This window comes from Xenopus tropicalis, chromosome 9, assembly GCF_000004195.4.
Source record: "Xenopus tropicalis strain Nigerian chromosome 9, UCB_Xtro_10.0, whole genome shotgun sequence".
In the NCBI taxonomy this organism is placed as follows: domain Eukaryota; kingdom Metazoa; phylum Chordata; class Amphibia; order Anura; family Pipidae; genus Xenopus; species Xenopus tropicalis.
In genome coordinates this window covers 59411830-59556008 of record NC_030685.2, presented here as the reverse complement: position 1 = coordinate 59556008, position 144179 = coordinate 59411830, and the positions used below count along the sequence as shown (strand labels likewise).

At 40.5% G+C, this 144179-nt stretch overlaps 3 protein-coding genes across 13 annotated transcripts in view; 2 read left to right on the top strand and 1 right to left on the bottom strand.

Annotated features, from left to right (window-relative positions):
• Nucleotides 1–6112, bottom strand: part of agap1 (ArfGAP with GTPase domain, ankyrin repeat and PH domain 1) — a 242127-nt gene extending 236015 nt beyond the window's left edge. The window contains exon 1 of one of the 3 annotated variants that reach the window (XM_004917871.4): nt 4720–6112. In XM_004917871.4, the coding sequence (XP_004917928.1) occupies nt 4720–4882 (163 nt within the window). In that variant the 5' untranslated portion in view covers nt 4883–6112. The remainder of the gene's footprint in view (nt 1–4719) is intronic. The other 2 variants (XM_004917872.4, XM_002931998.5) reach the window with 2 other exon arrangements.
• Nucleotides 6113–42101: 35989 nt separating this feature from the next.
• Nucleotides 42102–74603, top strand: trpm8 (transient receptor potential cation channel, subfamily M, member 8). Of its 2 annotated transcripts, NM_001161633.1 has the most exon segments (27): nt 42102–42237; nt 42930–43080; nt 49788–49908; nt 50613–50686; nt 50970–51126; nt 51771–51948; nt 52221–52393; nt 53094–53268; nt 54912–54979; nt 55234–55434; nt 56745–56847; nt 58678–58796; nt 60360–60641; nt 60770–60865; nt 61845–61974; nt 63332–63477; nt 64451–64563; nt 64790–65006; nt 65513–65604; nt 65975–66116; nt 66478–66649; nt 66850–67027; nt 67245–67435; nt 67791–67887; nt 72851–72884; nt 72961–73036; nt 73547–74603. In NM_001161633.1, coding segments are annotated over 25 exon segments (3426 nt in total). In that variant the 5' UTR covers nt 42102–42237; nt 42930–42964; the 3' UTR covers nt 73012–73036; nt 73547–74603.
• Nucleotides 74604–76136: 1533 nt separating this feature from the next.
• trpm8b (transient receptor potential cation channel subfamily M member 8b) lies at nt 76137–114881 on the top strand. Of its 8 annotated transcripts, none has more exons than XM_012970201.3 (27): nt 76139–76434; nt 80807–80841; nt 82232–82341; nt 83217–83290; nt 83863–84019; nt 84555–84732; nt 85524–85696; nt 85984–86158; nt 86976–87043; nt 87848–88048; nt 88318–88420; nt 89639–89757; nt 98342–98617; nt 100356–100454; nt 100761–100890; nt 107014–107159; nt 107459–107571; nt 108249–108462; nt 108774–108865; nt 110535–110676; nt 110802–110973; nt 111058–111235; nt 112551–112741; nt 113127–113223; nt 114060–114093; nt 114189–114263; nt 114343–114881. In XM_012970201.3, exons 3-26 carry the CDS (start codon nt 82252–82254, stop codon nt 114237–114239), a joined length of 3273 nt encoding a protein of 1090 aa, XP_012825655.2. In that variant the 5' UTR covers nt 76139–76434; nt 80807–80841; nt 82232–82251; the 3' UTR covers nt 114240–114263; nt 114343–114881.
• Nucleotides 114882–144179: the final 29298 nt, after the last annotated feature.

The window sequence follows — 144179 nt, the reverse complement described above, 5'->3', positions numbered from 1 at the left end:
AATTGTTAGAACCCTGCAGTGTACTCATGGGTCACGCAAATATAGCGCAAAAACACTTGTATTTCATAGCAATAACTGTCTGACAGGTGAGTGCATTGGTAGGGTCATAAATCATAAACCAAACCATACCAAAAGGACAGAGGTATCTCAGTGCTCCATAGTCTCTGAGCTCTTCTCTCCTAACACATTTTGCGCCACTGGACGCTTCATCAGAGGTTGTAAAACGTGGAGTAAATTTAAGGGAAATTCCCAGCAGCATGCTTAAAACCCGCTTAACTTGGACCACATGCCTTTGTTATTGGTAAAGCTCATAGGCTTTGTCCAACTTCTAGCATGTGCTAGGCCAATTAGCTCACAAACAACATATCTGTGCACAGGATTATATCATAATGATGACGTAATACCCCAACAGTATGGAGGGCCATGGTATTGTGGGCTTTCAGCTGGACAGATCTGAACGACATGACATGGCTAAATATTTACAGGTGTTTGGGTGACTTTAGGCCTCATTTAGAACACCATCCAATAGAAAAAAATCACCATCTAAACAGAGAGCTGTCAGCGTGTGCACTGTAGGGCCACTAGCCCAGGCGCCACGGACTCAAATCAAAACACAGCAATAACATTTCCAACATCCTGATAATGTTTCCACAAACACGATTAATGGAAATAGAAAAGGAATGGGCAAATAACGCAACTGTGACAAAAATATTCTGAAATAACAGATTACAGAAGTGAATTTGCATGTGATAATGTAGCTTCCTACAGCCTGCTTAAGGCCAAAGGCAAAATAAGATTTATCTCATAAAATATAAAACACTGAATTTTAGAAGAATTAACTTCTCTGTAATAAAGCAACAGTAACAGATATCTGCTTCCCCTGTTTCTGGTTAATGTCTACTAAACCTACTAACATTGGCCTGGAATAAAAGGGCGGCAAACCTAAAGTAAAGGGGCCCCTCCAACTATAGAGAAGCCAAGAATCTTTATCTGCTCAAACCAGATACCTACAATATCCAGCAGCCGGTTGCACTGCTAGAAATATGCCAGTCTCTGCTCACGTGAACATGACTTAGATGTCATATAGAGCAGGGACTGACTTGCAGGTGCATCACATACCTTTCGGTAAAGTCTTTGTATAGGAGCAATCTAAAGTAAACAAGACTTACAATTCTCATTATGTTCTCTGGCAGTGTGGGAAACCAAATGGTTCTTAGATCACCGGTTTGCAATAACACATGAAGATACCGACAAGACAAGCAAGGATTCTGTTTTATACATAGACAGTTCTGTCTATCACAAAGGCACAGAAGTGAGGACACAAAAGTGTCCAACAAGCCCCTGCGAGCATTTGCGTGTGACCCACTATTATTTCTGACCTATGGCACACAGGATTAGAGATCAATACACAAAGATTTCTATAAGTGCTCTTGGGCAATGATCTGAAGGTTTTTATATTTCTGTCATCTATAAAAAATTCGGACAGATTTAAAATATTCTACCTGCGCCACAGACCTAGTAGATAATATTAATAGTAGATAATAGTAATAATAATAATAATAGTAGATAAGCATGTGATATGAGGAATTTTTGTAATTCCTGATACAAAACAATAATCATTCCCCTTAGCTAAAAAACACATGAAAATAAAAATAACATTGTCTACTAAGCGTCTAGCCCCCTTGCTTTAAGCTGTTACATGCAGCACACTCCAGTGTTCACTGGCCATTCCTGTCAGGGCATACACATGAGGCCATAGGGGCTGAATCGGCATTTTCTCTTTTACTTTTTTACTGCCAGCGGGGAAACCGACATGCATGACAGTAGACTTATGGTTGGATTAATTGCAAAACACTGTCTCTGAGCCCCCCAGAAGGGCCCTTTTGGTGGAAAGAGACAAAAATACAAAGAATATATTTTACTGCATTACAGTTGTTAGATATCTTCGGAATGTACCTTAGAGGTGTCCAACCTGAAACCATGATGGTTTTGATCAGTCTACTACAAGCTCCTAAGTGAAAGTAAATATGCAATTTGTTGTTATGGGTAACCAGACTGGTGCAATTTAACATCTGTGTTAGTAAATTAGCCCCACCGGCTAAATCACATTTGCTTCAAGCCTAACAAACAAGTCTCCAGAAAACCATTTGCAGACAAATTAAAAACAAATCTAGAAATGCACAAACCACAGCTTGGGACAGAAATAATGGCAAGCATATACAAAATCTTAGGGCTATGTCACAGGTGCCATTTCCTCTAGCAGAGAGAATGCCAATATGACCAGCAACGGCCCTGTGTGTGCAGTAACTGACATACGTTGTAAATAGCAATTGCTTGTCACTGTGCAAAAGGGGAGGATTTCTGACAGAAGATAAATACTCAAGCGTTTTCTGGTTGAATTGCAAATGCAATTCATGTTACTACTAGGGATGCAACGAATCCACTATTTTGGGATTCGGTTGATCCGTAAAATTCTTGGTTGATTTTAAGGATTTTGTTACGGCCTGTTCAGGCATGTGGATTCGGCAAAATTTGAATCCTGCTGAAAAAAGCCAAATCCCCAAAAGAATCCTGGATTTGGTGCATCCCTGGTTACTACTCACATGGGTCACAACATGTGACATTACACTTAAAGGAACAGTAACACCAAAAAATGAAAGTGTTTTAAAGTAATTAAAATATAATGTACAATTGCCCTGCGCTGGTAAAACTGGTAAGTTTGCATATATGGTTTATATAAATAAGCTGCTGTGTCAACACGGGGGCAGCCATTGAAGCTGGGAAAAAGGAGAATATAATGGGGTTTTATCTGTTATCTGCTAAGTAACCTGTGCCTTTTCTCCTGTAGATGGCTGCCCCCATGGCTACACAGAAGCTTTGTTTATATAAACTATAGTAGTCTTTCTAAGGAAAACACACCAGTTGTACCAGTACAGGGCAGCATTACATTATATAGTAATTACTTTTATACTCTTTCATTTTTTGGTGTTACTGTCCCTTTAATATTGTTACTAACCATTCGGGTAATGGCACACGGGTCACTTTTGGGTCCTCTAAGATTTGCTTTTTCATGCAGTAACATATTAAATTAACATCCAAATAGCGAAGAACTGGACTTATATTAAAAACAAACACACACATCCAAATACAATGTATTCATTTGCTAAGATAAAATAGATACCCAGCCTCTTAAACGTGGTTATACCTTACATTTTGAATTAATAACTGTGCACAATATAAGCACAGCAATAGAATAGTGATATGTGTGCGCCAAGTGTCATAATAATGTCTTTTGTGTACTAGTTATCCATGAACTTCTGTATTTCTATCTATAGATGTGGGCTTTGTTACATGGGTAACTGATTCAGTGTGAGGCACAATATACTTCCATAAAATATATAAACATTTTTTGGGTGCTCAGCAACACTCCAGTAATAATTTAAGCAGAGATCTACAAAGAGGAACCAAACTGATATGATATGGATCAGTGCTGTCCAATTTAATACATGTACTGGAAAAAATTATTTCTTATACAGTGGGGGGTTACATTAAATTAAAAAGGTGATGTCATAAAGTACAGTTTATGGATCCTTGAAGTAGATTGGGTACTGTAGAAATCCTTTGGAAAGTCACATCTGGCCCACAAGCCTCCATTTGGACAGCATTCACCTGCTTCTGTGAATATTAGTTACAAAATACACACTAGAGTGCTTTCTGTTTGAAAGTGCCCCATGTGCTCATTGACAGGAGGGTGCCATTCATATTAGTCAATACACACAGGGTAGAATTGGACAGGGAACAGTAACATTTCGAATATCTGTACCAGCCTGCTCTAAATAATGTGAATTGCACTGCAGATGTTTATGCAGATGAAAGTTTGCTCCTTTTAATGGAACTGCTCTGGTAAAGATGAGATGACAAGGATGCATTTAGGATGGTTCCATGGGACACTAACAGAAATCACCAGTACCACACATCAGTCTAGTCAAAGTATTGGGGCAAGTATAGTGTAGTATGGTAACTAGAGAGATCATTATGATTATGAAAGAGATTCAGTGTGTGCGGCCAATGCCATTTGTAAAATACTGGGCTGGCTTAAATGGCAGTCATAGGATGACAAGCTGTGTCAACCTTGCAAGTTAACACAGCAGTAAGTGCAGTTTGGACATCAAGGGTGCAGGTTGGACATCCCACTTCCAACTGTTGTCTATTGTACAAAAGAAAGCCTTCCAATCTCAGCTGATTGTTAGCAGCATAGACAGAAGAGATCAACAGATGGGGCAACTGTGGCTCTTCCCCATCCTTCTGCCCCTGAAAAATAAGAATTAGTATTGCTAGGAAAAGCACATGGGCACAAGTGTCCTTCTTGTTCACAGGCTTCTTCTTCTGGATAAAGGGCAAGCTTACACACAAAATAAATATCTGCTATGCATTTCAGGGTAGCAACAACACAAAATGGACATGGGTACCTGCAATTGTGTCCCTTTTTATGGAGACTGATTGCAGTGGGTTATGAAATACCATTATGGGTATTAGCCTTACAATATGGGGGAAAAATCACTCAGATTATGTGAAGTAGCAATTGCCGCAGCTTATGCCATCTGAATGCCCACTATTGCTGGCTCACAGATATGCCAGCCACTGCAGTTTGGCAACATAATTGGAAAATATCTCAGTGGCTCAATTAACAAAGCTGTGTTCTAAAGGCTTGGCTCTTACCTTCTATGGCTATGACATGTTCTCGGATCTGGTTCTGCAGGGCAGGTTCATCCAAACGCTCCAGAAGCTCATATATGGAGTAGATATTAGGGTGCACCGATTCAAAACGTTGGATCTCTGCACGGATGGCCGCAGAGTTGGCCAGCTGCTGCTGGTAATTCATCCTTCCAGATTGGGGGAGCCTTACATGTCAGGCCAGGAGGTTGCAGTTATATATAGGTGGGGGTTATATACAGTGAGATAGTGTTGATACAGGCCTATATATATATATATATATATATATATATATATATATATATATATAGATACTGGGCAAGTAAAGTAGTAATATGGGGTAGGAAAGATATTGTCCTTATGGGACAGAAAGGCCCAGGTGTAGTTTAGGAAACAGTAGGTTAAATACTAACTGGTACTTTGCAAGGTTCATTCAGAATTATGTCCAGAAAAGTAGTGATCAGAGAATGGATACAGAGTAGGATGATGAAACAAATGTGAGGTTACAGAAGCCTGCCCCAATGTTTAAAAGAAAAGAGGATCCCAGTTACAGAAGCAGAGTGTAATATATTGGGTGATAGCAGAAGATCAATAAGCAGCTAAAAGGATGCAAAGGAATAGAACTGCTCAGAGCTTTGGTGTCATATACATTACAAGACAAACAAGACACGGGGCAAGTGGAGGCACAATGACTGAATGAAGTACCAAAGTGACAATACAGGAGAGTGGGCACAACTACTGGCTAGAGAGATAGGGGGAAGGGATGGTGCATGTGTTAGCAGGAGGCTGGCAGATCTGAATAAGGATGGAGTGTGTTGGAGATGAGATCTGATGGAGGGCACTGGTCTGAATGGGACAGGGGGCTGCACCCAAGGGAGTGATCTGGGCAATATCAGCAGGGCTGCAGAGAGAGAGGAGTGATCTGGTGCAGGGCAGGCTCTAAGGAAGGGTGGCTGTACAAGGAATGTGATGAGATGGGGGCACAGAGGACAGATGGATGAGGGGCAGGAGGGCACTCACAAGGAGGGAGCTGATGGGGGGTTGCACCCAGAGGAATAATGTGTGTCAGGGTACAGAGCTTATCCTGGGAGAGGAGTTACATGGGTAGTGGGATGGGATTCAGGCTGGGCAGGGGGAGGCTGGGAGGACACTGCCGGCAGGAAGAATCAGTCCCGGTCACTAGCCCTCAGTTTCATGCTGCCCACCGCGCTTTTCCTTCGGTCTCCCCTGCCCGACACACGTTCCGCAACCTCTGCCCGGGTTCCAGCTTTCTCCCCCGCAGGCTCCCGCTTCCTATTCCAAGCAAGACGCTCTCCAGATCCTGCTGTGTTTTCCTCTCTTCCTCCGTGAGTCTCTTCCCCTCTCTCCTCCTCCTCCAGCCTCTCCTTCCTGTCTCCTCCCCTTCCCTCCTACAGTAACTGCTGCTGCTGCACTAGGAGCCTTCAACCTGCGCCTTCCCAGCTGGGTGACTTGCACCTCCCAGCATCCCTGTGTTGCTGTGGCTTCTGGGAGCTGTAGTTTCTCTAGAGCTGCAGGGCCGCAGCGCAGAGTGAGGAGCAAGAGAGGGGGGTCCTAGCAATACAGTAATTAGGAGGGTTACATGAAAGTATAGCCAGTGTTATAAAGTGTGCCATTTTACACGGACACAGAATGCTGGCACTGCTGCTGCCATACTCTTTACCCAGCTTTCTTGCATTGACACTTCTGTTGTGGTTAGGTTATTATGTAACCCGAACAATCTGAAAGCCACATTGGCAGTTGCACTACATATTTTATGCTTTTAGTGAATACTATCCATAGAGTATCTTTCATGGGTGTCCAGCCAGCAGCTCTCCAGTTACTTTGGAACTTTTATTCCTATAATCCCATAACAAAGATAAAGGGAACTGTAGGGGCTGCCTTCAGTAATCATGGTGCAGGGGGCTCATTAGCTCTCAGGTCAGCTGGGAACTCTGGGTAGTGAGCTATTCCAGCATGCAATGGGGCAGCAATAACAACAAATGGGCAACTGCGCAAATGGCCATGACACTAATCTGTTCAGGCTAGTTCCCAGTTTTGCCAAAACACCTCCTCACTCCCTGCCCTTTTTCCAACCCACTTTTTGCTTTTCCATCTCACTAATGTGGGGCTGTGGGAGGGGAGTATGTGTGTATAACTTTATTTATAAAGCCCCACAAGGGTACGCAGCGCTGTACAATCTTACAAAATTACACAGAGGGAGGACACGTGATATAATAAATGAATACTATATATATATATATATATATATATATATATATATATATATATATATATATATATATATATAAATGCACAGGGAATAAATGCCATGTGGTATGAGACACAGTAGGAAGTATTTTATAACAGGTATGTTGGGCACTGTTTGTCCTCATGGATGTTCTGAGTTCCATTGCTGCAGGGATGTGACTTGACCTCTATAGTCCATTCAGGCTTGATGATATGTACCTGTAACATAATACTTCACAGTAATTTTTGGAGATGTGAGTAGGGAGAGGTGTCTGGGGGTCTATGGTACCTGTAACATAATGCGTCACAGTAATGTTTGGAGATGTGATTAGGGAGAGGTGTCTGGGGGTCTATGGTACCTGTAACATAATACTTTACAGTAATTTTTGGAGATGTGAGTAGGGAGAGGTGTCTGGGGGTCTATGGTACCTGTAACATAATGCGTCACAGTAATGTTTGGAGATGTGATTAGGGAGAGGTGTCTGGGGGTCTATGGTACCTGTAACATAATGCGTCACAGTAATGTTTGGAGTTGTGAGTAGGGAGAGGTGTCTGGGGGTCTATGGTACCTGTAACATAATGCTTCACAGTAATGTTTAGAGATGTGAGTAGGGAGAGGTGTCTGGGGGTCTATGGTACCTGTAACATAATGCTTCACAGTAATGTTTAGAGATGTGAGTAGGGAGAGGTGTCTGGGGGTCTATGGTACCTGTAACATAATGCGTCACAGTAATGTTTGGAGTTGTGAGTAAGGAGAGGTGTCTGGGGGTCTATGGTACCTGTAACATAATGCTTCACAGTAATGTTTAGAGATGTGAGTAGGGAGAGGTGTCTGGGGGTCTATAATCATTTGTATTTAAATGAGAAAGTGCTGATTGGAATCTCAAGATCAACATGCCTTCTGCTAAGGGTTCTTCTCTATTTTACAATGTAAGTTATTTTGGCCAGGACACTTTTTACCTCTGTGTACCACAGTGTTTAAATTACTCAGTGTATACAACTATTTATTGTATAGCTCTGTAGAATAAGATGAGGCATTATACATAGTTGTTAATAGTTAAGATGATACATGATATCCAGGGGGCTGCTTTATACCACTCCTGCAATGCAATAAAACCATCCTGCCACGTTTTTTGTGGTACTGGACTGGTGCATCCCACTGCTCCATCTAGTGGCCTGTTGTGGCACTTTCTTATCAGTGACAACTCCATACCTGGGTGTGATGGATCCTCTTGCTATCAAAGGCCCATATTAAGGGCTCTGGCACATGGGGAGATTAGTCGCCCGCGACAAATCTCCCTTGTCGCGGGCGTCTAATCTCCCCGAAATTCCATCCCAACGACGAAAATGTAAATTGCCGGTGGGATGGCATACGCGGCGCTGCGATTTCGGCGAAATCCCCCAGGATTTCACCACTTCTTATTAATTTGTATGCAGTTTAAAAGGAACAGTTCAGTGTAAAAATTAAACTGGATAAATAGATAGACTGCACAAAATAAAAAAATATTTCTAAATAGTTAGGCAAACATGTAATCTATAATGGCTGGAATGGGCAGATGTCTATCATAATGGTCAGAACTCTACTTTCTGCTTTCAGCTCTCTAGCCTTTTAGTTAGTGACTTTAGGGGGGCATGGGACATAGTTGTTCAGTTAGGGCGAAGACACACGGAGCTACTTAGTAGCAGCTACTTGTCATGGCTACTAAACGCCAGAAAATCCCCTGCCATAGACAATACTGAGAATTGCCTCTGCTAAAACACACGTAGAGACAGTTATCAGTAAATGATCAGCATTGTCTGTTTTAGTAGCTGCTACTAGTAGCTCTGTGTGTCTTCACCCTTAGTTTGTGTGCACACAGGTCAGATTCAAAAGCAAACTAACTGAACAGTTATGTCCCATATACTCCTCCCCCACTCAAGACACTGATTGGTTAATTACTGCTAACAGCTTAGAGAGCTGTAGAGAAGAAAACTGAGTTCTGGCTATTATGTTAGACATCCACTCACTCCAGACTTTATATATTACATTTTTGGCTAACCAGCTGTATTGAAAACATTTTTTATTTTGCACAGTCTATATATTTTGCCCAGTTTAATTTTTACACTGAACTGTTCCTTTAAGTAGCATAAACAGTGACAGGGTCTGACTGAGTCGGCACTGGAACAAAACCTGGCTGGCCCCAGCCCTCATGGGCCCCACCAGAACCAGTGGCTGCAAGTTTAGCACAATGGCAGGTTGGGGGATTAGTCACCCATGCTAGCCACGATTTGACATTGGGAGGCTAATATCCCTGTGTGCCATTGCCCTTACAGGAGGAGGAGGAAGTACAAGGTACAGGTGGGCAGTACACTGGGCAGTTGGTTAGGTGCATTGGGTAGTAGATTGTTACGTGCATAGAGTGGGCAGGCAGATGTGCAGGGGGGAGTCTGCAACAGGGGTAGAAGAAGTGGGTGCAGGCCCGGATTTGTGGAGAGGCCACAAAGGCCCAGGCCTAGGGCGGCAAAAGTTTAGGGGTGGCATGCCGCCCCGCCGCAATTAAATTTTAAAATTTTGCTCCTATACGGAGCAATGGGGACCTCTCCCCACTGCTCCGTATGGGAGATGAAATGTATGCGCATGCGCAGCTGACGCGGAGGGAGGGTTCGAGCATGCGCTCACTGTGTGGGGGGCGGGGTTGGCGATTCACGCATGCGCACAGGGGGAGGCCAGAGGGGGCGGCCTCGGGGTGCCCGCGTCACAAATCCGGCGCTGAGTGGGTGCCTTAAAATTCTATATAGGGGAATTACTGAACAATAGGGGTCCATGAACAATGAGAGATTCAGCTTGTGCCTATAGAAGCTTTGGTGTCATCGGCACTTAGATTTCTATTCACTCCTATAGAAATTACTTTTCTTGTTGCACCAGTCTAGATCAATTTCACATTTCAGATATGAGTTTGTTTCATGGGTATGAAATGGAGGAGTTTGATGTGACCAAAAGGCACACACTCACTTTCATCGTGTCAGTCCTGCCAATGTGCACCAAGCCTTAAGGCTTGGGGAATATTTGATGGATGGAATTCACAGTGCTGGGATTTGCTTCACTTTCTGATGTTTCATAGGACCAGTGGCTACTGAAACATTTCTATGGAGCTCAAAGGAAAATATATTAGGTAGTGACTGTTAAGACATATATATATATGTATATATATATATATATATATATATATATATATATATATACAGAGATCATAATGGTGCACGCCACTAGCAAAAAATACAATCTGGGCGCAAGAGCCATATAAACTAAAATATTGCAGGAGTAATGCCAGCACACACAGGGTTTCATACAAATGTATATAAATGATATTTATTGAGAAAAAAGGAGCAAAATAAACATAGCAAGCCTCAATGTTTCAGTCCCCACTGGGACTTTCATCCTAGCTAGCACTGTGTTATGCTAAGTTACTGCTTATCATTGCAGCAGGGTTGACACCTTTCATGGATAGAAATCTGCCCTGTCCATATGTTATCTTTCATCCTCTTAATATGATTAGCATCAAGCAGGGCTAGTGAAATACTGGGCCGGTGGCAGCCCTAGCTGGCAGGTAAATGGGTGCCTTCACAATATTCTGGAAGGTGCCTGTTGTAAGAATCATAATTCAGTCAGCATCCAGTGCAAGTACTTTTTCACTTATTGTTTCAACATTAATTATTGTTATTCCATTTTGCAGTGCAGAAGGTATGAGACATAATAATATCAGTTCTTTTTTAATACACATCACCGCAGAACTGACTAACAGATATTCAGCGCGACATTAGCTCAGCGTGAATGCATGCAATCCCTGGCTGCCTGCATGGCTGACTCACTTGGCAATTCATTCATTTCTCAGTGGATCCTTTGCTTTCCACCCCCTACAGGTTCTTATTCATTCACACAGTGCAGGTTGCACATAACCTACAGCAACATATTATTATGGCACAACCAGTCCCTCCCTGTCACCCTACACCTGCCTCATGATTGGCTGATTTCTCACAGCTGCGCCTTTCTCTTCCAGTATTAAGACGTTATAGGAGTGAATCTGCATTCTCCCAGTTCTATTAAGCGCAGCAGAGTAAAAGCCAGTCTGGTATGTGTATTGATCTGTGGAGACAGACTGAATATGAGTCACAGTAGTAATAATGACAGCAGTACCATCTGTTTTGCACACATATTCTGGGGCCCTAGAAGCTGCTGTCTCTAGAGTTACCCCCCTGGCCCAGCACACACAATGGTCTGCAATGCAGTAGCAGTCGGTAGGGGGGAATGTAGGAGTGTTCAAGGCAACAAAATGGACTAACTAACTGTAAATGCAGTGAATGTGGCAATAGGCATGGTGAGAAGACTATCCACTGGCAAGGGACTGTGAAACAGTAGGTAATTTAGGGCAACATGGCAGCAGGAACACTTTACATCATATGTAATATAAGACAATATTTTTACCGGCCTAGTAACGCACATCAACTAATGAGATGTTTGCTTTCAAACAAGTAAGCAGTAAAAGTGGCCATACATGTTCAGATTTTAGTCTTTTTCAGATTTGGATATCCATCGTATGTTTAAATGCAACGATCTAAAACTAACATTCAGACTGAAATTGTGGGATAAAGCCCTAAAAATAACAAATCATAGGATGTTCTGAACATGAATCATTTGGCAGTACAAAAGTGACTTCCATTGTAGGTCCCCCAAGGATATCATCAGATACACAATACTTGTGTGATTTTATCATTAGCCGGCTGAAGTTTTCTAACCTTGCCGATCACCTAAATGACTGATCGCCATGGTATGAAAATTATTGGGGTGATAATTCTGAGCCCACACACAGTCCGAGAATTGGACAGAACTAGATTTTGGGTCACATATTTTTAGTTGTTGGCCTAAGGGTCATTTGGCAAGATCCAAGCAATTGGGTAATATGAATATGTGGCAAAAGTGCACAATATAAACCACCCCACGGTAAACTCAATTTTACCACAGCCTGCTTTAGTCATGTAACTTTGCAGTCCTGCATCCAGCACATTGCTTGCCCCTGGCTTGTAAGAGGTTATAAAAAATCAAATCTAGTGTGATGCTAGTGGTAAAGGGACAATAAGGACTGTATGTGCAAATGTTTGGGGCTAACCTTAATCCTGTCCAGCTATAACTCAATAATACCTGGTGCTTTCAAGACTGAAATCTATGTTGTACTTGATTGGGCATTCATGATAAACTCTGCTTGTTATCCTTCCTGGCACCTAGGATGGTTACTCATAACAAGGGTGCTGGAGTGTGGGCATTTTCCTCCTACGTGCATACAAGTTTCCCTCAGCAATGAGCATGAGCTACATCATGCCATGACTCTTTCTGTTTAGTGACAATGTAATGAGGTGCTGTTGGAGAGGGAATATATACTTAGATAGTGGGGATTTTATAACAAGTATTCATGGCTTTAGCTGTCCTTTAAATAGTTACACAGTAGTAACAGGTCTGTAGACTGCACTTGGTATATTTATAGTTGTGCTGCTCTTGCAGAAGATTTTGGGGTGGCCAGGTTCAGACTAAGATTTAAAAAAGGCTCTTTCATTTTGAGTACACAGAGACAGCTTACAGCTGCTCCTTCATTGTGCTGTTGTACTAACTGGAACAAAGGTAATGCCATTGTATTCCTACACTTATTGCATGATTATGGGCAAGAGTTGCATATTTTTATATCTTGGGTGGGATGAGATACTCCATTTTCTAACAGCATTAAAAAACACTGACTGAAAATGTCTGACAGGGTTCCTCTAGAGTCTAGACCAGCGATCCCCGACCAGTGGCTTGTGAGCAACATGTTGCTCACAACCACCTTTCATGTTGCTCCCAGTGGCCTCAAAGTAGGTGGCTTGGAGGCAAGTTTTGGAAGCACAGAGACACAGTTTTACTCCAAGCAGAACCTCCTGCAGGCTAGCAGGCCACATGGGGATACAAATATACAATCACAATGCTTATATTTAGCATCCCCAAATAACTTCTGGATGTGGCTTACTGATATACAAGGCTGGGGATTCCTGCCCTAGACTGTCACTGTTTACTGGGACTGTAGGAGAGCTGGATGGGCCTCGAACTATTTAAATGCCAGGGCCTACTTTGAATCTCAGCCCAAAGATGGTTGCCATGATACAGTGTTTACCTTTTAAAGGTAAAGTAACATCAAAAAATGAAAGTGTTTTAAAGTAATTAAAATATAATGTGCTGTTGCTCTGCAAAAAAACTGGTGTTTTTGCTACAGAAAAGCTACTATATAAATAAGCTGCTATGTAGCCATGGGGGCAGCCATTCAAGCTGGAAAAAAGGAGAAAAGGCACAGGTTACATAGCAGTAAATAAGCCCCATATTATTGAGGTTTGTCTGTTATCTGCTAAGTAACCTGTGCCTTTTCTCCTTTGAATGGCTGCCCCCATGGCTACACAACAGCTTACTTATATAAGCTATAGTAGTCTTCTGAGGCAAACACACCAGCTGTAGCAATGCAGGGCAACAGTACATTATGTTGTAATTACTTTTATACACTTTCATTTTTTGGTGTTACTGTTCCTTTAAGGTTGGACAAGCCTACTGTGTTACTGGAAAATATCCTTTTGGGCCCCTGTTCTGGTGGGGTCTCTCGTTTAGCAAGCAGCAGTTAAGTTTTGTACTGGTGCTTTTTTGGTGGGTTTATGAGGTCATGTTCAGTGGTTCATCCCAATTCTGCCACTGGGCCAACATTAAGTGAGTTTGTTTGAAGGCAGGAAGTGTTTGGTGCAGGGTATTGACCAGTAAAACATTATTAATTATTTCAGTGAGTTGAATAAAATAATAATAAAAGAAGGTAATGCTTTGCATGCCTATACTTTGGCATTGACTGAATAAGGAATGAGCCACACAATGGTGAATCTAAACCCTAAATTGCAGATTCAAATCTAAGCAGAGACAAATCCCAGTCAACTGTTAACAAAAATGTCTCCTTTTTACTTGTCCATCGCTTTAAAGGCCCATGAAGGAATGGGGTAAAAATCCACACTGCAACAGATAAGACTAAAGGAGCTAAACCCAATGAACACCTCCTCTACTGGACTGTCCAGAGCATAACAGAGATTAGCTAATTACACTTCTTTTGGTTATAGTTACAGAAAAAGGTCTTTCCCCAAGGAGGGATCGGCAGGGAGGGCAAAGGGAAATAGTAAGGGGGAAACGTGTGGGGGGGGGGGTGGAGAGAAATGTTTTTTGTTTTGTAGTGTTTTACTTTACATTCTTCAAAAGTAGTCTAAATTGTGGTACAGAAAAAAGCGCTACAACATTTTTAGAGCCCTAGATCCAACCACGGTGACCAAATTTGCTTAGATTTGGTCAGGGTACCCCTGGTTTCTGAAGTAAGTTTAATAAGAGGTATCACCTTGTTAACCAATTGTTGCCACAAAGAGACATTGAGTAGGGTTGTCCCCATCCAGTGCATTGCCATAGACTGGTATTGGTTGTTTGCATAGTTGGAATGACATCATCCAAAATGCCCAAGAGGCAGATTTTGGGTGAGGTTACGTCTGACCTACTAAAGCTGGCTAAATATTATATCTTCCAAGAGCCAAATCTGACCATTCACCACTCCTATTTAAATTAAATTTTGCCCTCGGGGGGACCCCAAATGTGGAGACATTTAGGAGACAGTTTCACAAGCCAACTGGGGAACCAAAACTCTACAAGCCCTGGTGTAGTCTGGGACGCCTTTAGAGCCATGAATAGGGGAGTACTAATTGGGGCCATAGCTGGGGCAAGAAGGGTAGCCAACCAAAAAGTGAATGACATCCAACAGCGTCTCACAGAGTTGGAACAACAACATAACCCACCCGAAGAGGACACACTAAGACAACTACAGCTGAGGTGTACCAAACTAGAAAAGGCCAAAGCTGAAACCACTAGGAAAAAAAACTCCTCTAAGCAATGCAGATGCCTTTTGATAAGGGGGGAGGTGTAAAAAAACGATGTGGAAAATATTATTTAAGAAACAGGGACCATCACGGGGGGTGGGCAACCCAGCGACCAGCATGGATGCTTAAAGGGATACTGTCATAATTTTTATGGTATACTATTTATTTTTAAATTACACTGTTTACAAAGCAAATAATTCACTCTAACATTTAACATTTTATTCTTGAACCAACAAATGTATTTTTTTTAGCTCTTTCAGAGAGAGCCAGCGCTACACATTAGAACTGCTTTCAGGTAACCTATTATTTCTCCTACTCCAAAGTAACTGAAGGATTCCCAAATCCTCCATGCTGGGTTTGTTCTGCAGACAGGCCCGGATTTGTGGAGAGGCCACAAAGGCCCAGGCCTAGGGCGGCAAAAGTTTAGGGGCGGCATGCCGCCCCGCCGCAATTACATTTTTAAATTTTGCTCCTATACGGAGCAATGGGGACCTCTCCCCACTGCTCCGTATGGGAGATGAAATGTATGCGCATGCGCAGCTGTGTGGGGGGGCGGGGTTGGCGATTCACGCATGCGCACAGGGGGAGGCCGGAGGGGGGCGGCCTCGGGGCGCCCGCGTCACAAATCCGGCGCTGTCTGCAGAAACACTTTGCTCCTCATGAGAATTTTAGCAAAACTGGAAATTTGATACAGAATGTGGGGCAGCTGCAAGCAATGAAGTGCCAACATTTGCCTCCTTGATCTACAATATTTAAAAAGAAAAGTTTATTTATATTAATGAAAAATACAAAACACGCTGGAGCTCATTTATCAACACCGGGCAAATATGTCCATGGGCAGTAAGCCATAGCAGCCAATCAGTGGTTGACTTTCTTCAGCATTTAGAACTGCGAATGCAGCAATTTCGTTGATTGCCATTGGTTACTGCACAGTGATGCTAAATGACCCCCACTATATTTTAGATATATATACATATGTTATTCTATGCTAAGTCTAGCAAATACTAGAGGGGCTGCTGTAAGATGCCATAGACAGTGAATTTGTGTTGGGCCTGTGGTGGATTGTTTGGTTCTTAGTATGCTAAAAAGGATAATGCTTCTACCTCGACAGTGCTTGTGTGTTCATAAGCTAAAATAATATATATATATATATATATTATATATAAACTTTATTATTAGTATTCATAATTTCAAACATTAATAAGCATAATTAGCAATATGAGCAAGATAAGCAAAGGAAGAGAAACTCTCTAAAAATATATATATCAATCAGTGAAAAATGTTTATTTACTATGCAGCTGTGTTCATTTGAAGTATCTTCCTTTGATCCATATAACCTATGGTTACTGTTTTCCAAATCCTGAGTTCATAGAGATATATGAGTTAATGTGTAGAGTTTGCTTGATGTAAAGAAACCCATAACCAAGCATTGGTTTTAAATGCTACCTGCTAAGTGCTACAATTTACTACAGGGATGGGCAAACTATGACCTGCGGGCCACGTCCAGCCCATTGGTCTTTTTAATCCCGTCCGCCCTTTCAGAAAATCCCAACTCCACAAGTCTCATCATGCAAGACTTGGCATCACGACTGCATGTAAGCGCAGCGGCTTGGCCCATCTGTCAAATTTTAAAAGTCAATGTGGCCCCTGAGCCAAAAAGTTTGCCCTCCCCTGATTTACTAGGTTTATATCCACCAAAGGAGTGAATCCGATCATCAGCCTGGAAGCGAGTGATCGATATCATACAGTGGGGCCTAGGGGACACATTGTACAAGGACTGCATCAACTGCAGAAAAGGTGCTGACTTTGCCCCACCGGACCTTTAGAATTTCTATAGGTATAGCAATAGAGCACAGAGCATAGAGCATAGAGTGCAACTGTACTGCTTGGCTTGTGTGTGGTCTATATGAATGAGGATCAGCTTACTATGGGAGCTGCTGTGATATTCAGATTTACTATGGGAGCTATGGTGGAATGAAACCTTCACCACAGGGAATACTTTCTAAAGATAGCAAATTGCATCCAGATGCAAATCTGGATCTGAAAAACAACAAGTTATTTTAAAATGAGTTTTTATTTACTTAGACAAAATATGCACTAGGGGGGCCTCACGATTTATTGCCGACCATGTTCCTTTCTCATGTTCATATGTATAAAGAAGCTTTGACCTGAAATGACACTTTCCCGCAACCTAAACTGCAGCAAATTCCTAAATGCCAAGTACTGCGTGACCAAGGGTAATGAGCGACTTTCAGATTTTGTGCCATACTCTGCATGCGCTATGCTGCCTTTGTGTGCCATACTCTGCCTGCCATTTGCTGCCTGTATGTGCCATAAACTTCCTGCCCCATGCTTCCTATGTGTGCCATACTCTGCCTGCCCTATGCTGCCTGTGTGTGCCATACTCTGCCTACCCTATGGTGCCTGTGGGAGGTTAAACCTGGTAGGGGTTTGTTCTGGGAGTTTGTTAGCATTAGAAATAGTGATTATATGGTCCCTAAGGTGTGTAATTGTGTACTTTCCAGGGGGGAATTGGAAATCCTGCCTGTCCTATGCTGCCTGTGTGCCATACTCTGCCTGTCCTATGCTGCCTGTGTGTGCCATACTCTGCCTGCCCTATGCTGCCTGTGTGTGCCATACTCTGCCTGCCCTATGCTGCCTGTGTGTGCCATACTCTGCCTGCCCTATGCTGCCTGTGTGTGTCATACTCTGCCTACCCTATGGTGCCTGTGGGAGGTTAAACCTGGTAGGGGTTTGTTCTGGGAGTTTGTTAGCATTAGAAATAGTGATTATATGGTCCCTAAGGTGTGTAATTGTGTACTTTCCAGGGGGGAATTGGAAATCCAGAGCCACCTCCCCTTCAGTTGCTTAGCTTGCTTAACCCAGTGCCCAGGGTTCTGCAACTGTCTCCTAATACACTACCAGTGCTTTTACCATGTTTGCCTGTGTAGGAAGAAGATGGTGAAGATCTTGACTTGTGCCTGATCAATAAACCACAGGCCATGTAACCCTCCTTTGTGCTCCTTTCCACATGCTCCCACTGTGACTCAGTATAGTGGAAAAGCTGTGTATCACTATGAGAAATAACATAGTGTGAGAAGGCGTTTTGGAAAGCAGGTAGTAAGCTTTAGGCAGCAAGGCCCGTCACGTGATAGGGCCCACTGGAATTTGTGTGACCCTGCCACGGGATGCCCAAGTACCAGCTGCCCCTCTGAATGCTATGCTGCTGGTTGCAGGCAGAGTGAGGCACTATTCCTTGGGTACAATCTAGAAGGGAAAGGAGCTGTTCCCAGGTTCACAAACAGTGGGGAAACATGCTTTGTGTCCTTTTTTTTACTTTGCACATTTCCCCATTTTTAGTAAATAAGGTCTTTTACCTGTGTATGGCATCTTATGCAACATGTGCAATATTTGATATTTTGTTCTGCTGTTGCATACTAATAGTGCTATTAATACAAATATGTGCTCAATTCTACCCACTCCTATTTACAGGGCTGATACACTCCATAGATTACAGCTCATGCCCTTGTCACCTACAGTGACTTTGAGACCTAAGATGCCATTCCTGGGTTTTTTTGTGGAATACAAATCTGCGAATGGTTTTTCACAGCCACATCTGCTTCCTATGAGCATGTTTTTGTATTTTGATGTGCCATAATACAGTGTTATTGTTGTGGTTGGTTCTTACAGTTATAAAAGCTTATTAGCATAACGCATTTGTGGGGCTGCTCAGTATTTATACATTTATACATTTATAAGTAGGCAATTCATTTTATTACTTCTTAGTTTATGTTAATTAGGGACGTACCAAACTCAGTCTTTCAGGTTCGACCAAACCCCTGAATCCGAATCCTAATTAGTATATGCTCGAACCCCGAACCGAATCCTGGATTTGGTGCATCTCTAATGTTAATGCCCATCTTTACAAAGGCTTGGTTCGCCTTGATGATGAATGTTAGTACGTTATAGTATGGCCTATTCTTAGCATCTTTTTAATTGGTCTTCATTTTTTTCGTTTTTTAATCCTTTGCCTTCCTCTTCTGCATCTTTTCAGTTTGACTGTGGCTCAGGAGTAAGAAATGTTGGGGACCCCTGTTTTAGTTAGTGGTGTACTCGCAGGCATAAGTTATCAGAGTGACCTGAAAAAATCTATGGCAGGAGACTATGCAAATGCTTTTTGGATATAATAAATGAAGCATAAGCCAGTGTCACCTACAGTCTAGCTCTAGGTGTTAGTCAATTGTTCCCTTGTATACATGCAATTCATCACTAATAAATCATAGACACTTGTCACAAGGTGCTACGAAGCATGTATGGATGCAAATTTTAGATATTGTCTCTATAAGCGCTCATATATGAGTGTTCATGGGTTCAGTTTTACATTGTTCTTGTGCGATAGTGTGCCTTTGAATGTCTCTGGTACTAGAAGATATTGTAGTGAATTTGTTTCTTGTAGACCCTGCAACATTGTTAACATTTTTTTGTGTCATGTGTTGGCAAATTACTGCTGCATAAGCTTTCGTATTTTTATAAGGTCCTCTGGTCTAATGTAACTAGTGATATAAGGTGATACAGCCAAACGGGATCTTTGGTTCTTGCTGCGGGATGCAGACGATATTTGTATTTAACTTAATGACTGCTTTTCCTTTAGGCAGCGCGGGGCACCACCTAGTGGCCTAATAAGGAAACAGCTGCATCATTGCCAGCTGCTAACCCTGGGCAGCAAGAATCAAGATTGCTTAATATTTGCCCTGTTGTAGTTTTCCCCATCTGCGAAAAAGGAATATGTGCAGCAGTCAGTTACATTTTTACCTACAAAGGTGCTTTAGTGCAAGTTTTTTGTGCAGCAGTGAGTGTGTGCAGGACAGGGAGTGGCTTTTAGTGAATACTGAATTGTTCATAATTGTTTGGACACACGGCCTGGGTATTATATTGGCTTTGAATGTAATGCACATGTGTGCAAACAAAACATCTGTATACATTTTGTTGTCAGTGCAGTTGTCAAAGATGAAACACTAAAGAAGTCTGCCATCAATAGATTTCTTCCATTACTTGCTCTGCAAACATTATAAAAACAAATAACACATTCCTGCAAGTGGGCGTATATGATAAAACTGAACTAAGGTTAAAGTCACACCAGGTTGATTGTGCTGGGGCCTCAGTATGTTATTACACACTAAGGTCACTGTTCCTGTATGTTGAGGGCAACTGTGCCATCAGTGTAACATCAATGGAAATGTAAAATTTCAACTGATTTGGTTGTTGTCTTCATAATTTTCCATTAGGTGGCATGAAATAACAACCCCATGCAATATTTTATAAATAAGCACATTTAGGGAACATAATTCATGCTCCCCCTGTGTCCCCATGCATTGGGATATAATTCTAATGAATGCACACTATTGCTGCAGTAAATGTAGTCTTTCTAGCTGGATCTAAGATGAACATTGCCATATGCATGCTCACATTGTCTAGAACTCAGCCCATCATGAGGCCAATTGCATCTACGCTACATTGTCCAAGGTTATCCTAAAATGACCGTTTCTAAGTACAATTTGTCCATCTATGAAAAACGACCATTTCAAGCAATATTGTCTAGTCGAAGCTAGGAAAACTACCTGCTTGGTCCTGCAAACAATTGGACAAGGGCCACATTTAATCACACAAGTGACAGCTGAGGGAAAAACAAATATTTTTAGTAGTTAGCGCTGGTATTTCAAACACTGATTGCATGGTAATAATAGTAAAATAAAGTGTACCTTCTCTGCTGTAAAAACCTAGAGAAACAAAGGTGTCTCCTGGATATACGCAGAAAATTTCCAGGGGGGGGGGTGGATTGGGAAAATTCATCAAGTGTGTTTTATTAATAATTGCTTTTATTTAAAGTTTTCAAATGAACAGAGATTTGAGATAAAGGTAACATCACTTGTTCAGCAAATTGTTCAGTAAAAGGAGAAGAGAATAAAGTAAAAAAGCTTAGAATCTTGTGACCTTTTGGTTAGATGTATCCAGAACAGTCCTAAATTGACATATCATAATGGCGGAAAGGTGGTTGCAGAGTATTGGTTTTGGACATGAAAGTGCCAGTTCTGCATCCTGGACAAAGTGAATTATCTAGAAGTATTTCTGCACTATACCAAGTAGTGTGTTGAAAGACATGTATTGTTAAGTACTTTATTGCTTGAGGTAAGGTAGTTATGTAGGTAAGCCATGTGTCAAACAATTCTTGGATATAGTTTTCTTTATTGGTCTATCGGTTTCTATTGGTTTCTATCCAGTCTAAGTGAAAGATGTAAGGGAGTCTTTGTTGCACCAGGGTAATGGGTGGGGGAGTATGTGAGAACCATTGATGTAGAATAGCTTTCCTGGCTACTGCGGCCAGTCGTTATGGCTATTTCTGGTAGTGTGAATTGTATATAAGGAGGGAGTTTACTAAATATGGCCCAAGTGGCTGTGAAAGATTTTCCTGATAGATTTGTTTGGGAACAACCAAAGGCAATGTATGAGATCTGCTCTGGGGCTGCCGCATTTCAAACATTTGTCTGAGGAGGCTGTGCCTATATGGTAGAGTTAGAATTTGTAGGGACATTTCCTGGTACTTACTGGCTGGTAAGCATTGCATGATGGGTGTGATTTTGTAAGGTTAGTACTAGGGTTGTTGGTGTTAATGGTGGTTCATATATATCTGTATATTTGAGAATTGGATTTTGTGGTTTCGTGTTGTGTCCAGAGTTTATTTAGAGGGTTGTTTTTGTTGCATCTGTTAGTTAAGATAGTGTTTGTCTGGCAAAATTTTGTAGTTGCAATTAGGAAAGCTATTGATTATGTAAGAAAGGGTATTTTTGTTTCAGATCTGAAATAGGTAGTGTAACCCCTATTTGGCTGTATTTACAGACCAGACCAGCTAGATAGGCTTCAGAGCATGGGGTACATAGGACACACAAGATGGGACACACAAGATGGGCTTTCGCTATGTGTAAATACCCAAGGGGTGTAGTGCAACTACAACTCGCTGTATGCAAAGTAATGGAAAGAATGGATGCCAGAAGGTTCTTTTGTGGTAAAACAGAACTTAACTTGTTTATTTGTCCAAGACAAATGATCCACAGGGTTATGTAATACTCACTCAGAGGAGGCACGGAAGATAGAAAGGTATGGTGTCCACCGTTTTATCCCACCTTGACAGAGTGTGGGCAGGGTAAAGACAGCCAAACAGCACGGCACCACTATGAGAGTAGTATTGACAAGTATGTAATATCCTCAGGATACACATCCTTAGCAGTCAAGGATCCCAAACAGCCGACTGTGGATCAGGAATAGGAACTAACCTTATACCTGCGTCTTAACTGTGGTCCTACACTAAGGCAACAGTGCCTGTAGGGAAGAGTACTTCCAGCTAATCTCTCATGGTTGGAGCCAGAAAACTGCTCTTTCTAACTAGTCTCACTTTCTTAGAAAGTGCTTTTAAAGATATTATCCTGATTCCTGCTAAGTGGCAATTACACTGGATTTATGCAACTAAAACTTGCCTCCAAGCCAGAAATTCAAAAATGAGAACCTGCTTTGAGGCCCCTGGGAGCAACATCCAATGGGTTGGGGAGCAACATGTTGCTCACAAACCACTGGTTGGGGATCATTGCAATAAGGCACAAATGCTAATATCAAACTAGATACACGGGTCTTTGCCTTGTAACAGGAAGATATAGGACATGGTAGGGCATAAAGCCATAGGGACATATTAACCCTATGGGTCCCTACAGTTGTATTGAACATTAGGGAGAATTTGTAACCAAAGAATATACAGTAGAACCCCCATTTTACGTTTTTCAGGGGACCATGAAAAAAAGATGTAAAATCAGGGAAAATGTAAAATCAGGGAAATGTGTTAAGGACACATAAATGTCAATGATTTAAAGGAAATAAGTACAGGAATAATTTTTTATTTGCAACACAGTTCACACTGAAACAACTTTTTACAATACTGTAAAACATTTTGCATTTAATGCATGTGTTTGCTTAAAGTTTGAATATCACTATAAATTAATAAGATGCGGAAAAGAATACTGTATAGCACTGAAACAAAAATCTGTACTCTTTTAAAAATCTGCACCTTGTGCAGCTGTTCCCCATACTTGTGCAACTCTCGCGGTATTTTGTACGCTCCCGGATAGGTACGCATGCGCTTAAAGCATTGCAAAATACTTGGCCAACATCTTGGCCCCGTTGGTAGGCAAAACAGTGCATCAACGGTAACGTATGATGTCACTTCCATGTTCACACATATAGCTACCACAGAGGCAACTGAGATTGTAAGAAATCGACTGCAGCAGAATAACACCCTCAGCAGCAGAACAAAGCTCAGTCCTAACCAAGCATGTTTGTTGCCAGATTTGTTCCTTAACACCACATACTTCAAAACAAGGAACAATTATACAGACAGAAACATGGCTGTGTAATGGGTTCTCCAGTTCACAAGGGAAGATTTTCATGAGAACAAACGTTGCCTTTTTGAACTGCTTGATATGCATCCAAGAGAGGGGTAATTCGAAAACCGAAGTATACAGGAAACCCACTTATATGGATCAATATTTGTTGTTCAGTTCCCACCATCCGCTGGAACACAAACTGGGTGTCATTAGAACTCTACACCACAGGGCATAAAGTGTGACAACTGATACAGAGTCCAAAGACAAGGAGCACAAACATCTCAGAGGAGTGCTGAAAGCTTGTGGCTACACTACAACTGTAGTAAGCCTACATTACCTATAAGACATGGTGGATATAAACCAATACATATATATATACCGCCATACATGGTATTTATAGTTTTCCCTCACTCGTGTGTGTATCTTTGAGAAAGCCGAAACGTTCACTGTTGGCAATAAAGTTCCTTTATCAACATAAGACCTGCGTGAAGCGGCTTTCAATTCTTCCTTGTTTGCTACTTTTTTGAAGACTGCACCCAGGCATACCAAGCTCCCCTATACGTGAGTGCCGGCTATTCCTGTTTCTACATGTGTATATATATATAGCAGGTGCTTCAGTTTTTGCCTCCTGATCAGGGGCGATTCTGGACATATTGCCGCCTGAGGCGGTGAGATCGCTAGTGCAGAGAGCGCAATTGCGCTCTCTGCACTAGAAGAGCCGAATTTCCGGTTTAAAAAACGGAAATTCGGCTCTTAAAGTTACCAGGAGCGGCTTTTTGCCACCCCTGGTAACTGGGGCGCTTCTGCCGCCTGAGGCGAGTTTCTCAACTCGCCTAATGGCAGAAGTGCCCCTGCTCCTGATGAAAGTCCCAGTGGGGACTGAAACGTTGAGGCTTGCTATGTTTATTTTTATTTTATTTTTTTCTCTCAATAAATATAATTTTATATACATTTGTATGAAACCCTGTGTGTGCTGGCATTACTCCTGCAATATTTTAGTTTATACTGTATGGCTCTTGCACCCAGGTTGTATTTTTTGTTAGTGGCGTGCATCATTATGATCTCTCTCTCTCTCTCTCTCTCTCTCTCTATATATATAGGCAAAAATGTTGGCACAAAAAGAAATAAAGCATTGATCAGTGCAAAGGGGTGGTTTATTTATCCTACGTTTCAGTCCCTTACTGGAACGTTCGTCAGGGAAAAAATATTAACAATTTAAAACCAAGATGTTAATTTCTTGCACCAGAATTTTTTCCATGCCTTTTGAGATATATGGATGGAAGTATTTGCAACACAATAAAGGTTCTTTGCAGTAACTTTCCTTTCAGGTTAACGTGGTCAGCTTTGTCGTATTGAAAGATACCCTACAGGGTCCACTTACCTTTTGCAAGGTTGCTTTTATATTAGTTATTTGCACATGATTACATGTTTACAGGTATTCTATTCATCTCTTAGATGTCGGCTATTTGCATGAATATTTCAAACATGGATTGCAGGTTATTATTTTATCCAAGTTGGAGTAAATTGGTATTAAACCGCATTACTATCAGAGATGAGTTAGAAATGTAGATATCGCTGCCCTCTTGTGGTGCATAATGTCTCTTTTAAGTTTGTTGTGTTTAATTTCAGTTATAATGCAATGTTAGAATTTGATAATTGTCACAAAGTCATGCTTTTGTTATGTATTTTCTTAATGAGCAGTCTCAAAATTAAGTTTTAGAAGATTTAGTGTAAGTTTGTTGTGCACGCATAAGTGATGGAAGGCCAGTTATGGTTTTATAAGTATCTGCATCACAGATAGATAAGGCCTTTTCTCGTGTGACTAAGACACATAACTTGCTTTTTCCTGAACTGCCCTCCTGGGACCGATTGGCTTAACTTGGTCCCATTTGTCCTCCAGTATTCCGCTTGCTGCCCTGCATGCTCAAATGCAGGTTATATATGGCGTTCATGTCAGACTTTTCTTCTTTTCTACTTTTTCTTCTTGATACTGTTGACATGCCAGTATTTACTACAAAAAAAGGATAATGAGCATATTAACCACAGAAAAGCCAGAATAATTACTAAATAAAATAGATAAAGGGCATTTTAATCTCAGAAAATTACAGAAAATGGAAGATCTGCCTATTAACCTGAGGTGTGCCCAAATAATTACTACAAATAATGGACAATCTATAATTAACCCCAGACAAGCTACTAAAGCCAGTATAATTACCATTATACTAAATGGATAAAATGCATATTAACATAAAATAAGCATAAAATTACAGCCACTACAAGAAATGGATAATCAGTATATTAACCACAGAGGTGCCAGTACAATCACTGTAGAAAAAGCCAATTAATACTCCAGACATGCCAGTAAGATAGGTGCAGAAATGGACAGATATATATGGAAAGATATATATTCAAAGGGTAACTATTTTGAAATAAATAAATCAACTATATTGATTTATATATCGATTCGGTATCTGCAAACATGACCTAGCATAACTTGCAAAAAGGTTAAAAGCATCCCTATTTTTTAGTTTGTGTTCAAAAGTGTTGGCAGGTATGTTATTACCCCCAAAGCACCAGGGCCAGAACTAGGGGTAGGCAGAAGAGGCACATGATTAGGATTAATGTACCCCTTCTACTTCGTGCCCTGCTCTCCCCACTGCTGCAGAGACCTCACTGGCATGCTCAGAACTTGACACAACATGGCTTAGAGAGCTGAGAGCTTCCATGAACCTTGGGCAGGCACGTGCACATTGGCTCAAATAATAAGTACATAAATTAGATACAGATACGGAAAAGTAGAACTGAAAAATAATTTAACAAAGCTACATGGGCCCCTAGGCTATAGCTTAGGGATGCCAAATAGTTAATCTGCCACTGCAGCTAGGCCAGTATAATTCTAGGAATGGGCAAGTGCCCCCCTTGCCTCTATTTGTGGCCCCCTTGGTAATTCCCACATGAAATGAATTTATCTTTTTCACTGAGTTGTATTTAACTGATACTTTGGGATTTCTACAGGGCAGTTAATATTTATGTAACACCTATTTGGCTATAATATGGCCAACCCAGACTAGTAGCGTGCTGTAGAGCATGTGTTACATGCGACCTTAATGCACAGGAGTGGGCCTCCGCTAGGTGGGAGGTATATAATGGAGCTGAGGGTGTTGTTGAACTACAACTAGCTGAAGTAGTGTGGTGCAATAGATATTAATGGACGCCAGAGGATTCTTTATGGTAAACTATAATACAGATTTATTGTCCAGCAAGATAGATGTGATAGTGCACACAGGGTATTACTCACAGACACAGCAGATTGGATGGTCACAGAGAATAACAGCAGATGTGACACTTAAGGAACAGTATAGCCCACTTGAAGGATATGCAGAGTATTAGTTGTGAGCCCAGGAATGGATGCCCTTTACTGGAACGGATCCCCTCCAGCCAACTATGGTTCAGGGTAAGGAACTGCCTGAATCCTGCGTCTTAACTGTGGTCCCTACAGCAAGGCATACAGAGCCTGGGTTATACTAAACCCTTACAGTCTCCTTTGATGGGGCTAGTGCGGCCCTTACTAACTAAGCTGACTATGCTCACCACTCCTAGAGGGTGCTATTATATATATCTGTCTGTGCTGGCTAGTTCTCATTCACGGGGCCCTGTCCCCGACTTATAAACTGGCAGTTCTCTTTACTGAGACCGTGTGTCTCAGGCCCGATGACATGCAGCCTGAGAGAACAGCAGCCAAAGAGGAAGACACTTCCTTGTGCCAGACACTATATAGTCTGCACAAGGGGAGTGGTCAACCTGGGCTAAACCTATAGGGGGTAGCCTAATAACAGTAACCTGATAGCAGAGGGCTCTGCCCTATAACAATACAGATTAGATAAAGATAAGGGATAACACCATAGGGAGCTTAACCCTATGGGTCCCTACATTTATTTAGGCTCCATTAAAACTGATTATGAGGTGCACTTCAGACAACAAATATAGCAAATGCCGAGGTGCATGGAATAATTATAATAGATATACAAAACATAATAAAAAAAAAAATCAAATATCTGTATCTAATGTTTCGGCTTAGACATGAACCTTCATCAGAAATACCTGCACAGTGTACAAAGTACAGTTTAAACACAAAAAGGCGCCAATCAAACTTTTGTGATGTCATCAACACCCACCTCCTGTATAATACGTCACATTAGCGTACCATAACCAAATACTGTCATACAGCTGAAGAATTGCAGTTATGTGTAGTGATGCAATGTGTCATTAAGTGTGCCTTTCTGAAATAAAAACTTTAAAAACAGTAGAATGTAGCATGTTGCGTCATACTCTATTAGCAAAACGCGGAAAAATATTGCGCGCATCAAAAAACATTGTCTCATGCGTCAACAAAAAATTGTCACACGTATCAAAAAAAAAAAAATGATTTGTGCACCATTTTTTTACCCAAGCGGCAATTTTTTTTCATGTGCATGATACATACAACATTGTTTCTTTTTTAACAGAATGTCTATTTGATGAATGGACTTTTATATTAGTGATTTTAAATTGTCATGCCATCTTGTGGTGAGATTTTATGCATCATTTTAGCTATATTTGTATATATATATATGTACTTTTATTGTAATTAATTGAGCTGTTTCTATTGGACCACTATGCACTAACCCTGTGACTCCATTTTAGCATCTTTTAAATATATATATTTTTTAATAAAGGTCCTAATGAGGGCTGAAATGATGCACTTGTGTGTGAATGTGTGAGAAATAAATTGACATCACAAAGGTAGTGCTGGCCCTTACAGCACAGGATCTTACAGACCAATATATATTCTTCTTGAAGTTTACAATAAACAGATACAGAGACATTATACTGTACACCAATGAGAGTAGCTGTAATTTAGACAAATCATAACTGATTTATTGCTGTGTTTTCAGTAACTGTTTTTTTCCCTTTATTTCTTTCTTGTACTGAGCAAATACAGGGCCCACATTTGGGTGATCATCTCTCTCTCTCTCTCTATATAATATATATATAACTTACAGATAGCATTTTTCCTCAATTCACTGTCTTTGACCGTTTGGGGCTCCTAGATGGCAAAAACATGGCAAAAGCCTTATGTATCTGAAGAACAGATTTCAAGAAAAAATATAATATAAATATATATAATATATAAATAAGCAAATTTGCAATAAACAATAAAAAAAATATTTGACAGCTATAAATGTCATAACATCAGCACCACCTGCTGGTCAAGTTTTCATTTATACAGTCAGGGAAAACATTTAAGGGGATGTAAAGTAATTTTTTAAATGCATATATAAGTTTTTATCACTAATTTATACAACTTTGTAATATATGTCTGTTAAAATGTTTGTACCTGCAGATTTCTTTTCCCTCCCTTGATTGCAATCCCCCTTGAAGTTCAGCCGCCCTGGCTGTCCTGCTCATATGTGATTTGTTGGCAGCCCCTCCAAGGCTTCACTGTTAGACAGGGGTCAAGGGTGTTTAACCCTCACATATCTACATATTTGTTCTGGAATTGCTGCCCCTCAGTGCACCAGGAAATTGGGCAGCCAGCTGCCACTGAGCTTCAAGGGGAATTTAGATGAAGGGAGAGAAAAGAAAGCTGCAGAAACGATCGCTTGTATCTCAGAACATGTACAACATTTTTAACAGTTATGTATTAAAAAGTTGTAAAATTTAGCGACAAGAACTATGCATTTTAAATAAAATGACTTTTCATCTCCTTAACCAATCTGATGTTGATCTGTTCAGAAAAAAAACATGACTCAGTTGCTCTCTAGGCACATTCCTCTGCTCTCAATGCTTCATATTTAATCACAGTTGATTCTTTCATTTTTCCTTAATATGCAAATTAAGGTTTGGATTTCATTCTGGATTCTGCAGAAATCTGGGCCGACCAAGTGGCACTCCATCGGAAGCAGGGGACATTCCGGGTCTGGTGGGTTTTTGCTTGTTATGGGCCAGGCTGTGCTGCACTTACTTGGTTAGCCCCCCCTGCTGTCAGTGAGCTGCCGGCTGCAGGAGGATTGGATAGGTGGGAGGGGAGTTCAAGCTTTACCCATCCAACCCCTGTGCAGCTCTACCAGAACTTTAGTAAGAAAAGGAACAGTACAGAAAGCTGTGTAGGGAAACAAGCATGCAGGTACAGGAGCTCCTACCCTCCCTTCCCAGGTCTGCAGCTCACTGACAGCAGGGGCCCAACTAATTCATGTAAGAGCAGCACTGCAGGGCCCCCTTGGGGGAAGGTCGGTAGGCACGGATATTCTTTTGTCGCCCGCTGTTATTATTTTGTCATGCGGCTATTCTTTTGACGCCGCTGAAATTTTTGGACGTGTGGCAAATTTTTCCACGGCAATTTTTTTCATCCGTTTTGCGAAACAATGGTGAAACGCAGAAATTCCCAGTCCATCACTATTCATAAGAGAAACTATGTTGTGCCCCGTTACCTTTCATGAGAGACACTATGTGCCCCGTTACCTTTCATGAGAGACCCTATGTGCCCCGCAACCTTTCATGAGAGACCCTATGTGCCCCGCAACCTTTCATGAGAGACACTATGTGCCCCGTTACCTTTCATGAGAGACACTATGTGCCCCGTTACCTTTCATGAGAGACCCTATGTGCCCCGTTACCTTTCATGAGAGACACTATGTGCCCCGTTACCTTTCATGAGAGACCCTATGTGCCCCGCAACCTTTCATGAGAGACCCTATGTGCCCCGCAACCTTTCATGAGAGACACTATGTGACCCGCAATCTTTCATGAGAGACACTATGTGCCCTGTTACCTTTCATGAGAGACACTATGTGCCCTGTTACCTTTCATGAGAGACACTATGTGCCCCGTTACCTTTCATGAGAGACCCTATGTGCCCCGCAACCTTTCATGAGAGACACTATGTGCCCCGTTACCTTTCATGAGAGACACTATGTGCCCCGTTACCTTTCATGAGAGACACTATGTGCCCCGTTACCTTTCATGAGAGACACTATGTGCCCCGTTACCTTTCATGAGAGACACTATGTGCCCCGTTACCTTTCATGAGAGACACTATGTGCCCCGTTACCTTTCATGAGAGACCCTATGTGCCCCGCAACCTTTCATGAGAGACACTATGTGCCCCGTTACCTTTCATGAGAGACACTATGTGCCCCGTTACCTTTCATGAGAGACCCTATGTGCCCCGCAACCTTTCATGAGAGACACTATGTGCCCCGCAACCTTTCATGAGAGACACTATGTGCCCTGTTACCTTTCATGAGAGACCCTATGTGCCCCGCAACCTTTCATGAGAGACACTATGTGCCCTGTTACCTTTCATGAGAGACACTATGTGCCCCGTTACCTTTCATGAGAGACACTATGTGCCCCGTTAACTTTCATGAGAGACACTATGTGCCCCGTTACCTTTCATGAGAGACACTATGTGCCCCGTTACCTTTCATGAGAGACACTATGTGCCCCGCAACCTTTCATGAGAGACACTATGTGCCCCGTTAACTTTCATGAGAGACACTATGTGCCCCGTTAACTTTCATGAGAGACACTATGTGCCCCGTTACCTTTCATGAGAGACACTATGTGCCCCGTTACCTTTCATGAGAGACACTATGTGCCCCGTTACCTTTCATGAGAGACACTTTGTGCCCCGTTACCTTTCATGAGAGACACTATGTGCCCCGTTACCTGTCATGAGAGACACTATGTGCCCCGTTACCTTTCATGAGAGACACTTTGTGCCCCGTTACCTTTCATGAGAGACACTATTATTTTGTCATGCGGCTATTCTTTTGACGCCGCTGAAATTTTTGGACGTGTGGCAAATTTTTCCACGGCAATTTTTTTCATCCGTTTTGCGAAACAATGGTGAAACGCAGAAATTCCCAGTCCATCACTATTCATAAGAGAAACTATGTTGTGCCCCGTTACCTTTCATGAGAGACACTATGTGCCCCGTTACCTTTCATGAGAGACCCTATGTGCCCCGCAACCTTTCATGAGAGACACTATGTGCCCCGTTACCTTTCATGAGAGACCCTATGTGCCCCGCAACCTTTCATGAGAGACCCTATGTGCCCCGTTACCTTTCATGAGAGACACTATGTGCCCCGTTACCTTTCATGAGAGACCCTATGTGCCCCGCAACCTTTCATGAGAGACACTATGTGACCCGCAATCTTTCATGAGAGACACTATGTGCCCTGTTACCTTTCATGAGAGACACTATGTGCCCTGTTACCTTTCATGAGAGACACTATGTGCCCCGTTACCTTTCATGAGAGACCCTATGTGCCCCGCAACCTTTCATGAGAGACACTATGTGCCCCGTTACCTTTCATGAGAGACACTATGTGCCCCGTTACCTTTCATGAGAGACCCTATGTGCCCCGTTACCTTTCATGAGAGACACTATGTGCCCCGTTACCTTTCATGAGAGACCCTATGTGCCCCGCAACCTTTCATGAGAGACACTATGTGACCCGCAATCTTTCATGAGAGACACTATGTGCCCTGTTACCTTTCATGAGAGACACTATGTGCCCTGTTACCTTTCATGAGAGACACTATGTGCCCCGTTACCTTTCATGAGAGACCCTATGTGCCCCGCAACCTTTCATGAGAGACACTATGTGCCCCGTTACCTTTCATGAGAGACACTATGTGCCCCGTTACCTTTCATGAGAGACACTATGTGCCCCGTTACCTTTCATGAGAGACACTATGTGCCCCGTTACCTTTCATGAGAGACACTATGTGCCCCGTTACCTTTCATGAGAGACACTATGTGCCCCGTTACCTTTCATGAGAGACACTATGTGCCCCGTTACCTTTCATGAGAGACACTATGTGCCCCGTTACCTTTCATGAGAGACACTATGTGCCCCGTTACCTTTCATGAGAGACACTATGTGCCCCGTTACCTTTCATGAGAGACACTATGTGCCCCGTTACCTTTCATGAGAGACACTATGTGCCCCGCAACCTTTCATGAGAGACACTATGTGCCCCGTTACCTTTCATGAGAGACACTATGTGCCCCGTTACCTTTCATGAGAGACCCTATGTGCCCCGCAACCTTTCATGAGAGACACTATGTGCCCCGCAACCTTTCATGAGAGACACTATGTGCCCTGTTACCTTTCATGAGAGACCCTATGTGCCCCGCAACCTTTCATGAGAGACACTATGTGCCCTGTTACCTTTCATGAGAGACACTATGTGCCCCGTTACCTTTCATGAGAGACACTATGTGCCCCGTTAACTTTCATGAGAGACACTATGTGCCCCGTTACCTTTCATGAGAGACACTATGTGCCCCGTTACCTTTCATGAGAGACACTATGTGCCCCGCAACCTTTCATGAGAGACACTATGTGCCCCGTTAACTTTCATGAGAGACACTATGTGCCCTGTTAACTTTCATGAGAGACACTATGTGCCCCGTTACCTTTCATGAGAGACACTATGTGCCCCGTTACCTTTCATGAGAGACACTATGTGCCCCGTTACCTTTCATGAGAGACACTTTGTGCCCCGTTACCTTTCATGAGAGACACTATGTGCCCCGTTACCTGTCATGAGAGACACTATGTGCCCCGTTACCTTTCATGAGAGACACTTTGTGCCCCGTTACCTTTCATGAGAGACACTATGTGCCCCGTTACCTTTCATGAGAGACACTATGTGCCCCGTTACCTTTCATGAGAAGACACTATGTGCCCCGTTACCTTTCATAAGAGACACTATGTGCCCCGTTACCTTTCTTGAGAGACACTATGTGCCCCGTTACCTTTCATAAGAGACACTATGTGCCCTGTTACCTTTCATGAGTAGTGATGAGCGAATCTGTTCCGTTTCGCCAAAAAAATGCGAATCTTTCAAAAGATCCGCAAAACGGCGAAAAATTTTCGAAACAGCGAAAATGTAGAGCCGCAAAATAATTGTTGCCCGCGGCTAATATTTTGTCACACAGCTATTATTTTGTCGCCCGCGGCTATTATTTTGTCACACCGCTATTCTTTTGTCTCCCGCGGCTATTATTTCGTCACCCGCGGCTATTATTTTGTCGCCTGCGGCTTCTATTTCGTCATGCGGCTATTCTTTTGATGCCCGCGACTATTCTTTTTTGACGCTGGCGCCAATTGTTGGATGTGCTGCAAATTTTTTCGCGGCAAATTTTTTCATCCATTTCGCGAATCAATCCGCCAATGGCGAAACGCGGAAATCCATGCCTGGTTAAACATTTCGCCCATCACTAATCCTTATTTTTAGGGCTGTGACAGACGGGGAGATTAGTTGCCCTGCAACAAATCTCCCCGAAATGCCATTCGCGATTTGCTGAAGTCGCAGAAGTTTCCTCTCAAGGCCGCGTATGCCATCCAACCGGCGATTTACTTTCTAGCCGGTGGGATGGCAATTCGGGGAGATTAGCCGCCCACGACACAGCCATTAAGCAACAGGTGATTCAGACCTGCATAGTAGTCATGTCTGGGTGCATCCTATAGTTGGGTGGTTTGGACTGGCAATCTGTGGATTCTGGCAAATGCTAGAGGGGCTGCTGTAAGATGCCATAGACAGTGACTATTTATTGGGCTTGTGGGGGGCTGTTTGGGCCTCTGTGTACTTGAAATGCCAGGGCCTAGTTTAAATTCCAGCCCAGATCTGTAAGAGTTCTGTCTGCTAATGCTGGTAGACGCTAGATGCCACAATGTCACACTTAGCTCCTGTGCCTTCTCTTTGTTGTATATATGTAAGCCCTTCTCTTTGGTAATGTCTTTGGTAGGGCTACTCACCTTTGTGCCGTGATTAACAGGTTTAGGACTAGTCAAAAAGGTTCATGGGTTCAGGAGGGAGCAGGTCACTTAGGGGTGATTAGAGTCAGATATGGCACATATATTGTATAACTTTTGAAAGTGGGGCTTCCAGATACATAGGAAGCAGATTTATAACATTATATTTCATGTAGCCCAGTACTAATAAGCAATTCCATTACAGCCAGAAAGCTTCAAAAGTGGAAAATACTAAATTCCTAAGGCTGCTGTTTAACTACAACACCCAGAAACCCTTTATAGCAGGTAAATTATTTATTTATTTTTTTAAATAAAATAATCTAAAGATATTTTTGGCTGCTTAATTATCCTTGGGGAGCTTGATTTCCTGCAGGTGACAAAATGCCCTAAACCTTATGGGAACTTGGGGCACTTGATCTTGTCCTGCTTAAAAAGGAAAACTCTGGGACACACACCTTAGAATGACTATGCTTGCATGTAGCAGATGCTGCTTGAGTGTCTCACAGAAGTAGTTCTCAGTGTGCTGACCAAAATATTTTCTACATGGATAGCAAATCCCACAAGTCTCATACAGCATGTGGCAGAGCAACCATCTGTGTGAGACTGCACTATGAATAATGCAGCACATTATTAGAGAACTGGCTCTTGTTCACTGCCTTATCGGCTCTTATCCTTACCCAGAGGAGAACAGTGACAAGGAATCTTCTCCAGGGGCACCGCTGACAAACCCATCCCTTTGTCCTGGGAGATTCTGCTTTCCTGTATCTTCACATTCTCATATTTATCAGTCACTGTGTCAGTGTCAGGCAAAATATATAAGGTCAGAGAAGAATGTCCCAGTATTAAAACGCCATCAAACAGTTACAGTATACACATAAATAGATACTAGAATTGAAAAGAATTGAAGTGTAACACAAATGGGCAAAAGGGGTCCTGTGCTTCCCACCTTCCCTATGGCAGGCAAAAAGGACAGGGATGGCCTGAGCCCAGTACTGAGCACCAGACCTTTAATCTGGAACACGGTGCAGAATGCAGCATTCCCCAGGGTGTTTACTGAGTGGGCACTTAACTGCATTTTCTTGCACCCTTAATGTTTTAGCACTTGAGCCCCAGGGATCTATAAATTACCCCTTTTATGTTATAAAGCAGGGATCTCCAACCTTTTTTTACTCATGAGCCAAACTCAGATGTAAAAAGTGTTGGAGTGCCACACAATCATGAACAGGGTCGGACTGGGCCGCTCAGACCCGACCCTTGCGGCGCTCCCCCTGCCTGACTGCTCCTGCCCGACGCATTAAATTTACACTCTCGGGGAAGGACGTCGGGTGGGGGGCCCTGCGAGGGGGGTTAGGGGGGCCCTGCAAGGGGGGTTAGGGGGGCCCTCGGGGGGGGGGGGGAGGCTATGGGCGCGGACCCCAGTGGGCCTCCACACCCCATTCCGACCCTGATCATAAAAAAATATATTTGGGCCTGCCAAATACAGACGGTGATAGACTCCATTTGGTAGCCCCATGTGGCCTGCTAGCCTGCAGGAGGCTCTGCTTGGATTAAAACTGGGACTCTGTGCTTCCAAAACTTGCCTTCAAGTCAGAAATTTAAAAATGGGCACCTACTTTTAGGCTATTGGGAGCAACATCATAGAGAGTGGTGGGCAATATGTTGCTGCCGAGGCACTGGTTGGGGATCAGTGTTATAAAAGGAAGTCCAAAAATCATTTTATATTTATCATTTTATATTTCTTTTACCTTTCTTGTGTTATAGCTGTTGGTTGCCCATATGCTAAATATGTTCAGTATTAATTAAAAAAAGATTTTATTCCTAAAAAAAAGTAGCTAATGAGGTATTAATGAGAGGTAACATGACAAATGGATCCTAGTGGTTTGTAGAGTGTTTGGCCTGTAGAACAGCAATAAGTGTGCCACTTTTGGCTAATTATGATTATTGGTTTCAAGCTCTGAAGTCTCTGGGACCAGTGAGTAACAAAAAACATGTAGATAAATGATGTGCTTGCACTCAACAGATGATGATTCCATTATATTGAATAATTTATTTATAATGCACAAAGCTTGTTTCAGAAGTGTGCATCACAGTGGAATGCCAACCATCTGGGTACTATATGACTTGTGTACATGAAAATGTAAATGGCAGTTGGCAGTGTAAGCTAGTATCATGGTACAATCTCCGAGTCAAGCTGGTTTGACATGTTAGTAGAACATAGGAATTCACAATGAGTAAGTTATGCACCAGGTCTAGCAACTAATAGCAACCAATCACCAAGTAGATTTATTGGTTAAACACAAACACCTGGTTGTTATGATATTTAGACCTATGAAAGGAGACTGGATTTATCTCTTCACAGTATGGTTGCCAATCAATATGATTTCCAGTGTCTGTTGCAGCATCCAATGATTTATCCAACTGCCATAAACACAATAGCTGATTTACAATGTCCAATGCAGTGTGCAAAGTGCACAAAATCACTGCAATTGGCAATTTTCTTTTGCACTTGCACTGTCCACTGTGCAGGGTATTATTTATATAGCTGTAGGCCTCAGTGCTCAATTTTGGGCAGCACTCAATTTAAAAGGGGCAACAGAAGAGGTATGAAGACATCCTGCAACCTACCCACCCCTACCTTACGCATCATTCAGAGGCGCAAGCTGGAACAGCAGGACGCACAGTCTGCATTGGGGCCCTGTCTATACCACCCACCCTCAGGCAGGCAGTAAGGACAGAGCTGAGCTGCACTGAGCTGAGTTCATTGAGCTCTGAATTTTTCATCTGGTGCTCAGTGCAGAGCGTAGTGTCCAAGGTGCTTAGGAAATGGGTATTAAGGGGTGCACTTTTGCTCCCCTTGGTGCTCTTGCATTTGTGTCCCCCAGGGGCCATAAAGGACAGTCCTGTTGACTCAAGACATGAGCATAAGTATAAGGAACACTTCATAAGGCTGTTCCCTTGTGTGGGTCCTGTCTGGTTAACAAAATACAGAGTCTTAGTTTTAGGTTCATGGCTACTTAAGCTGCAAGTTGGGACCCAAAACATTATTCTGCAACAAAGTCTTGTTTTTATGTCAGTTTTTGTGGAGCCAGATGTTTTTATTTAGATGGGACAGTCTGATTTGTGGACTCCAAATGGGGCAGGCTTAATCTACAACAGATGGACAGGGTTTTTGAGGATCTGAATCGTTTCTGGGCACAGCTTGTATACAAAACATATATTTCACTTCCTTACAAGCTGGGCATGGTCAATGTGAATCACGGTAAAGTTTATATTGTGCTTCTTTTCAATTTGGGACTGTTAGGAAGTATGTTCTTGGCACAGGAGTTCTGAATTTGAAAACTGCAATCATGTATTTATTGGATTACTCAGGATTTACTTGTAATTAAGGGATGTTGGCATTTCTGCATGGTCATTTTGTGGTATTTGTGGCTTCAGGACACTCAGGAATGTAATATCTGGCATTCTGTAGAACAAAGAGCAGCTTCACGCTGATATTTTTAAACTCGTGGTTATGGAAGGGGGGATGGCAGAGAACAGCAAGAGCATCAGTAAATAATTGATCCAAATTAATGAGCAATAAACGAGACATCTCCTCAGCCAGTGGTATTTACGGGAAGTATCATCCATATTTCATGTCCCTGTGTTTCTCCACTGCTCTGTCATTTTTATAGGCTGGGTGATGCCAGCTCAAATGAGAGCCGTGCCATGCTGATTGTAGGGAGCAGTTCTTTTTTGTTTTTCTCCCCCCCCCCCCATTGAGATGTTCAGTCCAGCACAATTTGTTTTTGTTGCTATTAATGATATTAGTGATCTGACTTTACACAGTGTATGTAATAATAATATATAGCTTAACAATATAGGATTCCAAACACAGCTGGAAATGGGGCAATCAGACTGAAAATAAGGCTTAGGTTAATTTTGCTGTCATGAATTTACATATGAATTTACAAATACAAAATTAATTTATCATTCATTCATTTGTATCTGCAAATTGTAATCAAAATACCTCTGTGAATGTATTGATATTCTAAATAAAAAAGGGCATAATCATTGAAACAGTGATTCTTTACTGGCAATGTGCTTGAAAGAATGTTACTGTACTGTATTTATGAATTTGAAAATACCACTACTGTGAGAAAAAACTGGATTATTTTTATGTGGAGAACCATACCACATCCACAATGCAATGTTTCCCTCACTGTTCAATAGGACTGTTTTGCCATTTATGCTAGCTTAATAAACTTCATGTACAATGTACAGTGTTATTACTACAGAGAAAACCAGAAATAATTTATTATTTGTTTAGATTGGACAGTTCTGGAAATGGTCATTTTGAATTTGAAAACTCTCTATATTATAGCTTTTATTAAATGCTATACCTGTAGTAGTCCAGTCTTCCCAGGAAACAGAGATGGCATTTGTCTTATGGAAAATGTGAAGATCATTTACTGGCATTTAGGACCATTCTCTCTCTGACCTGGAGCCTCCACCTCAGAAAAAATCATAAGGGGACATAACATCCAGCAAAGTGGAATGGGCAATATATAACTAGGGACAAGGCCAGTCAAACAAGGAAGCAAATGGACTACATCCTAGCAGAAACAACCCCTATGATATTCTTTTAGCCTCTACAGATAGAAAACTTCACAGACATAAGTATTACTTAGTATTAAAGGGGTGGTTAAAGTTAATTTTTAGTATGTTATATTCCTAGCAACTTTTGAATTGGTCTTATTTATTTTTTTTATTATTTTTGAATTATTTGCCTTCCTCTTGTTCATCTTTCCAGCTTTCAAATGGGGCTTACTGACCCCAGCACTCGAAAAACTATTGCTCTTGAGCTTACAATTTCATTGTTTTTGTTACTTTTTATTCCTTATAATTATATTGACATCCTGCCCTATTTATATTACTGCATTCAAACCACTGCCTGGTTGCTAGGGTAAACAATACCCTAGCAACCATATAGCTGCTGAAATTTCAAACTGGGGAGCTGCTGAAGATAAAGCTTAACAATTAAAAAATTGCAAAAAAGAAAAAAAAATGAAAACCAATTGCAAATTGTCTCAGACTATCAATGTCTATGCCATACTAAAAGGTGAACAACCCCTTTAAGCGTAAAGTAATTGTGAGGCTCATAATTAAGCTTTTTCACTGCAGATGATTGGCTGATATGATCCCACTATCAGTAAAATTAGCTAGAACAGGTACATTTCATCATCATCATCTTTATGTGGCCATCATTGGTTGTATTGTATTACTGTATTATACCAACTTGTTGAACATAAGTTCGATCAATCAGTCCTGAGCTAAACATACTTTTTGCCAGTTGTTTTAATCATGAAAAATCTATGGGTTTTGTTCATCCTTAAACTGAACAGGGTAAACAGGAATATTGAAGCTACTCCATGTTTGGCCCTTGCAATAGACTGACCAAATCACTTGAAAGTGCAATCAGTGAAGCCCTTCTAGCTGGATTTTTTACACTTGTCCCTACATATTCAAGTGATCTGGTCACCCAACTTTGCGATTAATTAGATTACCAGTACAACCCCCACCCTTCACCTTTTGTTGTGATCCGGAGTCCATTGTATAAGACGATTATCTGGTATCTGCACTGGTAATCTGATGATCTACAGTACAAGGAGAAGAATCTGGGTTTTTTTTTTTAGATAACAAGTTGTCTAATTCCAGGCAGTGTCATTCTGTGGCTACTAAAGCAAATAAAGTGCTGTCTTGTATAAAAAAGGGCATTGACTCAAGGGATGAAAACATAATTTTGCCTCTCTTTAGGTCCCTGGCAAGGCCTCACCTTGAGTATGCAGTGCAGTTTGGGGCTCCAGTCCTTAAAGGAACAGTAACACCAAAAAATTAAAAAGTTTTAAAGTAAATTAAATATAATGTACTGTTGCCCTGCACTGGTAAATGTTGTGTGTTTGCTACAGTAACTCTACTATAGTTTATATAAATAAGCTGCTGTGTAGCCCTGGGGGCAGCCATTCAAGCTGGAAAAAAGGAGAAAAGGCACAGGTTACATAGCAGATAACGGATAAGCTCTGTAGAATACAATAGTGTTTTATCTGTTATCTGCTAAGTGCCTGTGCCTTTTCTCCTTTGAATGGCTGCCCCCATGGCTACATAGCAGTATTTATATAAACCATAGTAGTGTTTCTGAGGCAAACACACCAGTTGTACCAGGCAGTGCAGGGCAGCAGTACATTATATTGGAATTTCTTTCATACACTTGAATTTTTTGGTGTTACTGTTCCTTTAAGAAGGATATTAATGAGCTGGAGAGAGTGCAGAGACTGCAACTAAACTGGTAAAGGGGATGGAAGATTTAAACTATGAGGTTAGACTGTCGAGGTTGGGGTTGTTTTCCCTGGAAAAGAGGCACTTGTGAGGGGACATGATTACTCTGTACAAGTACATTAGAGGGGATTATAGGCAGATAGGGGGTGTTCTTTATTTCCCATAAGAACGATCAGCGCACCAGAGGCCACCCCTTTAGATTAGAGGAATGGAGTTTCGGAAGAGCGTAGGGGGTTCCTCACGGTAAGGGCAGTGAGGTTGGGGAATGCCCTTCCTGGTGATGTGGTAATGGCAGATTCTGTTAATGCCTTTAAGAGGGGCCTGGATGAGTTTTTGAACAAGCAGAATATCCAAGGCTATTGTGATACTAATATCTACAGTTAGGGGCTGATTTACTAAGACACGATTTCGAATCCGAATTGGAAAAATTCCGATTGGAAACGAACATTTTGCGACTTTTTCGGTAATTTTGCGATTTTTTAGTATTTTTTGCGATTTTTTCGGCGTCTTTACGATTTTTGCGTAAAAACGCAAGTTTTTCGTAGCCATTACGAAAGTTGCGCAAAGTCGCGATTTTTTCGTAGCGTTAACACTTGCGCGCAAAGTCGCGCCTTTTTCGTAGCGTTAAAACTTAAAAGGCGCGACGTTTCGCGCAAGTTTTAAAGCTACGAAAAAATCGCGACTTTGCGCAACTTTCGTAATGGCTACGAAAAACTCGCGTTTTTACGCAAAAATCGTAAAGACGCCGAAAAAATCACAAAAAATACGAAAAAAAATCGCAAAATTACCGATCATTACGGAAAAAACGCAATCGGACGCATTCGGCCCGTTCGTGGGTTAGTAAATGTGCCCCTTAGTATTGATGTTTGTATATATAGTTTATGTATGTGAGTGTATAGATTGGTAAGTATTGGTTTGTGTGTGCTGGGTTTACTTGGAAGGGTTGAACTTGATGGACTCTTTTTTCACCCTTATGTAACTATGTAACAAGGACCAAACATTGAATAGCTTTAAGTGAAGTGAGCAGAAAGCATAAGAAATTGGCTGGGGGAAATGTTGGTGCTGATTGTACCAAGTGGTCTGGGGGTGATGGTGGTAAGTGATCATATAGGGAAGGCAGCTCTGTGCTTCACCTTTTTGGGATTCTGTACCAGACCAAGGCCACCAGAGCTCTTTCTTAATGAAGTTCTGTCCCTCCAATAATGCTGCCGTAGCTCCTAACTTCACCTCTAGTTCTAAAGTTATGCGAACTGCACTACATATCCTACAAATCATCTCTCATTAGCACCTAGGTATTATATACAAGCTTAGGCTTGTCTCTCAAATACACAGTTTTCCCTGTATTATGTTTGGCAGTGTCATTTTTAAGTTACTGAACTCCTTCTCTTTTCTCCTGTTATTTCCTGACAGAATTTTAATTATCCGTTCTCTACATTTCACTCGCTAATGTTATGCCCCCCTTTTCATTCTGTTTTTAGCATTGTTCTGCAGGGTGCTGTGCCTGAAGGCAGTGCCAACACACTGAGCCAGCCAGGAGCAGATTTGGCCGCTGGGAGTTGTGGCATTGAGGAAGGAAGGAAGGAAAGACGGAAGAGAGAAATGCAGAAAGGGAGAGACAGAAAGAAACCTGCTCTTCACACATTGCAGAAAGAAAGTGAATGATAAGACGGGTACCAGGTGAACACTGGAACTATGTGGCAGAAATATCCGTGAGTCAGAATCTGTTAATGCCATGTTTCCATGACTAAAGCCACCATGGAGGCATGATTGGGGATAAAAAGGTAAGCTTCTTTCTATCCTTAATATTTTAAAGAGGCTTTTCTGTTTGATGTATCAATACATGTTTCATTTGGGCTATTTGTATACAGCCCACCCTAAAATAGCACTGAATACTAGATTATTAATTACAATCATTTTTTAAACTTTTTATTTACCAAGAACCCCTGAAATGATGAATCTGAGTCTCTAAATTTCTGCTGAGAACATAGTAGATGCATGCATCTTCCTTACAGTAGAGAAAGGATGGGTATAAGCATATGGACAACAGGAATAGAGTCTTGTTGAGCAGTTGGAAATATTTTCTGTTCACTGCCCAGGCTCAGTTTAATACAGGCTAATGCCTGGGTCTGCTCTACCTCCGGTCGGCTGTGGGAAGACTCAATACTTTCTGAAAATAGACCATAGAAGCCACACCTGGAGGTTATAGACATTTTGGAGGACACAGGGAAGACACAAGGCTGGATGGAAAATGGAGAATGCAGTGTCAGCATCACCAAATCAGCCTTTTTTATAATCTCTCATTTTTTAAATACTCCAACATTAAATTATGATTTACCGGTCCCTCTTTTATATAGTTCTTTTTTTATATCATTTACTTTGTCATTTACTTTTTAATTAATTTCCTTCTGTTCCTGCATTCATGTGTTATGCTAAAGTTCTTGTACATTTGTCCCACTTAATTCTTTGTGTTACAGGGTGTCAGCAGTGTGCTCTGGTCTTAGCTTTACAATGACTGTCAGACCCACGGCGAGAGGATGGAACAGAGAGTTTGTGCCTCACACAGAATCACGACCCAACTCCAACTCCAGGGAGAGGTCCCAATCAAGGGAAAGACCACGACAAAGGCAAGATTGTACCTTTCTATGGTCTTTTCCATCTTGAAGAACCATAGAAGGGCTCAGAGTGGGGGGAGAGAAATTATGGGTAGTGAAGCTGTGAGTATGGTATTTAGTGATAATGGCTGTAAATGGACCTGCTGGCTTGGATATCGGCCATAGGCAATCCTGCACACTAGAAATTGAAATTGAAACAACAGCCTTGCAGCGATTGTTTAACTAAAAAATCTGTGTGGTTTAGGTTTGTACACCTCTGATAGTGGCACTTAAAGGGACAGTGTACACCTATACCATTGCTAAACATTAGAACCAATAACTAGTCCAATAACTAGGCCTTGTGTTGAAAATATATTCTGCCTATTATTTTATGTACAAAAATCCATATCTTTATGTATTTTGTTATATCTTGGACATCCCTCCCCTCTTGTATGCAGGAGAGATAATGAGCTCTGTAAAAACAAACCCGTTGCCAGGCTTTGCAATAATGATGAAATCGTCATACAGAGGGCTTTTATTTACAGCCTTCTCCTTTGCAAACAACCGACAATACCAAGTACCGCTAAAGTGAAAGAAATGAAAAAACATAGATAATTCTTAATTATATTATATATAGTAGTACTTTCAATGGACGAACATTCTAAATCCCAAGTTAATATCAGCATCCTCATTACTGTTTATAGAACAGTTCTCTGAAACAGTCTCGCATTTAGAAATTGATCCCCCAATACCCAGTAATGTACATTACATCAGTAGCGTGAGATCATTCTTATTGATTTAACAGTGTCAGGATAATACATTTAACTATGGTTATTCATGTAATTCAGGGCTAATGGCAATATGGTGTACTTAATTATAGCATTTGATTGTAATAAAATATTAAACTTAACATTGTTATGCCTGCAGGGGTTCTCACATCATCTACTGCTGCAGATATAGCTGAAGTATTTATTCTCATATGTGTTATCATATCATTCGACTACATCAATATTTACTATAGCATTACAGGTTGAATGACAGAGTTTAATGCGAATACTGGTGAGTACCAAGGTACCTGTGGAGATTTGGACCTCAGAGTTAGGTTCTGTAAGTAACAGTTAGCTTTATTCCTCTATTTTTGTTTAGCTTTTTTTCCAGTTTTAGTTTCTCATGATTAAGAGGGGCTCTTCTTTTGCAGAGATAAATACCTTTGTATGTGTTATAGCTAGGAGCAAGACTCCAATCCTCTTCTCTTGATCATTTGTGCCATTTGAAGTAAGACAATTGTCACACCAAAACTTGTGATCCCTACAATAAAATACTTGCCCCCTTTACTAGACACCAGAGGGTATGACAGTAGTATTCCCAAAGTAGGACAAATTAGGCACATTTAACCCAAACCAGTCCTACTTATGCCCAGACACTTTCCTAATCTGCTAAAACATCACCCACTTTTTCATAAACCCCCATTTCAGGTCCATAATTCAGGAAGAACCCATTTGGTGTATTATGTAATCCATCCTCTCTCCTAAACAGAATACTCTTATATTGTGAAATTCAGTCGAGCTCTTGCCCAAGGGTTCAGAAGGGTGATGCAGGCGAGTGCCTTGAAACAAACTGAACCCCAGTGAAAACAAGATTTACTGAACATCCAAATAGAGATTCAGCATTCTGATCAACAATACACAAATGGCAGGCAGTTTCACTTGCACTCATATACCCAGCATTTAAAAAAGCAAAAAGCAGGTAAACGCAAGATAAACTCAAGATTCAGCAAGAGCGGTAGGACAGATGCTATTGTGTGCAGCCCCTGCCCATACAGAAATGCAAGAAGCGTAATTGTACTTAATAGATAAGTAAGCCTTTTATCATAAAAGCATCTTAAAATGCTCTATACAGCCCCAGAATAACTTATCTTTCTACCTGCACTCATGCAGATTCTGCATCACAAAAATCTCAACTTCAGCTCTCTGAGCTACTTCCTAGTCTAGTGTGAAGCTCCGCCCCCTTTCCTTTGCTGAGTTCCCCTCTTTTTCAGCAAAGAAAAGGGGGCAGAGCTTCACACTAGACTAGGAAGTAGGTAGCAGAGAAAGCTGTTTGTGATACAGAATTTGTATGAGACTGAGTGCAGGGAGAAAGAAAGTTATTCTTGGGGCTTTATAAAGTCAATTTAGAGAGAGAAAAAAAGGTTTACTTATTCTTTAATGAAAAGAATGTAGCACTTCCACAATGTGTTAGGTGATGATGATCACATCTATGAAGACAAATTCATAGATGTGGGCTTAAGACATACTCCCTCAAAAACTGGGACATTATAGGCCATGTGCCTATTCTCCCCAAACAATTGTGCTGCTCCTCCTGCAGTTGCATCTCATTCTGCAAAATGACCATAACCGCATGCACATTTTATTGCAAATCAGAAGAAATTACTCAGAAATCTGCCTGGCAACATTTCTGGTGTTTGCTGTGCGAGTGACATCTGAGCCCAGATCTTTAGGCTAAAATGTGCTGCATCTATTGATACTGGGCCCAAAGGGAACCCTGGAGCTACCACCTGGTCAATAAGTGCAGTTCTGCCCATTCTGAACAGAAGGACGGGCAGGAAGGACTAAGTGGTAGCGAGTGCAACTAAATTGAAGTACAAGGACTGCATTTTGACACAATTATGGTTTTATGTGCAACTGACTGCAGGAAAATTGAGGGGCCCACAACCACACTTACAGCCCTAAGGGGTATTCATCATTGGAAAAGTGACTACTAACTGAATTTGGTCACAGCAATCTAGTTTCTACCAATTTCATTTCATGCATATACAGTAATACTGGCCTGAAAGCTACATCTTAGCCTGTATAATCAGGGGGTGCTTAAAGGAGAATGCAAGTCAAAATTTAAAAAGCATACTGCCCAATAGTCCTCCTATTGTTTAGTAAAAATGCCACACTTTTGGCTCACCTAATCAAATATTTACTCAGTCACACTTACTTCACATGTTCTAGAACAGGCCATCTCTAAAAAGGTATTCTCCCTTCCTTTCCCTCCTTGCTTCATACTGCACATGTGTTTCATTCCCTCCCCCCCTCCCCTCTGGCATATCTGCTTCTGATTGGCTGGTGGGCATGTGTAGCTCAGAACAGGAGACAGGATCAAGTTACACACATGCTCAGAGAATAGGAAGGCTGCCGCTGGCACCTACAGGAAGGGGAGAGAGATTTCAGTGATGTCACTGTAGTCTTCACACTGCTGTAGGCTGCCAGCACCATATCTCAGAGAAGCAAGCAGGGATCTGGGAATTTAGATATGCAGTAAGTACTTAAAAAGAATGCCTTTAGACTTACTTTTAATTTGTATTAAACTTTCATTGTCCTTTAAGAAACCTAGTTCCAGCATGGACTGGTCTTCAGCATTTTACCATGGGCCTGACCCTATGGTTATCAACTTCCACCAGGGCTTAATACTCAGGGGCCCCACAAGGATGCCGGAGGTTTTAGTACAAAGACGCTGCAATTCAACAGACTGGGAAACACAAAATAGGCACGTGTTAATCAACAAGCCAGACCGAGGGACAAAACTAGTAAGCCAAACCACAAGACAGACTGAGAAATAGGGAGGGCACGGATACAGTAAAGAGACACACACAGACCAGAAACCTACACAAACTAAACAAGGAACAGGACAAAGACCAAGAACCAAGACAATGAGCAAGAACACAGCAGAAACAGAATCAGGAAAACATATTCAAGAATGATAGCACACCTACAAACACACTGAAAAAGACTATAAAAAGTAGAATAAAAAATACTGGGATGTGGAATATATTCCATTGCATAGGTATTGTTTGGTAAAGCTAAGGAAGCATTTTTCCATTTGATTTTACCATACTTTTGCATGCAAACCCCCGGGTTACCCATGAACTCATGCGAGTTTGCGAAATTGTGGATTACCCACCACTCTGTTATTGCAACCGCCCGGTTGCACAACTGGTGCCTATATAAAAAAATGACTTAGCCTGGGGCAGAACTGGACCTAAATACAGCCCTGCTTACCTTCTGCCATATGGAAGGCTGTAAATAAAGACAGGACTATGTAGCCTGATGTGCAAGTCAGATCCCTAAGTTGTGTATCTGAATAATATGCAATTTAAGGGACCTGCATGTTATTTAGAATGAATGAATGAATACAGAGCTGTTGAATGCAAGCAGTGCTGCATCCTTGGGCTGGGCTCTAGAGTGCAAGTGGTTTTTGCCCATTTTTTGCACTTGATTAAAAACCATCTTTTCTTTTACAGCCAGGCAAGGTTAAAAGATATAACACACTGAGGATAAATGGGAGATAGGTGGCTAAAAGTAGGGTTTCCTGTGCCAGAAAATTGTCAGGGCTAGTTGTTCTGTCCCTATATGCAAGCACTGTGGTATTACTCTATAAATAGTCTAACAATGCTTTCAAGTGCTGGAAAGTTTTATTACGCTGTCTGTGATATTCCCATTTTCTAATAATGGGAGGTTGGGGTGGAGGTGGAGACTGTGGCTTTGAACTAACATGTGAATGTGCTACCTGTGTAGTTGTCAGTCAAGCTGGAGCCCACGAAAGGATTATTCTCAGCTTTTACAGGTAGTGAATCCAATATGTATATTCCTTTGCATGTCCTACCTTCTAATGTTGTTCATGGTTTTTGTAATGCTGTCTTGGGTGATTGTTGCTATAACCTGCTATTTTGGCTTGTAACTATACCTTTATGTATGTGAATATGTATTTACACTGTATTTATGTGAGCACACATTTATGAATGTGGTATGGTTCTTATGTAGTGCTGTATATAATTTACTACTGTAAGTGTGTGCTCATATAATCTGTCTCTATCTCTATTTTTGTCTTACTAAGGTCTTTTTAACGCAAGAACACTTAAAGACTTTGTCACAATTACAATTATCCCTTTTGTAAAGGAGCAGCATCAAAACTAAACCTACAATTTTAATAAACAAACCTATTTGCCATATTTCTTCTGTTTATTATAAATGGTAATGTCGATTTTGGAAAATGCCAGGCATATTAAGCCCAAAACAAGTATTATTTCTGGATTCAAAGGTCTTTGCTGTCCCTTAGGATTACAGAGTAGATCCCCAGTGACTACAACTTTCTCATAAGGAAATGCTGTTTTGGCTTAAAGGGACAGTAACACCAAAAAATGAAAGAGTATAAAAGTAATTACTATATAATGTAATGCTGCCCTGTACTGGTACAACTGGTGTGTTTTCCTTAGAAAGACTACTATAGTTTATATAATAAAGCTTCTGTGTAGTCACGGGGGCAGCCATTTACAGGAGAAAAGGCACAGGTTACATAGCAGATAACAGATAAAACCCCATTATATTCTACAGAGCTTATCTGTTATTTGCTATGTGCCTGTGCCTTTTCTCCTTTTTCCCAGCTTCAATGGCTATATAGTAGCGTTTCTGTTGCAAACTTACCATTTTTACCAGTGCAGGGCAACAGCACATTATATTTTAATTACTTTAAAACACTTTAATTTTTTTGTGTTACTGTTCCTTTAATACTGTAAATAAAGTAAACTTGTTGAATATTGTACTTCTGTAGTAGTGACCTACATGTACCCTTGCCTGGAAATATGTCTGCCATTGACATTATACTTGGTGCTTGCAATGCCAAGTGTTTTGAGCACCAGAACCGCAGAAGATCCGCAAATATGCATGAAAATTCTGTTTTCTCAATGTTATGTTTATACTTTCACTCACCTGAAATTGATTTTTTAATCAAACACTGCACAACTGCACCAATGACATTTTGGATAGGCTTTGCCTCAGCCAGCACAGTGGTTATGCTATAAAAGGAGTCACTGTTGCCTCCAGGGCTTTGGTCACTGTGCTTGTTGTTATTTTTTGTATGAAACCAAAGCTAATAACGTATTCCCAAATGCAGAACAGAATTGTGAACTAAGCTAATAAGAGAAACAGTCGCTAAAGCTTGGAAATCTAAGTATTTTAGTTTTGATGCTGTTACGGCCAATGGCACATAGGATGATTTTAGGCATTTTGCCCACCTTATCTTTTCCTTCCTAAAAATGTGGCACCAAAACTCCTAAAATCACCTTCCATTGCCTTCTATGTTAAAGCACAGGTACACTGCTGTAGTTTCAGCTAAGAATCACATTTAAAGCACTTGGCAATTTCAAGTGATTATCACTGAGGGTGATGAATGGAGCATGTTTGGCTTTTTGAGCAAGGAAAAACAAAGCAGAAAAAACAGAATACCTCACGCACAATAAATTGACTGGATTATGGTAATTTGAATGTTTAAAACTATATTAACAAACATGCAGAGAAAGAACTTGTAAATATGAAAATGCTGGTGAAGTTGTAAAAAATCCAGGTGCTGTCCATATAACATTTCTTTTTATATGACCTGGTTCAGGCCTTGCATCCATTTTTGGTTCAGGAGGGATTCTTACTTTCTTATTAACCTCCATATGGTTTTCTTACTGTACAAATGTTTGCTTTAGAGAACTAGTACTTAGGCCTTGCTACCATAACAATGTGATACACTACTTGTATATTGGTTACTCAATGTCAACTGCATGGTGTAAACAGATATAGGTCATGCTTTAGTTATGGATTGGCCTTAGCCTATAATAAATCCATGACCAGAATTAAAGGACATAGACATCACTGTGTCTGTATCTTTCATTCTTTCTCACTTTCCTTGTGAATATATTTTTGTTATGACAGGCTTGTGGATGTTTCCTCGGATTTGATCAAAATGAGAAGTCGCAGAAGTGGGCTGATGGAGAGCTCCCGGACTCTCTATTCGAGTTTTTCCCGCAGCATCGAGTTGTCACTGGATGAGATAGTAAGGCACATGGAGGGTGTTTCAGCCCAGTTTGCTTAGTAGAGGGACCCACCTTGCCTCAGGATGTAGTCCTGCATGGGCAGGAAATAGCTGTCTGCAGAAGTTACAGAAAGCCCTCCTCTTAAGAAAGTGTCACTCTTACAACTGTAGAAGATCACAATGCACTTTCTTCAGTAGTCACCATCCAGCCCCAACAATCTACAGTAGATCCTCAGCATAGGTAGGATGGCCCAAAAGCTAGGCAGTGGGGCATTATGAAAAAGCCAGATATGGTTGTTTCAGGTGGCAGACTCAACTCCTCCATTATTCAATCAATTATTATCCCTATATACAGGGCTCAGTGGGACCATAAAAGTGAGCCCCAGCGCACCTACATTTGCTACACCAGTGACAATTAGAGGTCTAAACAGCATGTGGTTTCAGCATTTAAAAAAGTGAGATATTATGAATTGAAAACAGTGCTTTAAATTTTTTTGGTATAAGGCACCTAACTTTTCAAACATGGTTTGTGGTTGACCCAGCATATGAGGGTGCTCCATTTAAAATGTTGTATACATATATGCATATATTCCTTCTGTAGTTACATTAAACACTGTATTGCTGTGTTCAGTAGGGTTTTGCTCTACAAATTTTAAGGTATTGTAATCAGCATCTACAGTAAATAAGTTCCAAATTCTACTATAAATCCTCCACTCTGTTTTTAGGATGCTGCCAAATTCATTCAAGAAAACTTCAAGAAGAGAGAATGCGTGACATATACAAAAGATCCCAGGTCACCGTAAGCACTAAGACGGATGCAGGAACCCGACACAATTATCTCAGGAGAAAAAGAGGGGCATTCCTCATACATAATAGAGACATAAAAACATTTGGACTGCACTATACTATTTTTCTGTATTATGATATTGACAAACAAAATGGATGTTTACAATTTTTAAACAAAAAAAAAAGTATTTCAGTTAGGAGAGGCTGACAGTAGCTGACTTGACTTGAATGTGATGGTTGGCTCTGTAAGGTAGGTTCTTGGACTCTCTGTAACATCTGCATTATTCTCAATATAGGGAGGGTGTGTGCAAATGTGGATACTCTAGGAGCCAGCACACTGAAGGCATACAGAGCAACCAGAATGAGAAGTGGAACTACAAGAAGAACACAAAAGAGGTGCCCACAGATGCCTATGGGGATATTCAGTTTGAAGCTTTTGGAAGAAGAGGGAAGGTAAGTCCTCATATAAATTTAGAACAGAATTAATTTTCTTTTTTCTTTTTGATAAAATAGAAAAATCTACTTAATAATAATTAAGCTTGGACTGAGCAAATGCTTAGTCGGAGAAAACGACATCAATTCATGACATTTAAACCAATAATGCAGTAGTTTTCCATTCATTTTGGTTTAGACCTCCCTTTGTGGTCACAACCCCTTTCCCCAAAGCAACAGTACAAATATTTGAACACATTAGGGAAATACTGATGCAAATCCTTAAGGTACTTGTAACCAAACACTCTCCACAAGGATGTTAATGCATCTCTCCTGCCATTTCTGATGAATGGTGCAAAACTGCACTGGGGAATATTGGAGCTACTGCCATCTTGGACTGGCCTGCCCACATGGGTTGCGTCAATAGGTGCACTTAACTTGTGCACAGTGAAACAAAGTGACACAACCTCCATTCTGAAAATGCTAAGTGCAACTTGTGTCTGGTTTATGTTGAAATGCCAGGGTGTATTTGTTGCTTTATTTTATATGAGTTTCTTCCTACAGGTCCACGAATACTTAGGAAAAAACAAGCCCTGTGTTAAATAGCTGCTTTGTATGGCATCAGTATATGACAATGTATTATTTTTCCCCTTCTTCCGTTTTAGTACATTCGGCTGTCGCGAGACACAACTCCTGAAATTCTGTATGAGCTGATGACCAAATACTGGCAGTTGAAGACGCCAAACCTTATTATCTCTGTGACAGGAGGAGCCAAGAACTTTTCCCTGAAGCCACGAATGCGTAAAATCTTCAGCCGCCTCATTTACATTGCTCAGACCAAAGGTGATTCAGGGAAAGCAGAGAGTTTGTGGTTGCAGATAGTGGACAGAATTTTAGGGGTAGTAAATAAGAACAAGAGTGCATAAGAATTCATAGGAGTGGGGTTGAACCAAGAGCAAAAGAGCTGCATATGAACCTTTATGTTAGTGAGACATCTGGATTCTATGGTAATGGGAAAGAAGTAACTGTGTTGTATAAAGAAGTGTGATCAGATTTAGATGTTTCGATAGAACAGCCATTCTTATCTAATATACCTGTCTCCTCTCGTCTTTCAGGAGCCTGGATATTCACAGGGGGCACTCACTACGGTCTGATGAAATACATTGGGGAAGTGGTCAGGGATAACACCATAAGCCGAAGCTCAGAAGAGAAAGTTATTGCTATTGGTATTGCAGCCTGGGGTATGGTCTCCAACCGAGAATCACTGATTCGTAGCCCAAACAATGAGGTTGGTGCTCTGATCTGTACATTGTGCATGGCTTTTCCCTACTTGTAACAGAAGATATGTGATATAATGGTAGATAGGTAATGTCTGATTGGTTCCGTGTTTATAACTTAGGGGCAGATTTATCAAAATGTGCTAATCAAAGTGTCCTAATACATAAAAACTCACCCACGTTCTATTCATTCCTATGGTATTTTTAGAAGTGTATTTATATAGGTGAAAGTTACAGTTCACCAGTTAATAAACACTATTCTTAAAATCCCACAGTAGTGAATAGAGCGTGGGTGAGTTTTTGATACATTTTGATATATCTGCCTTTTAATGGAAGTGCTTATTACAGTTTAGTCCTTGCCTTCCACTATTTGGGGATATTTTATACACTACAAAGGAATGAATCACATTTTCACAAGCTTACTCCTTCATGTACCTTTTGCTCTTGTGTGTTACATTCATGTAACTTTCATTGTGAAAAAATATAAATAATAAACTTTTTAACACGTTACAATATCATTCAAACAAACTTTTTCCTGTTTTAAATTATGACTACAGCTTTGTTGTGGGAGGATGGGACAAGAACAAAGGGACATATGTTATGTCTTTCTGCTTTTACCAGAGAAATACTGTAGCAGGGTGTAGACCAAAATGAGGGAGTGAAATATTCTGTACCTTACTGATCATCATAAATTGTTCCTTTTTGTGACAGGGTAATTATGTTGCTCATTATGTCATGGATGAGCAGAAGAGAGATCCTTTATACTGTCTGGACAACAACCACACTCATTTGATTCTTGTAGACAATGGCACCCATGGACAACCAACTACTGAGGCTGAGCTCCGTGCTTCACTGGAGAAGTACATATCCGAACTCAATGTCCCAGGTAATTTGAACTCTGTGTTGTGAAAAGTGTTCATTAATTATATGTTTTCTCTATTACTTATAGAATTGCATATTTACTGGTATAAAAGCTTAAAACATATCTGCTACTTATTCATACCTTATCTTTGATCTTAAATGGCATTTACCCTGGACCAGGGTAATAAAAGTCTATTGGGATTCCAGTAGCACTTTTTGTGAGCCCAGCCATCTATGCCCAATGCATTACACACTTTGTTTTATCAGTACAACAGAGGCCTTTACCACACACCCTAGCTCTCTAAAATTGAACACCCGGTGCACACTGCTGGAGGGTTCGGCACCCTCCCAAAACCAATGGAAACACGAAAAGCAGAATGGCACTCAGGGCTAGAGGAAAATAATCCCTTTTTAAAAAATCTTTATTTGCGAAAAATGCAACGTTTCGAGGCAAAATAGCCCCTTTATCAAGCAAGAAACGTTGCATTTTTCGCAAATAAAGATTTTTAAAAAGGGATTATTTTCCTCTAGCCCTGAGTGCCATTACACTTTGTTTTATCACCATTCCCTTATCATGCATCTTGGCCTTTAAACTCTTTCCTGATGCCACAATGGAAATGTTAGCTTTAAAATGAAAGCTTTACTGAACATACACCAAATGACAGCATGGTGTCCTACAAGTGAATGTAATAAGGCTGGTGGCACACAGGGAGTTTAGACGCCTGCGATAAATCTTTGCTACTGCTGTTGGTGGAAAATACAAAGGGGTATGCTATTACAACCTTCTGCCCTATGAAATCCAATTACTTATCAAATTGAATTGATAATTTTATAGCTGGCAGTCATTTTGGTAGCGTTGTTGAAATACCATTGCAATAATAGTATTCAATAACATTACTATTTCCTTCAAAGTTCAGTTATGTCATCTTTTGACTTTAATGGAAGCTTTGTAATGCTTTGTAAAGGGGCAGTTCCAACACTGATGTAAATGCTGAAGTGCATCAATATAAGGGGCTCTAAGGGGCTGATTTACTAAGACACGAATTCGAATCCGAATTGGAAAAATCCCAATTGGAAAACTAACATTTTGCGACTTTTTCGTATTTTTTGCGATTTTTTCGGCGACTTTACGACTTTTCGGAAATTATCGCGACTTTTTCGTTACCAATACGATTTGCGTGAAAAAACGCGAGTTTTACGTAGCCATTCCGAAAGTTGCCCAAAATCTTGCGATTTTTTCGTAGCGGTAAAACTTGCGCGAAAAGTTGCGCCTTTTCCGTAGCATTAAAACTTAAAAGGCGTGATGTTTCGTGCAAGTTTTAACACTACGAAAAAATCGCGACTTTTCGCGCAAGTTTTAACGCTACGAAAAATCGCAAGATTTTGCGCAACTTTCGGAATGGCTACGAAAAACTCGCGTTTTTTCGCACAAATCGTATTGGTAACGAAAAAGTCGCGAAAATTTTCCGAAAAAATCGCAAAATACCGATCATTACGAAAAAAACGCAATCGGACGCATTCAGCCCGTTCGTGGGTTAGTAAATGTGCCCCTAAGTGTTAGTGGGAAAGTTTATCTGGACAAGAGATGATGCTAAACATAAATGCTTACTTTGTTGTTCATCCAAAAACATCTTGGTATAACACCGTTTCTTAATGGGATCCTTACAGATTCTAACTATGGTGGAAAGGTTCCGATTGTATGTTTTGCTCAGGGAGGCGGGAAGGAAACGCTTAAGGTATGTACAAATGATAGATATAAACAACAAAAAAAAAGAAAGTGTTTGGCAAGGCAGATGAAAGGCTTCATAAACACTGGGGAGAGTAAGAGACTAATCAAAGGAAAGGAAGGGAAGAGATTTTGGTAGAAGAATGAATGGCAGTAGATAAATAATGGGTATTGAAGGTACCTGGTAAAGATATATCCTTCTTGGTCTTAAAGAAGGAAACTGAGAGTCTTTCTTTCTTTATTTTGTTTTATTTTTTTTATCAGGCAATAAATACAGCCATTAAAAGTAAGATCCCCTGTGTTGTGGTTGAGGGATCTGGGCAAACAGCTGATGTTATTGCCAGCTTGGTGGAAGCTGAGGGCACCACACTCGCATCCTCAGCCATCAAAGAGAAACTGCTTCGTTTCCTGCCCCGCACAGTATCTCGCCTGACGGAGGATGAAATGGAGTCCTGGATTCGATGGGTACAGCAGAGCTGGTTTTCTGAAATAATCCTATTAGACATTCTCAAACAGAAAAGGGAGTATATTCATACAATATCAATGCAAGATCTGATCCTAATCTGTCCATTTTGTTGACAAGATTTTATTTGCATCACCATTGTACTTGGCTGTGATAAAACTACAGCAGTTGTTACTATTATTGCACCTCAGTTAGATGTGATAGATATTAATTGCACTAATTTGTGTAAGCCTCTAGTCAATTTAAATATATTTTTAATTTAGTTTATCTGTGGTGCAAACAGAGAGCAGCATTTGTCATTCAAAGACAATGGCACGCCATTTTTTAAATATGGTTTAAATATATGGCAACACATATAAAGTTGTATAGAAATTGTCGCAAGAGCTTGTCAGGTTATTTCAATACAAATCTTAGGTGGGCTGTTTGGATCCTTTTATTTATTTTTAGGCTATTTAAAATGTAGCATCTAAAGAACTCAAAACAGCTTCCTTGCCCTAGGAAAGTAATGCATAGCTGTAAAGGTTACAAATAGTGCTGTAAATTGATGTTGGTGCCCATGAAAATTAATTGGAGATCTTAATCTCACCCTGTGACCTCTAATGGGAAAGCTCTGAAATGGAAAAAACACAAAAAAGCCTTCTAGTCTAAAAAGGGCCATTTCTTACATCTGTACATGTAATGTATACAGGAGTTATGTACATATAAGTGTGGCTAACTTTAGTAAGAGCAAGTTGACATTTTTGGTGCCATTCTGACATTCTTATTAGACATAGATAATAATCTTAGCTACTTTGCTCTCCAAGGTTTCTGGAAAACATTGCATGATGGAAAAAAATGATTTTTACAGAAATAATAAGCAGTTAAGATGGAAATTGGCTACTATCTGCCCAAAACCTTAGATGTTTCTCAGCTCATCATTAATTAACTGAAAACTGGTATCTATAAAAGCACAGGCGCAAGGTTCTATAAAGTGTATGTGCACTCCAGCAGCTATTTCTGTGAAAGTAAGAATTTATTAGTGAAGGTTTTACCATCCAGACAGAGGCCACTTATGTCTTTCCTGCAGGACATGCTGTTCTTCACTATTTGGGAGAAATGATTATGAGTCAGGCGTCTAATGCTCATTATGTACATATTTCCTTTGGCTTTCACTGAATCTAAAATGCTATCATTTTAAATGTTTGTTGCCTCCTGGGGGAAAATCTCTACCCCTCTAATGAATTTCAGCCCTGGAAGTGATATAATATCTGCAAATGAAAAATGTCTTAACTATGATTTCTTAGTATGAACTTAGAATTTGTTGATTTTGCAGATAAAAGAGATTATGGAAAACCTACACCTCCTGACAGTCATCAAAATCGAACAAGCTGGGGATGAGATTGTGAGCAACGCCATCTCTTTTGCATTGTATAAAGGTGATTTTAAGAAAGAAAAACATATCATATTCAGTAATGAAATAGACTGATATCATACTATCCTTAGCATATAAACTACCTCTCAGTACACTATATGTATAAATCTTCCTTTAGGCCAATGTCCCATGGAGCAAGTTAGTCGCCCATGATAGATTTCTGCTACTACGGGCGACTAACTGCTCCGAAATACCTTTTCACCAGCAGCAATAGGAATCGCCGGTAGAAAGGCCTACACATCACTTTGGCTTTCCGAAGTTGCACAAAGTTGCCTGCAGGAGGAAACTTTGTGCGACTTTGGAAAGCTGAAGCGATGCGTAGGCCTTTCTACTGGCGACTCCTATTGTTGCTGGTGGAAAGGCATTTTGAAGCGGTTAGTTGCCCACGGTAGCAGCAATCTATAATGGGTGGCTAACTTGCTCCGTGGGACATTAGCCTAAAGGCAGAGATTTTAACTAGCTCATACTGCCCTTTGAATATGGTAAATGTTCAGGATCTCAGGTGACTACTACATTTCAAAAATGAATGTTTAGGGGGGACTGATTAGCATAGCGTGCATAATACCCCAGTTATAGATGCTTTTGTTTTGTCATTGTCTTGCTTTCTCATGATCAAGGTGCAAAATAACTATGATATGATCATCAGAAATGTAATTAAATCTGCAAAATTTGCATTAGGTCTAGTAACCTATAACAACCAATCGATTGTTTCCTTTTAAACTAATACCTGGTGCAAACGTTGCATCTTTTATTACATAACCAACAGTAGGGGTTGTTTACATAATGGAATGCCTCTGTTGCCAAATTGCCTCAGGTCTCTGTGCTTTGTTTTATAATTTATATGCATAGGATGCAATGGGGTTCTGTCTGGTAAGGACAGGGCTGCCTGCCTCCCTGATGCAGAGTGCAGCCACACTTAGTTTTGCATGAAAAAATAATAAGGAGTTGCTTTTGTGCCCCGTAGTTTCTGCGCTTCATTTTGTCATATATACATGCACTAGTTAGGGAGTGGCAGAGGCTGCAGGCCCAATGGGTCCCTGTCTGGTAGGGACTGGTTGCTCTAATGCAGAGAGCAACCAGAAATAAGGAATAAAACTGCTGCATGAATAAGCATTAAGGTGGTGCTCTTGTGCCCCTTACTGCCCTTGCACATCTTCCCCAGGTCTTCATAAATTACCCTCAGTATATTGCACCAGCCTTCAAGGGCTAAGAGTGGGGGCAATTTAAAAAAAAAAAAAAAAAATTGTGTAAAAAAATGGCAACCAAATATACCAAACATTTAGCATTTATCAAGTAATGTATTGATTTTTAGCGACTGTGTAACTCTGTGTAAAAATTCAGCATTAAAGGAAGCAGCTGCTTTAAAATGCTGTGGGGGATCATTTATCAAAGTTTTTTTTCCCAGAACTCCAGAACTTACCTGATGCTTGAAGTTTTGGGTAATCATATCCATCAACATATCCATAAAATAGCAACCAGGTGATCCAAAGTACTTGTTTACAGATGGGTATGAACCTGCATCAGGTCATTGGCATACTCATTTATAGCTTTATAGCATATTGTACCAATTCCCAGATTCTGTATATGTAGAAAGAGCATGAGCAGCTCATTAATGTAAAGCCACTTTAATACTTTATGTGGAAATTAACATTGCACTTACTTAATTTGATACATTTACAGTATCTTTTATGACATCATGCTGATGTCTCCTATCAAACTAAATGGTATCTCTTGCAGAGCAGATTTTATAATTTACAATAAAAATAAGCCATTTAGCTTTGTATTTATAAAAAACATATTCACTAACATGTGGCATGTATTTAACTCCTTCCAGCTTACAGCACCAATGAGCAGGATAAAGATAACTGGAATGCACAACTGAAACTGCTCCTAGAGTGGAACCAACTGGATTTGGCTAGTGAGGAGATCTTTACTAATGACCGCCGTTGGGAGGTTTGATATATAACATGTTACACATAACAGAAAGAAATCCTTGTGCAAGAATGTATAGAGATACACTTTCCCTGAACTTTCTGCGTAGCCTGCAATTCCCCTGAAGAAGACCCCAGTATTTGGAGTTGAAAGGCACTGGGATTTTTCTGTGATAATGCAACAATATAGAGACAAAATACTTTTATTATAATAGAGTTCCTTGTTTAATTAAAACCACCGTAACTCTATGAACACCTACACTATGTACTCAATACCTTGGCTAACCAATGCAGGAACAAGTATGGGATCTGTTATCTGGAAACCCATTACCCAGAATACTCTTAATTACTGGAAGGCCATCTCCCTTTGGCTCTGTTTTAATAAAATAATTTGCATTTTTAAAAATCATTTCCCCTTTCTCTGTATTAATAAAACAGTACCTGTACTTGATTCCAACTAAGATATAATTAACCCTTATTGAAGGCAAAATAATCCTATTGGTTTGATTTAATTATGATGAAATGATTTTTAGTAGACTTAAGGGGTATTTCTGTAATTTGGATTGCTACACTTTTTTCTGGAAAACCCCATGTTCTATGCATTCTGGATAACAGGTCCCATGCCTGTACTCTCATTTTAATGTAATACACAGTTATTTTTCTTAGGTTTGCAAAAAAAAATGGCATATAAAAAAAATTCTTTATTATTCTTATTATCTTTATATAATTTAGGAGGGGACTAATTTTTGCCATCTAATGTCTATAGGCATGAAACACAAATTAATAGGGAGATACAGTAAATGTATCATAGTTACACAGGGACAGTGTATAAGAGCATTGTGTATGATGTATTGACATGGGCAGACTAGTATGTGTTTTGGTATACAACAAAAATAGTAAATGGAGAGCACACTAGTAAAAAGCAATAAAGAATAAAGTAAAGTGCAATAAAGCCCCAAAATACCCCCAGCTCCCTTACTGTTTTATTCTTCTTCATGGTAGTAAGTATTATATGTATTTGAATGTGCCAATATTTGTACAATATTGTACTGTATGTGTTTTTTTTAATGCATCCCTTTTGACTTATTAGCATGTGTTTTATTGCCAAACAGTTGTGCCCATAGAATTATTGAATATGTAACATTATTGTGTGTGCTTTCCTGTACAGTGGAACATTGTTCATTATGGTACAGGTATGGAACCCATTATCCAGAAACCTGTTATCCAGAAAGCTCTGAATTACGAGAAAACCATCACCCATAGACTCCATTATAATTGTTATAGTTCAAATTTTTAAATATGCTTTCCCTTTTCCCTGTAATAATAAAACATTATCTTGCACTTAATCCTTATTGGATGCAAAACAATCCTATTGGGTTTATTTAATGTTTAAATTATTTTTTAGAAGACTTTAGGCATGGTAATCCAAGTTACTGAAAGACCTGGAAAACCCCAGTTCCTGAGCATTCTGGATAACAGGTCCCATACCAGTGTTGCAACAATGCAGGGAGGGATTACTACTTCTTTTGCTTATCAGCAGTTTCACTTTCCTTCTCTTGTACTTGTACCTATATCGCATTTATAGTCAGCTGACCTGGAAGACGCCATGTTTGCTGCATTGGTGAAAGATCGGCCTAAGTTTGTGCGTCTCCTGTTAGAAAATGGCCTAAACCTGCGCAAATTCCTGACCAGTGAGATTTTAAGTGAACTTTTCTCAGAGAATTTCAGTACCCTTGTATACCGCAATCTACAGATAGCCAAGAACTCCTACAATGACACTCTCCTCACCTTTGTGTGGAAGATGGTGCTGAACTATCAGCGTACCTATAAGGAGGAGAGGAACAGCCGTGATTTTTCTGATATACAGGTCAGAGGGCTGCTGATTATGTGTACTTTGTTATTATTGCTATATCATGTGCAATATTTCCTAATAGACTGAGAAAATCTAACCAGAAGGTTTCTTTTGAATGAAGCTGATGTTTTTTTTCTTGCCAGGATCTTTCTCCAATTATAAAACACCCCATTCAAGTACTGTTCATATGGGCTATTTTGCAGAATAAAAGACAGCTGTCGAAGGTTATTTGGGAGCAGGTAATACTAGCCATTGTTATTGTAGCACAGTACTGTTAACTTGTTGTTGTTTAGCCCTGTACCTTCTAAGATGCTCATGCCCCAATCTTGTGCCCTATAGACAAGCCTCCATACCTCAATCACTTATGGGTAAGCCCCAGCTCCCTTAAGGTCTGCTAATCATAAATAACATACATACAATTTGTGAGTTTTCATAAAGTTTAATGAATTAGTTTTTAGTGAGTGCAGTGTGAGTTCTTTATTCCCCTAAAGATATTTTGTTATAATTTGTTATAATTTTGTTATTATTTGTTATAATGTGGTGTCATTTTTATTACTAAATTAAACAGTGTACCTTGTAAATAATTCATTCTACCATTAAAAATTTTATTCCTAATCCTATAAATATATTTTTTAGTTATAGTATTGGTCTGTAGTGCATTGTGCTTGATGCAGCGCTTTCAGAAAGAGACAGCACTTCACAATGGAACTGCTTTCAAATAAGCTAACGTTTCTCCTACTCAATGTTACTGGAGGAGTCATGGCTGGACTTGGGTGTTTTGCTATTGCTATTCTCATATCTAACACTAGGTGGGAAATTGGAGGATTTTAGCAATGCAGGTGTCAGGATGCTGCTATGTTGTTACCTGCCCATTGTTCTGCTGATAGACTGCTTGGGGGGTACAGGGGGGGTGACACCACTCCAACTTGCAGTAAAGAGTGACTGAAGTTTACCAGAGCACAAGTCACATGGCTGTGGAAACTTGGGAAACTAAAATAATTTCTAGCCCCATGTCAAATTTAAAGATGAAGTATAAAAAAATGTTTGCTCTTTTGAAAAATGGATTTTGAAACAGGATTCTGCAGGAGGATCACTATTAACTGGTGTATTTTCCCATGGAAAAATTCCTTTAATCAAAACAGTTAAACCAAGCTCCAGTCCCCTGTTTGCAGTCAGATGTCTCTGACCTGTTGCCTCTGTTACTCTCCTGCCCTTTAGACAAGAGGATGTACACTCGCTGCATTGGGTGCCAGCAAACTCCTGAAAAGCTTGGCCAAAGTAAAGAATGATATTAATGCTGCTGGGGAGTCGGAAGAAATTGCTAATGAATATGAAACAAGAGCCGTTGGTAAGAGGGAGTCTGAGTTTATTATTCTTAATGACCCATAATGACTACAGTTGCTTTAAAGAGAAATAATCATCTGTTCATTTGGTTTATTTTAGAATAGTGCAGAAAATAAATATATGAGCTTCTCTAGTTATTTTAGCAAACAGCTGAATATCTGCTTTTCAACAGGTACTGGAATAGTTGAATAACTATTACAAAATAGATCACAAATTTTCAATGAAATGTTATAATTATGTTCTTACATGTTAATGAAAGCAGTGTCCTTCTGGCATTTACTGGCCTCTGTACTGCTGGTTCTGCCAACATGTAACAATTACAACAATAATCAGCTCCGCTCCAGCCAAGACTCCAGTTATTACAGTGCTTTGCATTTTCTGTGATTAATAGACCAGTAAAGAAGGAGAATCACAGAAGTGTGCAAGGCACTATGGGAAAAAGGAAATCACTTGTGTATTCAGAACCGGCAGTGCAGAGAATAGCACAGGAGAATCAGATTTTAATTGGAAATGTGTAATGAATGTATATCGTTAAGTTGTTAACAGTTAGATTTAATGTCATTATACCTCCCCTTTAACAACTGCTCAAAGATTTTTCACTTATGAGGGCTGATTCACTAAGGTGCGTTAAAACAAGTGCTATTTATAGCATGCGGTAAAAATTTTATCACGTCTTATTTTCCGTGTCTTCATGCACGATTCACTAAAAGGATATTTGCATTAATTTAGACGCGATGCTGTTTGTGTTATTTAAGTAACACAGCACGCTAATTAACGCACGTGCGCCACTTTTCGCGCGCACGCCATATTAACCATAAACATCATTACATTCGTAAAACTAAATTTTTTTTCAAATGACCATTTCCCTGCAAACTGGAGGCTGCATCACTCTGGGGCCAACACAGACTTGAATAAATCCCACTGCAAAGTCCATATTGTGTTGCCAAAAGCTCATGAACTGTACTTTTCTATAATTACCGCCTGCTCAAAGTAGGTGTTAATTTTCGCATAGACTAATGCGATATTTAGCGCGTCTAAGTGTTTGTGAATCATGCGTTAGTATTATTTCTGCGCGCTAATTAATGCAATGCGGTTGCGTGCTAATTAACGCATGCAATATGCGACTTAACGCATGCGATAATACTTTAGCGAATCGAGCATTTTTTTCGGGTCTAACACAAAAAAGCATGCAATAGTGCGATATAGTGAATCAACCCTATGGTATTGTACGTTAAGTGCTAACATTTTTGAATGGATTAAAGTTTAGATAAAGGCATCTTTTCTTTTAAAAATACCTAATCCACTTGAGTATTTTCTTGGTTTATCTGTATATGAATATCAGCCTCATGTTCTTGCTCCAGAACTATTCACAGAATGCTACAGTAATGATGAGGACCTGGCAGAGATGTTGCTGGTTTATTCCTGCGAGGCCTGGGGAATGAGTAACTGCCTGGAAATGGCAGTAGAGGCAAAGGACCAGCAGTTCATAGCACAACCAGGAGTGCAAGTAAGTAGCTTAGAAAGCATTCTTTTGGGAAAAAAATAGAATACAAAGATAAACCCACATTAATCTAACATTAAACATTTTTTTAAGCATCCTGTTTCTTTTACCTTCAACACTACTGAAAATGTTGTTGATGATGTATTCCAAGATTTAGTCTGAGGGCTTCATTATTCAAGGAGAAGGAAAGGCATTTTAGCATTTTATTGCACAATAGTGCAAGCTAGAACGCTATATTTAATCTGTAGAAAACTTTACCATACCTGAGTAAACAGGCCTAGAAGCTCCCTCTGGGGATTCAGGGGATTCTGTCATGATTTTTATGTTGTACTTTTTATTTCAAAATTACACTGTTTACATGGCAAATAATTCACTCTACCATTTAAAATTATATTCTTGAACCAACAAATGTATTTTCTTTAGCTGTAATATTGGTGTGTAGGTGCCATCTCAGTGCATTGTGCCTGAGTCTGAGCTTTCAGAAGGAGCCAGCGCTGCACATTAGAACTGCTTTCAGCTAACCTATTGTTTCTCTTGCTCCCATGTAACTGAAGGAGTCCCAAGCTGGACTTTCTTACTATTGAGAGCTATTCTTATATCTGCTGGGAGCTGCTAGCTTGCTCAATTCCAATTGTTCTGCTGATCGGCTGCTGGGAGGGGGGTGATATCACTTCAAATTGAAGCTCAGCAGTAAAGTGTGACTGAAGTTCATCAGAGCACAGGTGAAGCCCCATGTGAAGTTTCAAAATTAAATATAAAAAAATCTGTTTGTGTTTTTGAAGGGATTTCAATGCAGGATTCTGCTGGAGAAGCTCTATTAACTGATGTTTCCAGTGACAATATTCCTTTAAGATAGCAGCTGCCATTTTAGCTTGTTCTCACAAGGGTTTATGTGTTAGGTGTCTCTTTCTTTCCATATATGTATTTGTCTTTCTGTCCCTCTTTTCATCTGTTAACATGTCTGTGTCTGCCTCTGCAGAACTTTCTTTCCAAGCAATGGTATGGAGAGATCTCCAGAGATACCAAAAACTGGAAGATTCTGTTGTGTCTCTTCTTCTTTCCTCTCATAAGTTGTGGATTCATCTCTTTCAGGTATATAGCACTAAAATGATGAGCATTAGCAACATAAGGGCACTTCTCCATTAGAGCATCTCTCCATAAATTTGGGAACTGTTAGACTTTTATTGATACAGGTTACATAGGAATACTTTTTAAATTAATTATTTTCTGTTTGCAAGGTAGTTTTTTTATAATTCCACAACAAGCTAATATTGGATAATTCAAATTATCCCACTAATACTATTGCTTATAAATACAGGAAGAAACCATCAGACAAAAAGAGAAGCCATTTGAGGAAATACTTTGATTTCTTCACTTCACCCTTTGTTGTCTTTTCCTGGACTGTTATTTTTTACATTGGATTCCTCCTTGTCTTCGCCTACGTCCTTCTCATGGATTTCCAGCCAGTCCCCACAGGCCTGGAGATAGCAGTCTATGTGCTGGTGTTTATCTTGCTCTGTGATGAAATAAGACAGGTATTGCCATAAATGTGATTATGGAATGAATTGTGCATTAACTGCAACAAAAAGGATATAAAAATTAAAAAAAGTCTCAGGTAAAACAAAATTAGAGAACACATGGTTTTAGTAGCCAATAATACCAATACCTTTATGAATGAACAAAGCCAAAATATGAACGAGATACAATGAAGCTGCAATGCAATTCTGTTCAGTACTACTGATACAAAGGCAAATTCCATAGTAATAATGTGGCCTTTCTGAATATTATCCTAAACTTGCACATTTGCGGCGCATTATTGATGAGGTAAGTGTGCCATAGATATTCCTTCTCACCAGCTGATCATGTTGTTAGTAGCACAACTTAACTGGCAGTGGAGCATGGTGCCAATAGGTGCCAAAATTCTTGCCATTTTAGCTTTTCCAGTAATAAATGCAATATTTGTATGGTAGAAAAGGGCCCTCATTTGTGTTCAGCTTGTCAGACTTTAGCTTCAGTCACACATATGTGTGTTGTTTTGCAGATGTATATGAGTGGAATAAAGTATTTTACAGACCTATGGAACGTTATGGATATTTTGGCCATTCTTTACTTCATTGCAGGAATTGTATTCAGGTGAGTTCATAGTCTCAGTATGAGTATCATTTCAAAAAAGGTAACATTTAGTGGTGTGCTGAAATTTGACTCAAGGTCCCACACAAACTGACGCCATTCATTAAAGGTACTTGTGTCCAAAGCTGCTCCAACACTACCACATAGTTGTGTGCATCTCTGTATGCAGTGCTGCCTGCAGTCAGCATTGACATCATTCACAAAGGACTAGGCCCACATGTAACCTTCTCTATTATATCTAATAAAGAGTAGAAACAAATATGAAATTGCATGTTTTAATTACAAATAAAGCATGTAATGATGTTTAAACTATACAAAATAGTTACAAGTATTTTTTATGCAATATTGCAAACCTTAATATTTTATTCTGTAGGCTGCATCGCTCTAATTCCAGTGCACTTTACACGGGTAGAGTAATCTTCTGTCTGGACTACATCATCTTTACTGTGAGACTTATTCACATCTTTACTGTAAGCCGGAATCTAGGACCAAAGATTATTATGTTGCAAAGAATGGTAAGAAATAGAGCTCCCAAAGCACAGAAAATGAAAGCAGTGTGGTTTCCCAGAAAGAGTGGGTGGGTTGGTATGAGGAGCCTAATGATTGCCGTCATCAGTTTTGACAGAAATAGTGGTATTACTATTAGTAGACACTGCATTGCTAGGGGCTATAAAATACTTTGCCAAGTGTTGGTGCAAAGACATCTATATGGGCCTACACTCATGAATGAGAGGCATAGATAGTACTTTCTAGGCTTCTAGGAAAATGTTTCTGAGACTGGGCAGCAGTATCTTTAGTTTGTATTAAGACAAAGAAAAGGCATAGCAAATGTGTAATATGTATTGCTGATGTTCCGCCTTTTCATTCTCTCCTCAGCTTATAGATGTATTTTTCTTCCTCTTCCTCTTTGCGGTTTGGGTTATCGCTTTTGGTGTGGCCCGCCAAGGAATTCTGCGCCTCAATGAACATCGCTGGGAGTGGATATTCCGCTCAGTTATATATGAGCCATATCTAGCGGTGTTTGGACAGTATATAGCTGATGTGGATGGTAAAAGTTTATTCTCTGCTTCTGAAGGAACAAACTCTTTATAAACATTGGTTTTATATTCTTGGGCAATTTTACCTTATGCTCACTGTGTTTGCCTATGAAAAGAATTTAAATTCTTTTACTTGTAAGCTGATACGTTTATATTCCTTTGGAAGTCTCTGTTATTACCTTTGACCACCCTTTAAACTTTCTTCTTAAAGGAACAACTTATGATTTTGACCACTGTACGATAACTGGGAATGAGTCTAAGCCACTTTGCGTGGAGATGGACAATGACCATAACCCTCGATTCCCAGAGTGGATCACCATCCCGCTGGTCTGTATCTACATGCTTTCTACCAATATCCTTCTGGTGAATCTGCTCATTGCCATGTTTGGGTGAGTTGTTCTCCTACTGGGGTATAGATTTACATTAGTATCTTTAAAATACTTTTTTATACAGGATTACTGTTATAGTTTATGACTAAGTGGCATGCTGGGCATCATTGCAAAATTGTCAAATAATCAAGACCTACTATTGAAAGACTCAGTAGCAAAGAATGGCAGAAAACAGTAAAAACACACTTCTAATTCACTCTTCCTGCACTCTTGACAGGTATACTGTGGGTTCGGTACAGGAGAACAATGATCAGGTGTGGAAGTTCCAGCGATATTTTCTGGTTCAGGAATATTGCAGCCGACTCACCATCCCATTCCCATTTGTCATCTTGGCTTACTTCTATATGATTCTCAGAAAAATGTTTAGCTGCTGCTGCAAACAACAAGAGCCTGAGCCCACACACTGCTGTAAGTCACTTTTTGCATGTAGACATAATGTTTACGGATTTATGGAAACATTCATCTTGACCATACACAGCCTTTCCTTCATAGTGAGGAGATGGAGGATTTTTCTTAAACAATGATACATGAAGCTGGTGTCTTTAGTTCAGCTGGTGACAGCTGAACTAAATAGCAAGCTGTATAACCAGTAATAAGTTCCCTTCCTCTGTTTTTCATTGGTTTTCTATTTCTTATGTTTTTATCTAGTTTTTATCTATAAGTTTTGTTACTTCCCCGTTTAGGTCATTATTTATGAAAGTGATGGCAAAACATGGTTGATTGGTAATTCCACTGGGAGTTTAACCATATTGTTTTCCATTAGGCTCCAAGAAAGAAGACACTGAAACTCTGGCCTGGGAAGCTGTGATGAAGGAAAATTATCTAGTGAAACTTAGCAGCCAGAACAACAAATGCACGGAGTGAGTGTCCCATCACAACTATAGCTGGGTGATTTATATAGGACCTTATTAGGGAAGGAGTAAGGTGAGGACAGCTAAATTGGAAGGAAATAACTCAAGAAATAAGAGTAGTATGCTTCAGTAGGGATATAGTATAGTAGAGAAAATGTTGACATTTAGTGCGGCTTGTAAATATGTATAATCTGGGAAAATAAGCCTAAAGTATAATAATAATGAAATTATAAATGAGCAAAATAAGATATTGTATATATAATACAAGTGAGTAGAGTGGTAAAGGGCACTGAAAAAATATACCACAAAACTATAAAAGTACCGAAGTAGACTTTGCCAAGTAGCTACTTTGATGACTGGAGCAGACCACAAGGACCTGTTTTCTATACAGATCATGGAAATCAGTGAGTCCTAAGCACCGGTTATAACTGGTGACATCACTAAGCACTGTTTATAAGGATATTATTTACAGAATATTCATGGTGCTTGTGTATTGTTTCAAAATAAATGTATGTTCCTTTTTTAATGCAATAACAAATATCAGCATATTAGAAACACTCTTCACGCATGTCACTGCTACGCTCAGCCCAACACATTTTTTCTGAGATGGGACTATTTCAGGGACACAAAGTTTCAATCTTTGTTCCCCTGAAGAAGTCCCATCTTGGATGAAACACATTGGGCTGAGCATTGCAGTGACATGTTTGATGAGCGTGTCCAATATGCTGAAATTTGTAAATGCATTATTTTACTTTTAAATAATCATTTTAAAATTTACTACACCAGAGAGAGCGCCCTTCTCTCCGTTCTTTTTTGATTGGATTGGGTTTGGCTCCCCTTTGAAGTAGCAGTGCCTTTGGTTAATAACATCATCTGGGACTGTGATATTACTCTGCTGGAAGTTCTATACTACATATATATATATATATATATTTTTTTTTTTTTTTTTACTTAGCTGACTTTTAGAGAATCTCGATTTTTTTAGAGCACCCCCATATATAATTCTAAAGTTTCTTTCTTAAAGTCAAGATTTGATTTGTTATTCCCTAAAGATTTATATGAAAACCAAATTGTAAACAAGAGCTAATTAACATAAAGCTTGTTATGACCCTTTCATAGCCCTTCCATTGGACTGGAGACAGGGTTATCTGTTGGATACTCAGACAACTTTTTGCACATCCTGTAGGTATATGACTCCTGGGGAGTCTTTTTTGCATCCACATACAGGCAAACGCCTTTCTATAAGGCATCACATCACCTGCACTACTACGCATGTTATATATCTTATAACTTGCCCTTTCGGCTTATCTTACGTAGGCAAGACGGATCAGACTTTAAGATTAAGGATGGATGGTCATCGGTCTGCAATTAGCACAGCATTTAGAGATGGCATGACGAACAAACCAGTGGCAAAACATTTCTTGGAAAGAGGACATAGATTACCTACTATACGTTTTATTGCGATTGATCACGTTCCTCCAATGAGGGGGGGGGGGGGTGATAGATCTCAGTTACTTATGCAGTGGGAAGTGTTTTGGATTAAAACCCTCAACAAATTATCCCCTTTTGGATTGAATGAGTATTGTTCTTACACATGTTTTCTCAGACAACGGTAATATGAGTTGGAATGTTCTGTGTCAAATATGTCCAGGTTAAATGGTTTCTTTTGAAGTGTTTCTTTATGTTTTACAGTAATGTGCAGGTAACACTGTGATCTAATTGTTGCTAATGTACATTGTATCTATTAATATGTGGTCTTTACTCTGCAGCTGGTTTATTGTGATTCTTAACGTGCACTTGAGGGCTAAGTATTTGGTTTCCTCCTATGTTTTTATATTGTTTTCACCTTGGTACAGGGTTCTTACTTTCCTGATGTCTGTTGTAGTCACGGGATTGGGTGGAATCTTGTTTCCTGGGGGTGTGTCTGTCCTTTTTTAATTATATATATGGAAGTTTTGGTTTTAATGTGGTTGTGGTCTTGATAAAGGTCTTGGATACAGACTGAAACGTTGGCCTGATCTACAATGTTTTAAGCATCAAATAAAAGCTATATTTTAAAGGATCCCCGGTGTGCACCACTTTACATTCGAATATATATATATATATATATATATATATATATAGAACAAAAAATAACCAGGTACCGCACTCACAGGTCTTATAGAAAGAAATTTATTCAAAAAATCGGGTCTAACGTTTCGGCTGCCATTGCAGCCTTTGTCAATGCAATGGCAGCCGAAACGTTAGACCCGATTTTTTGAATAAATTTTTTGTTCTATTATTTCATATTGGACTGCACCCAGGCAACGCTGATTTTGTTTTGTGAGTGCCTGTTACCAGACTCTATATATATATATATATATATAGAATAGCTGTAGAGAGAGTCCGCACTCACAGGTCTTAAGAAAATATAGAAGTTTTATTCAAATCATGTTGATTTGAATAAAACTTCTATATTTTCTTAAGACCTGTGAGTGCGGACTCTCTCTACAGCTATTCCATCTATTATTTTGGGACTGCACCCAGGCTCCCTTGGACCTACTTATACGTGAGTGCCTGTCTTCTTGCAACATACTATATATATATATATATATATATATTTTTTTTTTTTTTTTTTTATACTTAGCTGACTTTTAGAGAATCTCGATTTTTTTAGAGCACCCCCATATATAATTCTAAAGTTCCCTTTTTAAAGTCAAGATTTGATTGACTAAAAACCAAATTGTAAACAAGAGCTAATTAACATAAAGCTTGTTATGACCCTTTCATAGCCCTTCCATTGGACTGGAGACAGGGAAATCTGTTGGATACTCAGACAACTTTTTGCCAGGCGCCATGGGCCATCACCTGTCACTGTTTGTTCTGCCAAAACTTTTCAGTTACCCCTTTTTGCTGTGTTTGCTATTCCGTATGCAAAAGAAAAAGTAAACACAAGTCACCCACAAGGAATGCTAAATAAACATAGCTACACAATTATCATTCTGGGTTATTCTGGGGACACTAGCTTTCAATAATAAAGCTTAAAAATGCAAGTGACTCTTTTTTGAATGAGCATGTCTTTGCATGTATAGATGTATTATTACATACTCAGTCAGGCATACTGTAGTCAGAAAGGTTCTGTAATCTTTTGTACACATACATATATTCTCCCATTATAACACCCATTTTGTGGTCCACCAATATATAATACATTTCCCTGATTTTGAATCTTGGATTTGGTTTGGGATTTAGAATGAAAGGAAAAGGAAATGGACTATATTTGAAACAGCACTCCCAGGATCTTATAACCACTAAGGGTATAATTAATTGAAGAATGAAAAGAAGAACAAGATAACCCTTATTCTTGTGGTTATAATACTGGCAATTAAAAGTTAAAGCTTTATTAACTAAAAATCCCACACTAACAGTGGATCTCACCACATTAATCCCTATAATCACAAGTGGTAATTCTGTTTCCTATAGGATTGAAATACTCTCTTCAAATGACTAGTGTTTCTTTTAATTATAAAAAGAGGAGTAATTCATAATATCTTCCAGTTCCTATTGCTAAAATTGCAGGTGGTTACTTGTTCAAATTGTCACTCAAGGCATAAATTTATCCCACATATAAAAAAGTATGTTAAAATATTTGACATTAATTTTAGTGCTCAAGTGTCCTCTTCATCATTGCACCAACTCATAATTACAAATATCATAAAGTGCCAGTGCCTATAAAACCAATATTAACAGCCAATATCCTTCAGTAATAAAGTGACTTGTGCTTGATGAATGAACAGAAGTGTGTGAGCTTGGATAAAAGATTCAAATTGATCACAAAAAGGGCTGGTGCCATAAATAACTGCAGTCTAAATTAATAGTGAAATCCGGAATGAATTAATATTTAAAAAGGATTTTTTTAAAAAACAATTTAGAAAAGCAAGATTGAAAAGGAAAATTGAAGAAAGTGGAGATATTCCCGTTGAAACTACTGTCTCATATTGGCTGTCTAATCCCTGGGAACACTGCAAAGAGGGAGAATAGCAGGAGCCTCAACATTTACCTTCCATACAGCTGATATCAGGAAGAGGCTATTTAACCTAACAAAACAGCAAACCCCAAGGACCCTCAATGAAAAATAGTTTTTAAGAGCAGAGAGATCGAGAAAAAACAGAAATTCTTAAAAAATTATATAACCACACCAAATACACTGGCTCACCAATCAATAAAAAAAAATTCAGGTGGTGAAACAGGTGTCAGGGCAATACTTGTACAGGTATGGAATCCCTTATCCGGAAACCCAGTATCCAGAAAGTTCAGAATTACGGAAAGGCCATCTCCCATAGACTCCATTATAAGGAAATAATTCTAATTTTTAAAAATGATTTCATTTTTCTCTTTAATAATAAAACAGTACTTTGTACTTGATCCCAACTAAGATATAATCAATCCTTATTGGAGGCAAAACAATCCTATTGGGTTTAAATGATTTTTAGCAGACTTCAGTTATAGAGATCCAAATTACTGAAAGATCTCTTGTCTGGAAAACCCCAAGTCCTGAGCATTCTGGATATTATTATTTTACCTAGTTTGTCCAGGTGAAGTAACGCAATACAAATTTGAACAGGTAACCAGTAAATGGTACCTTGTGATTGGTTGCTATAAATGACTAACCCTGTAGCAGACTTTTGCTTTGCTTTACCTTTACTACATAAGTCCATGTTTTATTGCATGGTGGTTTACTGTGTTGGTTAGGAATATATTAATAACATTATTATTATGTTTATTAATATAGTTCTGTCATATTCTTTAGAAATTTACAGAGGTTTATACATTATTCAATTAGTGCAATTGATTTATGTATCAAAAAACTAATGCTATTACTGTAACATTGCAACTTTAAAAAGTGAGAAACTAGGACAAAGTAAGGTGAATTAAAATGAAGTAGCACAATGTTCATGTGCTCTGATCTGACATTGTCTGTATTCTCTAACAGGATGGAGCAAAAGTTCAAGCAGCTGGAAGGAAAGGTAAAGGTCCTTATGTATGATACTGAGGAAAATGTTTCTTTTTGTTCCTATTCTAACAACACATACTTTTCTCCAGCTACATGACTTGAAACGGATGATGAAGGACATCACAATCAAGATAAAGTGAGAGCTGAGAGGAAATAAGTGTCTTGGTAAGTGTTTCCTTCACCCAAGTATTGACCTTAATGGAGGTCTGTCTGCGGAGCCATATTTAAAGGGAAAATACATATCAAATAAAAGATAATCTCTGAATTCCAAAGGTGGAGAAGATGCAGCTTCTCTTCACATCCTGCTGTTTTGTTTAGGTGGTTGGCCCCAACAATCAGAACTGAAATGTGGCCATGTACTTGCACAGCCCCCTAGTACAATATTTGTCTGATTGGTTGGAGTACAGTACAGGCTGGCCTTTGTATGGTCAGTAGTAGTCTGACCGAGTATTAAGCTGAGCATTACAGAAATCTATTAGCAGAAAGGTCTCATCTTCACAATCATTTTTCAGCATTGCTGTTTTTTCCTGATCCATACACGTTGTTTTTAAGGAAAACACTTTTGACTTTGATGGCACTATCTCTATAATATTAAAGTTTTAGGTTAGCTGATCTTGTATAAGAGCAACACCTGTTTCAACTTAAATTTTCTTTTATTGTTTTTATTTTCTGCAGAGAAGACCATTGACCTTACCTGGACCTAGTACAGCACCCTGGGAAATGTTTGTTAATTTACCTCGTCCACCCAAAAGCCTCTATAGACTTCTTGATTCTACCTTCCCTTTGCACCATTTTTATCATCTACCACTGGCATCATCATTCAGAGAGGAACCTCTGCTGGTGGCAGTTGCAGTGTGAGCCTGCCTCATAATAAGTAAATAGCATTTCTAAATGAATGCTGTGTCTTCCATGCTTTGCCAAGGCTGCTCATTCATACACATACCGATGTTAATTTTTTTACTGATTATATGTATTTGTTCTGCATTCACTTATATACAGGGGATAAATGATGTAAGAACAATATTTGTGAAATTGGCTGTTCACTTTATACAAATCAGTGTGCATTCCATTTACAGCCATTTGCCAATTAAAAAGACAGTCTTCACTTTAGACCAGTCGTGGAGTTGTGGAAGTGGTCATTAGGTTCCAAACTATGTAGTTAACTCTATAGACTGAAGCTTACTTATGAAAATGTTGTGGGCCTTTTTGCCTTTAAACATATAACTTGGTATCATTCCACTGACTCAAAAAACAATGTTCTTTCATAACATGGAAGTACAGCCAAAATATTGGCCACAGATTATATTTACTGGTGGATGATTATTTACCGCTGTTCTCCTCCCACAATGGGACAGATTTCTCATCCTGAATGTAACTGGCTGCATTTTCAACAGGTTCAATGTTTTTATTGGCCAACAGAAAAGTGATGTATGTGCAATGGATCCAACAAACTACTTCAGTGCCCTGGCAGTTTCTTATTATGTTACCTATAACACTTTAACTTAAAAAAAAATATCTTTCAGAGTCTCACATGAAATACTTAAGAACTTCTCTTCTATTTCTTCCCTTGCCGTTCCCAAACATGTGTTTTTTTATTCAAAGCCTACATACAGTATATTTCCCATAGGTAGCATTTGATACTGGGACATTCCTAAGCTCCATCTTAGCTCATCCTTGTGTTTTGTCTTATTGTGTCTAGTACTAAGGTAGCTAATAAATTCATCTTGTAATTAAAAAGTGATCTTTTTTAATTGCTTTTTTCTAATGACATTTCTAATGAGGTGTGTAAGCTCTTATAAAACAATCTTTATATAATATACTAGAGCCATGAATATATACAGTATAATTATAATTGGTGCATGGTTATGTAATTTCTGTCACATGCAGGGCCGGAACTAGGGGTAGGCAGAAGAGGCAGCTGCCTAGGGCACAACGATTGAGGGGCGCCAGGCAGGAGCCTCTCCTGCCTACCCCTAGTGCTACTTTGTCATTGCCTCCGCCGCTTGTCATTAGCGGCGGAGGCAATGACCGATCTAATCGCCGCACGGGGAGGTGGGCGGAGTTGGCTGACCGGGTTGCCTAGGGCACCCGGTCGGCTTGGCCCGCCCCTGGTCACATGACTTGTGTATTATAATAAATAAAGTACCCCCTGTTAAAAAAAATTTGAGGAGCGCCATGACCTGTATAAAAGCACTCTGCCTTAGGCCAATGTTTTTATATGGTCATGAAACTCCGTGGTGACTTATAATATCCTTATATTTCACCAAAGGGGGTATTTTATTCACTAAAAACAGAAATCTGTGTTTCTGGGTGCATTCATTGCCATAAGCTGACTAAAACATATAGGACATAATCTATGAAGTAATAACAGGTGCACAGTTTGCTCCAGATCTAAAAACTAATAGATCTTATTACAGGGAAAAAGACTATGTAACTATTTCTTTTGTTTCTAAACCACTAGATTTCCTACATTGTGCTAAGGTTTTAATAAAGTGGGAGCTCAAGGGATCCCACAAATTGCTACAAATAAAAGCCAGGGAGGAACTGAAACAGCTATTTCTAATACAGTGATCCACAACCAGTGGGTCGTGAGCAACATTTTGCTCATCAGTCCCTCGGGTGTTGCTCCCAGTGGCCTAAAAGAATTGGAATTCTTGTGTAAGTTTTGGTTGCATAAAAACCAGGTGTACTGCCAAACATAGCCTCATGTAGGCTTCTAGTCCATATAGGGGCTACCAAATAGCCAATCAGAGACCCTATTTGTAACCCCAGGAACAGTTTTCATGCTTGTGTTGCTCTCCAACTCTTTGTACATTTGAATATTGCTCACAGGTAAATAAAGGTTGGGGGATCCCTGTTCTAATATATAAGGAGTCATTTTGGTATTTTGTCACCACTGATTAGAATTATCCATTACAAATATTTCTTTTATGGTCTTGAAAAATAACCTGCCTACTCAGCAACCCTGGTAGTGGACCTCTTAGCAAAGTTTCTACCCTGCCAAATGATACAGCTCTGTATACTGCTCTGTCATAGGAACTAGTCTCACACTTCCTCCTGCTTTACCACAGCTGCAACTTGGGCAAATTACAAGTCTGTAAAACATGCTAAACCTGTGTGTTTTGCCTGTGGCACAAATATTTTTCTAGCATAATTACAGAAAAAACACATACATATAATCATGCAATATGTGTTTAACTTTGTACTGCAAGCCCTCTGTCTTTTACAGCCAGGGAGGACATATGAGCCCCTTTGGTTTAAACCCATTGCCTTTCTGTAACCTTGTAAGTGACACAGCTAAGGGGCATACATATATTTGCCAAATGGCTGGGCATAAAGATAAAAAGAGGTTATAATTAATGATTACAGTAATGTTATTATATGTGCTACATTGTGTATAAAAGCATGGATGTGTACATCTGCATTTGAGTTCCGTATTTAATTTTCAAATGAAGAGAGAGGTCAGACTGAAGGCGGAGATTTGTACTGTTAAGTGACATGAAAGCAGTTGGGGCTGAGACTGCAGAGACTGTGCAGGCAATGAAGGATCTCTCTTGGCACAGGTAGGATAATATTTATGCTTGTTCTCTTGCACGCACCATCATGCCTGGCTAACTCTCTTCTAAACTCTGTAAAACTCTGTCCTGTTGTGTGCCAAACATTGCATTTATACTTATATCACCAGCACAGTACACACATGAGCTTCCATGTTCTTCTTGATAAAGTAATGCCTCCACTTATCAAAGTATATATATATATATACATAAGATATTGAAGGGAATATGGCAGTATGGGGGTCCTTTTTGTAATTAAAGAGCACACAGTTACTAAATGGTTGTCCAAACTGTGGACCCCATTTTTTTAAAACCACAGATTCCATCAGCCACAAGCAGCCAAACATGATAGCATTTTCATTCTTTCTCTTTAAATCTTCCTTAACCCTTTTTAAGCCTAGGTATCTAAATTTTTCACCCTTGTTTCGATCATGTTGCATTTGTTTTTGCTATAATAATATATACATGATTTAATAGGCGAATAGCGTAGGAAAAATATATTTCCCGATACACAGGGGTGTGCCTGCTGTCTTTTAGTGATCATATTTTAGTCTCACCAGATAAAGAGTCAGAGGTTTGAAAATCCATTTTTTTTCCAAACTGTTTTATTGTTTTACCAAATAAAGAATCGAAATACAACATTTGTGAAAATCCTTTATCACATATATATAAAAATTGTATAGAAGTATAATGGTTATGTGTCTCTTTTAGGCTTATGTTACACAGCATTTTCTCCACCTCCACCTTCACAATGTTGTTGACTACAATGGCATAGGTTTGTTAGTGTGCACATAGTGCTTACTTCAGCCCCAAAATGCAAGTTTAAAAGCTTTTGGGCCAAAATTTGTAGCTTGAGAAAACACCATGCATGGCATTAGTCTTACTTTTTCTTGTCTTCCAAAGCTGTTAAGCAATTATTCATTATTTATATAAGGACCACTTGTCATCCCTAATTGTTTGCTTACAGGCAGGTACAATGCTAACACCAGAGGGAAACTTATTCTAGCTTTTTCCAACTGAAAATATCTTATTCAAATAATATAAATCAGTTTTCCAGGCTTTTCTAACTAAACAATGTACAATGTTTTCTGGTAAAAATACAATATTTTTGAATGATAATGTGCTATTAACATATGGTATTTCAAGAATATCTTACTTGATTACATAGAATATTATCAGTGGGCAACTGCACAAAGGGAGGAAAGAGAAGAGGATGCTTTGTGTTTCCTCAGTGCCCACATTATGTCCATTTTATTTTATGCCCTTTCTTGTGTTGTTTTTCTGAAATTTTCTAAGTGTATTTTCCTGTATGCCTAGTTTGCTTAACCAACAACTCTATTGTTCAGACTTAAGCTGGAAAATGTGAGCCTTGTCCAGGTTTTTACAATAAGTCACGCATGTTTAGATGCACAGATTAACCTGATACATGCCAGATGATACACTCAAACTCAGGCAGTGATTTACAGATAAACTCAGATATTATATATATATATATATATATATGTGTGGTTTGTCCCTGAGGAAGAGCACTGGTTGTGCTTGAAACGCAGCGCCGGATTTCAAATCCGGGCGCCCCTAGGCCACCCTCCATTTGCGCCCCGCCTCCCGCGCATGCGCAAACCAACCCACCTCCCCCGTGTCGTGCCGACACAATCGCACATGCACGGGCATTTAAACTCCCATACGGAGCAGTGGGGAGAAGTCCCCATTGCTCCGTATGGGAGCGAAATGCCGCCCTAGGCCTGGGCCTTTGTGGCCTCGCCACAAATCCGGGCCTGTTGAAACGTTGGAATTTTTTCAATAAAAACACAGTCCCTGTGAGTGCGGCACTCTTTCTATTATATATATATATATGTTCTTGACAAAGGTTTCTTTTGACATGTTGAGGTGCTATAAAAACATTACATATTTCTCATGCAAATACATTTGGATTTTTTGTAGAAAAAATGTCATTTTAGGGAGAAAAAATATTTTTGCTTCTTAAACTTTCTGTTATCTGTTAATTACTGGCTTTTTATTTGCATCTGATTCTGACTCTTCAAACAATGTAGAAAAAAATGACTTCTCCTGTTTTCTTCTATACTGTTTTCAGTACTGTTTTCTTCTATACTGTTGTCAGAACCAGAAGTGTGGAGAATATAAACAGACAGATGCTGCTTTTCATAACAATTACATATAAAATTACATTAAAACATTTAAAATGTGTTAATGAGAATTTGTTAGAAAGTTACTTAGAGTTACATTTTATTCATTATACAGAATGGGGCAGTTTCTCTTTAAATCAAATATCACCTGGGAATTAGTTAATTCCCAGAATGTAATAAAACAAGCCCTTTGCACGCACAGATTCTCAGTAGTCTCTAAGGCAAATATAACACCATTGGCAAATATGACAGAGTGAATTCTTTTTCTCTAGTTTCATTTGGGTGGAAATTGCTGAAGGCCATCTTGAGATTTTAAACACTAAAGCTTTTTTTAGTGAGTTCAGTGCTACAAGGTGTGTTTGCTGTTGCATATGAAAGAAACTACAAATCAGCAAATTACATCAGTTTCTTCATATTTTAGTCCGTGCCTGCAAGCACATAATGCTACAAAAATTAACTTTTATGGTTTCTACAAGGAGATATTTAGGTTCCTTACATACCGTTTAGATGGAAACAATGTCAATGCTTCAGTTAGTAGAGCACCAGGGGTAGTTCACCATTAAATAACCTTTTGGTATGATGTAGTCACTTATCATTTTAGACAAATTTCAATTGGTCTTAATTTTTTTAGGTTTTTCAGTTTTTCAGCTTTTTGTTCAGCAGCTCTCCAGTTTGGCATTTCAGCAGCTATCTGTGTGATAGGGTTTTATTTACCCTAGCAACCAGGCAGTTGATTAAATTAAATACTGGAATATGAATAGGAGAGGGCCTGCATAGAAAGATAAGTAATAACAATAAAATTGTAGCCTCACAGAGCATTTGTTTTTGGCTGCTGGGGTCAGTGACCCTTCATTTAAAGGTGGAAAATAGCAGAAGAGGAAGGCAAATAATTCAACAACTTTAAAAAAAAAAAAAAAAAAATTTAATGACTAATGACTAATGTATCAAAATTTTCTATAATGAAGACACTGCCTTCAGAGGTGGATCGTGGGCAGTGCTTAATGTTCTTGTGACTTTCTTGTATTTTATTCAATATAGTTCTATGTGCCTTATAATAAAATTCTTATGATTCTTGATTATAGAGGATATTTAGATTTTCCTTTTAAAGAAGAAGAAAATTTACTCGTGCCTTTTATTTCCAATATATATAGCTACAATAGTGCAAACTAGAACACCATATTTATTCTGCAGAATGCATTGCTATACCTGAGTAAACAGCCATAGAAGCTCCCTCTGTTTGTCTAAGACAGCAACTGCCATTTTAGCTTGGTCTGACGTCACTCTTGCTGCTGACGGGAGGAGGCAAAGGGAGGGGGAGAAGGGAAAGGGAAGAGGAAGAGGGGGAGGGGAGAGAAGAAAGGAGCAAGCTGCACAGGCTCATCCCCTGCCCTGAAAGGTTTAAATAGAAGGAAGGAAGTCTGATACTGAAGCCCATGTGTACAGTAAAGAAGTAAGGGAATGCAGTGTTTCTTTTCACAGAGGACTCAGGTTAGTTACTTCTGCTTTAAAAACGCTGCTTTAAAAACCTCTTGCCTGTATTTGTTGTGAAAAATATTTAATGTTATTTAAATTAGTTACTGCTATGATTCTACATTTTTGCTATGATTCCAAATGGGGCCATAAAAAAATGGGCATATGTGAGATAAGAGGTCTTGAGATGCAGCTTTATCCGTCTTTGTGCCAAGGACAGTGGTACTCGGAGCTTTCTTGGTTACTGTAGTCCTTTTAGCAATGACAATTCCCTGAATCCATAGCAGCACTCTTTCGGAAGAATGTGGACTGTGTTCTCTTGGGGTGGTAGCACACTAGGCACAGGAGGCATGATCCCCAAAAACTATCATGGAATAAGCCTTATGGTAGCACCAATGGTGGGTGTATTCTACATAAAAATAGAAGCCAATGATCTACCTTTAGTGTTACTTCTCGAGAAGAAAGAGGATGTACAGTACAGTTGTCAAAAGCCTGAATCAGGAATGACCTAAAGATCATCTATACTGAGCTAAAGGTCATAGACATATATGTCTATATATCATCTTCCTGTATCACTGATAACTCTCACAGGGGCATGCTTGCCAGCAGCTTTTTGCATCAGTCATTTACTCTCTTCCTTGTTCATGGCCTGTAAACATCTGTTGTCGCAAGTTCCTCAATTGTGGTTAGGCCGTCTTCTTCCGCGATCTTCTTTCATAAGGCAACCTTATATATACGAAAATTGTTTCTTTAACTTTGTTTTGTAGATTTGAAAGTGTTGGAGATCCCATCCCTGACTGATGTAAGTGCACAACTTAATATTTATTATATTGCATTTGTAACAGTGCTGGTCTTCTGAGGGCTATTAAACAGTCCCATTCTTAAGAAACAGCTTGCTGGCAGTGACATTTCTAACTCCCATTTAGCACACCTTTGGTTTCTTACAGAAGTACCATTGGCTGCTTAACAAAGACCTGGAGCTGAGCTGCTACTGCCAATAGAGCAAATATAGCCTTTACACAAGTGAAATAGAATCTTTCAAGCTACTAATCAGGAATGTAAAGGCAGGGTGTATGCCATGCAATGCCATACACAGTATAAAAGAGTTTTCTCTATACAAGTATGGGACCTGTTATCCAGAATGCTTGAGACTTAGGGTTATCTGGATAACGGGTCTTTCCTTAATTTGGATCTCTAGACGTTGTCTACTAAAAAATCATTTAAATGTTATTTAAACCCAATAGGATTGTTTTGCCTCCATAAGGATTCATTATATCTTAGTTGGGATCAAGTACAGGGTACTGTTTTATTATTACAGAATCATTTAATTATAATGGACTCCATGGGAGATGGCCTTCCCATAATTTGGAGCTTTGTGGATAATTTGTTTCCAGATTGTTTCCATACCTTTATTTATAGCAATCCTCTTGCATCTTGTCACACACACTGTTCCATGTGTATAGGTCTGTGCACCTATATATGTTCCACATGTTTACCCTGTCTGGCCTTTTAATGACATGCCATTATACATGTTCCAGGGGTATGTTTTACATTTATGCTTGAAAGCTAAATTGGCACAAACAAAATATCAGTTTGCCATAACCTAAATGATCACATGCCCTGTCTTTTGCTAAAGGCTGTTAGCTGGGGTATTTTGGTTGTCCTATTGCTCTAAAATTGACCCATATTTACCCATCCAAGCTTTCCACTAGGTAGTAGCTATGTAGGGCGGTTATTTGTACCCTTTAAAAAAGTACAGCCAATATAGAGTGGCATATAAAAAGGGATGGGCCATTGTATTTCAGTAGCTTCTCCATGATCAGAGTCAACCACTGCCAGTTTTTCCAAGCTTAGAAGTTGAGAAAGGCTTTCTTTAGTATTCATGCATCCAAATAAATGCCACTTCCAATTTAGAAAGCCCTCCTGGGGCCCTGTAGATTCGTTTCTGGTGCCCAGATCACTATTAACTGGCCCTGACATACTTATTGAGAACACACGACAAAGCTTCATGTCCTATCCTGTAGATGTCTTAAAAACAATTGTCTTTAGCACAATCTATTGTTACTGAAGGGGAAAGCAAGAATGAAATAAATCCACAGGGATGAGGACACTGCTGAAACCTGTTAACATCTTTGTTTAGAATTCACGTTATTTGTTATTCTGTGTGATTGTTTGCACCATTATTGATTTAGATACATCCTGGGTTCTTCAAATGTCAGGAATGAATTACCAACATGACGTGGAAGGATCCCAAAATCTATACTCAAGTATTGAGCTGTCACCTGCAGGGCAGCAATCCGGGGTAGGTAATGATGATAATTCCATATAGTAGTACTGTGTATGGGTTTAGGCTGCATGCCATAATAATAGCCCAGTTGTGATGAGAGGACAGACTGTGATTAAACCCATGGATTAGTGCATTAAAACTCAGTATAAAAATATGATATTTTGTAGGGTTTTTTTGGGGGTTGGTAGTAAGGAAATACACTAAAAACAGATAATACTGTGTATTTTTTTAAGAAAACAGATTGGAAGTTATGGCTGCTATGGCAGTGGTCATCAGTACATCAACCCTGATCAACAAACCTTCCAACATCTAACCTTAAAAAGGTACAATTTAAAAAACAGCAGCTGTGTACACACCTCTTGTTGGTAGCATAATGTATATTTATGCAGGGTAATAACTGGACAACCTCCAGGCCTGTGTCCTTAACCGACTTGTAGATTGAGGTGACTCAAAAAAATACCATGGTGACAAATAGGCTGGTATTGTCTCCTTAGTTTAGGGTAAGATCAGCAGATCACTTAGAAAGTCATCAACATTTCTAATAAATGCATCTTGGTGGGCTTTATTACAAGCCAAATATATTCAATTTGCTACACAATCAGTTCAGTTTTTTACCCGTGTACCTGATTTTTCACAAAATATGTTAACTGTAACCTAGGATGCTTATCGTTTTAGTGAACCTGTGAACCTAGATTAGTCAACTGACAATATTTCTGGCTCAGGATGGAGTTGATGTTGCTGAAAATGATCCCTACATTATTTATGTTGTGCGTCAAGGGCATGATCTGCAGTGTTTTTAGCCAGCCTGCTATCATACCCGCTGAATTACACTTTATTATAATTACTTGAATCATGTATTTTACTATAAATCCTCCTTTGTATGTTTACAGGATGTTGAAAGATACAATATAAAGGATATTAAGAAGAGAGAATGCATAGTGTTCACCCAGGATCCCAGTTCACAGTAAGCAATAGTTATGGTACATACAGTATCTCCAAACTGGAACCACAAAGATGTAGGGGCTGAGTTACGAACATAGGCAATAAATTGCATAAGTGTAGTTCTCAATAGTAACCAGACAGCAATTAGTTTTGAACATTGTCCTACAAATTGGACAAGGAATGCAATTACTTGTTTGGGTCACTGCTGTCAACTGCACATAAGCATTTTAATACCCATGTTGACATGACATAAAGACATATGGCTTAATGTCCAAAATGTTGCTTTAATGGATGAACCTCTAAGCATAACACAATGCGTCACAGATTAGAATTACAATAGGAGAGATTAGGAGAAAACATCTGTAAGTATATTTGATTTTCATAGTATTATATTTTATCCCTTAATGTAGTCAGTCTGGTGACCCACCACAACCTCCAAACATAAGGCCAGGTTCTTCATGACCTTAAATACTATTCAGGCATGCATTCATTCTCCTGAACATTTACAGTTAGGATAATGAATGACCCTGCAAGGCATCTTTCTTCAGTCTAGGTAGGTTGGTGGGTGGATTACGTTCTCTCTTGTTGTCTCAGGGAGAGTCTGTGCAAGTGTGGATATCTCAAGAGACAGCACACTGAAGGTGTACAGACCAATCAGAATGATAGGTGGAATTACACGAGGCACACAAAAGAACTATCCACAGATGCATATGGGGAGATTCAATTTGAGACCTTTGGAAGAAGAGCAAAAGTAAGTCCTCATAGAATAAAATGCAGTAAAACAAAAAATGCAATGAGTTGTATTTTTTATAAAAACAGATGTGTTTTGAAAGCTTTGGTTAGTTTGTGTTCTTATGTAATCTCTCTTGTTCCAGGCAAAGGCTTATTTACAGTGCCCCACACACTGTGTAAAGTGCACAAAAAAGGAAGTTAGTCTGTGCTTGATTCATGTAGCCGTCCTCCCCTCTCTCCCTCTAGCAGCCCACATTGGGGCCCTGCCCTAAGGCAATTAGATAGCTGCACATACCAATGCTGCACTTATCACTGAGCACCTGGAATTTTTTTATCAGACACCTAGAGCAGAGCACAAAGCGCAGGGAGGTGCAAGAGCCTTCCCAAATTAGCACGAAGGGGTGCACTTTTTCGCTTGTGTCTAAGAGGTGCTTCTCCTACTGTTTGAAGATAATAGGCATTGCAAATGGATTTGCAGAATATGTTGAACATATCACTAATTATCATGGCTTATTTTCTCTGTACCACCAAAATTTCCGCTTTTGTCTCCTTAGTACATTCGATTGTCCAGAGACACAGCCCCTGCGATTCTGTATAAGCTTATGACCAGTTACTGGCAGCTGAAGACCCCAAACCTTATAATTTCTGTGACTGGAGGTGCCAGGAACTTTTCTTTGAAACCAAGAATACGCAAAATCATCAGACGCCTGATTTATATTGCTCAGAGCAAGGGTAATCCAACTGAAGTGAAATGATGAGTGTGCTCTTAAATACACACATATAGGCGTACTGTGTAAAATAGGAATAAGAAAAGGAAGTTTTGTATTCAGGGAGTAGAGATTGAGAAGGAATGGTACAGCTTGAGCCCCTACAGTAATGGTCCCCTACCAGTGGCTCGTGAGCAACATGATGCTCACCAACCCCTTAGGTGTCCATTTTCTAAATTTCTGGCTTGGAGGCAAGTTTTGAAACCACAGAAATAAAAGCTTGACTCCAAGCAGAACCTCCTGCAGGCCATCAGTCTACAATAGGCTACCAAATAGCCAATCACAGTCCTTATTTAGCACCAAAGATCTTTTTTTTATGCTTGTGTGGCTCACCAACACTTTTTACATCTGCCTGTGGCTCATGAGTAACAAAGGTTGGGGATCCCTGTTCTACAGCATGACTGTAAGCAACACAAGGACTTCTGAAGAACATGGGCATTCATTTACTGGTTGTTCGCATAACGCCATTTTCCAGGTAATGATAGAAATTGCTGATAATATTATCTCTTATTTGGTGACAATTCTGGCATTAAACCTTGCAAAAAAGCTTACATAGCCTAGATAGGATTTACTTGCATTTCTTCTCTAGAAACAAATTACTAGCGTTTCCTCTGGCACAAATCTTTATCACATTCCATCACACTTTAGGAAACTGACACCATGGGGTTGTATGTCAGTGTATAAAAAGGCAGTAGCTATATTTCAGAGGTTATATGGGCTGTTTTTCACTTATAGTTATGTTATCTTAAATTCCAGGAGCTTGGATCTTCACAGGGGGCACTCACAATGGCTTGACAAAGTACATTGGAGAAGTGGTCAGAGATAACACCATTAGCCAAAGCTCAGAAGGAAAAGTGGCGGCCATTGGTATTGCAGCCTGGGGAATGATCTCCAATCGTGACTCGTTAATTCGGAGCCCAGATGATGAGGTTTGCACATGTATCTAGAATAGAAAGCTGCTGAGTAGATGGAAGTAATAAGACCCTCCCTTTGTTGTTACAAATTATTTTTTCCCATATCGCTAAAGAAATGGAAAGAATTAACTATCATGGGATCATTATTTTGGCTACCAGTAGGCTGTAGTCTTATGCAGGTATGGAAGTACATAAGTGCAGTATTGTGAGGGGGCAATAACAAGTGCTTATGCAGAAGCCTAAACAGGCCAGTAAGCAATGTTCTTAATGACTTTTTGTTAATCTTAATTACCATGTTACAGGGGAAATACATTGCCCATTATGTAATGGATGAGAAGAAGGAAGATGGGCTTTACTGTCTCGACAACAACCACACTCACTTTATCCTTGTAGACAATGGATCCCATAAACATCCAACAATTGAAGCTGAACTCCGTGCTTCACTGGAGGGGTGTATATCTGAACTCACGGCTCCAGGTAAGTGACAAACATGGTAGTAAGAAATCAGGGAACTCATTTTTATACATAAGGTTTTTTTTCAGTCTTAACTAAACTGTGAAATATGTGTTAATGCCCAGACAGTTTATTTGCTTTCATACGTACATGTGGAAGCTGCCATTTGGGTTTTCACAGATAAGTAAAAATATCAATTGCACCGCAAAAAAACAGAATAATATGTTTGTAATAAAGACTGCGTATTTTCAGCTCTATGTACTATAGTTTGTGTGTTTAGTGATTACAGGGAATATTTATTAACAAAGACCTGCCAGTTGCAGCCTGAACAATTGCACTAGAGAATTCTTAGGTGATAATTAGCCAACAAGAAGTGCTGATGCTTTCACACAAATTCCACTTATGTCTTTGGGAGGCAGCATGGAGCACTGTAAGCTGCTTTATATTTTGCTTATTCATTTCTGGCATAATGAATATGAGAGGGGCTGTTAAGGTGATCATATACCTCAAGATTTGTTAATTTGTTATAGTTGCCAAATGAGCAGATCTTTGCCACCTTGTGCTCTGGCCAAACAATTGGATCATAATAGGCAGCAATGCAAGCCATTGGGAGAGGGGTCAGTGAGTCAATGTGGTTCTCATCCTGATGGGATTTTTAATCCAATAGATATCTGCCTTATTTTCAGCTACAAACAATATGAAGTGACAAACTGCAACCTGCTCCCCCTTCCCCACTTTTTATTTTGAAAATTGTGGTAATAGAACAGCGATGTGTGCCAAATTGTAGCTTGAAATCCCCAATATACTCATCTCAGTTCTACTTTTTATTGGAATTTCACAGATTCTGATTACAGTGGAAAAATTCCAATTGTATGCTTTGTTCATTCAGGAGGGAAGGAAACACTTAAGGTAAGTGGCATCATTAATGGAAAACAGGAAAGCCAAGTTACCCATTCTCTCATATTATTATGTGTCTTCTTTATTATTTTGACACTGGGTGCAGTGCAATGACTCTGCAACTTTGAAGTGTAATCTAGTGCAAGCATTCTTTTAAGGAACCAACCTTTCTTACCCATGATTGGGAGCCATACTCAAATTTAAAAAGTGCAGGGAATCCACACAGGCATTAAAAAAAAGTTCCTCAGGATGCCAAATAAGGGCTGAAATTGGTTAATTGGTAGCCCCATGTAGTCTACCAGGCTGATTGCAGTAAACCTGTATTTTTATGCTTCTAAAATTTGCCTTCAAACTGGAATTTAAAAATGAGCACCTACTTTGAAGTCATTGTGAGCAACATGTTGCTTGTGAGCCCCTTGTTGGTTATAGAAGCATAACCAAGTAGAACTGCAGGAGGGTGTTTGGACACAATTACCTTAATGAATTGAATCAATAATTTCTCTTTTTGCATCAATCTTAGAGCTCCTGCACTTGTGTGTGGGTTTGTTAATGACCCCTATAACCCCTATCTACAGGGGTTTGTAAAAACTAGCCTGTAACATTGGCAAAAGATTCTCCACAAGGGGATGTGATGCCACAAGGATCGTGGATTCTCAGCCTCCGCTCCATGTGGTATCAACTTAATAATAAGCTTAATAATAATTTCAGTACCACTGGAAATGTGGATGAAAACCACTTCAATTGTGTAATCACAATTGACTCTCACTCTCACTCTTCATTGTAATAATAATGTCCCCTTGTTTTTCTTCTTGTCAGGCAATAAATAGAGCCATAAAAAGTAAGATCCCCTGTGTTGTGGTTGAGGGATCTGGGCAAATAGCAGATGTTATTGCCAGCTTGGTGGAAACAGAGGGTACATCAGTTCCATCCACAATAATCAAAGAGAAGATGCTTCATTTCCTAAAATACACTGTGTCTCGTCTGACGGAGGATGAACTGGAGGCCTGGATTCAATGGGTATGTTAGCACTAGTTTATAGTTAAACATTATGATGATTTGCATTTAAGCTGGATATGTCTAAGACTGGTAATAAATGAAAAGAAATTAAACTATTTTCCCACAAAATCCTGAGACCCGCGAGTGCAGAACTCTTTTTTGCTTGTTTTTTATTTTTCTTGCACCCGAGCAGGTGTTTTCTACATTGTTTTGTGTATACCCCTGAGTTGTGTGTACAGTATATACAGTATATATGTATTTTTTTTATTCTGTTTTTGTTTTATTGGCAGATAAAAGAGATTATGGAAAGCCCAAATCTTCTGACCGTCATTAAAATTGATGAAGCTGGGGATGAAACTGTGAGCGATGCCATTTCTGCTGCCTTGTACAAAGGTGATTTGGCAATTTGGGCAATATGGGTATACTGACCTCATATATATGTATGTGTGTTGGTGCTAATGTTATCATGTATATACAATATCATCGATATCTCTTGCCCTCTACACAATTATCTACCCCACCAGAACAATGAGCTCATCCTAGACTGTCCTCTCATATTATACCTGATAAAAAATTCTTATGGTTCTCTTTCCAACTTTCATCCTTTATACTCATGATGCCCTTAGTGTACTATCACATGGGGCAAAATCACTTCCCACATGGCCAACAAAACACCAAATAATAGCACTACATTGGCAATGACAGCAATAACCACACAAAATTGCTCTCCCTCAGCATTCATCCTAAGATAATTTGGTATATTAATCAACAGACAAATATATATTCCTAATAAATAAGTATTCCTGCAAAGGTTTAGCTATAAACCAGTACAAAATTTGCTATAGATTCCCGAGAAATTCCTGTGTCCCCTAAGCATCAGTTTATTAATCTCATCCTTCTGTCAATCCATATAACCTAAGGGTGATGGGGGATGGGTCCCCAGTAGAACCATTACTTTAAACATAGCAATAAATAAGTTGGCAACTGGCTAAATGACAGGGACTCACTTTTGGTGCAGCATAGGGACCTCAGTAGCTGTTTATTATAAACTTCCAAGAATCATGTTAAAACACAGCAATGCCCCCCAAAGATCTTACCGGTAATTATGGTAGGTGTTCCATTTTTTTCCTCAACCCCAATATCTACAGGTCTAATCTAATTCTTTGGATATATTATTAACTGGAAAAAGAGAGAAAATAGCTAATATTTCCACACGTAGGTCAAGCCCTGACCATTCGAATACTATGAATTCCAAGGCACTGATATTTCTATAATTCAAGCACAGATTAAATAGTTTTACACTAAATCATTTAAATCTGTTTTTCGTTAATACAATTTGATGAGAAAAGCTGATCTCCTATTTAAATTTTGATGAGAAAAGTTTATCACCTAATTCAGTTCCAGAATTTTCCAGATGCAATTCAGTGAGAAAAACTCATCTCACTGTTTATCACATTTAAACTCAATTGATGTTTATGGGGAAAAACTGGATCTGAATTAGAAGAAAAGATTTTCTTGTTGCTCATAAGTTTTCATGTGATAAACCATAAAATAAAGTTTTTTGATGTAACTGGCCCAAAGTGTGCTAGTCTGTGTTGTACTCCCCTCCAGCTTACAGCACCAGGGAACTGGATAAGGGTAACTGGAATGCACAACTGAAGCTTCTCCTGGAGTGGAACCAGCTGGAACTGGCAAACAATGAGCTTTTTGCTAATGGGCAGCATTGGAAGGTAAGAGGAAACCATTCAGTCACGTAACATGGCACCTACAGTAAAGCATAGTGGGTTTCTTCATCCTCAGAAGTCACCAGGAAATGTCTGATCCATAGCACAAGCCCACAGGATGTTACAAACCCCCATATGTTATCATGGATGATGGATGGATAAAGATGTTAACCAAGGTTAGGTAGTGGTTTATAACCCCTCCTACCACTGTTATCTTAAAAAGGACAGTTTACCCCCTTTTTTGGCATTGGTTCAGTGAATATGGCTTGTGCTGAACATACTTGTTGCCTATTCTTAATTAGGAAATATCTATATATTGTATTTCTTGCTCTAAAACAGGGCAAAATTTGAAAATGAAACTAAAACAACGGTCTGCTTCCTAATCCCAAAGAGCAAAGCCAAACAAACCCACAGACCATTGAGAAGCTGCTGTATCATGAGCTGCTCTTGAGCTAAAAAGATAACAGTCTGTAACATGGGAAAGAGAGAGGTTTATTTATACAGAGGCTTCTCAATAGGGATGTAGCGAACTGTTCGCCGGCGAACTAATTCGCGCGAACATCGGTTGTTCGCAAGTCCGCAAATTCGCGAACTTTTGGCGATGTTCGCCATTTGGGTTCGCCTTAGCTGGCGCCAAATTTTGACCTCTCACCCCAGACCAGCAGATACATGTCAGCCAATCAGGCAGCTCTCCCTCCTGGGCCACCCCACCCCCTTGGACCACTCCCTTCCATATATAAACCGAAGCCCAGCAGCCATTTTACATTCTGCCTGTGTGTGCTTGAAGAGATAGTGTAGGGAGAGAGCTGTGTATTGATTTGAGGGAGAGTTTAAGTAGGTTTTCTGGCTAGTAATCTACTACTGCTCTGTATTTGTGTGGGGATAGGAGCTGTGCATTGATTTGAGGCAGAGTTTAAGTAGGATTTCTGGATAGTAATCTACTTTCTACTGCTCTGTATTTGTGTGGGGATAGGAGCTGTGCATTGATTTGAGGCAGAGTTTAAGTAGGATTTCTGGCTAGTAATCTACTTTCTACTGCTCTGTATTTGTGTGGGGAGAGGAGCTGTGTATTGATTTGAGGGAGAGTTTAAGTAGGTTTTCTGGCTAGTAATCTACTACTGCTCTGTATTTGTGTGGGGATAGGAGCTGTGCATTGATTTGAGGCAGAGTTTAAGTAGGTTTTCTGGCTAGTAATCTACTTTCTACTGCTCTGTATTTTTTGTCTAAATAACAATTTGTCTAAATAACAATAATAATTCCTTGTCCAGAAACATCACCTGAGTGACGGTTTTCCACCAGCAATAATATATTCCGTATCCACTACTGTATACGTTGCCCTTGCAGGCCTTGTTGCCCGGTGTCTGCAACCAAGTGCCACCTAGCTGTGTGAGCTTTTTCACAATTTCTCTAAATAACAATAATAATTCCGTGTCCAGAAACATCACCTGAGTGACGGTTTTCCACCAGCAATAATATATTCCGTATCCACTACTGTATACGTTGCCCTTGCAGGCCTTGTTGCCCGGTGTCTGCAACCAAGTGCCACCTAGCTGTATGAGCTTTTTCACAATTTCTCTAAATAACAATAATAATTCCGTGTCCAGAAACATCACCTGAGTGACGGTTTTCCACCAGCAATAATATATTCCATATCCACTACTGTATATGTTGCCCTTGCAGGCCTTGTTGCCCGGTGTCTGCAACCAAGTGCCACCTAGCTGTGTGAGCTTTTTCACAATTTGTCTAAATAACAATAATAATTCCGTGTCCAGAAACATCACCTGAGTGACGGTTTTCCACCAGCAATAATATATTCCGTATCCACTACTGTATACGTTGCCCTTGCAGGCCTTGTTGCCCGGTGTCTGCAACCAAGTGCCACCTAGCTGTGTGAGCTTTTTCACAATTTGTCTAAATAACAATAATAATTCCGTGTCCAGAAACATCACCTGAGTGACGGTTTTCCACCAGCAATAATATATTCCGTATCCACTACTGTATACGTTGCCCTTGCAGGCCTTGTTGCCCGGTGTCTGCAACCAAGTGCCACCTAGCTGTGTGAGCTTTTTCACAATTTGTCTAAATAACAATAATAATTCCGTGTCCAGAAACATCACCTGAGTGACGGTTTTCCACCAGCAATAATATATTCCGTATCCACTACTGTATACGTTGCCCTTGCAGGCCTTGTTGCCCGGTGTCTGCAACCAAGTGCCACCTAGCTGTGTGAGCTTTTTCACAATTTGTCTAAATAACAATAATAATTCCGTGTCCAGAAACATCACCTGAGTGACGGTTTTCCACCAGCAATAATATATTCCGTATCCACTACTGTATACGTTGCCCTTGCAGGCCTTGTTGCCCGGTGTCTGCAACCAAGTGCCACCTAGCTGTGTGAGCTTTTTCACAATTTGTCTAAATAACAATAATAATTCCATGTCCAGAAACATCACCTGAGTGACGGTTTTCCACCAGCAATAATATATTCTGTATCCACTACTGTATACGTTGCCCTTGCAGGCCTTGTTGCCCGGTGTCTGCAACCAAGTACCACCTAGCTGTGTGAGCTTTTTCACAATTTGTCTAAATAACAATAATAATTCCGTGTCCAGAAACATCACCTGAGTGATAGTTTTCCACCAGCAATAATATATTCCGTATCCACTACTGTATACGTTGCCCTTGCAGGCCTTGTTGCCCGGTGTCTGCAACCAAGTGCCACCTAGCTGTGTGAGCTTTTTCACAATTTGTCTAAATAACAATAATAATTCCGTGTCCATAAACATCACCCAAGTTGTTGTTGTTTTGTAAAAATAAAAAAAATGCCAGGCAAAGGCAGGCCGCCACACAGAGGCACTAGGGGCCGTGCTGCTATGATATCCTGTGGCCCTAGGAAATTGCCCAGTTTTCCGAAGGCACTTACCCTGAACTCCCAAAATGCTGAAGAGGTAGTTGACTGGCTTACACAGCACACCCCATCCTCTACTGTTTCTAACTTTGCCACAACATCCTCATCCTCCTCTGCTATGGGCACCCCACGTACCACTTCCTCCACCACCGCCGCCCCTTCTTCACTGGAGTCAGAGGAGTTATTTACTCATGAGTTTGTTGAACTGAGTGATGCGCAACCATTATTGCCAGAAGAAGATGAAGGAGATGAGGACGTTACACCAGATATCATAATTCAGGCAGGCAACACAACAGAGATGGACATAAGGTGTGATGAGGTCCCCGCTGCTGCTGTCTTCTGTGAGCTGTCAGAAGAAATTGATGCATCTGAGGAGAATGATGATGAGGAGCTTGATGTTTTCTGGGTGCCCACAAGAAGAGAGCAAGAGGAGGATAGTTCAGATGGAGAGACGGAGAGTCAGAGAGGCAGGAGGAGAATAAGACTTAGAAGAAGCAGGGACAGCTCCCAGGGAACAGTAGGGCAACAACATGAATCGGCACCTGTGGTCAGCCAGCCAATGCACCCGCCAACTTCTACTGTTACTGCTAGAAAGCCCACATCAAAAGGCTCAGCAGTGTGGCATTTTTTTAATGTGTGTGCCTCTGACAAAAGCGCTGTAATTTGCAATGAGTGCAGTCAGAAACTGAGTCTTGGGAAGCCCAACACCCACTTAGGTACAACTGCTATGCGAAGGCACATGAACGCCAAACACAAAGCACTATGGGAGCAACACCTCAAAGGCAGCAGCCAAACGCTAAGCCACCCTCCTTCTGCTCCAGCATCTTACTGCTCTACCTCTGCTGTCCTTGACCCGTCTCAACCACCCTCCACTCCGCCTTCCGCCTTGACCACCAGTTCCTGCTCATCTGCCCCCAGCCAAGTTTTTGTGAGGGCCATGTTTGAGCGTAAGAAACCAATGCCTCCGAGTCATCCCTTTGCCCGGCGTCTGACAGCTGGATTGTCTGCACTCTTAGCCCGCCAGCTTTTACCATACCAGCTGGTGGACTCTGAGGCTTTCCACCAATTTGTAGCAATTGGGACACCGCAGTGGAAGGTACCCAGCCGCAAGTTTTTTTCACAGAAGGGAATACCACACCTGTACCAGCATGTGCAGAGCCAAGTCACCGCATCTCTGTCATTTAGTGTTGGGGCAAAGGTCCATGTGACTACTGACACATGGTCCTCCAAACATGGTCAGGGCAGGTATGTCACCTACACTGCCCACTGGGTGAACCTGGTGATGGCTGGGAAGCAGGGAATGCGTGGTTCAACAACAATGGAGTTGGTGTCACCGCCACGGGTTGCATGCGGGTCTGCCACCACCTCTACTCCTCCTTTGCACTCTAACTCGTCTTCTAAGTCGTCTTCTAAGTCATCTTCTAACTTGGCTTCTTCCTCGGCTTCTTCCTCCTCTGCTGCTGTGTCCTCCTCCACACCTGTGCACCCCCAGCTCCACATAGGCTATTCGACGTGCCAGGTACGCCGTTGTCATGCTGTCTTGGGCATGACGTGCCTGGAAAGTAGAAACCATACCGGATCTGCACTCCTGTCATCTCTGCACTCACAGGCCGATCGGTGGCTGACCCCACACCAACTGAAAATCGGAAAAATGGTGTGTGACAACAGAAGCAATCTGTTGGCAGCACTGAGACTGGGCAATTTAACACATGTGCCCTGCATGGCACATGTTTTAAATTTGATAGTCCAACGGTTTGTCTCGATTTGCCAACGGATTGCATGACATTCTCAGGCAGTCCAGGAAGGTGTCTGGCCATTTCAGACGTTCCTACACAGCCATGGCATGCCTTGCTGACATTCAGCGGGGGCACAAGTTGCCAGTCAGGCGTTTAATTTGCGACAGCCAGACTCGCTGGAATTCCACGCTAATGATGTTTGAACGTCTGCTGCAACAACAAAGAGCCGTCAATGAATGCTTATTTGAACTGGGTGGTAGGACTGGATCTGCAGAGCTGGGGATTTTTTTTCCCCGTTACTGGGTGCTTATGCGCGACGCCTGCAGGCTGATGCGCCCTTTTGAAGAGGTTACAAATATGGTTAGTCGCACTGAAGGCACCATCAGCGACCTAATACCCTTTGCTTTTTTTCTTGAGCGTGCCGTGCGACGAGTGACAGATGATGCTGTAGACCAGCGTGACCAAGAGCATGATTTCTGGGCGGAATCACCAGAACGTTCCCAGGCACCTGCTGCAACGCAGGGAGAGGTGTCAGAAGTGGAGTCAGAGGAGGAAGGTGGCTTTGTGGAGGCAGAAGACCAACAGGAGCAGGCTTCCCAGGGGGGCTTGTGGTCACCTTTTGTGGAGCCCTGGTCTTGTACGTGGCTGGGGAGAGGAGACGGTGGTGGATGAGGACGTAGTCCTTGATAATGAGGAAGGGGAGATGGATACCTCTGCCTCCAACCTTGTGAGAATGGGGTCTTTCATGCTGTCATGCCTGTTGAAGGACCCCCGTATCAAGAGGCTTAAGGAGAAGGACCTGTACTGGGTGGCAACGCTACTAGACCCTCGTTACAAGCATAAAGTGGCAGAAATGTTACCAACGTACCACAAGTCCGAAAGGATGCTGCATTTCCAAACCAGCCTGCAAAACATGTTGTACAATGCTTTTAAGGGTGATGTCACTCCACATTCCAGGGGCAGAGGTGCCGGTAATCCTCCCACGAGCACACCTGCAAGGACAATGCACTTTGGCCACTCTGTAATGTCAGACATGCAAAGTTTTTTCAGTCCAAGGCAGCGCCAGGACCCTTCTGGATCCACCCTCAGAGAACGCCTCGACCGGCAGGTAGCGGACTACCTGGCATTAACTGCAGATATTGACACTCTGAGGAGCGATGAACCCCTGGACTACTGGGTGCGCAGGCTTGATCTGTGGCCAGAGCTGTCACAATTTGCCATAAATCTCTTGTCTTGCCCTGCCTCAAGTGTCCTCTCAGAAAGGACCTTTAGTGCAGCAGGAGGGATTGTAACTGAGAAGAGAACTCGCCTTGGTCACAAAAGTGTTGATTACCTGACCTTTATTAAAATGAATGAGGCATGGATCTCGGAGGGTTACTGCACGCCGGAAGACTTGTTCTGACTGGCCATGCAGCTGTCCTTCTCTGCACGCCGCTTGACACCACACACAGCTGTCCTTTAGCGTCCTCCTCCACCACCGTACAAACTAGGGTGCAAATCCTACTGGCTTAATTTTAAGCCAAACTTTTTGGACAGGTAAATCCTGAATTTTTCTGTCTTCTGTGCTTGGCACGCTATCTTCATTTTTTTAAAGGGTTTGCCTAGGGCATGGTTATGATACCATCTATCTAAGATATTTTTTCTGTCTTCTGTGCTTGGCACCCTATCTTAGTTCTTTGAAAGGGTTTGCCTGGGGCATGGTTATGATACCATCTAGCTTTGATGTTTTTTCTGTCTTCTGTGCTTGGCACCCTATCTTAGTTCTTTGAAAGGGTTTGGCTGGGGCATGGTTATGATACCATCTAGCTTTGATGTTTTTTCTGTCTTCTGTGCTTGTCACTCTATCTTAGTTCTTTGAAAGGGTTTGGCTGGGGCATGGTTATGATACCATCTAGCTTTGATGTTTTTTCTGTCTTCTGTGCTTGTCACCCTATCTTAGTTCTTTGAAAGGGTTTGGCTGGGGCATGGTTATGATACCATCTAGCTTTGATGTTTTTTCTGTCTTCTGTGCTTGTCACTCTATCTTAGTTCTTTGAAAGGGTTTGGCTGGGGCATGGTTATGATACCATCTAGCTTTGATGTTTTTTCGGTCTTCTGTGCTTGTCACCCTATCTTAGTTCTTTGAAAGGGTTTGCCTGGGGATTGGTTATGATACCATCTAGCTTTGATGTTTTTTCTGTCTTCTGTGCTTGTCACCCTATCTTAGTTCTTTGAAAGGGTTTGCCTGGGGCATGGTTATGATACCATCTAGCTTTGATGTTTTTTCTGTCTTCTGTGCTTGTCACCCTATCTTAGTTCTTTGAAAGGGTTTGCCTGGGGCATGGTTATGATACCATCTAGCTTTGATGTTTTTTCTGTCTTCTGTGCTTGGCACCCTATCTTAGTTCTTTGAAAGGGTTTGCCTGGGGCATGGTTATGATACCATCTAGCTTTGATGTTTTTTCTGTCTTCTGTGCTTGGCACCCTATCTTAGTTCTTTGAAAGGGTTTGCCTGGGGCATGGTTATGATACCATCTAGCTTTGATGTTTTTTCTGTCTTCTGTGCTTGGCACCCTATCTTAGTTCTTTGAAAGGGTTTGCCTGGGGCATGGTTATGATACCATCTAGCTTTGATGTTTTTTCTGTCTTCTGTGCTTGTCACCCTATCTTAGTTCTTTGAAAGGGTTTGCCTGGGGATTGGTTATGATACCATCTAGCTTTGATGTTTTTTCTGTCTTCTGTGCTTGGCACCCTATCTTAGTTCTTTGAAAGGGTTTGCCTGGGGCATGGTTATGATACCATCTATCTAAGATATTTTTTCTGTCTTCTGTGCTTGGTACGCTATCTTCGATTTTTTAAAGGTTCTGCCTCAGGATTGGTTATGATACCATCTATCTAACATATTTTTTCTGTCCTCTGTGCTTCAGTGGCTGCGACAACAAAAAAACAAACTTTTTCAACATTTATTTAACATATTTTTTCTGTCCTCTGTGCTTCAGTGGCTGCAACAAAAAAAACATAATTTTTCAGGAATGTACACATTCCTGATTTTTCAGGGTTCTGCAACAGCAGCAAAATCGTATCTTTTATGGTCACCACAGGTGATCAAAAAGGTAGGACAAAACTGGGCCCACACTGCAGAATCAGTGTTTTTTGGTTCACGTCACTGTACATTGAATTACCTCTGCCTGACCGTGCACGTGCGCACAAGCACGGTGACTGCTAAACACACCACTACAGAAATATTCCCACCGACAGGACGAACGTCCTGGAGGTGACAAGCAACTAGTAAAAACTATTATTCGCTCACTTGACAGTTGCAGTAAATGCGGCGTTTTGTCTTTGCGTGTGAACCGGCCGTAACCTTTACACGACTTGATTGGCATGTAGACGCCGGACTTTTTAAAGCAGTTTATTACATAAGTTTAGGAATGTAGTGTGATTTCTGCCCTTTACAGCACAAAACGCAACGCTGTATCAACAACGTATTTTTCAGAGAAATTTTTGCCCTTGATCCCCCTCCTGCATGCCCCTGTCCAGGTCGTGGCACCCTTTAAACAACTTTAAAATCAGTTTTCTGTCCAGAAATGGCTTTTCTAGGTTTTAAAGTTCGCCTTCCCATTGAAGTCTATGGGGTTCGCAAAGTTCGCGAACGTTCGCACTTTTCGGCGAAAGTTCGCGAACGGGTTCGCAAAAATTTTTTTTGAGGTTCGCTACATCCCTACTTCTCAATGGACTCAGGAGTGTGAACTTATGCACCTTTAATTTGTGTGTTTTAATTAGTGCAACACTGAGTGTCTCTAACATGCTGGGCCAGAGCATGCTACTTCTTGTACCACTGGCAAATTGGTACATGTAGCAACATCATTTAGTGTGCAAGCACATATGTATTTTGTGTTTTAATGACTATAACTCTCTGCCCATTTTTGTGTCTATCACAAATGAACCCTAATCTTTTTATTCATAGACTGCTGATCTGGAAGATGCCATGTTTACTGCACTTGTAAAGGATAGGCCTGAGTTTGTCCGTCTCCTGCTAGAGAATGGGCTTGATCTGGACAAATTTCTGAGCAGTGAGGTCCTTAGACAGCTTTTCTCAGAGCATTTTAGCACCCATGCCTTTAAGAGTCTGGAGATGGCTGACAAATCCTACAATCCTTTGCTTACCTTTGTTTGGAGGATGGTGCTAGTCTACCAGCCCAGCAATAAGGAAAAGTGGAACAGCAGCGATTATAAGATTCAGGTAAGGAAACAAACATTCTACACTTAGGGGCACATTTACTAAGACACGAATCTCAACCGGATTGGAAAAATTCTGATTTGAAAACGAACATTTTGCGAATTTTTCGTATTTTTTGCGATTTTTTCGGCGTCTTTACGACTTTTTGGTTACCAATACGATTTGTGCGAAAAAACGCGAGTTTTTCGTAGCCATTCCGAAAGTTGCGCAAAATCTGCCGATTTTTTCGTAGCGTTAAAACTTGCGCAAAAAGTTGCGCCTTTTTCGTAGCATTAAAACTTAAAAGGTGCAACGTTTCGCGCAAGTTTTAACGCTACAAAAAAAGCGCAACTTTTTGTGCAAGTTTTAACGCTACGAAAAATCGGCAGATTTTGCGCAACTTTCGGAATGGCTACGAAAAACTCGTGTTTTTTCGCACAAATCGTATTGGTACCGAAAAAGTCGTAAAGACGCCGAAAAAAACGCAAAAAATACGAAAAAGTCGCAAAATACCGATCATTACGAAAAAAACGCAATCGGACGCATTCGGCCCGTTCATGGCTTAGTAAATGTGCCCCTTAATCATTTATTTATCAGCAATAAAGTAGCCCTCTCTAGTAGTAACTCTGTTGTTACTTGCACAGTTCTACAGCACCCCCTGACAGCAACAGTTTTAGGATCATAGGACATATAAGATCCAGAGAAAATATTCAAGTAAAAATACAAAAATTATTGACAGCTTAATTGTAAAAGGGAAATATTTTATAATATTTCTATATGAGAATGCACAGGTGAGTACAAACCTGCAGTCTACACCATTCCAACAATGAATGATGTATGATGAGTAATATGTATAACAATATAATAACATAAGTTCTAATATAGGGTTATACTTTCTTGCTGACTGTCAGGTAAACCTGGGAACGCTCCATGGTTGAGTTGGTAAAAATGTGGGTGCCTCTAACTATTAGCATTCAAAAAAAATAAAAATACTAACATACCAATATAGACTTATAAAAAGTACGTTTGAGCTGTGATATGAATCATGGCCCAAATCTCTGAATATTTTTCTGTATCTAGATGTGAAACATTTGACCTGACACTAGTTAGAGGCCAAGACTTTTTTAAAAAAGAAGGGGCAAGACACAATGATATCCCATTTCATTACACTTTCATTACATTACACTATGAAATCTCCTTTTCTATAGAATAGACCTACTTTTGTAGATGCCCAAAACTGGTAATACCTATGCACAGTTGCTTTTTTTATCTGGTAGATAACAATGTGTGTAAATAATAAAAAATAAAACTTAAAGTTTGTGATGGAGTAGAGTTATCAGGTTCCATGTCTTAGTTACAGGGGCAGAACTATAGGGCAAGCAGACAGTGCAACTGCTGGGAGACCCAAAAGGTCACTGACTAATATACAGTACATATTTATGTAAAATGTTTTATTTCCAAGAGTAAGGTGACTCTGAAATGCTTTTCATATGGGGTCCATCAACCTCTAGTCACACCACTGCTTCAACTAGAAAAAGTGAGATTTTTTAACCTGGTGATAACAAACAATAAGATTATTGCATACATTAAAGTATCTGAAGATTTTGGCAGAACTAACTATTATATACTGTATATATGATATATTAGAAAAAAAGGACAGGAGAATACACTATTACTTAAACGTTTGGGGTGTATTAGTGATATTCCCTGTTTTATTATATATTTTCCTGTACAATAACAAATCCATTGTTTTTCATGCCAGAATATTTCTTCATTAATAAAAAGACATCCAACCCAGGTGCTATTTATATGGGCTATTCTCCAGAATAAGAGAGAGCTATCTACAGTTATTTGGGAGCAGGTAATACTATATGCTACTACTGTTATTATTATCATCACAGAAATGCCTTCTTTGTTTGTCTAATTAGTGTTCTTTGGTGGGACCTAGTAGACGCAGCCTTACATTGGGCAAATTTCTTTGACCTGGCCAAGACAAGACACTATCCCGTATGGGAAACTGTAATTTCCAAGAAATACAAATGCAGAGAATCTTTTCGTAAGCATTCCTTAGCACATAAGCTTCAAAACATATTGCAGTTTATTAGTTAGTAAGCTCACAGCTCCTTGTAAATTAAAGCCTGACAATTTGATACTGTACCCCCAACAGACTAAGGCATGCACCCTTGCAGCCCTGGGTGCCAGCAAACTTCTGAAACACTTGGCTAAAGTGAACAAAGACATTAAGACTGCTCAGGAGTCTGAGGAAATGGCACACGAATATGAAACAAGAGCTGTAGGTAAGATCTGTCACTTGGATGATAAGGTGTTATATTCTGATTGGTTCACATATATAATACTACAAAATATGCATACCTTAGCATACCTCCCAACATTTGAAAAATGCAAAGAGGGTCAAAAAGAAATGCCAAAACATTTTTCAAATTTTTTTTGACCACGCCCATTTTGTGACAACAACCCATAAATTCCAGCGTATTTTACAATATTTGGCAGGTTATGTAAAGTTTGAACACATTTCTGGGGCTTGTTTTATGTGTTATTACAGCTTTGTTAATAAAGGTGAAATTGCCCTTTAAGCTGCAAGCCTCAATTTCCTTCTGGGCTCTTTGTATCTTTTTTGGCGTTCAGGAGATCAAAGGGAAATAAGGGGCTTTTCAGTAAGAATCCAGGACTGCGGGTTGAGCTGTTAAAATCGGGACTGGCCCGTTAAAATCTAGGCTGATTGGGAGGTATTCCTTAGCAGCGTCGGACTGGGCCGCCGGGATACCAGTCCTAGTGGTCCCTGGCGGCCCAGATCCGATCCCCCCCAGGGTGCTCCCGCGATCCACCATCTCCCTCCCCTGACGCACCGCAGGCAAGTTTCTTTTGGGAGCGGTCGGGGGAGGGGTCGGAGGGTGTTAGGGGCCTTGGCGGGAGGGGGGGATGAAGGCGGCGGGCATGGGCGTCCGCAGAAAATTTTCCAAGGGGGGGCAAGTAAGCTAGCATCATCCTGCAACAGACAAATATATATATATATATATATATATAAATATAATCCAAAACAAAATCGGCACTCACCGCTTCAAAATCACTCGCCGGGTGCTAATCTCAAAAATAGAAAACACATTTATAAAAAGCACTCACGGCCTCCAAATATAGAAAAAAGGCTTTGGTTTATTCAATCATCGCATCAACGCGTTTCGATCCCAACAGGATCGTCATCAGGATGGGGAAGGGAAGTGAGGTGTAACCATAAATACAAAAATTGACCAATCAGTGCTCACAAGTAATTTGCATAATTAATAGCAGTGCAAACACAAAGAATATTTTGATTTAAATAAATAATATATATATTATATTATATAGATGCACCCCCATAGGTGAAACACCCAAATTCATAAGAATCAAACTCCTATAGAATATGTGAATCACATCACGAGTGTAAATTAGTATATCATATCATAATGTCAGGAGACCTCACTAGTATCCAAGTACATATGGAGATCAACCCAAACTAAACATAGCTTAAAAATAATCCCCCACAAAGAAGGTGATAAGTAACATAGTGATATATCACACAGTAAAGCTAATTTAATAGCACTATAAACCCACACTAGGGGGCTGATTTACTAAGACACGAATTCGAATCCGAATTGGAAAAATTCAGATTGGAAAACGAACATTTTGCGTCTTTTTCGTATTTTTTGCGTTTTTTTTGGCGCCTTTACGACTTTTCGGAAATTGTCGCGACTTTTTCGTTACCAATACGATTTTCGCGAAAAAACGCGAGTTTTTCGTAGCCATTACGATTCGCTCGTATCTTGTCGCAACTTTTTCGTATTGAGCGCTCGTAAGCGGCGGGCGAAACTTTCAGACTTAGCATGATTTTGGAAGCCTCCCATAGGACTCAATGGCACCCTGCAGCTCCAACCTGGCCCAAGAAAAGTCACCATACTGAAGCTTGAATGAATCTGAACGCTACGAAAAAATCGCAACATTTTGCGCAACTTTCGGAATGGCTACGAAAAAGGTGCGATTTTTCGCGAAAGTTTTAACGCTACGAAAAAATCGCCAGATTTTACGCAACATTTGGATGGCAACGAAAAAGTCGCGATAATTTTCCGAAAAAATCGCCAAATACCGATCATTATGAAAAAAACGCAATCGGACGCATTCGGCCAGTTCGTGAGTAAGTAAATGGGCCCCTAGGGATCATATTAATAAAGTGAATGAGTGCAAATAAATATATATATGGAAATTTAAAACGTTAAAAAGCGTCAACCTTATTCAAAAACATTAAAAAATCACAGTAGTCAGGGATCTCAAGTCAGAGGAATAAATATCTCATCTCATCAAGTCATATCCAGATAATCAAAAGTTGGATATAAATAGTAGATTGCAGCACATCCATGGTCATCCAACTGGATTTATAGAAAGCATGAGAGTGAAAACATTTCATTAAGGCCACGAGGGGCAATAGTGTCCAATCTTCGAATCCACTGAGCTTCTCTTTGTAATAATAATTTGGAACGATCCCCACCACGTAAGGGAGGGGGGATGTGGTCAATTAGAATGGCCCTTAACATGGGCAATGAATGTTTTTGTTGTACAAAATGTCTCGCAAGAGGGATATCAGACTCCCCAGAAGCCAAAGCCGCCCGAATCACTGATCTATGGTTGTTCATTCGTATCCGGAAAGATGTAACACATTTACCTATATAATATAAGCCACACGGGCACATAATACAGTAAATGACATGATCCGAAATGCAGGTCAATCTATACCGAATTGAATACTTTTTCCCGGTTACACCTCACTTCCCTTCCCCATCCTGATGACGATCCTGTTGGGATCGAAACGCATTGATGCGATGATTGAATAAACCAAAGCCCTTTTTCTATATTTGGAGGCCGTGAGTGCTTTTTATAAATGTGTTTTATATATAAATATATATATATTTTTTTTTTGCAGGATGATACTAGGGAGGCTAAAGATGGCCCATACACAGACTGACCTAAGTGACCTTAGTGGATTCGCTGCTGGCGTAAAAAGTTAACCTCCCAACTACCTCTTGCCGTTCCCACTGACTCCCAGGGATACTGTGCGGGTGGGGGTGCTTTTTTTTTACCCTAAAATGTTTAGTATGTAAAAGTATTCATATGCGCACTTCTGTTAGGGGATCTGCAAACATTTGTGTTTGTGATCAGTTGGCTTAAAGGGCTAGTTCGCATTCGAATTCACTTTTATTTTTAATGGTTTTTCAGTTATTTAGCTTTTTGTTCAGCAGCTCTCCATTTGGTATTTCAGCAGCTATCTGGTTGCTAAGGTCTTATTTACCCTAGCAACCAGGTAGTGGTTTAAACAAGATGGGAATATGAATAGTTAAGGGGCCTACTTGGAAAAATAAGTAATACAAAATTATAATAATAATAAAATTGTAGCCTCACAGAGCAATATTTTTTGGCCCCCATTTGAAATCTGTATAGAGGCAGAAGAGAAAGGCAAATTATTCAAAAAAAATTAATTAGGAAGACCAATTGCAAAGTTGCTACGAATAGGCCATTTTATAACATACTAAAGGTTAACTTAAAAGTGAACCACCCCTTTAGATGTGTTTATGTTAGTTTTATAGCAAGAAAGGCAGTGGGTACTGACTCCCCATTATATACAGTGAGACGCAGTCCGTATTTACAAACCCAGCACATTATATATACAGTGAGACGCAGTCCTTATTTACAAACCCAGCACATTATATACAGTGAAACACAGTGGGTACTGATGGCAGATATTCAGGCCCTGGCACTATAACACTGGCACTGATACACAACATTGGCCCCACTGTAACTTACTATAAATGAACAAAACAATGACAAAAAAAAAATAGTAAGTGCAAAAAACAACAACAAATATATAAACACACAATGAGCTTTTTCAGAGGGAAAGAGTTAACTTACCCTCCATCTGTTAGGGTAGGGGATAGATTATAAATTATTATAGATGTCAGGTCAGGCAAAAAACAATTTAATGTCAGCTAGTGATTCTTTAGAACTGTATAGTACCTGGGTATAGTACCTGTGTATAGTACCTGGGTATAGTGCCTGTGTATAGTGCCTGTGTATAGTGCCTGTGTATAGTGCCTGTCTATAGTACCTGTGTATAGTACCTGGGTATAGTGCCTGTGTATAGTACCTGGGTATAGTATCTGGGTATAGTACCTGGGTATAGTGCCTGTGTATAGTGCCTGGGTATAGTGCCTGTGTATAGTGCCTGTGTATAGTACCTGCGTATAGTATCTGGGTATAGTACCTGGGTCTAGTGCCTGGGTATAGTACCTGGGTATAGTGCCTGCGTATAGTGCCTGCGTATAGTGCCTGCGTATAGTACCTGCGTATAGTACCTGGGTATAGTACCTGGGTATAGTACCCGGGTATAGTGCCTGTGTATAGTGCCTGTGTATAGTGCCTGGGTATAGTGCCTGTGTATAGTGCCTGTGTATAGTGCCTGTGTATAGTACCTGTGTATAGTGCCTGGGTATAGTACCCGGGTATAGTACCTGGGTATAGTACCTGTGTATAGTACCTGTGTGTAGTGCCTGGGTATAGTGCCCGTGTATAGTGCCTGTGTATAGTACCCGGGTATAGTGCCCGGGTATAGTACCTGTGTATAGTGCCCGTGTATAGTACCCGTGTATAGTGCCTGTGTATAGTACCTGTGTATAGTGCCTGTGTATAGTGCCTGTGTATAGTACCCGGGTATAGTACCCGGGTATAGTACCCGGTTATAGTACCCGGGTATAGTACCCGGGTATAGTACCCGGGTATAGTACCCGGGTATAGTACCCGGTTATAGTACCCGTGTATAGTACCCGGTTATAGTACCCGTGTATAGTACCCGTGCATAGTACCCGTGTATAGTACCCGGATATATTACCCGGGTATAGTACTCGGGTATAGTACCCGGGCATAGTACCCGTGTATAGTACCCGAGTATAGTACCCGGGTATAGTACCCGTGCATAGTACCCGGACATAGTACCCGGACATAGTACCCGTGTATAGTACCCAGACATAGTACCCGGGTATAGTACCCGGGTATAGTGCCAGTGCATAGTACCCGGGTATAGTACCCGGGTATAGTACCCCGGGCATAGTACCCGGGTATAGTACCCCGGGCATAGTGCCCGTGTATAGTACCCGGGTATAGTACCCGTGTACTAGTATAGTGTATAGTACCCGGGCATAGTACCCGGGCATAGTACCCGGGCATAGTACCCGAGTATAGTACCCGGGCATAGTACCCGGGCATAGTACCCGTGTATAGTGCCCGGGCATAGTGCCCGGGCATAGTACCCGGGCATAGTACCCGGGCATAGTACCCGTGAATAGTACCCGTGTATAGTACCCGGGTATAGTACCTGTGTATAGTACCCGGGTATAGTACCCGGTACCCGGGTATAGTACCTGGGTATAGCAGCCGGTACCCGTGTATAGTACCCGGGCATAGTACCCGGTACCCGGGCATAGTACCCGGTACCCGGGTATAGTACCCGGTACCCGGGCATAGTACCCGGGTATAGTACCCGGGTATAGTACCCGGGTACCCGTGTATAGTACCCGTGTATAGTACCCGTGTATAGTACCCGGGTATAGTACCCGGGTACAGTACCCGGGTGTAGTACCCGGGTGTAGTACCCGGGCGTAGTACCCGGGTATAGTACCCGGGCATAGTACCCGGGTATAGTACCCGGGCATAGTACCCGGGTATAGTACCCGTGTATAGTACCCGTGTATAGTGCCTGTGTATAGTACCTGTGGGATGAAAACTGCAGCAAAAGTTCAGAGTTGGTTCTTAGGTAAAGTTACAGCTGCAGATTCTTCTTTTCAGTCTTCATTTCTGTTACCAGTTTGCAAAATCTCCCGATCCCTGTGTGCATCTGTGCTCTGATTGGTCAATTTTACTGTCTGTCAAGGAAGCTGTGCTCTGATTGGAGAATCCACAAGAAGAAAGATCCAATCAGAGCACAGCAAAACGGGCTTGAGGGGACAGTGCAGAAACGGAGTAAGGTTTTTTTTTTTTTTGCTACTTTTCCAGGGGGGGGCAAGTGCCCCCTCTTGCCCCCTTCTGTCGACGCCCATGGCGGCGGGGATCATTGGGGGGTGTAGGGGCCCCTGAGGCAGAAGCTCCGGTGGGCCCTGCACCCCCCAGTCCGACCCTGTTCATTAGGAAAGTGCCTAGGTCAAAGGTGAATTATAATCCTTTTAAGGAAAGCAAAGCCCTACTAAAATTTTTAACCCTAATTGTAAGAGCCCAGTTTACCATCTGGTATTCACTGGATTCCAGGCCTACTGTTTTTCAAACTCTGCTATTTCCTGAGCAGACAAATGTTGAATGCTGTAGATAACAAGCCTATATTATTGTCCCAGATTTATTTACAGAATGCTACAGCAATGACAAGAAATTAGCAGGGATGTTGCTGGTTCATTCCTGTGAGGCCTGGGGGAAGAGTAACTGCCTGGATATGGCAGTAGCAGCCAATGACCAGCAGTTCATAGCACAACCAGGAGTGCAGGTGAGCAGCTTAAATGACCAGCACATCTTCAGCATCTCGAGCAGAATTGTGTTTGGTAGAAGGGAATACCAAACACATCAGTTTATGATATCTGTATTGCGTAAGATAGATGAAAATACAGCATATAATATTAATATAATATCAGGCCCTGCAAGCTTCTTGTAACTCCATTATAAATATAATAATAGCTCTGTTGAATATGGTATTTTAATCTTATGCTTATCTCTTACATCCAGGCTGTGGTATATGATGCCACCTTGCCAGCTATGCACAAATTGTTTTATGTTGTTCTTCTGCAGAACTTTCTTTCTAAACAATGGTATGGAGCAATCTCTAGAGATACCAAGACCTGGAAGATTTTGTTGTCTCTCTTCATCTTTCCTCTCATTAGCTGTGGATTTATCACTTTCAGGTACATGTAGATTGATTGGCATTAGCTACACTGGGTCACCACATAACATCTCTGGTCACCACTAGGGTTGTCACCTGGCCTGAATTTTACCAACCTACCGGCCTAGCCAGAGAAATACCAACCAAGGCCAGGGTCAGTATTACAAATTTGTAATGTATTTGCTGGTACGTTTGTAATGACCTGTTGTACAGCCCACAGCCCTGTACTGTCTGATAATTCTCTCCCCCTGCCCAACACACCAAGATAGCCCCATTTGTCCCACACTGCCCCTAGCACGTCATTGCTCCTCCTCTTTTACCTCACAACCCCACGCTTTCACACTGTTACCCCTCCTATTTTACATCATACTTCCGGCCCTAGCTGACCCCCCTCCCCTATCGCCTAGACAGTATTATTGTTTAAGGAAGGAGGCAACTCTAGTCACCACACAAAATTACGGATGAATCCTGAATTTGCTCTGAGATGTCATCATAAATTTTAGCATAAATCATATTTGGCTGGACTAAACTTTAACCCGTAATGTTATGTGACTTTAAAATGCTGGACGAGTAAAGGTGAAACATTTTGGTTCATGATTGACTGAATATGCAAACTGGGGTTCAGATTTACCAGCCCAATCATATATAATTGCTGAAAGAGTATATCTAATACCACTGTGTATGTTGCTCTTATTTCAGAAACATTTCAAACAGAAAGAGAAGTCGACTTTGGAAATACTGTGATTTCTTCACTTCACCCTTTGTTGTGTTTTCCTGGACTGTTATTTTTTACATTGGATTCCTCTTCCTCTTTGCCTATGTCCTTCTCATGGATTTCCAGCCAATCCCCACAGGCCTGGAGATAGTAGTCTACTTGTTGGTTTTTATCTTGCTGTGTATTGAAATAAGACAGGTACTCGAATATGTAGAGATGAAGTAAACTGATAGAGTTGGAGGCTATTATGCATCATGTGATACACACAGCTAAAATGATTTTGAGGGGGAATATTAGGGCCAGAACTAGAGGTAGGTAGAAGAGTCACCTGTCTAGGGCACAAGGATGGGGGGGGGGGGGAGGCAGGTACCTCTCCTGCCTACCACTAGTCTGTGCGGAGCTTACCCCCCATAAAGTTACTGCGCATGTGCTCGCACGTGAGGGGGGATAGTGATTATTACTCTATCTTACCAATTCATGTATTATTATATTATTATATTATTTTGCAGATGATAATTAGCAGAGCTGAGTATTCTAGAGATTGTTGGAACATTATGGATTGTATGGCTATCCTGTACTTTATTGTAGGAGTCTTATTCAGGTAAGTTTGACTTCTGTGCCTGCTAAGCATTGGTTATTATTTTTATGTCTACAAACAGCTGTCTCAGTATGATCTCATGGTCAAAATTCCCATGACTCCATTGTAAATACTTGATATTGCTTTCAGTTAGTCAAACTAAAACTGGATTTTGAAATTAGATCAGAATGGTGTGGGTGCATAAGGGAAGATAGAAAACATGTTACAACATTTAGGAAGCACTGCCCAGTTCTGGAAAGGTGTTCTGCTGGTAGTTTATGTATACCTTACTGCACCTAAAATGACATTGGTTGGAATGCTCACTGCTGAGTTCCAGACTGCCTCTGGATGCAATGTTTACACAAGTGAGTGGTGTAAAAGTCTGGACTCTGGAGCAGTGCAAATACATCCTTTTGAATTATAAATGGCATTTCACCATGTGGCAAATGATGGAGAAGCATAATGCGGATACTAAAGTTTGGTGGAGGAATAATGGTCTGGCCCCTCAGCCTCTTGTTTCATTAAAAGTAAAACCCAAAGTTACATCATACATTCACATTCTTGACAATTTTGTGACTCCTACTTGAGGGCTCATTGGCCATTTTTCAGTGATTTTACTGGGTTATCTGGGGTTAATGGAGTGCTCATTGGTCATTTCTGCTCTGGATGCCCCAAATCTGGGATTCTGCCTTTTTTCAATCCATGCTTCTGGCATATATATATATATTTATATACACTCGTTTTTGGTAAAATAGATATGAAATATTTTCACAGTGCTGTGTGGAAGATTTTCTTAATTTATCCTCTCTTCTTAAAGGAAAAATATATCCCAAAACAATGTAGGTCTCTATTAAAATATATTGTATAAACAAGCTCCCGCTTCATCAAAACAAATAATTTTCAGTTTCAGAGGTTGTTCCTGGTGCTTGGAAATGGGGTAGTGGGTGACAGTTAAATTCCACATACCAAAAGTGCCAACTATACTTAGGATGTACAATATGTACTCAACATTCTATAATAAGAAGGGTAATAAAACCAAATCATATGATATTAGATGTTATTAAATGCTCTTAAAGATCAGGTGGCCACCCTGCAGCTAAGTACTACAACTACATTGCTATAAAAATATATTGCATAGCTCCTATGTAATACCTGCTTGATCGAAACAAACCATTTTCATAAAAATATACTTTTTTAGTAGTATGTGCTACTGGGTAATCCTAAATAGAAAAGTGCCATTTTAAGAATTAAGGGCCGCCTCCTGGAATCACAGGATTCACAGTGCACACAAACAAGCCAAGGCATACATACTGTACATGCTAGGTCACGTCAGCCAAATAATGGACAGAGTTCTGCCTTTTGCTCCCACACGACTTCCTGTTACAGTCAGAGCTGCATTATTTCTGGTCATGTGATCTCTGAGGGGGCACACAGCCCATCACTAAATGGTGGATCAAGGGAAAGCATATAAAAGGGCAATATTTACTGATATTTTCCTTCAAACTTGGCACCTAGTTATTGTATACAGGATTGGTCTAGATAGAAAAATAGGTTGTCTTTTTTTGATGACTTATACCCCTTGAAAAAGTTTTGCAGGCACCCACACAGCCCACACAACTTTCCACTACTAATAGCAATTATGATTTTGTGTGCCTAAAATTTTAGAGGTTCCTAACATCTCCCTCCTCTGTAGGCTACAGAACTCTAACCCCAGTGCTCTATACGTTGGAAGGGTGATCTTGTGTCTGGATTACATTATCTTCACATTGAGGCTTATTCAAATCTTCACCATCAGCCAGAACCTGGGACCAAAAATAATTATGCTACAAAGAATGGTAAGAAAATATATGGGTAGAGCTGGATTTGGAATGGAATTAGGAAACACAGTATGTTGAATATACAAACTATACTGAACATTGAAACCCAAGTTTATGGTTCCACCTCTCTTTTGTTTCCTCAGTTTGTTGACGTATTCTTCTTCCTCTTTCTCTTTGCTGTTTGGATTGTTGCCTTTGGTGTAGCTAACCAAGGAATTCTGCGTCTGAATGAACATCGTTGGGAATGGATATTTCGCTCAGTTATATACCAGCCATATTTAGCCATGTTTGGAGGACCTTTTTCTGATGTGGATGGTAATGATATGACAATATGTAGAAAGGACAGTTACACTTAACAAATAGAAAGAGAGTTGACTCCGGCTATTCATCTCTTTTCAGAAGCAACGTATGATTTTGACAAATGTACCATCACTGGTAATGAGTCTAAACCGCTGTGTGTAGAGGTGGACAGTGAGAACAACCCTAGATTTCCAGAGTGGATCACCATCCCACTGGTTTCTGTCTATATGCTTTCCACAAATATCCTGCTCGTGAACCTGCTTATTGCCATGTTTGGGTAAGTTGTAACAACAAACAGTTCAATTACTGTGGTACAAATTTACATTGCATCTTTATAAATCGGTACTTATTTTCTACTGATTACCTCACTAAGGAGCCTGTGACCTGGATAAAGTATTGCACTAACCTGTTATGATTATTGCACACACTCTTAGCTGTACACAGGGAACTATTGCGATATTGTCATATATTTGAAATCCTTCCCATCTAAGGTATGTTGGGTAGTCTACTAGCTTCTGGTGTCAGGATCTTTGTATTGGTCTATCCTTAATTTAAAGTGTGGCTTCTAATAAACTGTCCTCTGTTAGCAAATAATTTTGTGTTAGTTTAAAAGTGGGATCGAGGTGATTGAAACAGTTGTGTAATTAGCCTAGGACCACTTTAGAGGCAATCCAGACCCTAGGTTGCCATCAACCTATTGGAAATAGGTCAAACATTTAGTATTCCAGGTGGTCAAGATCCCATGAACAGATTTAAATACCGGGGTGCCATATTACTTCCTGTAGCAGTCCCTGTTTGCTGTAAATATATGCCTCTGCCAAAGGAGAAGAATAGTAAAGATGTAGTATAGATGCTGTAGCCATGTTCTTCTGAAAATTCCTGGCAAGCTTTTAGTCTTTTTTGTGTGGAATGATGGAATAAGATGATTAAACATCCATAGTGGTCCAGATGATAATTTTAGATAATGGTCCCGCAGAGGACAGTTTGTTGGTCCATAGTATCCTGTATTAGCTATATCCAAGATTCCTTTGATGTTGTTTGTCAGGTGTAACTACAAAAAACATGATAGGTTTTCCAGGTTTGTGTGTGTTGTGGATCTGGTGCCAGCTTCTAAGTGGAGAGAATGGGGAGACCTCAGGTTTGTTTTTGTTCTCTTTTGTACAAATCAGTGATCATTTTTTAATTCATAGAGAAACTTACCTCTGAGATCTGTGGGCTTGTTGGTCTAAAGTGATGGATTATATTATCTACGATCTACGATTCTACGATTGTCTAATTCAGGACTAAGTCTTGGCAGGGGAGTCCATTCACATTTATGTTTTTTGGACCTTCGGTCTCCCAACTGAGACTTAGCTAAATCGAATTGCTGTGATGTCATATACAGCATCTGCCAGGTTGAGTTAGGGACGTTTGGTAACACCACTGAGGTGATTTCACAGTCTCTCAGAAAATCTGGTTCAAAGCCAGTGTGAATAGAAGATGTCACTTACAATGTCTAGTTGTGACAGTTTTTTCAGTAAGGCCTTGGAAACACAATTCAAACACTTTCTTTCAAGGACTAGTAATTGACTATCCCTGTACCCCCTTGACAGGTATACTGTGGGATCAGTGCAAGATAACAACGAGCAAGTGTGGAAGTTCCAGCGATATTTTTTGGTCCAGGAATATTGCAGCCGAATAACCATCCCATTCCCTTTTGTCATTTTTGGGTACATCTATTTGATAATGAGGAACCTGTTCAGTTGGTGCTACAAAAAACAAGAGCCTCCACCCTTACCCTGCTGTAAGTGACCAAACATACATAACAGGCCATAATCTGACCATATATTAAGTACCTTCTTTATGTATGATGGAGCCACATGAATACTTTGCAGAGATTGTTCCTGGTGCTTGACAATGACGAAGTGGGTGACAGTTAAATTCCACATACCAAAAGTGCCAACTATACTTAAGATGTACAATATGTCCTCAACATTCTATAACAAGAGAAATATTAAAGAAGGTTAATAAAACCAAATCACATGATATCAGAAGTTATTAAATGCTCTTGAAGATCAGGAATGGCCACCCTGCAGCTAGGTACTACAACTACATTGCAAGTTGTGACTTGATTCGTAAATATTTTTTCTTTATATTATATGATATGTATCACATGTATTTTCCTACAGGCTTCAACAAAGAGGATAACAAAACCTTGGCCTGGGAAGCCGTAATGAAGGAAAATTACCTGGTGAAAAAGATCAGTGAGACCCAAAACAACAGAGAGTGAGTGGAACTAAAACTGGGCATTCATACAGAACAAATCAGTAGTGGGAGAACAAAGAGAAGATAACAAATAATAAGTGGCAAAGCAGCCCGTTTTTTTTTAGCATATTGGTAACTACAGAAAGTGGACAGTAGCAATATGCACATTGCAGACAACTCTGCTTTCATGCAAACAGACTTGGGGCCAGCAATGTTTCTGGGGCTGCTGCCACCTGAAGCAACAGTCCTGATGCCACCTTGCCCCTTTGGTGTCAGAGTGGGGGGGATGCATCGCTAGTGTTGAGACAGCTATTGCAGTGTAGTTAAAGGGATTCTGTCCTGATTTTTATGGTATAAGTTTTATTACTATATTACATTATTCACTTTGCAATTAAATCAATCTGCCATTTAACATTTTATTGTCTAACCAATAAATGTATTTTTTAGTTGTAATATTGGTATGTAGGCACCATCTCAGTGCATTGTGCCTGAGTCTGAGCTTTCTGAAGGAGCCAGCGCTGCACATTAGAACTGCTTTCAGTTAACCTATTGTTTCTCCTACTCCCATGTAACTGGAGCAGTCATGACTTGGGTGAACTGGACTTGTTCCCATTGTTCTGCAGGGAGATATTCTATAATATAATTCTATAAAAAAACAAACTTGTTTTCCCATGACAGAATCCCTGTAATCTGCTCCACATTAGTGGGCTCATTTACTGTATATTCACAAGTGCAATGACTAAAGTTCAATTTTGAGAGTAATTGGCATGTTTTTTCCCATAATGCAGTGTTTCTCCCCCCAGAATACCAGTGTTGAACCAACAAATGTATTCTTTTTTGTCCCTGTCCCCTAACAGGATGGAACACAGGTTCAAGCAGCTGGAAGGAAAGGTAAATATTTATGTCTCACTTAAAAAGCAAACTGTTTTCTGTTTCTTCCCCACTAATAAATTCTTTGGTTCATGGTCTGATTTATTTCATTTTAGCTGAATGAATTGCACAGTTTAGTGATGGACCTGACTGTCAGAATAAAGTGACCGCTATTCCTGGAGAGGGATATGGTAAATATAGCTTCTACCTGCTAGATAACTCATCCTAACTGCAATGACTTCACTTTCAGATGTATATTCTCCATTACAGAATATTCTCCCTCAGACTGGAACACCAGCCTTCCTGCACCCACCTGAGCTATTTGTTCTTCTCAATGAAGCTCACCAAACTCACTCTTACAGATCCAAATCCTTCATTCCATCCAACATTGTCAGCCAAGCAGAGCATTTATTGGTAGCAAAGCAGTGATATGCCATTATATGGAAAGCCAATCATGATTTGAACAAGGTGCTAACCACAATTTGACTACAGGTAGATGGCGGGGGAAACACCTGTCCTCTGACCTTGTGCCAGGTGCCTTAAATGCACCATACTTTATGTGGTGCCATGTGGGCAAGGTACTAAAATACATTGGCACACTGCTTGCCTTCTAAGTTTAGGGGTGGGCAAACCCTCTTCAGTCTGATGCTGGATGTGTACTTAATAAATGTTGAGCTCTACCTTTACATTATTGTTTACATTTTAATGATGAATTGTAATGTTTAGTTATGTCACTAAGTTTACTGATTCTGTCACAATCCCATGTACCTTGTATCAGAATAAATGTTGCTGAACTTTATATCCCCATACCTTAAAGGAGATGCAAAGTCATTTCGGCATTTTACTGCCAATAGATTTGCCGAATTAGTGCCACCTAGAACACTATATTTATTGTACAGAAAGCATTACCATTCTTGAGTAAAAAGCCCTAGAAGCTTTCTCTGTTTGTTTAAGATTGTAGCTGCCATTTTAAGTAGCTTCCTGCTTGCAGCTCTAGCTGAAGGTACTGTAACTCAGATGACACATTCCTAAGGGTGGAGGGAGAGAGTTTTATGACTGTATGGCTATATTTACATAGACCTTTCTGATAAAGCTCCTTTAAAGGAGAATGAAAGTCCAAAAACAATTCTAACTAATACAATGGTCATCGTGTGTCCATGTACATACCAACAGACTGATTGACGTCAATTTTCCAGTTGTCTATAATCCACACATTAAAAAAAAAATGCCAACATGATATAAAATCCTTCAGGAAAAATCCTGTAATTCCAAACGTCATCGATAAACTTTTCTGCTCCTCCTGCCTTATCTGTGCTCCATGGCACATTTGTCTAGGGAAAGTGACACATGGCTAGGCAAGATGGCGCCTGCAAGCTCTGGCTCTGTGCAAAAGAAGCTGGTGAAGTAAGCGTTATTTTTTGTTCTTTAAGGCTACTAAAATGTAAACATAAAATAAACCCAATAGGAGTCATTTTTTATTTTCCGTGGGATACAAGTGCAAGAGTGCTAAGATGCGTACAAGCACACCCCTTAGTGATCACCCTGCCCAGTTCTAACCCAATTCAGAGCTCAGTGTCAGTGGGTGCAAGGCAGTCTGGTCCTTGTGGCGGCCCGGGCCTGTGGAGCTCCCTAACCTGTACGTCTGAATGAATCTCAAGTTAGGGAACAGGTAAGTGATGGTTTGGGAACAGGTAGGAGGTGGTAGGCAGTAGCTTTCATTTCTTCCTTAAACTTCCACCATGATTGTGAGTGCCCACTAAATAGCTGGCATTTTGCCAATTAACCACCACACAAGTTGCAGGGCATATTTTTAATAAGGGTATCTGTGTAAGGGTGCAATATAGCAGCTCCCAGTAAATATCAGGATAGCACTCAATAGTAAAAAATCCAAGTCCGGCTTGGGACTCCTCCAGTTACATGGGAGTAGGAGAAACAATAGGTTACCTAAAAGCAGATCTAATGTGTAGCACTGGCTCCTTCTGAAAGCTCAGACTCAGGCACAATGCACTGAGATGGTACTTACACACCAATATTACAACTAAAAAAAATAAATTTGTTGGTTCAAGAATAAAATTTTAAATGATAGAGTGAATTATTAGAAATACATTTAGAAATAAAAAGTACACCATAAAAATCATGACAGAATCCCTTTAAAATTAAGCACCTGCTTTGAAGTCACTGGGAGCAAAATCCAATGGTTTGGTGGGGAACATGTTGCTCGCGAGCCACTGGTTGGTGATCACTGGTTTTGAAGTTTAAAGGGATTTTTATGGTATACTTTTTATTTCTAAATTTCAGTGCAGTATTCTGCTCTATTAACTGATGTTTTTGAAAAAAAATATGTTTTCCCAAGACAGCATTTCTTTAACATTAGAGAGAGATGTTTTACTGCATTCTACCACAAGAGAGCAGGCTAGTATAAGGAATTTCCATCCTGTGAGACCTCTTTGTGAACCCCTTGCCTGTAAGTAATTTATGGCAGCAGATGAAATGTGTGTGAGGGCTGGGAGGAAGGTTCCAGGAAGCTCAGCAGCCTGCAGGGTTTAGACAAATCAATAGACGTGAAAAGTCCAAAAGCTGCTGTGTGCCACTTACATAAGCGCCAGTATGTATGTATGTCTTTATTTATAAAGCGCTACTTATATACGCAGAGCTGTACAGCAGAGTGGAGTAACTGCACAATGACAAAAGCCAAGCGCTTTGTACTGATGCCAACGTGTATTGATGCCAATAATGTATTCTGTATTCTGAGCTAAATGTACTGAATGCTCACTAGGCATATCCTTTTGTAGGGCATGCAGTATTCACTGATCATTAAATATGTTATGCATGTAATGTCTAGATACAAAGTCACAGAGTATAATGCAATGCTTTCTTTCTCTTTTTTTTTTTTTCCCACAATCCTCTATGAAGTCAATATATATATATATATATATATATATGTATATATATATATATATATATATATATACACAAACAATCCCAGCGCTCTCAGCTGCAAGAAAACAACAGGAGTAATATGGTGCAGTATTTATCACTCTATTAACACCCAATGTTTCTGTGAAAAAGGAAAGAAAACAAAGGTGTAGGATATATCTCCCACTCCCCTGTATTCATAAACATAAGAATTCCAAATCGCTAAGAAAGAGACACAGCAAGACGAACTCCAACAAATAGTTAAGGTGGATACTTATAGACCCCTCAACTTAATTGGTAACATAACTTTCCCAAAATTCCAGGTCTCTCACTATAACAAACAGGTGCCCAAATAGTGTAAAAAGTCTGTATTTGGGTCACAATTGCCTGTCTGAGCTTTGTGAACTAGGGTTGCCACCTGGCTGGTACTTTACTGGCAAAAATGATCCTTTATGCTAATGTTATTAATAGGGAAAAAGGTTAAAAAATAGGAACGCCGGTATTTTTCTCCATAAAAGGTGGCAACCATATGTGAAACCTGGACAATAATCTGGCCAATAACCACCTCTGATGTTATGACCCGCACCCAAATATCATGACCCCACCCCCATATGTCACTGCTCTGCCTCCAGTGTCATCCTTCCCTCTTGTTTGTTTTTATGGATGGGAGGCTGGAGTGGTTGTTATTCTTTATTTTTTGACTTGAAAGAGCTCCTTTTTCACCAACTGTAAGTTGTAGTTCCATAAATAATTATGAATTCTATTGTCAAAGCTAAGGGGGAGCAAATGTGGGCCGGGCAGGCCAAGGGCACCTCGCCCTTGCACCCCCCCCCCCCCAATGGGTCATTGTCTACACATAATGACAAGCAGCGGGGGCAATGACAAATGAATGCGGACTAGGAGTACACAGAAGAGGCTCCTGCCTGGCGCTCCCCCAATCGTTGCACCCTAGGCAGCTGCCTCTTCTGCCTACCCCTAGTTCTGGCCCTGAATGTGGGCTAGTGTTTATAGTAAGGCAGTGAATAGGTTTGTAATTATGTTGTATGTATGTATTCTCACAAGATTGGAGTGCTCTACCTCTGAACAACCTTTCCGTAGGATACTAGACAGTGGAGTGACCCCCTGCCGCAGGTCTCGGTAGAACAGAAGATACTGTAGCACACCAGACAAGTGAAGTTAGTGTTTCAAAAGAGCTTCAATGGTTCCATATGTAGATGCACACAAGGCATGTATGTATATTAAGGGGAGCTTGCATCAGGTGGATTGCTGCTGTGCAATAGTGTAAAGCTGTGGTTGAACAACAACTTTCAACATTGACTGACAACTGAAGGCTGATGGAGAGTGTTAGAGTTGCGATTTAAGAGCAGCTACAGTGCTGCATGTAGGACAGTCCTGCTTTACAACACCCATGAGGCCAAAACTGGCTATTTTGCTCAAGGCCCCACCAGCCCTAAGGGCAGCCCCAGTCACAGCTGGAATGGTACAAGATGACCTTTCTTGCACTATAATCCCCAGTAGCATGGTGAATGCAGAGAATTTAACAAGGAAAGTCCATTTGGAGACTATTGTGCTGTTTCCTTATTTACACATGCAAAATGAATTAGCACAAGGTTTGCTCTTTATTCCGGTGCCTGATGACTATTACATGTGCAACTTCACACAGAGGATTAATAATACAATAGACAGGCTGCTAGCATAAGAATAAATACTTTGTGGCAATCCCAGGCCTTTCAGTCAAGATGCACAAACCTCCACTATGAGAATTTATGGCCCTACACCTGTTGTTTTCCAGTAGAGCAGGAAGCAATTTCCTTGCACAATATCCAGCTGCGAATGAACTTCAGAGACCTCAGAAATATGGAGTGATATTATTATCTTTATTCTTTCTAATGAATGGAAGACCAGTAGGCTCAATCATGCTTTTCAAATGTTGTCAATGGGAGGTTACAGTTTTGACTTTTAAGATGCCAGGGACTAGTGTTCTATGGATTAGCTTCTGCCAGGCCAGACAATGAAGGGTAAGAGCATACCATCGGTGTGATAGGCTACGGTAAAATAGGGCTACCCAGGGCTTCCAAAACCATAGGCTTTACCAACTATTTGACTGTGTAAGACTATCCTCAGGTGTGGGCCCTTGCATATGTTGAGGGCAGGGCATAATACAACTATATCTCTTGGGTGCCGGTGGTTCTTTAACTTTTAACTCAATCCAAAAATGAGTACTTTAACATCAAGGTATCAGGATATACACATTGCACAGGTGTCAGGCTATATCTTCACACAATACTCTGTCCCTCAGGGTCAATTAATGAACAAAGGATTAGCTCAATAGGAAAGGGGTCACTCCAGCTTTCAGAGTCTTCTCTGCAAGTGAAAACTAGGCAAACTACCTTTGTCCTTTGCTGCTGCAGCATGTCTGCTTTCCAAAAACAAATCCCCCATGTGAATACATGTAAGACCAGGCAGGGCAGGCATATCCCATGAGCATGGCATAAAGGCCTCAGTAGAATGGCACCCTGGCCCCTTCCCTGCACTGCCTTTCATGTGCTTATTTGCAATTTCTGTTTCACACTGCGAGGTGACAACGTGAAAATGAATTCTCTGCACTCAGCTCGAATATTATTGAAGAAAAAGGTGTAAATCCTCTGTGGCAGATTTATTTACAGCTGCAAAGTCAAGGAATTCTAACAACTGCATAAAACGTAATTTAACGTAAATCCGACAACTGCCCACTGGCAGTAAATTAGGAATGTAAGGCAACGAGATAGAACGTATGTGTAGGGAATGGCAATGCAGGCAGCGTCTGATCCCCAGCTTTGCTGGACAGGGAATGCTGTGAGTTGATATTCCAGTATTTGCCTTTGCTGTTGCATTGCTGTGACAGCCGGAGGGTCACCATTTTTGTGTTCATGCTCTATATGTCATTAATTCTGTTGATATGATGTCATAAGGTAGTACCTGCCCTATACTGGGGAGTGAAAGAGGGAAAGCAGGGCCTGTGCCAAGCGCTGTAGGCTGCTGAGATTGAGCAGAGGAAGATGTTCATTGTCCCCATCACTCTTCAGAATGGGTGTTCCCGATGCATGCTAATCACCACCGTTTCCTTGGTGACAAAGTGAAGAGATGGGAAGGGTAGCGAGGCCTGACCCTGCGCTGGGAGAATGGTGCATGTATAATACTGGGATCAGTTACCCTCAGCAACTGGCAAATTAAACACAAAGATGGGAGCAGAGCTGTGGTGCCACTCAGTTAGTAGACAGCACAAGTCAACAGGTCCCTGCATTTCCCATAAGGTGCTTATATGTGCTTGTATGCATTCATTTATATGTACGGAGTAAAACAGGATCCTTCCTATAAAGAGTTTTATTAATTACATCTAAATAGCAGGACTGTAATGTTAAAGGGGTAAAACAAGACTGTTGTTGTGTAATATAAACACCCCCCTGTACAGATAGAGTGCCAAAAGTTGCCAAGATTGCTAGTCAGCACACGCACCCACCAACATTGCAAGGGCTGATGGTGGAGCTTGATTTCTGTTACTTTGAATATATTTGTAATGCATTACTGATTTCTTACAGTCTTCCTGCCTACAATATTGATCAGAGGGTCCTCGCAATGTGTCCCCATGAATGTAACCCCTCAGACAGAGAGAATTACTGACACAAGTAGGCATGGGCGTCCGCAGAAAATTTTCCAAGGGGGGGCAAGTAAGCTAGTATCATCCTGCAACAGACAAATATATATATATATATTTTTTTTGCAGGATGATACTAGGGGAGGCTAAAGATGGCCCATACACAGACTGACCTACAGCTAATGTGACACTTAGTGGATTCGCTGCTGGCGTAAAAAGTTAACCTCCCAACTACCTCTTGCCGTTCCCACTGACTCCCAGGGATACTGTACAAAAGTGCGGGGGGGGCTTTTTTGTTTTTACCCTAAAATGTTTAGTATGTTAAAGTATTTATACGCGCATTTCTGTGAGGGGATCTGCAAACATTTGTGTTTGTGATCAGGGCTAGTTCGCATTCAAATTCACTTTTATATTTAATGGTTTTTCAGTTATTTAGCTTTTTGTTCAGCAGCTCTCCATTTGGTATTTCAGCAGCTATCTGGTTGCTAGGGTCTTATTTACCCTAGCAACCAGGTAGTGGTTTAAACAAGAGATGGGAATATGAATAGTTAAGGGGCCTACTTGGAAAAATAAGTAATACAAAATTATAATAATAATAAAATTGTAGCCTCACAGAGCAATATTTTTGGCCCCCATTTGAAATCTGTATAGAGGCAGAACAGAGGCCTGTGTATAGTACCTGGGTATAGTACCTGTGTATAGTGCCTGTGTATAGTACCTGGGTATAGTACCTGGGTATAGTACCTGTGTATAGTGCCTGTGTATAGTACCTGGGTATAGTACCTGTTTATAGTGCCTGTGTATAGTACCTGGGTATAGTACCTGTGTATAGTGCCTGTGTATAGTACCTGGGTATAGTACCTGTTTATAGTGCCTGCGTATAGTGCCTGGGTATAGTGCCTGGGTATAGTACCTGGGTATAGTACCTGGGTATAGTACCTGTGTATAGTGCCTGTGTATAGTGCCTGGGTATAGTACCTGCGTATAGTACCTGCGTATAGTGCCTGCGTATAGTGCCTGCGTATAGTGCCTGGGTATAGTGCCTGCGTATAGTGCCTGCGTATAGTGCCTGGGTATAGTGCCTGGGTATAGTGCCTGGGTATAGTGCCTGGGTATAGTGCCTGCGTATAGTGCCTGCGTATAGTGCCTGGGTATAGTGCCTGGGTATAGTGCCTGGGTATAGTACCTGGGTATAGTACCTGGGTATAGTGCCTGGGTATAGTGCCTGTGTATAGTACCTGTGTATAGTGCCTGGGTATAGTACCTGGGTATAGTGCCTGGGTATAGTGCCTGGGTATAGTACCTGGGTATAGTGCCTGGGTATAGTACCTGGGTATAGTGCCTGTGTATAGTGCCTGTGTATAGTGCCTGGGTATAGTGCCTGCGTATAGTGCCTGCGTATAGTGCCTGGGTATAGTGCCTGGGTATAGTGCCTGCGTATAGTGCCTGGGTATAGTGCCTGGGTATAGTGCCTGGGTATAGTACCTGGGTATAGTGCCTGGGTATAGTGCCTGTGTATAGTACCTGTGTATAGTGCCTGGGTATAGTACCTGGGTATAGTACCTGGGTATAGTGCCTGGGTATAGTGCCTGGGTATAGTGCCTGGGTATAGTGCCTGGGTATAGTGCCTGTGTATAGTGCCTGGGTATAGTACCTGTGTATAGTGCCTGTGTATAGTGCCTGTGTATAGTGCCTGGGTATAGTGCCTGGGTATAGTGCCTGGGTATAGTGCCTGGGTATAGTGCCTGTGTATAGTGCCTGTGTATAGTGCCTGTGTATAGTGCCTGGGTATAGTGCCTGGGTATAGTGCCTGGGTATAGTGCCTGTGTATAGTGCCTGTGTATAGTGCCTGGGTATAGTGCCTGGGTATAGTACCTGTGTATAGTGCCTGGGTATAGTGCCTGGGTATAGTACCTGTGTATAGTGCCTGTGTATAGTACCTGTGTATAGTGCCTGTGGGATGAAATCTGCAGCAAAAGTTGAGAGTTGGTTCTCAGGTAAAGTTACAGCTGCAGATTCTTCTTTTCAGTCTTCATTTGTTTCCAGTTTGCAAAATCTCCCGATCCCTGTGTGCATCTGTGCTCTGATTGGTCAATTTTACTGTCTGTCAAGGAAGCTGTGCTCTGATTGGAGAATCCACAAGAAGAAAGATCCAATCGGAGCACAGCAAAAACGGGCTTGAGGAGACAGTGCAGAAAGTAAGGTTTTTTTTGCTACTTTTCCAGGGGGGGGCAAGTGCCCCCTCTTGCCCCCTTCTGTGGACGCCCATGCAAGTAGGAGTTCTTAGTGTCACACACAGGGCAAAGTAACTCAGAACAAAGATAGTGATGGGTAAGTTCTTAAGTTAAAATAACTTGTGTTTTAAGACAGGACCTAATAAAACCATTGAATATATGATGGATAAATCAGTAGGTAAGATTTTGTAGACAAACGGGTAACAAATCTAAACAAACAGCACCCTTGCTGTAGTAATTGATACAGAAATATCTGTAGGTACTTAAGGCTAATGCCACACGTAGCGTATGGCACATATTTTCTACAAGCCGGAAATCTCTCGCTGAAAATACGGTCCTTATGCTCAAACCCCCCCCCCCCCCCACCTCTGCCCGCACCCGAATGAATTGAATACGCTTGGATGCAGGCACATGTAGCCGATATCTGCATAAAAACGTGAGAAAATGCAAAGTCTCGCATTTTTATGTGGGTATCGGCCACATGTGCCTGCATCCAAGCGTATTCAGTTCAGGCAGAGATTTTTAAGCATATGGAGCGTATTTTTGGCACGCGTTTGACGGCTTGTCGAAAATATGCGTCATCAGCGCCAGATTCCTAAGGGGGTCGCCCCGAGGCCGCCCCATTCTTCGCCCCCCTATCCCCCCTGCGCATGCGCGAACACCTGAAACCACCGAGCGCGCATGCGCATTCGCAAACAGTAAAAGTCCCATATGGAGCAGTGGGGAGAGGTCCCCATTGCTCCGTATGGGAGCAAAATTTAAAAATTGTGTTGCGGCGGGGCAGCATGGAACCCCTAAGTTTGTGCCACCCTAGGCCCGGGCCTTTGTGGCCTTGCCACAAATCCGGGCCTGTGCGCCATACTCTCCGTGTAGGCAGCCATCTCAGTGTATTGTTCCTGATTCTGACCTTCCAGAAAGACCCAATGCTACACATTAGAACTGCTTTCAGATAACCTAATGTTTCTTAAAGGAACAGTAACACCAAAAAATGAAAGTGTATAAAAGTAACTAAAATATAATGTGCTGTTGCCCTGCACTGGTAAAAGTTGTGTGTTTACTTCAGAAAGTCTACTATAGTTTATATAAATAAGCTGCTATGTAGCCATGGAGGCAGCCATTCAAAGGAGAAAAGGCACAGGCACATGGCAGATAACAGATAAAACACTATTGTATTCTGCAGAGCTTATTTGTTATCTGCTATGTAACCTGTGCCTTTTCTCATTTTTTCCAGCTTGAATGGCTGCCCCCGTGGCTACATAGCAGCTTATTATATAAATTATAGTAGGGTTACTGTAGCAAACACACCAGTTTTACCAGTGCAGGGCAACAGTGCATTATATTTTTATTACTTTAAAGCTCTTTCATTTTTTGGAGTTACTGTTCCTTTAATATTGAGTGCTATTCTGATATCTACTGGGAGCTCCTATCTTCCCATTGTTCTGCTGATTGTCTGCTGGGAGGGGGGTGATATCACTCCAACTTGCAGCTCAGCAGTAAAGTGTGACTGAAGTTTATCAGGGCACAGGTCGCATGACTGTGGCACCCAGGGAAATGAAGAATATGGCTAGCACCATGTGATATTTTAAAATTAAATATATAAAAATCTGTCTGCATTTTTGAAAAACAGATTTCAATGCAGGATTCTGCTGGAGAAGATCTATTAACTGATGTGTTAAAAAAAAAAAAACATGTTTTCCCAGAACAGTATTCCTATAACTTGGGTCCCCTTTTGCACAACTTCTCAGCTTTCTTACTGGTCCGACTTCCTATGCGTTCCTCCGAAGACCCAAGACAAAAATCATTCAAATTTACCCCAACATAATTATGTAATAAGTGATATCGTAAGTGTATTCCCAGGATCCTGTTAAAAGCCAAAAGATTACTTTCTCTCCTTAATTTGGGGCCCTAATTTCTCCATCATTATTCTGAGCCCGCTTTTTTGCTACATATATCTGTGTGTACCAATAAGGACCGCATTCTCAGTTGTAAAAGGAAACAATGTGACAATTTTGATAAATCTAAAACCCAGCCCTGTGAGGTCTGCAGCAAAAAAACTGGTTTGTCTGTCATGTCCTATTTTTTTGGTCTGTATCAATAATAATCATTATATGTACAAAGGGATTTGGCGGAGACTCATTATTCTGACTAATGAGAATGTAGTGAAAATCCTTGAATCCCCCAAGACCACTGGGCCATTTAATAACAGTTTTGCTGTGTCAAAAAAAAGAAGGAAGCGTTAGAATTTGATTCTCATCTCTCTGATCTCTGCATGTGGGAAGAGCAGAATCATTATCGTATGCAGGACACGTCTCTCGGGATTCCACAGCACCGTAGACACAATTACAGGAGAACTCCAAATGTTAGAACAAAGTTAGGCAAAACTAAACTCAAGCCTTTATGTGTTTGCGTATTGGTTAAGATACATTAATATAGTGTATGAGCTAGTAAAGAAACCCCACTGCACTTCATAGATGTTTAGTATCTACAGAAAGGTTTTGCTTACCCTTTCTCTAGACAGCGCCCATAAGGGTTAGCGTTTTCCCTTTCCAGGTTAAAGTGTTCCATGGCAGTTCTGTAATTCTCTTTATAAGGGGAAGGCACCGTGTATTCTGTCTCTTTGAACGCCACTTGCTGGAGTGGGTGGTCGGTGCTAGAGAGCCTGAGGTATAAGGCCACAGTAGGAGAAGTCAGTGTTGGGATAAATTCTGTCACTCTAGGATTGAGAGTCAGGCTGAGGTTAGTTAGAGCAACCAGAGGATCCAACTAGGAGAGCAGGAGGGTTAGTATCCTGTGGTACCACCCACCAGCATACAGCCTTTAGCAATCAGGGTCAGGGATAGAAAGATCCACTGAAGAGCACCACTATGAGTAACATCAGAATAATGGTCAGGTAGGGGGTGGGATTGGAGACAGCTACATGCTTCCCCTTCTCCCCCCCCCCCCCCCCCCATGAATACAGTTGTGCCAAACATCCCAAAATTGGCAATCCAAAATAGAAACAATAGGAACAACACTCAACAGTCAACATTTCACATTCAGAAGAGAAGCATTCTCATTGTATTAACCTGCCAAAGAGTAAAGCCTTACTTATCATTTGATATTACACGTGGTGAAGTTTGGCTTGTGTATGGCTGCTCCCTCATTAAGAAAACAATTGCCAACAAAATCTTTTTGTGGTGAGGTTACTTTCAAACTATGTTGCAGGAACTTCAGCCATAGGGACACTCTAAGTACAGGTATGGGACCTGTTATCCAGAATGCTCGGGACCTGGGGTTTTCCGGATAAAGGTTTTTTCCATAATTTAGATCTCCATACTTTAATACTTCCAGTAAGGATTAATTATACTGTATCTTAGTTGAGATCAAGTACAAGCAACTGTTTTATTATTACAGAGAAAAAGGAAACTATTTTTAAAAATTTGAATTATTTGCTTATAATGGAGTCTATTGGAGATGGCCTTTCCATAAGGCCTGTGGGGGAAAATGTACATGTTTAAAAATTGAGTAAGAAATAACTGAGTAAGAATTATTCTTGGAAATATAATAGATAACAGCATCTCACTTATTGTTAAGAACAATAAAAATATAGAATCTGTTCATGCAAAATTGAGGTAGTATTGACCACAGCACATTGTATGTACACCTGTCGTATTTATTCACACATACTTGGAAGTAATTTGAAAAGTTTAGGAATGCCTTTTAACATATGTTAATACCTGCTTTACTTTTTACTGCCTCTGGTAAAGTACCCCCTGTGGCAAGCTTCTCACTTTGACTCAAGGGAAATGTGCCAACTTTTTTATTAAGAACTAATTTAAAAAAACAAGCTTTCACAAATAAATATTATATAACAATGAACTTAGTGTATAGGCTCTAAATGGAGAGCAGCTGACGCATAGCTAAACTGGCTAAAACTTTCAAAAATGACCACAAGGGGAATCTTTATATGAACCAAAAAATCCCAGTGATTTCTCAAATACATTTCAAAATGTATTCTCAGTACTTAGCCAATTCATTCCAAGAATTCACATAATGAGAAATCCATAACAAAACAAAAGCTAGAGTGGGTTCAGGCTTATACAGGTGCTTTCCATACACGAGGGCCACTTTCTTTGCAAAATAGCCACCTGCCCTGTCCATCATAGCAGAACAGAAGAAGAACTTGCTGTAAAAATGATGTTGCCCCTTATTGACCTATAAACTTGATAATCACTTTGCCTGTATTGTTTACTATTGTCTCCCCCCAAGTGCCTATTAAATCACCAAAGGGAAAACACAGGTTTGTCTACTATCATCTGCAGCTTTTGCTTACAGTTTAGGGCCCTTACCTGGGTATTAGAGATAGCATAGACAGCCTAACAATATACTTGGTGCAAATAGAAGTAGGATATAACCTGACCCCCTTTAAAAAAAAATCTATGAAAAAAAGAGTGGATGGTTTCTGCTACTCCCTTTACATGACTATTATTGCTCATATTTGGCCAATGATACTCACAACCAAAAATAGGCTATGATTCCTTAGCCTTCTAGGCTGTGCCCACTGTTTGCTTCTTGTAAGGGGACAATGACACCAGCAGAGTACCAAAAGCTCACCAGGCCCCCCTGCAAAAAAAATCTTCAAAGGGGCCCAGTGCGCACAGGTACCTCGCCGCCTCCTTCCCCACTCGCTCTAATGTGCAAGCGTGCCCTCTGCTGAACATTTTCAGCGGACTCACATAACTTTGGCAATCAGAGTGGCTATAGAGGATACAGACCCCACGGCCCGGGACACCCGCCCCCTCGACCACAGGGTCTGCTTCCTCTATAGTTACACCACTGAATGACACAATGGCAGCTCAAGCAAGGCTAAAACAGCAGGTTGAGTCAGTAACACCTGCATTTAAGCAAGGCAAAAGGAACAAATTTATAAATTTATTCTTTAACCAGTTAACCAGTTAAATGCCACCAAATTTATACTATACTATGGTAGCATAAAAAGACAATATTGTCTGTGATGGTACATTCTACATTTCCTGTCAGTTCTTTGATCTATGTTGTATGTTTGTTTACATGGGAACATGTGGTTTAAACCAAAGGAATTCTGCCATGATCACTATACAGTAGTTACTAAATTACACTGTGTATATTGCAAATAATTCATGATATTTAAGATGTTATTCTTGAACCAGCAAATGCATTAACATGTTTCTAAACCCTCTTTGCATCTGCTTTATATTTCTGTAAATATTTAGTAAAACATATTCTTATAGATTATTTTTCCGAGGGAGCATTATGATCTGTATGCATTTATTAACTGATACAAGTAGCAGCTTCCTTTACTGTTCTTCGTGAAAGAATTACACTTTTCCTAAAGACTCCACTAAAACAGTGTCCTCCAGTGGTTGCATCTCTGTTATAATTTTATTATGTAATATTTGTTTCGAAATTCAAAATAGATCCATTCAACATTCACTGAGCTTCCTGCATAGGATAGGGCCTTGCCTATTTGCCTGTAGAGGCTGAGCCCCAAAGTCCCTATTTGTTTGCCTTAACCTGACTGAATAAGGTAATCAATGAGGTGCATAGTTAGGAAATAGGCCAGGAGTGGTTCGGGCGCTTTCCCTTCAGTGGACAAAAGTTCTGGCCCTTTTATATTGATTTCCTTCTTACAGTGCTTGGAGCAACAGAATTGTGCCCTAATTACACATGGGTAGTTTTCTCCACTGGCACAGAAGCCGCACATAGAGGACTTTGGTGTGAAAATGCATACTTTTGCTTTTATTGCCAAAATCCTTTCTATGGATGCACTAAGGGGGGATCCTGTGCGTGTCAATGTGCACACATACGTTGCTTTTGGTACACACTGGGTCCGGGGGGGTAATTATTGAGGAAGCGGACCCTTTACAGTTGGGAGGCCAGGAGTTTTAGATTCCCACTGTGATACTGACTAATGAGCAGCTTGAGTTATGTTTATGAAAAATGTTATATTTTCAAATTATAAAGGGGGGCCTTTTTCTGCAGGGCCCACTGACTTCTAGTGACGCAATTATAAGGGATCTGACAATACTTACACTGTGTAACCTTTTCTCACTGAAATATTCACCTTGCCTCCCTAGTGAGTGGAGATTGAACTATTTCCTAAGTGTATCCCATTATTAAGCTCCAATTTAATCTTGAAATGAATTTTAATTTAAATTTAATTTAATTATATTTATTAATAATAATTGTTTATTCCAAGCACTGTATAATAGATAGTTACTTATATAAAGCAATACCAAGAAATGACAAATCCCTCAAGAAAAGGAGAGTAGCAACTAATTTATATGCTATGTATATTTATATACTGGTAAACTTCCAAACTGCCAAAAGGCAGGAGAACCAGAGGTTTTAGTTCCAGGGACTCAACTCCAAATTGCCTTGCGAGGCTTTTTCGGCGATTTCCCGAAATCACGCCGCCGCGTGTGCCATCCCACCGGCGACTTACATTTTCGCCGGTGGGATGGCAGGTGAAGGCAACTCGGGGAGATTAGTTGCCCGCGAACAGGGAGTTTTGTCGCGGGCGACTAATCTCCCCGTGTGCCAGAGCCCTATGGGTGAAGACACACATAGAGCTACTAGTAGTAGCTACTTGTCACTGCTACAAAAACAGATAACAGGCAATTCTCAGTATTGTCTATGGCAGGGTATTTTCTGGCATTTAGTAGCCGTGACAAGAAGCTGCTACTAAGTAGCTCTGTGTGACTTCACCCTTATTGATCATCCCCATGCATAAAGTGTTGAAATAAGTAATTAAGGATTAAAATACTTAAATTGTGTGGGTTGAACTTCAAAGTCAGGACTAACAATAAACTTCTGAAGCCTCTCTGATTGTGGCCAAGAAAGACACTATAGGGCATTGATGCCTAGCTGCTTAGTCAATAATAAGTTCACACTAACTATACAGGAAAACATTTGGGATAAAGTCCATTTGAGACATCCTGCCCACAGTGGTTTAAAGAGATCCCAAGGGATAGTAAGACTAACAACTCTTTGTTTCACAACTACAATGGAAATTGCCCATCAAAATTCTTTACAGTCAACTAATCCATTGCCTGGGTAGACACACTGTCAGTATACCAGTTTTCTACAATTACCTAATTCTGGTCAAGTTGAAATCCAGGTCCAACAAGCCATTGAATAATTTCACAAATCTGAGGAAAGGTTTGTCCCAAGATTGCAATTTCCAGAAACAGTTAACCATTATATAGTATCATGCATAGAACATATACAGTATATCCAAGGGGGTTTAGAGCACTTAGTATGGATTTAGCATCACCCTTCTATTTCCTATTCTAGGACAATAAATAATATTTCACAGAAAGAAATAAAACATCTAAAAACTGAGAATTTTAGAACTGAGCTTGACTTTTACAATACAACACACTCTTTGCTTTTTGTTCAATAACAAGAAATATCTAGGTTGTTTGTTATTTCTTGCACTAAACAGGGCCAGGAGTGAAACTGAAATCAGTTCCAATTTCCTTTGCTTTTTCTGAGCAGCTGTGGGAGGAAGAGAAAATAGTTAAGAAAATAACCAGTGCACAGATATGGCCTTTGCATAATGAGCTGCTCCTTTTCTGGAAGCCTGACAAAGATGGCCGCCACAATAGTAATTGTGTGGGTATATATTTCTCATCTAAGCAATTAAAAAAATAATTGAAGTAGTCCAGGAGAGCAGAAGCAGGACATGTATATTATTACCTTTCTTTCTCCTTTAACAACTTGATTTTAGTTTGGTGTCATTTATCCTGCAATTCTGATCATATTTACATAAGGCCCTGTAAAACTTTACTTCTAAAGAAAATGTCAAAAACCCTTTAGAATGTTTGAAACAGGAGAGAACAGTGTAAAAGGGAATGGGGCAGAAGTAGAAGAGGGCCACATACATGACTGCTACAGGATGCAGGACTGAGCCAGGTCATGCTCTGTGACCTATTGAATATCTGTCAGGGTCACACTTACCCCTTTCAGTAACACATTCTCATTTAAATATGACCCAGAACCCATTCATTGACCTTCACAGAATCACAAAGCTCAGATTCTGTCAAAAAGAAAAACAATTGTATCTTTATTACTGCTCAGGAAGGTACACCATATTGATTCTGAGTCTTGCCACTTTTGGATTTCCTGGGGTAGAATTAGACTAGATTTTGTGTAACAAAACACTTGCAATAAGCTTGGATCATTAAGTGGCAGGTGAAAGCAAATATAATTGCTGTGGGTTACTGCACTGCTGCAAATGTGTCCACTCTTACTAAATTAGCACTAGTTACCCTTTTGTTTTTATTAAAAAGTGTTATATAGGGGATCCATGTCAGATCCATCCAGGGGATCTGTGTGACAGCAAACCATTTGGTAATTGGGTGGTGTGCAAGATTGCGAGAGCAAGGGGTCACAGGTCCTTACTGGACTACCCTTCTGTCTGCAGGTCTCTCCTCACAGCTGTGAGTTCTGCTTCCCCTATAGGTACCCCACTGCAAATAAGCCAAGTCACAGAACTGTAAAATTTTGTTAGCTCACACTTGCTCCAATTTATTCAAGTTGTGTGTTTGTGAGTGTGACAGAACCTGTAGTGTCAGTAATGGCATTCGCACAAAACTGACAAGAATGCAAGTATGAAACACCTATCAGTTTGACACACAAAGGGAACACTGATACCAGTGCCTGCTCAAAACATGTATAAAGTACAGGGCTCCCTTGTGTGCTCTATTCTATGAAACAGGTGCATCTGGCATACCAGTTTGGCACAAGTGTAAACTAAAAGCATTGTGCCTTGCCATTGTAAATGAGTCTTACAGAAAAAAAATCACATTCTACAGTGTAGAGATTACCTTTTTTGAGGTGCAGACTTATGATAAAGCCACAATAAAAACATATTATCAACAATAATCATAATATCTTCAGTTCAGTCCAGTCTGAATATATGTCCATCTGCTAGCAAGAATGGGTCAATATGTTACTATAATGTAGAGTGGCAAATGATCTCCAGACTGCCAAGGCCAAAGGACGCTACTCGGTCCTCATTCTCCTAGACCTTTCCTCTGCTTTTGATACTGTCGACCATTCTATTCTTATGCAAATTCTCTATTCTCTGGGTATCCGGGATCAAGCAGCATCCTGGTTCTCTTCCTACCTCTCTAACCGCTCCTTCTCTGTCGCTCTTACTAACAAATCCTCTACCCCAGTTCCGCTTAGTGTGGGGGTGCCTCAGGGCTCTGTGCTTGGTCCTTTGCTGTTCTCCCTGTACACTCTCTCTCTAGGAGACCTTATTTCTTCTTTTGGTCTTAAATACCACCTATATGCAGATGACATCCAGATATATTTAGACACCCCTGCACTAACCACTGATGTTCAAACCCGGATTGGTAACAGCCTCCTGGCTATCTCCTCCTGGATGAACCGACGCCAGCTCAAACTTAACCTAGCTAAAACAGAGCTCATGGTCTTCCCGCCCAAACCTGGCCCTCCTCCTCCTTTCACCATTACTATTGATGGCATGACCATCAACCCTGTAAATTCTGCACGCTGCCTTGGGGTTATCTTTGACCAGCCTCTCTCCTTCTCTAACCATATTAATAACACTGCCAAAACCTGCCGCTTTTTCCTCCGCAATATTGCCAAGATACGCCCCTTTCTTTCACAAGCAACAGCTAAAACACTAATCTATGCCCTTATCCTTTCCCGCTTAGATTACTGCAATCTCCTACTAACCGGCCTCCCAGACTCCCACCTCTCTCCCCTGCAATCAATCTTAAACTCTGCTGCCAGGATCCTCCTGCTCTCTCCTAAGAGGGATCCTGCTCAGCCTCAATTAAGCTCACTAGCATGGCTGCCTGTCAAGCAAAGTATAGCTTACAAAATCCTTCTGCTGACATTCAAAGCCCTTCACTCCTCTGCTCCTCACTACATTTCTTCACTGGTCTCCCTACATGTTCCTGGTCGTCTCCTCCGCTCCTCTCAGAGCCTCCGTCTCTTTACACCATCCACACCCACTGCGCTCTCGTCTTAAACCTTTCTATCTCGCTGCTCCTTACCTCTGGAACTCTATCCCTGAATCCCTCCATAGAGAACACTCACCCACTCTCTTTAAGAAAAAACTCAGCTGTTACCTTCTGGAGCACTAAGACATTATTCTGCCCAGTCCTGCGCTTAAGGGCAAATGCCCATACCTGATGCACTCTTACCTTCCAGTTTGTGCCTGTATGTTACCCAACCACTCAGATTGTAAGCTCTATGGGGCAGGGACCTCCTTCCTACTGTGTCTCATACCACATGGCACTTATATATATATATATATATATATATATATATACATATATGTATTTATTGTATTTATTTATTATATCACTCGTCCTCCCTGTGTGTAATTTTGTATTCTGTAAGACTGTACAGCGCTGCGTACCCTTGTGGCGCTTTATAAATAAAGTTATACATACATACATACATACATGTCCATCTGCTAGCAAGAATGGGTCAATATGTTACTATAATGCAGAAACATGTGAACTAGGTATTATGACAATACTTAAGTGCATAAAGGCTGTTATGTGTGCATTTTATATACATGAGTTATATTTTCCGAATCATAAGATAAAGCTTTTTATTGTTTTATCACTTCTGTTATTCTATTTGTAGTGTCCATACTGCAATAACACTCCTTCACTGCAGAGGGAGCCAGAGATCATCTCCCTGTATTTTTGCTAATTGGGATAATGCAAACCAAGTAGATGAAAATGAAGGCCTTTTAACTGTGGTATATTACAGTATATTTGTCTGCAAGGTATAGAGGTGCAACTGACCATGAAGTGGGCATTATTTCTGCTTGAGCTTCTCCTCTTTATTGTAATTTGTCCCCATCTGTAGTATTAATGTATTGTAAAAATGTATAGAGCTGCATGTGCACGTACGTGAGAGTGTGTGAAGCACAGAACAGAAGTTGAACAGAACCTGCACCCCTTGAAGGAAGCTAGAGCACAGAGCAATAGAAAATACCTTAACTAGTAGGTACTGTATATATGTGTAGGCTTGCACTATTCCAGAAAGTTTATGATCTGCTGGAAGTCTATTTTGGGAGCTTTAAGACTGACAAGGGTGTAGCAACAGAAAATTCAGACTTAGTGGATATCTTTATAAAAGAGCATGAATAATGAAAGACACATGGCAACATTCACTTGTCTGGAAGAAACCTGGATTCTGTTATATACATGACTGCATTAGAGAAGGGCTATCCCACTGCCCCCTCCCAGAGCTTTTAATCCTGCTTATTCTACACAGATAGGATATGCAGTGTGTCTGAGCTTTCCTATACTTTTGCTACCCAATAACTCTTGTTCTATGGATCTTGCCCCATACCAGAGCAGTCAATACACTAAACACCCCTCTGGAACTGCCCATAATCTATAATTATACCACTTGTGGCTAATCCTTTTGTTCACAGAATGCAGCCCCTTTCCCCTTTATCTGTTTGCAATATAACCCATAGCATGTTACAATGTTCTCCTCATAATATGGTTCTTTCTAGGAAATATGATTAGCTGTGTGATAGAGCCTCCCTATGTGAGATGAAACCTGTTCCGTTTAAAGCAATGGCACACCTAGTTCCCTTCGCTTTCCGAAGTTACCCAATGTAGAGCTGGGTGGGGGGGGAATGTGATGTCACGGGGTCAGGGACGTGACATCACATTGGTGGGACTATCAAGTTGCAATCACAAATTGGCTGATCACCTCATCAATTTTAGAGAGTCCTGCCTGGGCTGTCCGGCTCAAAACTGGAAAGATGACAATCCTATTTTCAGTGCATTTTCATTCAATTAAAATTTTCGATGCAGAATTATGTACAGTTTTATGTGTTTTTTGGAAAAGGAATAAGTATGTGGCATAATATATGACATAAACTGGTAGGAAGCAATGGGTTTTCAAAAACATTGCACAATGTTGATGTCTTTCATTCTTATATCAATTATTATTTTTCTTTCTGCTGCTATTTACAAGAAATCCCTTGATGCTTTATAATTAAGCACTTTAATTTCCCCAGAGAACCACAAATCAGTTCTGAGGCCTAAAATTCAATAATAGGGTCATTGTTTCTGGATTTCCTGTATGATGAGATGACGCTTAGTGCAGCTCCTCACTTACCTGAACATGAAAAACAAGTTTTTTCATAATTACATACTCTACTCCAGGTTCATTCCACAAATGTTGCTCTTTGAATGAATGTGGTAAAATAATACGGAAAAAAATAATTCCACTGTACTGGCATGTGCTCTGTACTGAGTGAAATGTGGATGTTCAGGTGCAGGGGATGGGCAGGATTAACCATTTCACTGCTGAGTGTCATTGCAGATATCTTAGGCCATGAAGGGATTGTACAGTTCCAGCCAACATTGGGGGTAAGTGTAATAGGGTTTTGTACATTCCAAATAAAATCTATAGACTCTAAAGCCTATGAATAGTGATGGGGGAAATGTTTTGCCAGGCATGGATTTGTGGCGAATTTCCGCGTTTCGCCATTGGCGGATTGTTCCGCGAAACGGATGAAAAAATTTGCCACATAAAAATTTGCAGCACGTCCAAAAATAATAGCTGTGCGACAAAATAATAGCCGTTTCGCAGATCTTTTGAAAGATTTGCGAATTTTTCGGCGGAGCGAAACGGAACAGATTCGCTCATCACTACTCATGAAAGGTAACAGGGCACATAGTGTCTCTCATAAAAGGTATCGGGGCACATAGTGTCTCTCATGAAAGGTAACGGGGCAAAAAGTGTCTCTCATAAAAGGTATCCGGGCACATAGTGTCTCTCATGAAAGGTAACAGGGCACATAGTGTCTCTCATGAAAGGTAACGGGGCACATAGTGTCTCTCATGAAAGGTAACGGGGCACATAGTGTCTCTCATGAAAGGTAACAGGGCACATAGTGTCTCTCATGAAAGGTAACGGGTTCATTCCACAAATGTTGCTCTTTGAATGAATGTGGTAAAATAATACGGAAAAAAATCATTCCAATGTACTGGCATGTGCTCTGTACTGAGTGAAATGTGGATGTTCAGGTGCAGGGAATGGGCAGGATTAACCATTTCACTGCTGAGTGTCATTGCAGATATCTTAGGCCATGAAGGGATTGTACAGTTCCAGCCAACATTGGGGGTAAGTGTAATAGGGTTTTGTACATTCCAAATAAAATCTATAGGCTCTAAAGCCTATGAATAGTGATGGGGGAAATGTTTTGCCAGGCATGGATTTGTGGCGAATTTCCGCATTTCGCCATTGGCGGATTGTTCCGCGAAACGGATGAAAAAATTTGCCACAGAAAAATTTGCAGCATGTCCAAAAATAATAGCTGTGCGACAAAATAATAGCCGTTTCGCAGATCTTTTGAAAGATTTGAGAATTTTTCGGCGGAGCGAAACGGAACAGATTCGCTCATCACTACTCATGAAAGGTAACAGGGCACATAGTGTCTCTCATGAAAGGTAACGGGGCAAAAAGTGTCTCTCATGAAAGGTAACGGGGCACATAGTGTCTCTCATAAAAGGTATCGGGGCACATAGTGTCTCTCATGAAAGGTAACAGGGCACATAGTGTCTCTCACGAAAGGTAACGGGGCACATAGTGTCTCTAACGAAAGGTAACGGGGCACATAGTGTCTCTAACGAAAGGTAACGGGGCACATAGTGTCTCTAACGAAAGGTAACGGGGCACATAGTGTCTTTCATGAAAGGTAACGGGGCACATAGTGTCTCTAACGAAAGGTAACGGGGCACATAGTGTCTTTCATGAAAGGTACCGGGGCACATAGTGTCTTTCATGAAAGGTAACGGGGCACATAGTGTCTCTCATGAAAGGTAACGGGGCACATAGTGTCTCTCACGAAAGGTAACGGGGCACATAGTGTCTCTCATGAAAGGTAACGGGGCACATAGTGTCTCTCATGAAAGGTAACGGGGCACATAGTGTCTCTCACGAAAGGTAACGGGGCACATAGTGTCTCTCGTGAAAGGTAACAGGGCACATAGTGTCTCTCATGAAAGGTAACGGGGCACATAGTGTCTTTCATGAAAGGTAACGGGGCACATAGTGTCTCTAACGAAAGGTAACGGGGCACATAGTGTCTTTCATGAAAGGTACCGGGGCACATAGTGTCTTTCATGAAAGGTAACGGGGCACATAGTGTCTCTCATGAAAGGTAACGGGGCACATAGTGTCTCTCATGAAAGGTAACGGGGCACATAGTGTCTCTCACGAAAGGTAACGGGGCACATAGTGTCTCTCGTGAAAGGTAACAGGGCACATAGTGTCTCTCGTGAAAGGTAACAAGGCACATAGTGTCTCTCGTGAAAGGTAACGGGGCACATAGTGTCTCTCATGAAAGGTAACGGGGCACATAGTGTCTCTCCTGAAAGGTAACGGGGCACATAGTGTCTCTCATGAAAGGTACTGGGGCACATAGTGTCTCTCCTGAAAGGTAACAGGGCACATAGTGTCTCTCGTGAAAGGTAACGGGGCAAGTGTCTCTCATGAAAGGTAACGGGGCACATAGTGTCTCTCGTGAAAGGTAATGGGGCACATATTGTCTCTCATGAAAGGTAACAAGGCACATAGTGTCTCTCACGAAAGGTAACGGGGCACATACTGTCTCTCACGAAAGGTAATAGGGCACATAGTGTCTCTCGTGAAAGGTAACGGGGCACATAGTGTCTCTCGTGAAAGGTAACGGGGCACATAGTGTCTCTCGTGAAAGGTAACGGGGCACATAGTGTCTCTCGTGAAAGGTAACGGGGCACATAGTGTCTCTCGTGAAAGGTAACGGGGCACATAGTGTCTCTCGTGAAAGGTAACGGGGCAAGTGTCTCTCGTGAAAGGTAACGGGGCACATAGTGTCTCTCATGAAAGGTACTGGGGCACATAGTGTCTCTCATGAAAGGTACTGGGGCACATATTGTCTCTCGTGAAAGGTAACAAGGCACATAGTGTCTCTCGTGAAAGGTAACAGGGCACATAGTGTCTTTCATGAAAGGTTGCAGGGCACATAGTGTCTCTCATGAAAAAAAATAATAGCCGCGGGGGACAAAAGAATATATGTGCGACAAAATAATAGCCGTGGGCGTCAATTTTTTTTGTCGCTCGACATTTTCGCCGTTTCGCAAATTTTTCGCCGTTTCGCAGATCTTTTGAACAGATTCGCTCATCACTACCTATGAACAATGTAAGCACAAAATACATGTAACTGAGGGATAATTACTATTACAGGAACACCAAATATGAAATAATGTAATAACTACTTGTTGTTTTAGAAATACTAACTAATCATCAAAATTGAATATAAGAAAGTTAGCTAAATATTCCAGTGTTCTGCTTGATACTTCTGCACGCGCCTTAGGGTCCAAGACAGGAAAGCTTCTGGAGCAAAAGAAGAGTGTCCTTCCCCAGTCTGAGCCGCATTCAACCTGAACCTGCAGTGGTCGTGCAAATTCCAAACCTAACTCCAAACCCCAGGTCCTGCAGGTTGCAGTTAACCTGCACCCTGCCCACCTATTAGAAAGCATTACAATGTACTTGTTCAGACTGCAGTTTTTATTGCACACCTTATGGTGTTGCACCTGCAAATACAACTGACTGGATTACAGTGAATTATACCCAATAAAGATTGGCGTTCCATTTCAGAAGTGATACTATTTTGTACACACATGCCCTGCAACTTGTGTGGAGGTTAATTTGGGTCATAACTGGCAAAATGCAGGCTGGTCAATGCAAGTGGGCACTCACAATCATGGTGGAAGTCTAGAAATGAAAGCTACTTTGTTGATAAAAACACATTAAAGGGATTCTGTCATGATTTTTATGGTTTACTTTTTATTTCTAAATTACACTGTTAAATAGCAAATAAGTCACTCTTCCATTTAAAATTTTATTCTTGAACCAACAAATGGTTGAGCTTCCAGAAGGAGCCAGCGCTACACATTAGAACTGCTTTAAGATAACCTATTGTTTCTCCTACTCACATGTAACTGGAGGAGTCCCAAGCCAGACTTGGATTTCTTACTGTTGAGTGCTATTCTGATATCTACTGGGAGCTGCTATCTTGCTTCCTTCCCATTGTTCTGCTGATCGGCTGCTGAGAGGAGGGGATATCACTCCAACTTGCAGCTCAGCAGTAAAGTGTGACTGAAGTTTATCAGAGCACAGGTCACATGTCTGTGGCACCTTGGGAAATGAAGAATATGGCTAGCCTCATGTGAAATTTCAAAAATAAATATAAAAAAATGTGTTTGTACTTTAAAAACAGATTTCAATACAGGATTCTGCTGGAGAAGCTCTATTAACTGATGCGTTTTTAAAAAACACGTTTTTCCATGACAGTCTTCTTTACGTTTCAATATTGCACTTTGTTCATAGCGCTGTGTTAATAGATGAGTTTTAATATCTGGCATATTTCCCAAAGAAATGGAACCCTTTTTTAAAAAAAATGTAAGAACTGTATAAATATTTAGTATCAAGAGATATAACACATGTGACACTAGTTGCCGTTTGCAGGTTACTTACAAAATCTTAGCTGTATGGCCCATCTCCAGAGAAAGCCTAGAGACCAGACGTGTATAATCCTATGGGGCACATTTACAAAAGCACGAATGCGTGAGCGTTCATGCGAACGCTCTGAGCGTATTTTCGTAGATTTTTTCGGGCGTCCGCACGACTTTTTCGTATGGCGCACGACTTTTTCGTACAGCGCACAACTTTTTCGGCTGTTTTCACGAAAAAATCGGAAAGGTTTTACCGCTGTTTACAATTGTTCGGTGCGAAAATTTCGTGACTTTCGGATCGCCAATACGATATTATCGTGACTAATGCGATTTTTTCGTAAGCATTTTCGTGATATTTGCGATCTTCCGAAATTTTTGTTTCCAACACGATTTTTTCCCATTCGTGATTCGGATTCGTGGATTAGTAAATGTGCCCCTATGTGTTATCAATTAGTTTTGGGAAATCCCTAGTTCCAATGGACCACAGCTGAGATCTGGAAAATTCTGTGTAATTGAACATATTCCTTCAAGTACATAGGGAAGTAAGAGGGTTCTACCACTTGGGGTTCTATGTTTTCTATGTTATCTCAAACTTTCATTTGAAGCAGCGTAGGTGGTTCTTCACTGTTAGGACAGTGAGGTTGTGGAATGCCCTGCAGTAGTGATTCCCAACCAGTGGCTTGTGAGCAACATGTTATTCCCCAACCCCTTGGATGTTGCTCCCTGTGACCTCAAAGCAGGTGCTTATTTTTAAAATTCTGGTAAGGAGGCAAGTTTGGGTTGCATGAAACCAAGAATAAAGCCAAACAGAGCCTTCATGAGGCTGCCAGTGCACATAGGGGCTATTAAGTAGCCAATTATAGCTTTTATTTGGCACCCAGGAACCTTTATCTGCTTGTGTTGCTCCCCAACACTTTTTCCATGTAAATGTGGCTTATGGGTATAAAAGGTTGGGGATCCCTGCCCTGCAGGGTGATGTAGTGATGGCAGATTATATTAATGCAATTAGGATATTGATACATATAGTTATATACATGAGTTTATAGATAGCGTGGTATAAGTTTGTATATATATGTGCACTGAAGTTTGTTTGGAGGGGTTGACCTTGATGGACTTTTTTTAAAACCAATGTAACTATTTAACTCCATGGCAAAGATGTATGTTACCTTTTGCTGGGGGAAGTAGGGCAAATGTTTTTGTTGATTGGTGATTCTTACATGTAGATGTGGCAGTCATATACTTCATTGCTTCTATGGTATTAGGAATGGTACCTCTGACACCATGGATCCTGATGTAATGGTGTCTATAGATGAGAAACCTAAAACTATGCTGTTGGATACTCAACTATGTACGTTATGTACAATTTTCGGACTGTGTGTGGCTTGCGAATCATCATCGCAATAATTTTTATACCATGCCGATTGGTCGTTTAGCCAATTGCCCAGGTTAGAAAATTTCGGTGGGATAAAGATGTATTGTATATCCTACAAAGGAAGTCACTTTTGTACAATTTGTGTCTGCCAATAGAGATGTAGCGAACTGTTCGCCGGCGAACTAATTCGCGCAAACATCGGGTGTTCGCAAGTCCGCAAATTTGTGGACTTTTGCCGATGTTCGCCACTTTGGGTTCGCTGCGTTTTTTTTTGGCGCCGCGTTTTTTCGCCTTGGTTTTTCCGCCGCGTTTTTTTGCTTTGTTTTATCGCCTATGCATATACATAGGAATAACTTGCGTTTTTTTTTTTTTGGCGTTATTTTTTGGTGTTTTTTTTTGCGGTTTTTTTATAAAGTATTTTTCAGAGAAATTTTTGCCCTTGATCCCCCTCCTGCATGCCACTGTCCAGGTCGTGGCACCCTTTAAACAACTTTAAAATCAGTTTTCTGGCCAGAAATGGCTTTTCTAGGTTTTAAAGTTCGCCTTCCCATTGAAGTCTATGGGGTTCGCAAAGTTCGCGAATATTCGCGAGTTTTGGCGGAAGTCCGCGAACGGGTTCGCGAACATTTTTGGCGATGTTCGCTACATCACTATCTGCCAACTAATTCATGTTCTGAATATTGGTTATTGGCTATTTGGCTACACCCCTTGTGTGTCCAGTATAAACAGTTGATGTTACTCTATAATAAGCAGTTTACATACAGAGTTCTATTAATTAATTAATTAATTAATTAATAATGTGCTCATTAACAGTAATTTTAAATGTTTAAAGTTTAAACCCTACACTTCTTTCTGTCACTACTCATTTCTTGATATTTAGGGGCCCAATAACCAGTCAGTATTAATTCATACAAATATTATGCTTATAAATCAGTCTTTAAATTGGGCTTTCAGTGACGTTTATATGTAAGTTGTCAAAATCTAAGTTACATAAACTGAGTAGGTGTAGGGGCTCAGTGTTGTTGCTGTGGGGCCCAATACCCAGTCCTTCCCCTGCTAGAAAGTTCATGCAGAGACGCTCATAATTCAGTAAATAGCTCCCAATATAAACAGCTAATGGTACTCTATAATAAGTAGGCCATATAAATAATTAATAAAATAGTTAATGAATGTGCTAATAAGTCAGTCATCTAATTTGGTTACAATGGAATTTACTTTAAGTTTTTAATTTATTGGTGGTCAGTGGAGTTTGCCCCTGCCTGCCCCTGTCAAGCTTCTCTGCACTGTCGTTTGCTTGGTATGCAAGTTTCAAAAGTTCTTAGGCAGGTTATGTTAAGTTTCTAGGTAGTTTTTGTGGAAGTTAAGTAAATTGCGTACATTTTGTCTTAACTTTATAAGACCTTATAATAAACTTACGTATAATGTGGTCGGGCCCTGTACTTAATGAACACGCTCTTTCTTGAATTCATTTTGTTTGTTAGAAGTATGCAAAAGACCAAGATCTGCCCAAATACCTCTCAACTTGTTTGGAAGGAAACATTCACCTTCCTGATCAAGAATCCGTATAATAATAAGAGTGCCCCTCTTTACCATGCTGACCGAAAATCTCACCATGGAACATTGCTATCAACGCCAATGCAACTTCCAATGCAGCCAACAGTGCAGTTCAGCTGAGACTGCAGTTGAGGATTTTTGCGTCTTGCAATTCCTCATCTCGAGTCTTCAAATTCTTGTGGTCCAGCAGAGAAAGTCTTCTGGAAGTTGATTTTTTGGAGAAAGCAAGATACCAGACAAGCCAAGAGAGAGTAAGACATCAGAAACAGAAAGACAAACAGCTTATTGAACAAGACTATGACAGTTACAGACATACCTTGTCCTTTATTTGAAAAAGCTGCTTAAACACCATATTTATCTCCTAGTATGAGGTAGCCTTTCATCAATCACAACAGTTCCACTTGAATAGTGCTTCCTAATTCTTTATCTAGGGCCCAAGGGTTGCTTTGAGCAGTTGGTGGTTTGGGGGTGGGAAAATGCCTATTAGTTCTCTTTGTTACAGCTGAAAGGCCAGTTAAGTTAAGCCTTCTTGTGAAAACTTGCTGTCCTAAGTATTTCTGGAACTAATAAGGTGCCGAAATTGAAGGTAGGATATAAAGATGGTGGGCTTCTGGACTATAGAACTGTGCCCCTCTCTGACTTGCTATTTGCAGAAAATCTCACCATATTCCAGGTATCCTCTTCCAATGGATCTGACAGTGCCATCTGGAAGAAATTGCAGATGAGGATTTAGCCTGTCGCATTGTAAATTCTCATCTTCTCCAGCCGTTAGGCTCTTCCAATTCTACTGAAAAAGCAAAGGCAGGAATTGCAAGTAAATTCATCTTTAAGAAGGTCCAGCAGAGAAAAACTTCTGCAAACAGCTTTTTGTGAGACAGCAAGAGACCCAGAAAATAACACATCAGGGACAGCTGGGGCCAAACACAGAGTAACTTATTCAACTCTAGATATTACCAGTGGGTTTGTGTTGTGATTATGTTACCTAATGCAAATTGTCTTTGGTTTTTTGGGAGATTGTTCTACTTTTGTGAATCATTCACCTTCCTTGAGGTAAATAAATCTACTGTATTGAGAATATAATCTGCCTAGGTGAATGTATTACCCTTAACTCTACCCCTACAGTCCTTCCAGGTATGGTATATGTCGATCATTGCACTTAGAATCTCAGTCTCTTTCTTTTTCTGTAAAATATTTACCACCTTAGCACTAACCACTACATTATAAAGTTACCACCTAAAGGTCCACCAGAGGCAAAAAAAAAAAAAAAAACAATACATGTGAAGCAGAGTATGAGTTACTTCTGTCCAGTGGTATTATTCGACTTTTCTTGGTACCCACAGCAGAATTCATATTTGAGCCCTCCTTTTCTTTCTGGCATCCATGGATTGCAACTATGGCTCTTGTCACAGGAGCAGGGACCCAGCACATTAATGGCACTCTCTTCCACAGGGCCCTCCATTTACTAACTTGTTCTGCTACAACAGTGTTGTTTCCATTTCAATATTTCACATTGAAAGTAATGCATCCTGACTTTGGCTAGTTACCAGAATCCAAATATAGAAGTCCTATTTAACAATTCCCGTCTTAGTCAAAGTTAATCAAAATCAAACACAGTTAATATGCAATAAAATCCGTGCTGTTTTCAGATAACTGTTTGTTAACAAATCTACATTTTTAGTCAGTAATGAGTTCTGTAACTTACTACCTAATGACATGAAAGTTTTGTGTCTAAATGACTAAATGAATAAGCGTTTTTAATATAAATCTTGGTTTCATTATAATCAATTAGTGTTTGGGACATGGACATTGGATGGCTATTCAAGAGCTAACCACACTTAACAACCAAATCTCAGTTATCG

Excerpts from the sequence above, each read along its gene's own strand:
- trpm8b (XM_012970201.3), top strand. The coding sequence starts at position 82,252 with ATGTCAGGAATGAATTACCAACATGACGTGGAAGGATCCCAAAATCTA. Across the intron at positions 108,463-108,773 it reads TGTGTATTGAAATAAGACAG|ATGATAATTAGCAGAGCTGA; the intron begins GTACTCGAATAT and ends ATTATTTTGCAG. Across the intron at positions 112,742-113,126 it reads GCCTCCACCCTTACCCTGCT|GCTTCAACAAAGAGGATAAC; the intron begins GTAAGTGACCAA and ends ATTTTCCTACAG.
- trpm8 (XM_031892561.1), top strand. The coding sequence starts at position 49,819 with ATGAGAAGTCGCAGAAGTGGGCTGATGGAGAGCTCCCGGACTCTCTAT. Across the intron at positions 65,007-65,512 it reads TCTGTGATGAAATAAGACAG|ATGTATATGAGTGGAATAAA; the intron begins GTATTGCCATAA and ends GTTGTTTTGCAG. Across the intron at positions 67,436-67,790 it reads GCCTGAGCCCACACACTGCT|GCTCCAAGAAAGAAGACACT; the intron begins GTAAGTCACTTT and ends GTTTTCCATTAG.